The sequence below is a fragment of the Ambystoma mexicanum genome, chromosome 1q (assembly GCF_040938575.1).
Source record: "Ambystoma mexicanum isolate Mex_15411 chromosome 1q, UKY_AmexF1_1, whole genome shotgun sequence".
Classification (NCBI taxonomy): Eukaryota; Metazoa; Chordata; class Amphibia; order Caudata; family Ambystomatidae; genus Ambystoma; species Ambystoma mexicanum.
This window is the reverse complement of record NC_090922.1, coordinates 515,702,204-515,846,382: the sequence shown is the minus strand read 5'-3', so window position 1 is coordinate 515,846,382 and position 144,179 is coordinate 515,702,204.

Here is a 144,179-nt window from a genome sequence, read left to right as displayed (position 1 = left end):
TCGTGTACTCCTAGGATTTTCCTTTGGTTTTGTTGTTCCTGTGACTTTCTTTGAAAGCACACACCTTATAATAATATGGAGATTTAACTGAAATTATTGACAGAATTTAGGACTGTCATCGGCGTGGGTTCCTTTCTTAGGTTCTTTGTTTTGAATGTTTATACTACCCCTGCCCACGCATGCACACTGGGGCACACCTATGGTTTGTATTTATTAATCCTTACTCCTATACCATAAAATTCTTACACCTGTTCTAGGTTCTCTCTATGCAGAAGCTCATGACGTTTGCCAACTCCATACCGTATCCCGCCCGTCCGGCTTTTTGCAGAAATTGCAATACAATACTTGCTGATTTAGTTCTAGACACAGCAACTTCAAAAACTACACCAATAAAAGTTAAAATTGCTCTATTTAATCAGGACTGGCTTGAAACAAGTGATGCACTGCATGGTTTTGTATCGATGCAACATCTGTTACACATACACAAACATAGAGACTCGGTTACCCCCTTCATCTTGATTTTTCCAAAATGATATTACCGCACAATGATACTTTACTTACGCTGGAACTTATTCAATACTGTGGAGATCTTGTTCAGGAGGGGCTTCCGATCTCACAGATTTCGCTTGTCGATACTGAAACGATCCCAAAATCACAGAGAACATCAAACATCTGTTCATGGATTGTCCTGGCTTACATTTTGAACAGGTTTTTTATTTCAATAAAATTGTGGGCGCAAGTAAAAACTTCTATCTGATCGAACTGTGGAAACAACTATTGAATCCAGCATCTTTAGCTGAAGCAGTGGCAGTCACTGCATTTATAGAACAGTCATAAAACCTTTTCTCTTTTAATTATTCAGAAACATTTAATTTGTTTCCTATAATGTATATCATTTTCAAACAATGTTGTTAAGTGTCCTTCTTTTTATCTCTGATTGTAATAAATAATGTTCTTTTTGAGTTTAAAATGTAATTCACATTTATTTATTTTATTTTTTATTTTCATGCTTGTTTGTGCATCTTTTTGTAAAGGTTTTTATAAACCACATACACATAAAAAAATAAATTAAAAAAGATTAGCCTTGTGTCACATCTAGATAGAAGTTGTGAAGATTAACCTCCCCTCACATCTGGATAGAATTATGGAGATTAGCCTTGCATCACATCTAGATAGAATTGTTGAGATCAACCTTGGGGCCTATCTAGATGGCACTGTGAAGATTAACCTTGTACCACTTAGAGAGAGAATTGTGAAGGTTAGCATGTGTCACATCTAAACAGTGATGCCAATAACCAACCCATACTAATAAAAAAACTCACCCCTCTGCACATACTTCTCAAACTGTGAACTAAACACAACCATACCTCTACAGCACAACAAACTGCACGCACTTCACTACACAGCAACAAAAAAACAAACCACACATAGCCTCGCACAACAGCACATGACGGCTACCAACTGAAAAACACACATAGGCTCAGAGAACGTCATAAACCGAACTGATGCTGCCAACAGCACAAGGCATAAAAATAGCAGTGACATGTAGCAATTTGCTATTCAATTCTGTAGATTTGCTAATTAAATTGGCACTTGTGTAGCAACGCTAGCTATTTTAGTAACTCTGTTCAATGAAAGCACAGCTCACCCTGCATCCCTCTCTTGCCTTCAGGGCTCTCTCCAACCTCTTTCCACTTCACTGAAAGTTCAAAAAGAGGGTGGGGGGAGAGAGAGAAGCAGTAATCCTCTCCTCCACTATTATGTGCCGACGCCCTGTGTGGGAGTGCTAAGCAAGACTTGTTTTTTCTTTTTAAAATAATTGCAAACAAGGAATAATCAGGATAATACTTTTATTAAGCTAACTAACTTCTTGTCTGCCAAAAACCAGTATGTATTCACATTATTTTTTTTTAAGTCATTCAATTCCATTTCTAAAACTGTCATTTGTTACATAATACATAATTACAGTATTGCTACTATAAAACACTGTATTTTCTCCATGTTTTACAGTAAAGTATAGCTTAGTGTATCGAAAACTCAGTGTCAACTATATTTCATTTTGTCCCGTAGAACTGCATCACCCAACAGGCCTGGCGGTGGAGAGAGCGAGCAACCCAACCGGGAGAGAACTGGCGAAGAACTGCCGCGCTACACTCACATCCAACCCCAACGTTACCTACAGCAAGACCAGGGAATGGTCTACATACAAAACCGGCGATCTAGAAGCTCAAACCGACCAGGAGCCAGAAATTAACATCTCTGCACCTCCTAGCAAGGGAATGCTTTCAATGTACAGCAGCTCAGTGTGCCGGTGTGTCACAGCCGTCGTGCAGTAACACAGTTCACCAAGCCTTGAAAGCAGTGGCGCAGTCACATCTGTATGCCTGTTACAACAGAAGAAATCCAAGAGACAAAAGAGAATTGTTATCATATAGCAGCAATGCCTAATACAATTGGGTCCCTCGACTGTACGCACATCGGCATCAAAGCCCCGTCTGTAAATCCACAGGTGTTTGTGAACCGTAAGGGCAGGTTTTCAATAAATGCCCAATTTATTACAGATGCAAAGTGTCTTATACGAAATGCAACTGTGACTATGCCAGGATCTGCACATGACTCATTTATTTTGGATTCCTTTTCCGTGCGCACTCTTCTGGAAAGAGGTGACTATGGAAATGCGTGGCTTCTTGGTAAGAGTTCATGGCAGAAAACGTTCACTGGCCGCCGGCCGGGAGCAATTGCGGAGTGGCAATTAAGTAGTGTCATGGAGGAAATGGTTGTGTAAAAGGATTGACATGCTTTTTATGTCTGGCTGCTAGTGGGGAAGCTGACCTGTGCTGCATGTGTTTTTTGTGCTTGTGTGCAATGGCGGAGAACACAGCGACGTGCGTGTAACCCCTAGAAGGCAGTTCATTTCATCCAGCTGTATGTGACAAATGTCCTACCTGTGTATTAAAGGGAGGAAGGTATGGTGTGGGGCAGGCTGAGGCTGCTGTGCCTCTCTGTGTGCCGACGAAGGCATAGGCAATGAATTGCTGCTGTGGCTTTGCATGTGTACTTTATGTGCAGAAGATGGGGCAGGCTCAGAACCATGGGGCTGTCCACAAGAAAGGTTTAAAATCTGACTTTCCATTGGAAAGGGAGGCCTGTCTGGGGAAGGACGATGGGAACCTTGCACGGTAGTATTGAGATTAAGGGAGAGTGTGAATGGGCTAATTAACCTTGGCAGGTAGAAAATGTGGGACGGAAGGCCCCTGTGTTATGCGTGGGTGCCAGTGAACATTGGTATATGGAGTGAAACATGCCCAGGGGCACTGCTTGCAGGGTGCCTATGTGAATATGTTGCACACTCCCAAAGAGCTGTTGGTGTAATTGTAGATAGCAGCTATGTTGTGGAGTAGCTCTCTGTGTATTGAAGTACATTGTGTGTGTAGCTGCTACTCCTCTGGCAGCAATTGTGTAAATGATTGTGGCAGTACGAAGATTGTGTGTGAGAGCACATACTGATTAGGTGAAAGGAAGGGTTTATTATGTTGTGGAGCGTGGTGCTTATTTCCATTTTCTTACACAAGGCTGGTTAGTGTGACACTGACAGTGCTTGGGATAACTGATATCGAAGAAACACACCTATGTGGCAGGTACTCTGTGCCTTTATGACGTAAAGCATTAGGCCACACATGTACAACAGTGAAAGCGAAAGGGGTAAGAAGTAGGGGGCAAAGGCTTACGTTTGCATGTACTGTGTCAGTTAAAATTGCAGACCTTTGTCTGCCATCTCCTCGCTGATCACTTGCAGGAAATGGTGACTAGTTAATTGTGGATAATGAAGATCTGATTGTTCCTCCTGCTTATGACATCTAACTGTGGAGCCCTGTGTCAAGGGTCTGTACACTTGGCTTCTGCAATACAGTATTGGTCGACCATTGAGGTGTTGCATGTGGGTTAGAGCAAGTAAAACCACAAGTGACTTACATAGCATGCATGGTGTGTTTCTGGTGCACTATTTGCATGGGGTTTTCCTGGATAAATACTGGTTCTGCAGGTAGAAAACTGTAAGGCTTCATGGCATACACTAGTTGAGGTGGGGTAACATGACGCCCACTGGTGAATTCCCGTGTTATTAGGATATGTAGGGCTTACAAATTGTCTGCCTCTGTTTTCAAATGTGCACTCCCTTTTTCTGCTTCCCTAAGTTTGTCCTTTCTCGTAAGACTGTAAAGTGCTGCGTTGCTTGTACACCTAGGACCATGGTCAATAAGAAGTACAATAATAGTAATGTGCCTGTGAAGCAGGAAGGAATGAAGAAGCAATCAGGAAAGTGGTCATTGGTCTGGGTACATGTGCTGCAGTTAAAATCCATACACAGTGTTAAGTTCCAGCCCTCGGCGTGCGCGCGCGGGGGCTGGCGTTGCTGTACTAGGCTGCACGGCTTGTGGCGCAGCTCCAGCGGGAGCATCAATGAAGCACACGCACAAGTGTGGATGGTCTGCCCCGGAACTGCCTCCCGAGCGCGGGGGCGGGGCTTTTATTAGGCACGCCCTGCGTCACCACGTAGCGGGACGCAGGGCGGAACATAACATTCCTCCTTTATTATAAAACAAACAAACATAACAATAACTTGCATCAACTGTGAGTTCAACATCGGTTCACGCTCTTAACCAATAGCTGCCCGGCCATTAATGTTCGTGGTCCAGGTGCCTCAAACTACCACACATAGTCATTCAACTTGGCCGGCGGTCTCGTGGCAGATCTCAGATGGTATTGCCCTTCTCGGGGCCTGCCCCCCCCCCGGCTCCTGATCTGGCTCACCTTCACTGGTCAGGTCCTCGAGGCCGGAGGCCTCCAGCTGTTCCCAGGTTCCATCCATCGCTCCTGTCTCATCCGGGATGGACCTAGGCTCTTCTTCGCTGGGCTGAGCGTCCTCGTCTTCCAGGTGGCACTCACTGTCAGTCCACAGGTTGCGAGGCACCGCCTTGAACCACGACGAGTTCCTCGTCACTTGACGGTGTCCTCGGGTCACAGTCACCATGGTTCCGTGCCGATCGCTGACGGTCCATGGCAGTTCCTTGTATCTGGTGTTGAGTTTTGACTTGGTGGGGTTGCATAGCATGACGACTTGGTCCCCCACATGATGATTGGACGGCCTCGCTCTCCTCTTGTCACTCATGTGGGCGTTGGCACTCCTTCTCCTCATTTCCGTGCGTCCTTCATTGACCTCGTCCGGGGTCCTGCTTGGATGGTGCGGAATCGAGGATCTGATGACGGTGCCGAACATGAGGTCCGCCGGCGGTATGCCGGTTGTGCTGTGGGGGGTAACCCGATAGTTCCGGAGGAACCAGTAGAGGTCAACCTTCCATGGGCTGGCGTTCGCCTTGGATACCCTTAGCACCTTGTTAATGGTTCTCATGAAGCGTTCTGCGTCCCCATTGGCCTGGGGCCATCTCGGCATGATGTGATGATACTTTATATTAAGGTCCTGCAGATAGTTTTTGAATTCCTCCCCGGTGAACGGTGGCCCATTGTCACTTTTGATGGAGGTTGGTAGTCCGTGAGTTGCGAACATTTTCTTTATGACCACTTCCGCTGCTGTGGATTCGACTATTTCAACTTCCGGATATCGGGAGTGGTCATCAACCGCCACCAAAAGGTGGAGGCCTTCTCGTAGCTTGTAGAAGTCAATGCTGATGGCCTCCCACCGAGAGCGGCTGCGTTCCGCCAATAGAATTGGTTCTGGTTCTGGCGGGGCCCCCGTTATCTGACAGGCTAGGCACGTGCTAATGAGTGTCTCGACCCGTTCCTCGATCTGGGGAAACCATACCCTGTGCCTTATGCAGGCTTTTGTCCTTGCCAGTCCTTGGTGTCCTGTCTTGTATTCTGAGAGGGATTACGATGCGGTTTCCTCTTAGTATCAATCCGCCTTCTGTGATCGACAAGTCTTGCCGGACGGTAAACATGCCGGACAGAAACCCTTTTGCTTCCGCTGTTCTGTTGTGTGTGTGTCTCATGAAGGTTTTCCAGTCCCCTGAGATAATGGCATCTTTCACTAAGTTGCAACAAGGATCCATGTTAGTTTCTGCCTCGATGTCTTCGATGCTCACCGCCTTTGGTCTCATTGCGCGAACCACTTGGCATATATGTTCCTCCGTCTCTTCGGCCACTTGGATCTCTTGTTGGGTTGCCGCTCGCGGATGCCTCGAGAGAATATCCGCGGGGTTTCCACTGCCTGGTTGGTAGATGAGATCAAAGTCGTATTGCTGAAGATGTAGTAGCCATTTGGTGATCCGTGCCGGGGGGTGTGACGACGTTCCCATGAAGATGGGTAGTAGGGGTTTGTGGTCAGTGACTGCTGTGAACCGCTGCCCATATAAGTAACGATGAAAATGCCTGCACCCCCACAGCACGGCGATGGCCTCTTTCTCAATGTGGGAGTACCTCTGTTCGGTTTCCGTGAGGGCTTTCGAGGCGTAGGCTATCGGTCTTTTCTCCCCTTCCTTCGTCACCTGCATTAGGATGGCTCCGAGCCCAACGGGGCTTGCATCCACGAACAGTTCTGTGGGCAGCTCGGTGTTGTAATACGCCATTTTGGTGTCGACGGACAGGGATTCTTTGATGCTTTCAAACGAGTCTTGGCACTTCTGCCCCCAGTCCCACTTGATGTTTGCTTTCGTCAGTTCCCGTAGTGGCTCAGATAGGGTGGCCAGGTTTCGGATGAACCTCCCGCAGTAGGTAGCCATACCTAGGAAACTGCGTACCTCTGTGGGGGTCATCGGTGGGCTTGCCGCCTGAATGTCTGCGACCTTCTGGGGATCAGGGGAGATGCCCGTGCTGCCAAACTTGTAACCAAAGAAAGTGATTTCCGATCTGAGGAACTCGCACTTCTCCCTGTGTATGGTCAGTCCAGCTTCTTGTAGTCTGCCCAGTAGGGTATGAAGCCTCTTGATGTGCTCCTTCTTGTCGGGGGCGTGAATCAGAATGTCGTCGCTCACGATGAGGACCCCAGGGATGCCCCTGATGACCTCTTGGATAGTTTGCTGAAATACCTCAGCAGCGGACGAAATCCCGAAACTCAGGCGTTTGTATCTCCTCAACCCCAAATGCGTCGAGAATGTTGTGATGTAGCGCAAGTCTCTGTGGAGTTTGAGTTAGTGATACCCCGCCTTCAAGTCAACTTTCGAGAATACACAAGACCCTGTGATCGTTGGGGTGATGTGGCGTTCTCGTTTGATGGCAGTGTTAGGGAGACGCATATCAATACAAATCTGGACTTTTCCGGGCTGTTTAGGCTTTCGCGTGACGACCATAGGGGAGACCCATGGTCTGGGCCCTGTGACCGCCTCTATGATGCCAGCTTCCTCCAGAGCCTTGAGTTCCTGCTCCACTTGTTCTCTCATGTGGAAAGGTGTCCTCCGATGCCTTACGGCTTTCGGCTGTACTGTTTCGTCAATGTGTAGCCTGATGGTTTTGCCCTTCAAGCAGCCTATTCCATCTTGCAACTTGGGGTATTGACTCAACATTTTCTCCACCTCCTCGGCTTCATCGACATGGCAGATGAATTTGACCACTCCCAGATCTTCTGCTGCCTCCCCACTCAGGTGGCTTTCAATTCCTGCCTTCACGACATAGACTTTCGACCATAGTCTGTTTTCGCCGTGCTCCAGCGTAGTGCGGAACCTGCCCATGACTGGTAGGGGCTTCCGGCTGCCGTATGCATACAACAGCTTGTCTGTGCTTTTCAGGTCTGGTTGAGGCTTTAGAGTCTGGAATATGCTTGTGGGCATAACATTCACCGAGGCGCCTGTGTCAATGGTCATGAGAATGCGCTGGTTTTGGACGGTGACCATGCACTTGCGCCTTCGGACAGATTTTCTTTGTGTTTCTTGACATTGGCTTAATGCAGACACCAGGTATATCTTTCTTCCTTTCCTCTCGTTATCCTTACCGGAATCCTGCTGCCCTGTCGAGACATCATCCCCTTCTTCCTCCGTGGAAGAGTTGGCCACTGCGACCCTCCTTGCACTGGCTTGCTTCTTTTTCTTGGTCGCGTTCTTTTCTGAAAAGTTCTGTGGGGGCTGCGCGGAGGTGCCCGATGATCTGCAAACCTTTGCATAATGATCCTTCCTGCCGCAGGCGCCACAGGTGGTGCCTTGCGCAGGACAGTTGCGGCGGCCATGTCGTGGGCCACCACACCAGCCACACTCTGTGGGCCCAGGAATGCGCGGTTGCCACCTGTTCTGGCCATAGCCCCCACTGTATTCATCCCTCGAGGATTGTTTGTTGGTGATCTGGGCCACCATGGCTGTGTTGAGAGCAGGTTGCAATCTGTGTAGTGTGGCCTCCATGTTGGCCGCTCTGGTGTGGGCTAGTTCCCTTTGTCGTCCAAGTTCAAGGATCCGTTGCAGGGGAATACCTCCCTCACTGAGTATCAGGCGCCTTAGTTTTTCTGATTGTATGCCGTTAATAATCTGCCTCCTGATCTCCCTCTCAACATTTGTGAACTCGCAGGACATGGCCAATTTTCTCAACCGAGTGTGGTAGGCATCCAGGGTTTCGTCCGCTGCCTGTACGGTGGTGCAGAAAATGAAAGTCTCATAGTCCGGGTTCAGTTGAGGGAGAAAGTGAGCCGTGAGGGCATCTTTTGCGCTTTGGTATGCATCTTGGCCATCGGCAACATTCAAGGAGTTGAAAATGCGCAGTACCTCATCACCCACACTGAGTAGTAGGTGCGCCTTCATCTTCCTGGCCGATGTTACATCTTTGCACTCCATCGCCATCTCGAATTTCTGGATCCACAGCTGCCAACTGGGTCCACTCGAAGATGGGTCGGTAAAGGGGTCAAAAGGCTGGACCAGTGTCGATGAACCTCCTTGTGTGCGAGGCTGTGGGGACATCAGCGATAGGTTAGCCGCAATTCTGGACAGCGTGGTGGGCCCAGGGGTGGACGTACCGGCCGCCATGTCGACGTGTACCTGGTCAGTGTTGGCGTGAGCTCTTCGGGCGACCACCAGCGCTGTGAAGTTGGGCCTTCCCTGGAAGTGCTGTGGTTTCCAACAACTGTGACGGAAAGTTCAGGTGCTGGTGCTCCCACGTGGTTCTGATGCCACTCGTGTTGGTGCCCTCTAGTGTGGGAGGCCAGATGCCAGATGGCTCCACACTGCCCAGCCGGCAAGTGGAGGGCGAGTGATGATGAGAAGCAAAAAAAAAACTTTTTTTTTTTTTTTTTTGGGGTGGGGTGGGTCACGTGTGCGATCCCCCCCCCCCCCCCCCACCGGGTGTCCAAAAATTTCACCGCGATAGCTGCGGGCCATCTAAGCGCTGTGAACGCCGAGCGCGTGTTGATCTTCGTTCCACCTCGTCGCCATTGTTAAGTTCCAGCCCTCGGCGTGCACGCGCGGGGGCTGGCGTTGCTGTACTAGGCCGCACGGCCTGTGGCGCAGCTCCAGCGGGAGCATCAATGAAGCACACTCACAAGTGTGGATGGTCTGCCCCGGAACTGCCTCCCGAGCGCGGGGGCGGGGCTTTTATTAGGCACGCCCTGCATCACCGCGTAGCGGGACGCAGGGCGGAACATAACACACAGCAGCTGCATCGGCATACCAAGTGAAGGAGAAGTAGTGGACCGAAATGTTCACTTGGTTTAGTTACGAGGGAAGGGGTTGTAAGGTGACCGTGCATTCTTGTTTGGTGAGGGAGAAGGAAAGATATGTGTGAACTGAATGAGAGAGGGAGGGGTGGATTGTGGGAGCAGAAGCGGACAGGGTTGAAAGTAAGCATTGGGGGTTGAACATGTTGCTTTTGGTGCAGTGGCACAGTGTTATGTACAGTGTTCACGTTTCAAAGAGCGCACTTAGCATGTATTGTAGGCTATTTGCCATATTGGAGTGGTATTGATCAGTCATTCCAATGGCTGGGTCATTAGCTGGGAGGATTGTTAGTGTGTGGTTTAGTTTGGGGAAGGTAGTCAGGGTGACGAAGAGGCAAGCAATAACTATAGTGCGAAGATTGAAAGTGTGCAATCCTTTAGCATATGTTGGAAGGCGGTGGGAGTGGAAGTAGCGTGGGGAGTGGTGCATGTCTTGTTTTCATGACGTAAAGAGCATTGAATTTATGTGGTTTTGTGAGTGAAAGGAGTGCACATTTGTGTGACTGGCAGGCTGGAAGACCAGCTTGTAGGGTAAATTGAAATGTAACTTGAGTTTCTTCAACCCTTATGTACTTTACTGCCCTGTTTTCAATGTTCAGCCGGGTATAGGGAAAAGATGAGCTTTGAGGGAAAGAGGACAAACAGTGTCAGACTCTGTAATGTCCTGTGCAGTTGTGCTGTATAACCAGTACTGTTTGACATAACATTTTGGAGGGGGGCGTGGCTAGGATGGCCATGTGAGAGGACGTACTCCGGAGGAGCTCCTGTGATCCTGACATGATCCTTGAAATAGTTGCGTGCACGGAAGCCTGTTAGCGCTGGAAAACAACACCCTTGCTTTTAAAGGCAGGGAGCGTACTCGTTGAAGCTCTGGTGCACGGGCGATGCACTGCTACAAAGTTATAACTGTTTTCATATTACGAGCGCAGGAACGAAAATGCAAAACAAAATGGCGGCGGGAACAAAGGAATCTTCGTGATACCTGGGGACGCTGCCGTGAGCCCAGCCAAAATCTGTGATCGCCGGACGAGCCCTGCCCTGAGACGTGGACTTGAGGGGGCTGGAGCGTTGAGGAGCGGAGAGCACGGGGCGGCTTATACTGGCCGCTCATCAGACCTGCGAGCGGAAGGGAGCGACGGCGACAGCACAACAATTTTAGAGGCGTGCATTGAGTGCTTGCGTATGTATGGCTAACGGCTGGAAGGATTAACGGAGCACAAGCAAAGCGGCGGCGGGCGCCGGGCCTGCAGTGCAGACAGACTGAATGCTGGGGATCCATAGAAGATACATTGTATCTGCGCGCTATACAGAGAAACAAACGCGCTGGGCACATGGGGCTGGCTGCAACAAAATAGCAGTGGCTCCCTTGCCTGGAGAGAAGGAGAGAGCGGCAGGAGAAGCACACATGACTGCTGGGGATAAGACTTTACACAGGAGTGGTGTATGAGGTAGATCAAAGGGGCTGTCAGCAGCCCAACATAGATGCCCCACACGACCAACAACATTGTAAGCTGGGCTGCCCGTGGATAGTGTGGTGGCCAGTGCTGTGGGGCATGCCAGCAAACAGGAGATAAGGCACGCTCTGGGGGGTTGCCCCCAAAGAGCAACGGATGCCCGCAGACCACAACCCCCAAGGGCCTAAAGACGTATTAATGCATATATGAGGCCCTGGGAGAGGCAGGGGGGTGCGAGGGGACACCCACAGCACACGTGCCGGCGGCGGCAAATGGTGAAGTCAGGAAGAGACTCAGCGCATGCACCCTGGCCTGCGAACTCTGAGGATGGTGGGACCTCATTGTGAGCCACAGTCGGAAGACAGCAGAGGTTGACCAGGGACATTTATTAGTCCCCAGATACATTGTGAGGCGGCCTCCTCAGCTAAGGAGTGTGTGGACAACACCTTGGGCTGGACTGTCGTTTGGATGGCCCCAGGGCCGACAGAGCCGTGGTGAGGGAGCGCTGGGCCAATGGGTGCACATGATTACTGGCCACTGAGGGATTGTTGCGGAGACCGGCGGTGCTACACTGCGTGAGCGCAGGTACGTGGGTGGACACGGCCCATTCAAGGTGAAGGGCGAGCAATAAGGACCCACCTGAACACAGCTGTATCGGCCCCTGCAACGCCAAGAGTAGTCTGGCACCACGTGGACTTCCTGCACGCGGGGTGGTGCTGCTAGCTTGGGCCCGGACTGCACTGCAAGATGTCTTCCGAAATTGTCAGGCCCAGGAACAAGCAGTCCACGCTGGAGACCTATGCTAAGTCGCCCCCGGGCGCAGAGGAGGGCAAAAGTAAAGGCACTAGTACGACAGTAGCTGAGACACCGGGCACGATCCAGGAAGTGCTGGCAGCGATAGCAGACCTGAAAGTTGTCTGGGAGACTAAACTGGGCCTGGCAATGAACGAATTGAAAGTGGGCCTGGACCTAAAAATTGGTGCGGTCCAGGAGGAAGTTAATTTGCGGAGACAGGACATGCTCACGATTGCAGAGCGCACCGGAAACTTGGAAAAGGAAATGGCCCCGAACACAGCGGCGTGCGCCGCCCATGGATCGGAGCTCCATGCCCTTGTGCAGTGGGTGGGCAACCTGGAATACAGGGCCGAGCAGGCAGAAGGGCGCGCCCGACACAATACCATTCGCATTGTTGGTCTGCCGGAAAGTATGGAGGGACCTAATCCGACAGAATATGTGGAAACCATGCTCCTGCAGGAGATAACAGGCGGAACACTGACCCAGGGGTTCGCAGTTGAGAGGGCGCACAGGGCCTTGACGAGAAGACTGCCCCCAGGAGCCCCTGATCGGGAGAAGATACTTGAATTTTTCCGGAAGGGGGGGAACGATCGAAAGGGGGCCGGCAAAAATCACTCCATACCTGGATTATACTCTGCACGTACAGCGCAGCAGGATGAACTACGGGGCAGTGAAAAGAAGGTTGAGAGATGCCGGCCACCGCTACATGTTGCTCTACCCAGCCAAATTGAAAGTGTTCTACAAGAACAAAACTCTGTTTTTAGAGACGCTGAAGGATGCTATGGAATGGCTGGATATGCAGGGTCGCCCTGAGGAACCGGATGTCCAGACGGGAATCGTAGAAGATAAGTGTATGCAGCCTAGTCATCTTTGGTGACATAGATAAGACATTGGGACTTGAATATAGTGTTAAATAAAGCTTGTGGGGTATGTGCAGAAGCAAATAAGTGCTGGCAGGTCCCAGTGGATGCAGCTATCCCATTTAGATAAGTGCGAGCTCCTGGGAGACGATCCTTGAACCCCTTAGCAGTACACTTAGTTAGGTCACTGTTAGATCGGTGACGCCCCGCAGGGTTCTAGTCCTTGGCTCCGAGATAGGACTAGGCGCGGGTGGGCCTGAGATCCAGGGATGGAGCTGGGCATTTGTTGGGGCCGGGTAGGGTGGGGGGAGGGGAAGGGTTGTGTGCAGTGGGGTGGAGTTTTGGGAAGGGGGGGAGTGGTGGATGGTGGGAGGGTTAAGAGTCGGACAATGGGCTACCAGGGTAGAAAGCGGAGGGGAGGGTGGAGAGGGAGTACACCGAGTAGATGGCATTGGTAATCTCAGAGTGGTGACCTGGAATGTGTGGGGCCTCAACAGTTACCTAAAACGCAATAAAGTGATGATGTACCTAAAGGGGATGCGCATTGACATAGCCTTGCTACAGGAGACCCACCTCACCAAGGAGAAGCTGGAGGGTGGTCAGTAGAAAATGGAAGGGTAATGTCATAGGTGCCACGTACTCAGCATATGCAAGAGGGTTGATCACTTGGGTGGCACCGCATGTGCCGTTTAGATTGCTCAGCTCGACAATAGACCCAGAGGGCAGAATGGTGGTGGTGGCGGGACTCCTGGAAAATAGGAAAGTGAATATTATAAATCTGTATGCCCCTAACCACGACACAGCGGCATATTTCAGGTCTCTATACAGTAAAATTAGCCCCCTGGTGGGTGGCGCGATGGTGTGGGGAGGGGATTTCAATTGCACCTTGAGCCCTAGGATAGGTCTGATGACAAATTAGGGAAGCCAGCAGCGGCAGCTAAAATATTGAGGTCACGGTTGATAGACCTGTGTGGAGGAGGCTACACCCAAGGGATAGGCAATATTTTCACTATGCAGCGCCACATGACCTGCATACCAGGTTGGATTACGTGTTTGCTGCTGCAGAGATAGTGGGTGAAATGGTGGGGGCCGAATACAAGGCCAGGGTATTATCCGACCATTCGCCTTTGGTCGTAGAGTGGCAATATCAACCCCCCAGAGCGCGTATCCCGACATGGAGGCTCAGAACTGAGGCGTTACAGGATGCAGGCCATCGAGGAATACTTTGAAATTAACACGGGCAGTGTACGCTCTGTGGGAACTGTAAGGGAGGCATTCAAGGTAGTGGTGCGTGGCGTAGCCATATCAAAATCTAAGGGACTCCAAGGGGGTATTGAACGGGAACTGCAAGAAACAGAAAGAGAGCTAGAGGGCCTTATTCAATGCGAGGGGACCGTCCGAGAGAACAGCGCTAAGATAAGGGACTTGCAGATAGCTTGTGGTGAACTCTGGGACAGATTATGCAAATTAAACTATAAGAAATACACAGAGAGGTTACATGCATGGGGGGATAAACGGGGTAGACTACTGGCCTGGCTATACAAAAATGAGACCCCCCTTTCGGTGATCAGAGAGGTCAGGGACGCAGAAGGTCAAATCTATAACACCCAGGAAGGGGTAAATGGGGAGTTCCTCAAGTAGTATAGACGATTATATGAGGACACAGGAGAGGATATGAGCCAGGAAATATTTCCACCTTGGATGACTTAGAACGCGCAGATCTGGACGCTCCCATTACTCCGGACGAATTGAAGGCGGTGATCCAGCACCTCCCTACATGTAAAGTGCCCGGGTCGGATGGGTTACCCAGCGAGTTTTATAAAACATATAAGCAGGAGCTACTCCAGCCGCTGCTGGTCATGTTTAATGAAGCTTATGAGCGGGGGGAACTGCCGGCATCCCCCCGCGAGGCAGTGATCATCCCGCTCCTGAAACCAGGTAAGCCGGAGGTGGAATGTGGGTCCTATAGGCCCTTGTCCATGCTCAGTCAGGATAGCAAAATACTCACAGCAGTGCTAGCCAACAGGTTAAAGAGGGTAATCGGCAAGTTTATACATCCAGACCAAACGGGTTATGTCCCCGGCGGAAATATTACAGACAACCACAGGAGGCTATAACATATCATTGATCAAACCAGGGAATACCTGGGCGAGATGGCTATCGTGTTGTTGGACGCGGTTAAAGCCTTTGATTCAGTGCGGTGGCCGTGGTTGAAAGCGACCCTGAAAGGTTACGGAATGGGACCAGGATATATCAGATGGGTCCAGTTGTTATACAGCTCTCCCGTGGCGAGAGTTAAAACTGGACCCAGAATTTCAGATAAATGGCAACTCAGCAGAGGGACCAGACAGGGTTGCCCCTGGTCACCCATGTTATATATTCTGGCATTAGAACCACTGGCAATAAGCCTTCGGTAACAATACGGTGAAGTAGGGATTCGCACGACAGGGAGCACGCACCTGATATCATTGTATGCAGATGATATGCTCCTCTGCTTGCGCTACCCGGAGGAAAACCTGCAATATGTGTTGGAGGTGATGGATCATTACGCCACCCTCTCGGGCATATCAGTGAACCCGGGGAAGTCAAGCTTGTTCCCCCTGGGGAGGTATAAGAGCACCCCATTGGAGAGGCTACCCGTCCTGCAGATACCCTGGCAGACTGTGACATTCAGGTATCTGGGAATGAACATTTACCATAAGATAGAAATAGAGCACAAACATAATACAGAGAAAGCGATCGAGGGAATTAGGAATAGCATGGCGTTCTGGTCTAGATTCCCTCTAGCCATGATGGGGAGAGCAGCTCTGCTTAAAATGGTCATTTTGCCCAGACACTTTTTGTGAATGTCCTGTACCTGATCCCCAGACGCTTTTTTGTGAGACTCCATGGCATGTGCAGGGGCTTCATATGGGGCAACTCCAGGAGTAGGGTGGCCCTGTGGAAGCTACAGAACACTTGTGAAAGGGGGGGGCATAAACCTGCCAAATTTTGAACTGTATTACTTGGCAGGACAGCTGTTGTATGTGGCCAGGTGGTTTTCCGCAGTGGACTCTGCGGACGCTAGACTTTTGCGGGGTGACTCAGCCCCATACTTTTTACGAGAGACAGTGTGGATGCACAAGACTGAGATGGTGGGGAGGGGAAGACTTCTGGTGCTGGACTGGAAAGTTTGGCGCAGGGCTCTTAAGAGTGAAGGTAGAGAGGGAACCGCCCCAGCTGAGGCATGATTGGGAGGAGGAGATAGGAGAACCCATGTCAGATGGACAGTGGGACAGAGCTCAAAGGTACCATAAAAAGGTGTCCCGGAACGCGAGACTCCAGCAGTCACCCACAGGGCCTATCTGACTCCTGGAAGAATAGCCAGGTTTGGAGGTTCAGCCATACAGAAATGCCCCAGGTGCAGTGAGGAGGCAGGGTTGCTGCACATGTTCTGGGCTTGCCCAGAAGTGCATAGATTCTGGGAAGAAATAAGGACGAAAATGGCCGGTGGGGGTGTGGTGCTGGATGTGGGGTCAGCTGGGGCATGCATGCTTGGGAATTTCCCCAGGCCAGGTAATCTAAAGCATATCAACAAAATGAAGGATCTGGCCTATATCCTGGCCAAGCGCAGGATTGCAATGTGTTGGAAGGCGGCCCATAGGCATAGAGTGGAGACATGGTGGGCAGATCTCCTGAGATGGGCAGAAGCAGAAACCGCGGTTTGGTTTGAAGCTGCCACCAGGGGTGGAGAAGAGGAAGAGGAAGTGGGCCCCCTGATAGCCTGGAGGCAGCTAGTGACCTCAATGGCAACCCCTCACCAGGCCAATTATGAATCAGAAGACTCAGATGAGTCGACAAGCACCGAGATTCCCGAAAATGCTCATGAAGATGACACTGATGGAACGGCTCGAATTTGTAGGGAGGGAGGGGGGAGGACGGGAAATGTATCATGTGCGTGTTTGACATTGATTATGAATGTCCTAAAGTTGTAATGTTTGGTGTGTTGTTTTAAAAATAATAAAAATTGTTAAAAAAAAAAAACATTTTGGAGCAATGATTGCATGATGTGGCTCCCAGGTCCCTGGCAGACCGATGTGGCACAGCATGACATAACCATCGGTCCTTTTGCGCTATTCGTGGACTGTGAATTTGGACTTGTCAACAGTCCTTGTGCATTCCTGTCTTGCATTTCCTCCATGACATATATTCACCTACGCATACTGGTACTTCACCCCGCTGTGCTTCGCAAACAGGGTATTTTCACATTCAACAACGTGTACCTAGGTGCTGCCATTTTTTTTTTACATGTTATTGATCTAGAACAGCAGCAGTTTGGTGTAGCTCTGCCTAACATGTATGCATTGGTTGTGTGTTGCACTGTATGCAAAATTGTGTCTGGCACCTAGCTCCCGCTCCCCCCTCAAACCCTTCTTTTGCCTTCCACTGTAGGGTTTCAGTGGAATGCCTATTTGGAATTCTTGCTGCCTAGCCTCTGCAACTTGCTACAGGGTCTGCTTAATTTTGGATGCTTTGTATGTTTAGTGAAAGTGGGAAGGTGAAGGTGTGGCAATCTTGCTTTGCACACATGATGGTTTGGCATTATTTCTTTCCAGTCATGAATAAGAAATGTAGAGTCATGTAGCAGTCGGTATGGTGTCATCTAGCACAGTGGACAGGACAGAAGGGCAAGTGGCTTTGGTGGGTGTGAAAAGAATCTCCATATACATTGTTTCCATGCCCCCGTGTAAACCTACTGTACAGGATGCCAATGTCTGACAATTACCTTGCCTTTGGTCGCCATACTTGCTCAGGCTATAGCACTCTTAGTAGTACATTATGGAAGGTAGCGATTGCAAATGTGATGCACGTGCTGTGTATTACATTATGGTTGGAGTGCAGCGGCTGGCTAAAGCAACCATTATTTTTTTTGTTTACAGGTGACAGTGGTTATCCTTTGCGTAAATATTTGCTTGTGCCAATAGCAAATCCGAGTAATGATTTCTGTGATATGCCAGATGAGGCTCCAGAGTCCCTACCACTAGATAGACCAACAGCTGCAGCAGTAAATGTTCGGAATGCATTGGTGTCCGAATGTTTTTCCAGATCATTGCCTCGAAGGCGGTAATGTCAAGTACTGTTTTCAGTTTTTTGTTTGCCATTTGATGCCCGTTGCACTGCAAAGATGGTGTGGTGTACCTTTAATGTGAAACACTTTTCTGCAGAAAATGTTCATTGTGTTACTACTGAAGCGGCATAGTTAAACATCTACATTTGTACTTTGTGAAACAAGCGTCACTGTTCACTATTAAATAATGATGAGTAAAGCAGTAACTGACAATGGAACATAACCTTTATTTACTTGAACACATTGTTATGTCAGCAATATGAAATGTGAAATGGAGAGATGTTAATACAGTGAGGTGAGACAAAAGTGACTTTCAACAAGGTGGTTCCAGTGTGTGCTTCTGCAATGAAAGGAAACCCGTTGTAATGTGCATTGCAAAGTACAAATTGGAGACACACCAATGTTCCGTGTTGCAGTACTGTAACCAATGAAAAGCTGTAAACTCTTGAAGACAACCAGCAGCGCACAAGGGTACTTGAAGACAACCAGCAGCGCACAAGGGTACTTGCTGGGGGAATACTGCAGACTTCACTATGGCCTACTGCCTCTACATGTGCTTTTCCTTAAAGATGGCTGTAAAGGAGTGGGACGCCTCGTAGGTTGAGGGCGCAGCCTTTGAAGATTGCAAGTTTGTACATTCTCACTACTATCACTTTTGTTGCATGGTCTGCGAGGCTGTGGTTTCACTGAGTTGTTACACACCGTTAGGTTTTAAGTTGCTTTCTGTATCTCCAGAGGTAGTCTTACTGATTGCTGGATTCACACCTTCCATGATAGCTTCTGTAGTTGGGGACCCCATACTTGCACATAGGTGTGAACTTGTGACATCATTGGTAGATGAGAATGGGCAGGGCAGAGGCATTTGCGGAGGGTTGAGAAGGGTTTCCACACAATGAAGTAGTAGCTTACTTATTTCAGCCTACTGCCGGAACACACCACTTATGTCCCTGCGATATTTGAGTTTTTGCTCTCTGCTTATGTATACTTTTGAGGACATTAACTTCGTCTTTATGCAATTGAAGCATTTGATCTTATAAATTCGGTGTTGATTGACAGCTATTGTGACTGGAGGATGGTGCACTTGGAATTTGTACATTTGACGTAGCATCCATTTCCTCACGTGGGTGTTGAGTTACAGTACTCTGTGAGGAACTTTTCATATTATCCGTATTGGGTGAAGCAGGGGTTTCATACCCTTCAAAAGATGTTCCTCCAGTGGATGCTGGACACAGTGTAGAAGTACTGCATGCAGGAGATAATGGACAGAGTGAGCCATTAGCAGTGTGGCCAAGTTTGCATGGCATGTTTTCTGTGCAATTCTCTTTGCCTGTAGGAGGCAGGCAGCCTTTCTTTTTTCTATGGCCTTTGCTTGTGTTGCTGTGGTGTGTAGTTAGTGCAGCTTGTGAATGACCCCTCTTAGTGACAGACACAGGAACATTGGCAGTATGGTTTTCTTTTCGGTGATGACTACTGGATGGTCGTTGAAGTTTAGGCACTTGTAAATTACCTGCAGGATACAAATGGTGCATGTTAATTATGTATGATCATATGGAGGAAAGTGCCATAATTTCACACAAAGGTATAATCACAGCTTTACCTAGGGCATCGGTTGGTGCTAGCAGCTACAAATCTATGGAACATCACATCAGGCAAACACCCATAACGAACAGTAGCAAGTGCAGGTTAGTGGGCCTACTCCTTCACACAGATAGCCATTTGTATATACTGTTACATGAATCCACAAATGCGGGCCCTGCCAGTACATATTGCAGCAAAATCTACTTTCTGTTACAGTGTGTGTGGCCGTTGAAAAATAAAGGCACATCACGTGCAATGGGAATCATGTTCTAAACCTCACTGACAGTGTGGAATGGCACACTAGAAGGAGTAAATGTATGACGCATACGCCATGCTGGGTGGAAGTGAAAGTGCACACTGAAACACTAAACACACATGTTGTACAAAGAAATTGGGCAGCAACTATGGGGTTCTGACCACTGCACGAGGTTATGTGTATACAGTGTGTGATAGTGGAAGCCTGACTGCCCCTCTGTACAATTTTGCATTATAGAGAGTGTGAAACTGTAAGTGCAGCCAGGCATGAGAAGTGACCGGCTATGAGATATGGGATTATCATGGAAAACTGTGGAGTCTGGAACTGCCTCATGTATGTGGCCTCCTTACGAAATGCAAATTGGGAGCCTGTCTGGGTTGACCAAGTCAGGCCTTAAACAGAGGGCAAACTGTGAAGTCGCAAGATGTTAGGCAGGCAGCAGAAGGTGCTAACCCCCTACATTTCAAACATACAGAGACATGCAAGAGTATTTATTGGTTAGCCATAGGCAAATGTGGGCAGCACAAGGCATTTGGCAAGGGAACATTGCTCACCCTGCCTTCACTACTGAAAGGTAGCTATTGGCAAAGGAAATGCACATGTTGGAACGGGTTGTTTTCCATTTTGTTGTACTATGTTGCTGCATTAATTTCCCAATTGAAGCCATTGATGCCTTTTATGTTTCTATTGCCCACTTTGGGGTCATTGTGGTTACTCTCTTTCTTGTGTGGCACGTTGTTTTGTTTGGCATAATGGACACCCCCTAAGTGGTCTTTCAGGCCTTCCCTACTTGTAAAGGATTTCAGGCACACATTCCATCTAAAGTTGGTTCGATAGTTATAGTTAGTCAAGTGTTATGGAAGGCAAGATTTTACAGTACTGCATTAAAGTGAAGCATTACCATGCACATTGTCTATGAGAACAAAAGTGCAGAAATAGATGGTTGAAATGGTTAGTACTCTCTCCACAGTGCTGATGGTACCAAAATGTGTCCTGTGTACCATTATTAGTTAGACATAGCACAATAGACCAGCATAAACTTGTATGCAGTGTAAACATGGCTGCAGTACTAAACCAGGAAAACTCCCTTGCAATAATTGTGTTGCATGTAACATGGACTGTGGCACAAGTCTTCAACATAGATATTTACTTGTGTAGGTTGTCTACATATACATCCTCGCCATTGCTTCGAAATGTCTACTTTGTGGAAAGTGCCTAACAAGATGTCATCCTTCCATTACTTTTGTTGAAGAGAACCGGTCAGGCAATTGGGCAACACCAATCAGTCACCTGTAGGTGTTGCAGTATTTACTGCATGCTGCAATGATTTCTGCATTGCATTCACAGCCACTAAGTGTGGCTTCTTTATTTGTACACGTGTTTTGGGCCAACAAGATTGTTGGTAATTGTGGATCAATGGAGCACCTTGTGTGTCGATTGTGTGAGTATGAAAGTTCACAGAGTGGTTCACAAATGTTAGGATTTCTGGTTCATTGTGGGAGTGACCTTTGGGTCTATGTTTTAAGAATTACCACACATCAGTAGTCAGGGCACAGTGCAAATGATGTGCTGGCAAGTGGGAAATGGTTTGAGCCAAACGCTTGCTGTTGTGGGGAGCCATGCACCTTGTTATGGCAGCCTTGCATTTTGCACCGTGAGGCACTTACCAGCCTACATACTGCAGCATATCCCAAAAAATGTCCTATATAAGCAGTGGTGCTTTAAAGGACTTCCACATGACGGCATTCTCTTGTACTGTAAGCACGAAAGACCTAGGATCTTGCTTCAGTGCAGTAGTCAAGAACCATGCTCCCTTCTGTAAACAAGTACATGGCCACCCATGTAGGCACACATTTGAATTTACACGTTAGCGACCCTCACTGTACGAGAACAGGCCACTCCAGGAATGTACATGTCTTCTATGCTAATAATGTACTCCACAGACATTTCTGGCCAGGTACCATAATAGGACCCATAATTTTGGGCATTACAAAGTTCTGCCTTGAAAATGTGGGGCAGAATGAATGTGCTCCTGTCACTTTTCCACAGGGGGAGCCCTGTCCTGTGAGGCAAGGCCGCTAACCCCGATTATCACTACGGCTGGCAGACTGCGTGACCTTACAGGGAGAGGCTACGCTTTTGGGGAGAAATAGTCGTGCAAAATGAAAAAATTAGGTAGGCCTCTTTCTTAGGAGTTCACCAAAAGATGTGATGCCCACTCTGGCCCTTTAAGCCAGTACCTATTTCTTACTGTATTGTCTTGAAGAATCCCTGTTGCCAGAGTAGTGCTACTGTGAAGTATAGCAACAATGTCACAACCATGAGCACTACTAAATGGTTGGCAGTCAACCACACTGAAATGCAAAGGATAAACCAAGGATTGTCAAGTCCTGAAAGCAAACATAAAAAAAGACTCTGCAATTACACAGGGAAGGACCCACATTGGTACAATAACAATAGAAGAGGTACCAATGCAATTGATCACTACAGGCCAGGAGGTTGACACCAAGCCTGAGGGAGAAAGCGTGACACGCTGACATGTCCTCGATGGAAAGAACACAGAGAAGCTGAAGGAGGAGGCACAGTGACAACAGTTAGTTGAATGGCGTTGTTGTAAAAAACTTGGAGGCACACACGTGACCCAAAGAGGGGGGTCCGTGTCATCAATAATTTTTGCTGAGAGCATACCAGGAAGGGCTCTGCGTAGCCATGCAATGGAAAACAAACACACATGCAACCCCTAGGCTGCAGCACTTACCTGACCCTACAGGTAGAAGGACTGACTCCTAACCGAAGCAACAGTACTAAAGGGAATGCTGATAGACCCGGGAGGTGAACAGGTTGTGAAGAGATGAAAGAGAACCACGGGAGTGTTCAAAGTCACTACAGCATATGCGAGTTCCACAAAGGGAGTAGAGATTGACTTACACACTACTCTCAGCATTTGAGCATGTTGGTAAAAGTGTAGACAATGCTTACAGACTTGTTACGATTACTGTACGACTAATTATAGCTGATCCCATAGTTTTGCACATTCCTAAGAGTATAGACGGCCCATACCTGCACATTCGTAAGAGAAAATACGGCCGAGACATAATTCAAGAGAAACACTGCAAACCGTGCAACGAGTAACACAGGAGCCAACAACAGTATGCTTTCCAACATATGGAGACTTAACCGTACACACTGCAAAATTCAAATTTGCATGAGGTAAAAGATTGCCGTTTGTGCTATAAAGAACCATTTTAAGGCACGATCAAAGGAAAGCCAGGAGGGTAAAATGTTCCCTACACCCTAGGCACAAACTCCAGAATCCCATTATCTTCAATTTGCTACCATTTTCCTTTATCTTTCCATAATTGGTGGTATGGACAGATTACAATGTTTGTCAAAGGGGGGCATACTGTGGGTCTTGTCAATCCGTACTGTTGAATTGCCCATGCCTTCCATCTATGTAACGTAGGGAAAGACCCTTATTGCTGGGGACACAGAAACCAGTTTCTTATTATGTGGATAAAGATAGGAGTACACCATGCACCAATTGCTCCACCTATCTCCGCCTGCTGCGCTGCCACACCCCCAAAGAGCATAGAGGGGAGCTTCAATTGCAGACCTTCATACAGGTACACATTCCAAAAACGGACCCCAATATGCTTGACTGACACATGCTTTTCAAAAGGACACTGCAGTGGATCCGGTTTTCTATATATGTGATTACCAATTACTTCCAGTACACCTGAAAGTGAAACACAATGCAGCGTGTAACAACAGGTACACATGTAGCTATCATACTGACCAAGGTAATTATTACAGTATCCATAATGACGGCCTCCCCAAAGCATGCAAGCAAGTGTTGTGTGGAGTCTGTTACGAACTCTTCGGACAAGCATGTGCATTGTGCCGGTGTGGAGATTTTCTACAACTTGTACATATGGAGCAATACATTTTAAAGCGCAACCCACACGCATACAAATATGGTACAGTAATATGTAGCTGTATTAAAGTGCCATAAACATGGCCACCAGTAGTACACACTGTCCACAAACATGAATGCTGCACACCCATTACCCATCCGCATATTAGCAGGTACTACTTTACAATTGTAAGTAAAGTGAGAAGATCTTGTAGGTATTGCCCGTGCTTACTGGAGAACTTCACAGCCCGGTAGTGCTGTGTTGAAGTTCTGAAATGTTACCGAGGTATATTGCAATGGCTAAAACGGCCCTACAATCTGGGGTGCCTACCCATAGCCTTTTGATTGACAAACTGCCAACAAACAGAAACAACGATTAGGTACTGGTTGTTCAATTCACTTTACAAAGTGTTCCCTGAGTGCAGGCATTCACTTGTGTCATGCAACTTTACAAAGAAATCGTGCACATTATGAATGGTGTGAAAGGCAATGTTGGCCATAGCTTCTCAATGCCCCTTTGCACACAGCAAGAAAACACTGCATTTTTGGAACTGTCTTCACAGTGAGGCAAGGAACAATCAGCCAACATATTTTGCTATGACATGCAAATGCAGGATTCAGCCACACACATTCTTAGACCAATTTATAACACGGTCTGTCTGCGTGCAGCCACCTCCCAATTCCTTTGCTATTGCAAATATTGCTGCACTTATGAGCAATCTATGAAGATGTTCCATCACTCAGCCATAGACCTTAACTCAGTAGGTATCATTAGCCCAACACCCACTTTGAAAAACGTCTTACTGATGACAATGTCCTTATGCGGGCACTGGGATGAAGGTAGTCACATTTACAAGTGTCTATCTACGAGTGCAGGCCATGTGCAAATGACTGTACCTTCCATCACTACTTAAAGCAAGCAGACAGTGGCCCTCATTAGGACCCTGGCGCTAAGTGTTTAACGGCGCCGTAAAAGGCTGCGGCACCGTTAAACACTTAGCGCCTTACTACGAGGTCCCTTTGCGGGACCCGACCTGAACGGCTGGTCTAGACCAGCCGTTAAAGTAGGGACCCGCAAAGGGACTCTCGAGGTAAGTACAGTACCGTAGTTTGCGGTACCGTACTTACCACCTTCACCAGTCCCATTGAGCCCTATGGGGCAAAAATGGGAATGGGGAAGGGCCAATGTTCGATGGGGAATTACCGCCCCGCCAACCTTGGAATGCGGTGGCAATTCCCCATTGAACATTGGCAGACTCGTTACGATACCAGCACCATGGTTTAGCGCCAGTATCGTAATGAGGGCCAGTGTCTATCACAGCACTTAATGTTGCACATTAGCATACTATCACAGGATGCCAACAACCTTTCTCCCAGACCTCAACCAGCCACTATGGGATTATTTCCTACAATTTCTTACCTAAAGCTATTGCGTCAGCATTCCCAAAGCTGGATATTTGTTCCTCTACAAATGTCCTGCAAGCTATTCTCTCTCCCTCACTCAGATGCGGCTCTCTGTGAGGACCACCTCCTGTAGCATGCAGTTGACGTCGATTGTGAACAGATTTCTTCTTGCCTCTGATCATTCCATTGCTTTTTCAAACTATCAACTGTTCTACCAATCATTCCAGCTACATTGATCCCTTGCAAAATGATCCCCCAGATGTCAGCACGCTGCCTGGTGCTCACCGTCATGGAAAGTTTTCCAAAAAGGAAAAAGAGTGGTGCCTTTTCACTTGCTCTGCCAACACCTGAACCTCAGCATTGCTAAACCAGGGTGCGCAGTTCTTTTTAGTGGTACATGTGTTGGTCTGCATATTGTGCACTTCACCATCAATTTCAGAGTGGTCAGCGGAGCTGTCCATACTGCTCTCCAGTACATTTCGTACGCAGAAAACACTGCTTTCAGACATCATTCTGGTAGAAAATGTTGTTGTTTCTCTTTTCGCATGGCACGCCTTATCTGGCTACATTGCATTGTATAGCTCCAGTGAGCAAAGAACCATACAGCTCAGCCTGGAAGGGGTTGGCCTCAATATTCAGAGTGTTCCTGTCTGTGGAACAAAACATGACATTATTAGTAACGTGTCAGCTTTTACTATACACCTTTACAAACACCTATTACCTTACGATTGTATGGTTATACAAAATTACGAAAGTGTCATGTCACCTTCTGAAACAATTTCCATTGTCTGCAAACAGTGTAACATTTTAAATGCATTACTGTTTTCACATTTTGGACCATTTTGGAAAAAGTGTATGCACACCTTTGCTACATTATGCTTGTAACGCCTTGTCACAGGCCCCCTTGCATGCACAATCTACATCCACGTACTGGCCAATGTAAATGCAGGGGTACCTACAAAAACATACTCACCTCTCTTGGCTCCACAGATGCTTCTGTCCTTTATGAAAACCTTTTTGGCTAGGCCCTCACCACGATTCACATGTGTGCAATCATTACACAATAGACAACAAGAAGTAGTGAACAGTACCATAGACTGCCTCCCCTCCTACCATCATCCACATATACAGTTCACCACACAGCAACCCCTTTTCCTTTGCATGGCAACATTGCAGTGCATACCTGTGGGGAAATGATTTCACTACTGCGCCATTGTCCAATCATTGGGCACCCGATACATCTATACACACACATACACACAGAGTAATCCCAATCTCAACAATGACTCTGCCATAGTAACAGCCACAGCGTATTAACCTTCTCTGGCAACGTGGCCCACAGAAAGGCTACACTGTTCGATGGGGCCAGACTGTCACCCACTATCACTCCAAAGTACATCAGTACCGCAATTACATATTCTCCATCTAAGATTCAAAAAAAGTTACTCGTCACTGCAACATAGTCATCATAGAAACCCCTATTAAAAGCCTCATTACAAAAACAACAACCCTCTTACTGATAACTAAGAACCTTGCCACAAAAAGGTAGCATCACACCAGCTACATTGACAGACAGAGAACCCGGAAAGAGTGCCATGTAATAGAATGCAATGGTAACCACAAACACATGCACAATTCTGCACATCGTCAAGTAATATGAACCACAGAAAGGCATCGAAGAACATTTCTAACCGAAACAGTGCACACAATGATAAAGGACTTAGTCCAACGAGGGAGAAAACCCTGTCGTGATTTGTACTCTTCCACACATTTTCCTCCAACTCCCTTACCAATTACCCTACCAAGCATACAAACTTCTCCCTAGCCATCCACCAATACAACCTTTGGTCCGCCTGTGCTTCTTCTGTAAACCAGACATCCACTTCTTTCTGGGGACAGTCACTGTCACAATCTTGCAAAAGAGGAGCACCCACTGTTCAGGATCTCCTGCCAAGGTCCATCATGCAGAGCATGATGCTGGTAGTGACCAACCAAAGATTGTGGCATACAGCAAAAGCCTCACAGTCAGCCAAATCTATATTAATACATAATTCCCTGAACTCCCTATGCAAACAAACTATCCAAAAGCACAGTGTGCTCCATACGCTACTACCAGCCATATACAGGAAGCCTTTCCCAGCAACAGCTCTATCATTCAGTACTCCACAATGTTCATCCCTGCTGCTCTTCAACACATTTCAAACACAAAGTACTTGAAAGGTTCCACTAACACAGTTCTTTCAAAATCTACTCCCAGACAACAACCTCATTGATCTTTCCACTTTTCCTGTACACTTTCAAAATGTTCCACTCTCCTCGACCCGTTCCTGGCCCTTTACATCACACTCCCCATTTCCCACTAACATGTCTAGCCCATCCCTATGTATTGCTTTCTTTTGTCTACTAGGCTTCTTCCCTTTCTGTTGTTCTTTCCCAAACCTCGGCACGCAGCATAGCTATTCCTCTAAAACCTCAGGAAGCAAGTTACAAATAACTTTCCATGGTCTTCCTTGCATCCCTCTTTCCATTAACTATAGTTACAACTTTGTTATAACGCCCAACATGTAGCCTGTCTGCATTACTTTACAGAAAGGTGTCACCACACCCAATTACAACAATCCCATAAAGTGATCCATCCAGAATACATTGTCATAATGCACACAACACTATGTCACCATACCATCGATTTCACAACTGCCAGTTCTTTCCTACAACTCGCCCAGCGTTTCAGCCCTACTATATAGCACCTCAGTTGGCACACTGTACATCTCTTGCTAAGTGCATATTTCACTGCTGCTACAAAACACCGCTTTAGTGCAGCTTCATTGTCCTGGATGTGCTTTACACTTTGCTACCACCTTCAATTGCACTTCTCATACACTTTCCATGCAAACCTTCTTTAGGTGTGTTCGCCCTGCTTATTAGTAGGGTTGGTAGGTTTCTCTTCTGGGTTGCGTTCGACTTCACAGTTCCATAAACTGCATTCAGTGTACCTTTTTGTACTAGCATTGCAGTTGTACAGCATCATTACTGGTGCTGCCTCATGGATGCTATTTTGAAAATCTGCCCCAACTACTCTGGCTCTCAGCCTGCTGTTCATCGGCAAGGAGACCGTTCTTAAGTCTTCCTACATCACTCTACAGCTGTACGGCTGCCCTTTCGTAAGTGCCCTCTATTGAAATCTGTAGGAGACATATGACAACAAGTTTACAGGTGCATCAAATGACGTGCCAATCTGCCTATGTATTATTGCCAAATAATCGAGGAGCTTTTTTCACAGAGTACTGCTTTGTAGACATTAATCAATACACACTCCACATAAACATCATCATGTAATAGTTTTCTCAATGAATGGTGTCGCTGTTACCAATTAAAGGAAGTCCAACATTGTACACATCCCCACTATTCAATTGTGGGCCTCTTTAAGGTAGGCTTCTTTCTGAATACCAACCCAAGCAGAACACAGGCAGACTTCAGGATATTGATTTTTTCACCAATTGAGATGCACATGGAGTTGCAGCCCAAGGAACCAGTCGAAACCACGTGGCCCCGAACAAATACAATACCTTTGCTGACCTCACCACAAGGTGAGTACCTGCTTTAATGTTGCTATGCTAAATCATCCCACTACAGCTGGTAGCCCACATCTCACATGAAACATCCCACGTCTGCCGCCACTTTTGGGTAACAGCAGAGGAACTACTTCATTACTCATGACCAATGGCCCATCTAACCAGTCGTGCAACACATACTGTGTGGGGAGGGGGTCTTGCAAGCCATGCTCACACCACATTCCACTGCTCAAGGCTGGTACAGCCACCATACAGCACTATCCCCCATGTCAATACACATTCGGTCACATTGCCATAGAAAGTGCCACGCAAACCGTGTAATAACACTTATGCTTACTGTGCTGTAGTTAGGCACACCAAAGTGCCACGCCAAAACAAACACTTGCTACACTGGCTCATTTGCAATGCCTATGTAGCCCTGTCATAACACTTTCTCTGCTTCCTCCATCATAGATGGAAAATGATTGGCGTACAAGAACTCTCCCTCACACAAACTAAACACAAAGCAGCTTGCCCAGCACTAACACATTGCCACACACCATTCCTTCACATTCAGACACACACCCAGTCAACACTACATCAAACACTCACTGTATATTTAACATAACACACCCTTCCATACACACACACATACATTATAAACACCCAACATTCACTGTCGTGGACTCATGGTTACAACACTGTCCAACTTGTATTGCAATCTATTCTGCTTCCTTCTTCTCAAAGATACTTCCAGACTCTGGCGCCCATGCACTACCATGCTACACCAAAACCACTAAGCTGCCAGATTGTCCTAGAACACAAATTCAAAAGCAGACCTCAGACAGCTGGAGCATCTTAATCCCAGAAGCACCGGACCATTTCCGTCTAACCTAAACTAGGCACAACCTTCGCAAAGAAATCATTGCTTTCAAATACTGGAAAAGCCATCTGGGCGGAAGAGAGGGAAGGAAAGCGGCCCTTAAACATGGTGCAGTACTGTTCCTAAATACAGTAAAGCATGTCGCCTTTTTCACATGCGGGAAAAGGCCACACCATAACAATGGGTCAGGAAAACCTTCCTAGCAGTGGCTGCAACTACATCCGCAAAAAATGCATTACACATTTACAGCGGAAAGGAAACTGCCAACCTAAGCTGAAACGCCCACTCAAATCTGTACATGTACATGCTACATAGGTTTGTACTTAAAAGGTCATTTCCGATCATTCCCAAAACCGCATGTATCATACAATATGTTACCTTGAAGTGGGAATCCTTGTTGTTTGACACACTGTTGTTTGATAAGTGATTTCATGAGCAGGGGGGTGGGGGCTCAAAAATGTTACCTTGATACTATTAGTTTACGGGGTCGTACGGTTACGACCCTCACTGGTGGTCCGACAGAAGACCGGTTGTTCACATCCGGTCCAACTCGGACGCCACCACGGACAATCACAAACCCTCATCGTAGAATTAAAGATCGACGCGATAGCCCAGAGGGTGATGGGTATGCAGTCCAATACCCTACGGGGATGGGAGGGGGGAGGGAAACGGGGAATGACACAGTCTCAGACAAAGCCTCTGTCAGATAGAGGCACACACAATGCTACTTACAATATGGCAATTTCGTACAATGGGCTCCACGACGTTGCGAAGAAACCCCACGGACGCACTGATGTCACACAGACACGATAAACCAAATGACACGCAGGGTAACCTCAAAATTGGCACGCTCAATGTTAAGGGCCTTAATTCCCCCACCAAAAGGTCACTCGTGCTGAGAGAATTCAAGAGGGCTGAACTAGACATTCTTTTCTTACAAGAAACTCGATATAGCAGAGGGGAGGAGAGGAAGATTCTCTACGCTAAGCTAGGATCGGAATATTGGGGCTCTGGCCCGCTCAAGAAGGCAGGAGTTGGCGTGCTAATCAACAGAAAGATCCAATTTGAACTCTTAAAGTCATGGATGGACGTCAGTGGTAGAGCAATAGCCCTGGTGGGCAGCATACAGGGCACGGTTGTTACCCTTGTGGCAATATACGCCCCCAATACAGGCCAAGACAGATTCCTCCAGAGGATAATACCTAAAATCATGTGCGAAGCAGAAGGCGAAGTAATTATTGGAGGTGATCTAAACATGTGGACGGACCCGGAACAAGATAGACAATCAGGTCGCCTCTCTACATCTCCACTCGTTGGTCCCAGACGCCCACTAGCCGCAGACATGATGACCGCCTACAACCTCACCGATGCATGGAGGCATGCCAACCCCAACCGTACTGGCTTTACCTTTTTCTCGGCACCACATGCAACCTTCTCCAGAACAGACTATGTGTATCTGACCACAGACCTCATCACGGCGATGACTGAAGCTGTCATAAACCCGGTCTCCTGGTCGGACCATGATATGGTCACGGTCACTCTCGACCAAATGGCCCTGCCCCGAAGATGCTCCAAATGGCGCTGTAATGAAACCCTCTTTAAGGATCCCACCTTTCGTGGGGAACTGGAACAGGACATTACCCGATACTTTGAGATCAACAATACAGGGGAAACTTCTATGAACACAGTTTGGGAGGCAGGCAAGGCGACCTGGAGAGGACTACTTATCCGAGAAGGAGCAGCCAAAAAAAGAGAAAGACAACTAATTGAGAACAGGATCCGGAATGAAATCACACAACTGGACCACATGGCACAAACGGCTGATCAGGATAGACCACAAAAGATTAAAGAGGCCAACGATAAGAGAGAGGAATTAAGACAACTAGAGGCGGGAAGCGTAGCGCGTAAACTACAGCACCTGAAGCAGAAGCACTACGAACATGGGGACAAAGCGGGCGCCCTCCTTGCCGCAAGACTACGAGGCCAACGCCAAGAGAGGTGGGTCCCCACGATTCAAACAGAAGAGAACTCTGATGAGCCAACTTCTCCCAGTGTCCCTGAAGCTTTTGCCGAATTTTACGAAAAATTATATTCGGCGCGCCCCCCCTTGCACACGGGAGCCATAAATGAATACCTAGAGCGAGCACCCTTGCCCACCCTCCCAACGGATAGTGCACTCACATTGGAAGCCCCCATAACAGGAGAGGAAATTGTAGAAGCTATCAAAAGGCTCCCAACAGGGAAAGCCCCCGGAAACGATGGATACACGGCAGGGTTCTATAAAACTTTTAAAGATGCCCTTCTCCCATTCATGGTGCTCCTATTCAACAACATCCTAGACTCCGGCGAGGCACCCGACTCCTTCTCCGAGGCGCTGATAACAGTCATCCCCAAGGAGGGTAAGGACCCAAAGCTGTGCGCCTCCTACCGCCCTATATCTCTATTAAACATTGACGCCAAAATCTATACGAGAATCCTGGCTGCAAGACTGGAATCATATATGCCGGCAATAATCCACAATGACCAGGTTGGCTTCATTTTAGGCAGACAAGGAGCAGACTCCACCCGGAAAACCCTACACTTAATCCATGAGGCCCAAACGTCACAGAACAATCCAACGCTACTCTCAATTGATGCCGAGAAGGCATTCGATAGAGTAGACTGGCACTTCCTCGAGGCCACATTGCAAAAGATAGGCATAGGCCCCACACTCCGACGAGGAATCAAGGCAATCTATAAGTCTCCAAGAGCATCGGTCTCGGCGAACGCCCAATTCTCCCGATGGTTCCCCCTCAACAGGGGTACAAGACAAGGTTGCCCCCTATCGGCGATACTGTTTGCACTGTCCTTAGAACCTCTCGCCGTGATGCTACGAGCTGATCCCACAGTGGAGGGAATCCAGGTGAATGGTAAAGAATATAAACTAGCCTTATATGCGGACGACATTCTGCTCCACCTGTCAAACCCAACGTCTTCCGTTCCGAGAGCGATCCAGCTAATAGAGGAGTACGGCGCGCTCTCGGGATTTAAAATCAACAAATCTAAATCTACTCTTTTTCCACTCCATGAACCATCGTCGGAACACCGGACCACCCTTGCGCAACTCGGGCTGATCGTCGGAGGCCCGACATTACGATACTTGGGAATCAACTTGACACGACACCTCGACGGCCTCTACGAAGCCAACTTTCCTCACCTCCTCGAGGCTCTCAAGGCCGATCTCAAGAAATGGAAATCGCTAACGATATCCTGGATGGGACGCCTGAATGCGATCAAAATGGTGTCCCTCCCACGGTTTCTCTACCCCTTTCAGGTCCTGCCTATCACAATTCCGGATCACTTTTTCAAGCAAGTCAGAAAAGCCATCCTACACTTCTTGTGGAACGGAAAGAAACCCAGAATCTCCTACGAGGTCCTAATACTACCGAAAGAGCTAGGCGGGGTTGGCTTGCCGGACATAGAACGCTATTATCAGGCCACACAGCTCAGGATCTTAATCCCACATCTCCGAGAAAGGAAAGACCTCCAATGGGTCCACCTAGACAACAACGTTCTATACAACGTGACTCTGGCAGAGTGGTTATGGGTCCCCAGATCGAAGCTATCGAGGAAACTGCGCAACCACCCGATACTAAGCACGTTGTGGAACATATGGAGGAAGGGAAGAGCAATGTCAGGAGTTACCACGTGGCCTTCGCCACTAAGCCATCTTTGGTCCCCTGGAATCAGAGAGGAAATCCCGGAACATGCCAGATACCAATCTTGGTTTGATGCCGGCCTTGAGAGGGTCGGACAGCTGTGGAGAAAGGGGAAATTCATTTCGATAACGGAACTCGAGGAGGCCCTCCAAATCCGCCCGATACCAGTTTTCCTGTACCTACGTCTGAAAGGCGTCATATCCAGAAAAGAATGGAAGGAAACCACGCAGAGAGAACTAACACCCTTTGAGACGATCCTAGACACAACTACTACCTCCAAATGCCTCATAGCGAGAATGTACAGAGCCCTAATCACCAAAGACAATGCACCCAACCATCGTCTAAAAGCAAAATGGGAACGAGACTTTGCCAGAGAGTTCGACCAGCAAGCCTGGAATAAAATATGTGAAACACCATCCAAAATATCAATTGCGGCCCAATATAAATTGCACGCTATAAAATTACTACATAGATGGCAATACGACCCACAAAGACTGTCCAAAATGTTCCAGACCTCCAGCCCGCGATGCTGGCGACATTGTGGGATGAACGCCGACTATTGGCACATGTGGTGGGCCTGCCCCAAGGTCCGCATCTACTGGCAGGAGGTCCTGGGATGGATCAAACAGCTGGAAGGCATAAATAGAGAACTGTCGCCCCTCCTGATCCTGTTTAGCCTCGAAGAAGAAGACGACGAAATGACAAGAGTGAAAGGTCTGATATCCCCCCTCTTGCTTGCGGCGAGAGCTGCCCTTGTGATAAAATGGAAAGCTCCCCGCCTACCTAATAAGAGGGACTGGATACAGATCGCTACAAATATTTACACTATGGAGAAAGTAACAGCAATATTGCATAACAGAGCTGCGCGACAGGAAGAACTCTGGTTCGATTTCATAACTAAATACATCTCGCGCCCGACCATGGAAAACTCAACTCAACAGGGAAACTCCTCCCGATCCATGCTACCAATCATTGAAAACTGAAAGACCCCATGCTGACAACCCTTGCGTGTCATAGACCACACAGGAGAACAATAATCGTTGGATGTTCCAAGATGCGCGTCACGTAGCCCACTACGACTCAGAATGCCAATGCCCCGAAGGAAGCGGACATGAGACATGGGGATAGGGAGGGGGGTGGGAAGGGGGGAGGGAAGGGGGGGTTTTCTTTTCTCTTCTTTATTCTCTTTTTCTTTCTACTTTCTGCCTTCTCCTGGAATATGGAGCGTTAAGGTTGATAACTGTTGTTAAGATGGACACGGAGTTTCTACAGAAGTAGTTCGCTATGCACAATGTATAACCACCTGTATGTTCATATTCACTGTTAAAAACAATAAAAGTCAAATTAAAAAAAAAAAATAAAAAAAAAAAGGTCATTTCCCCACATCCCCCTGCAACCACAGCCCTTTCACATGCTTGGCCCCGTGCTACACCATGTTGTTACTGAAACACAAGATCATTTCACGCAGCCCATTTTTGTCCCAGAACACTGGGCATTGTAGTTCTGCGTTTACAACCTGTACTACTGCTTCAATAACCCACTACAGCACTAGGCAACGCATTTGGAGACTGATGTCATACTTCTGGTCTATCCCCTGCCATTTTGTGTATTGCAACTCCTATATATATATGTTTTACGACCAGAAGGCCCACCAAAAATGGTTGCCATGGCAATATCGCCACACCTACACCCTAATCTTGTCCACCCAGCATAGTTCTTCAAAGTTCCTTCTGCAAATTTCTGCTACCCTGTAACCCTACTCCACATACTATTCCAGTTCTGCACATACTTTATTGTTCTCTCAATCGACTCCACTAGGGTAGCTACCACAACATTTAGTGGTATGCCTTATGTGTCATTAGAAGGCCACCTTACAGCAGTCCCGGAGCAACATCATACCTAGGTGACACTGTGCCCATTCTGCCCAGGACGTGCTATCTAATTTGTTCTTCAATGCCTCTAAGATGGGCCACAGAGTTTTAACATTGCATCCACTCATACTTACAGGCCCACAAGTCCATTCATTCTTCAGCCACTTTCCGCTTTTAACTGCTCATTGCCTTCCTTGTGGGTTCCTCCTGCTACACCACATCTACTTTACATGGCAGTGTGGTTCTGCAAAGCCAAGACCATTCCATTAGCCCTCTAACAGCACTTCTCCAAAACATCCTCTTGCATAAAGCTCCTGCAGCCAGGGCACTTCATTAAATAACTCACCAGTACTCTGGGTGGTCAAGGGGGGATGGGTATAGGCCTGTTTAGTTGGTTTTTGCCCCAGATACAAGCCTAGGGCATACAAGCACAAGACTAGCTAGCCCCCACCCCCACCCCAACAGTCAGACCATTAGTTGCGCCCCAGATGTTTTCCACAGTAAGCCACACCCCTGCCAGGACTGAGCTCCTGCTTATATGATCTCCTCCTATGACAGCCCACAACACTTCTGCCATACTGCAACCATTCTGGTTTACCTAGCTGGCCACATTGCCTTTGCCTGCTTCATATAACCCCCAGCACCTTTCCTTCTCATTACCTCCACCTGTGGCTCCAATCATAAATACATCCTTTATAATTCAAGTACCTTTTGTGCTGCAGGCATGCAAAAGGAAACGTTCACAATTTCCACTCCATGTGGGATCTGCATTCTCTTTCTGGCTGCAATGCTAGCTACATCCTTCTTATCCCCCTCACTAAATTCCTGTGTTACTTTCAGACTACCACCCTAGCACACTGTACAGGTGAAATACTGTACAAATGCTACATTCCGCTTGCCTCTATCCTTCCATCTGAAAATGGTGCCTTTTCCGTGCCAGCAACACTCGTAACCCAAAATGAAAGGACCACTTCCACATTTGCCTTGGCCATACAAGGAGTTCACATCGGTCACTCCCACACTTTGTACATATGCATTGCTAACCCTACAGTGCACTGTAAAAAAATAAATAAAAAAATAAAAAATACTTCACCTTCTACGTACACACTTCACTCTGAAAACGTTCCATAAAAAACTAATAACTAAATACACACACCCCACAAGTCATGCACAGCAATACCGCTACTGCATATCTACTGTACCATCCAGCGCACACACACCTATTCCCTACCTACGGTGGCGCTCCCTGAAACAGTCAGAATTACTTGTGAGGGAATCACTTTCCCACACAATGCACAGGGAGAGACACATTTTCCCACTTTCGCTACAGCGCACAGGCAAGATTTCAGACCATGCACCACGTGATCTGCACCACACACCTTCCCACCACTGCTTCATACATTGTGCAAGTCGGTTGTACGTTTTACTCATTGGCAAAAAATGTCAACTTCAACAATATGCATACAATACCCATAGGCCACCGAATACATACACCCTTACCGACATATAGATATATCTGTACACACAACCTTTCCTGACATCTGTTTACCTAACACATAGCATCCACCTTACAACATGAAATACTGCACGTACCACAATGCACATCTTGAAGACACAACAAAAAGCTATTCCCAGTGTATTGGCAGCACACATCACAATGTGATTCACTTTGTCATGTACTTTCCCATTTTCGCATACAATTGCACGTGCTACTTTACTTAAGTTGAACAATGCACAGTACCTCTAAAAACCTACCATTTTCTATGTGCACATCGGGTCTTTGTGCCTTACGCAGGTCTCCAAACACCTTGCCAGTATTACAAGAAGGGCAGAAGGGGTGTGGGGTAGGTTAATGCGGAGTGGGGCCTAGGCCACACAGCTTTGCTGTTTTGCTAAGGTGTGCCATGGCAAAGGAAATAGGTAGCACATCCAAAACAATAAGGCAGCAAGGGAAAAGATTGTGTATGGTAGACAACGAGAACATTTCATAAGTAACTAGTTGTTACCAGTTCTTTCCTTTGCAACGCTCCTACTTCATCATATCCTCCTTGCACAGTAACATGTCTCCATTAACCACATAACACCTACCAGAAAATATAACCCTTCAAAAACGGCCTCCTTACTTCACCAATCTTCCAGGGAGGACAACAGAGCAGATATTTGTGGGACCACACAGAGTTCGTTTTTTTTTGCAAGCCCAATAGAGCCGTCAAACTCTGTGCACTCTGGTGCTGGGGGCCCCAAACATATGCTTACAGCACATAAGACAACAATCAAAGCACTGCAAACCGTACTTCTACTTATCTATGCATATCAACACCGTCTCTGTAGGGCACATTGGCACAACAGAACAAAAGCTGAACTGCCACCTTACCTTCTCACTTACTTGCACAGCCCAGCCTTGGCACGTGTTCTCAACCACACAGGCCAACTGCTAAACTGACGGCGTGAAAGCAACTACAATATAAAATATCTTCGTACATCATTCGCATGTCAGTGGTTCCCCCAAAAGCAGCAACAGCACACATTACACTCTCCTGAACAAGCAACGTGAAACATACAACACTATTCAGCTTTTGAAATGTCCCACGCTAAATTCTAAAACAACATTACAGCGGTTTCACCATCGCCAGCACTGTGCCTCACCTTGCCATTTGCTCCCCAAAAGTTCGGTGCACTGCGGGATTCAGAATCAACACTTGCCTTCTCATTCATCTCCACGTAGAATTCGCTAAGTAATTGCTACCTGTGAAATACTGTTTACACAGTAACACGGGTTCCTTCCTTTCACAGCAGAGCGCAAAGTAGCCCATTCGTCTTCATTGGCAGTTTCTCGTGGGTATTACTGCATGCGCACTGTCTCCTTACGCCCCAGGCTAAGTCCCAAACTTGTCTGTAATACAACACACATGACTCCAAGTGCTATGGCACAGGGCAGTTACTACAGCACATCCTTCTTTGGGCTGAGTGAAGTGAAACCCTTTGGTAATCTGGCCCCTCAACTGCAAAAATATTCATACTTCCAGCAGACCGCAGCACAGTCTGTGCATCAAAGTGGCAATTGGGACACTAAATCTAAACATGACACAAACCCTGTCACTGACTATGTTGAGCATGCTGCCCTTTCCAAATGCTGGCAGACCCTCATAAGGGGTGGGGCTTAATGGTCACTATATGCATTTGGGTATCTTTAATCCGGAACCTGGGGAGAGAGAAGCAAGTAACTGGCCCGGGGAACCCACTGAGGGAGAGAACCAATGGACGAGAATGAGGAGGATAGAAAGGGGCACAGAAAATGGGAAGGTGTGGGTTGTTTGGATGAGCTCAAGGGAAGAGAAGGCGGACCAACAGACCAAGTGATGGGAGGATGGTGGAGAAGAACATGGAGAATTGCTGAATGAGAGGGCAAAGTGCTTGCCTTTAGGCCATCACACTTAGAAAGGTAGCTTCTTAGATAGTAGGGGTTACCAGTCCCTAGTGGCAAACCTGGGTCTCTTTCTAATAACTTGCTATTTTTCTCTTTCTTTTGCAGGTTCTCGGAATTTAGGAAAAGGGATTATGGCTGGCGGAGTTACCCAGAATGAGATAACGTTTATGAAACGTGAGTTCGCCTATACGGAGTAACTGCAGCCTTCAGGGATGAGCACGGAAACAACTTTGAGGTGAAAACTTGAAGAACCTTCAGTTACGTAATGCTTATTTAACGTCTTCTTCTTTTAACTATAAAGTTTGTATATTGTTAATTAAATACCTTTTGTTTATCTGCAGGTTTTTCGGAAAGCTGAGGAAAAATAACTTCGGAAGATGCGGTGGCTCCGTAAGAAACTTCTGACTGAAGATACTGCGACTATGTAAGAAAACTGCTGACTGAAGATGCTGCAGTGGTGAGAGAAACTTCTGACGGACGATGATGTGACTACTAGTGGAGACTGCTGACAGAAGATGTTGCGGCTGAGGGTAAAACTTCTGACAGAAGATAGTCGCTTTGGAGATAACCTTGGTCAGGTAAGTCTTTTCTATTAACTATGGAACTCTGTAAATTGCTGTGAAGCTAATGTCTCTATTATCTCCTTTTACAGGTTCTGTGAGGAGAAACGCCAGTAGCGTTACCCGCTGTCAGTGGATTAGAAGCGAAGCGCGCATTCCAGCTGAGGCGGGACTAAAATAACTCCCTCTGCAATATGAATAGAATGTGCTGCAACTTATGAATGGATCGTGCGGCAGCCATGTTAAGTGTATGGAATTTCCTGTAAAACATCACAATAGTCTATGGAAGTGTATGCTGAGAATGATGTAAATGGCATGTGTGCCAGGCTAACACCCACCTTTGACTTGCTGGTTTATTTAATGTTCCCTGCCTAGCCTGAAAGCCTGAATGAGGATTATGTCCACTGACTGGGATCATGACAGCTCCCCCCCCAAGGCTCTTCCCAAAGATGGACCCTCTGGCCCTGGCTTAGTGGGGTGATTTTGATGAAACCTCTGAAGCAATTTGGGAGCATGAATATTTGAACTGGGTTCCCAAGTCCTGTCCTGTGTACCAAACCCTTTCCAATCCACAAGGTAGAATAATTTCCTTTTGGCAATCTTGGAATCTAAGATTTCTTTCACTAACAATTCTGGTTCAACTTCTATGATCAGGGGTTTTGGGGATGGTTGTAGTCTCGTCCCCGGATTCATTGGTTTTAACAAGGAAACATAGAATACAGGATGAATCCACGTGTGAGCTGGTAGGTTCAATCTTACTGCTACAGGATTAACAATGGCTTCCACAGAGAATGGGCCCAGAAATCTGGGCTGGAATTTATGCTGGCCCTTAAGTGCAATGTGTTTAGAAGACAATCATACCTTGGGCCTCATCACGAGTTGGGCGGTAGCGCCGGCGCTAATAGCCCTAACGCCAAACCCCCCGGCGCTATTAGCGCCAGATCACGGGTTTGTCGGAAGGGTTATTGCCCATTCCCCATTGGGCCCATTCGGGAATTCCTCATTCCCCATTGGGCCCAATGGGGAAAATTTACGCAATTACCGCCGGCGGATTTCCCGCTGGCGGTAATCGTGCCGAAAATCGGCAATTTTGCCACGGCTTAGAGCTGGGGGGAAATCCACCAAAGCCATGATCTGCGGACCCTTAAATGCGGCGGTAATAGCGCTACCGCCACATTTAAGGGTTACCACCAGACTCATGATGAGGCCCCTTGTCTCCTACTTTATACTCTGGAGATTTTCTTCGAAGTTTATCTGCAAATTTCTTTTGGCTTTCCTTAGCTTTAGCTAAATGTCTCTGGACCTCCTTTGTACCTGGGTAAGGTTCTCATGAAGATTCCGTACTGCTGGCATTTCCAAGGATTCTGTTGAATTGAAGGTAGAGGTTTGAGGATGCGAACCGTTAAGGAGTAAAAAGAGGTATAACCTGTGGAAGTATGTTTAGAGTTATTATAAGCATACTCTGCTATCCAAAGGACATATACCCAAGAACAATCTATCTGGTGGATAAGACATCAAAGGTATTGTTCTAGAGTTTGATTGGTTCTCTCAGTCTGACCGTCAGTTTGTGGGTGGTGGTTAGTAGATAAACGTACTTCAACTTTAGCCAACTCACAACATTTCCTCCAGAATTGAGAGACAAACTGACTCCCTCTATCAGAGATCACTGCAGATGGAAATCCATGAAGACGCACAATTTGTTCTAGGAACACTTTTGCTAAAACTGATGATGTGGGAAGCCCGTTGAGGTCAATGAAATGAGCCATTTTGGAAAACAAGTCCACCACTACAAGGATTGTGTTATAACCTGAACAAGGGGGTATCTCAGTAATAAAGCCATAGAAATGGAATGCCATGGTGCTGGTGGGACAGGTAATGGTTGAAGTCCTGCTGGTCTCTGTTTTGAGCTTTTGTTTTGGGCACAAATTCCACATGTTTGTATGAAATCTCTGATATCCTTGCGCCATGTTGGCCACCAGAAATGTCCTTTGATCTTGGCTGTGGTCTTAGCGATTCCAGGGTGGCCTTCTAGTGGGGCTCCATGGTAGTCTGCCACGACCTTCCTTTGTAGCTTCTGATTTGGCAGGTAAAGGTGACTCCGGAAATAAGGTAAGCCTTCTTGAATGCTAAACTTTCGTCCTTTGACTTCCATGCCTTTAATTCTGAAGTGGTCATGCCGAGTTGAATCTGTGATTTTAGGTCTTCTTCTGAGGATCCAGTGACTCCCAGCACTTTCTCTTCTGGAATTAGGTTTACTGGATCTGAAGTACTTTGGACATCTTCTATAAAAATGTGCGAATCCAAAAAAACGTTGGACTCCTTTCACTGACATAGGGGAAGGCCTATTCAAAACGGCTTCAACTTTTTGATTATCCATTTTAATTACCATTGGTAACAGGATGAATCCCAGAAATTCCGCTGAGGATGCATGAAAGGAGCATTTCTCCAACTTGACGAATAACTTGTGTTGGCGTAGTTTCCTAAGTACCACCTTTACATGGGTTATGTGCTCTTGGACCGAGTTAGAATAAATTAGAATGTCATTGAGGTACACTACGGCACAGACATCTAGCAATTCGCGTAGGGCATCATTCATAAAATTCTGAAAAGCTGCTGGAGCGTTGCATAAACTGAAAGGCATAACTTGGTACTCATATAAACCGTATTATGTGCGGAAGGCAGTTTTCCATTCACCCCTTCTTTGATTCTCACTAAGTGGTAAGCTCCTCGAAGGTCCAGTTTGGTAAAAACGTTGGCATCCTTAACTTGGTCCATTAGCACTGGGATGAGTGGAAGGGGGTATTTGTTCTTAACTGTGATCTGGTTTAGGGCACGATAGTCTATACAAGTACGAAGGTCCCCTTCCTTCTTGGGCACGAAGAACAGATGAGACGCCATGGGGGACTTAGAGGGCCGAATAAAACCATTGGCAAGATAGTTATCCAAATATGTCTTCAAATGAATATTGTTCTGTTAAGGCGTAAATTTTACTGCGTGGGGTTTTTGAACCAGGGATTAAATCAATCTGACAATCATATGGCTGATGTGGAGGCAACATGTTGGCCTGTTCTTCCTCAAATACTTCTTGAAAATCTTGATACTCTTGTGGAGAAGTTCCTACTAATCCTAAGGTGGGTTCTTCTCTTGAAATCGCTTGAACTTCTTTTCCAAAGGTTCCGCCGTGAACAAAGCAGGAGTTCTTGCATTCTTCAGCAAATACTAAGGTTCTTGCATGCCAGTCAATCTGTGTATTAGGTTTCTCTAGCTACAGAATTCCTAAGATTACTTTAAATTGTGGAGCACTAATTAGGTCAAACAATATCTTTTCCTGATGTCCCTCCTGGCAAAGCAAGGTGCAAACTTCAGTACACTTCATCACTGGTCCGGATATCAGTTGAGTACCATCCACTGCGGTGACATTTTTCACCACCACCTTTGGGTGCATACCAATACCCATCTTGCTGCTAGTTCGTAATCCATGTAGTTCCATATCGCGCCACTGTCCACATATGCTTCCAGAGTATATATCTTGGAAGGTTGAAGGTCACTACTTAAGATAGCGGGAACAATGAAATGAGAGATCTGAATTTCCTTCCTCTGGCTTGACAAGTCGACCTCTACACTTGTCGGGCGTTGGAGTTTTCCGTCAATTCATTCTTTATTATATTCTTGTCCACTTTGTCTAAGGCTCCCACTGGTTTTCAAAGCAGTTTCACTGGACAATTACACAAGTGATGAATGGCTGAACCACAATAGAGGCATACATTCTGTTGTCTTCTTTTGTCTCTTTCTTCTTTAGAAATGGGACCCGAACACCTCCTATCTGCATTGGCTCTGAGTGACTTTAAGTCACTTGACGAGTTCCACTGTCTTTTGAACGAACATAGATTGCTCTAGTCTCTGATCTAGCTCCATCAGAGCGCCGGTGTTACGCTCACCTGGTATCCACGGGGGCGCCACACGATACTGGATGGAAGTCTAAGCGCTATCCCGGACACCTCTCTACTTGGTTATGTGCCAGACGTTGGGTAGTGCCTATAACAGGAGAATGGAGGGTTAAGATACTGGTTCTGTGATGGGTGGTCCAAATCCCCTCCCTTAGGGTTATTGCTCACGTTAGGTTTTTGTGCGCTGAACTCTCCGTCCTGTGTCTCTTTGCAGGGGCGCGCGGTTGGTGTGGGCATTCCGTGGACCTAGTTGCTTCACTGGTCCATGTGCCCTTATGTTGGGTCCAGACCGGCTGTGACTCTGACTCTGCTTGCTGTCTTGCAGGTGAGTTATAACGTCTTTTCTGTCTTTATTCTGTCTGTTTCTTTCTCTCTGTTTTCTCTGTCTTCTCGGCGTCTTGCTCCCCTACGCTGTTCCCTAACAATGTCTCTTGTTTTCACAGGGATGGTTGCGATCTCGGAGTTGCCGCGCCGATGGCGAAGACCACAGTGAGTTATTGATGCGTGCAGCGCTGCACTGTTTATTGGTGTTAATTGCTAACTTGTGTTCCCTTCCCTTCTTTGTACAAGTTGCAGTGATGCTCCAGAGTGATGAGCGATCGAAGCGCTGCTTGCCCAGGTAAGTGCTTTGTTAATGCTGACCTTGTTCCTTCTCCCTTGCAGGTTGCGGTGAAACCTGGAAATGGGCTAGGTAAGAGAAGCGCAGGGTGCTGCCAGGACTCACTGCTTGCCCAGGTAAGAATTGTTATCAATGCTGTCCTGGTTTCTTTACCTTTGCAGGTTGCAGCGAACTCCATACATGGGCGAGGTAAGCGAAGCGCAGGATGGATTCAAGACCGGTTACTTCACAGGTGTTCTTGCTCGCTAATGCTGTTCTTGTTCTTTCAGGTTATTAATGGAATCCAGATCTAGGGGCTTCAGGATTGGGCCGCTGGAGAAGCAAATGAGCAGGAGCTGGACACCGTGAGCGTTACACTGCAGGAGTGCAGAATAACGCAAAGCGTGTTCTGCTGTTTGGGTGTGGTTTAAAAAGCCCAGGTAAAGTAGTTCCAGGCCAAGTAGTTACAGGTCCAGCCACACCCAAAACACTAGATTGCATTGCTTGGTTCTAAAGAACTAAGCTGTGTAATAGGCCTCCATGTTGGATTAAGGTCCAAAACTGGTATTGCTTTATTCCCGTTAATGAGCCTGGCACCAAAGGCACCAGGACTGACTCCATGTATGTTTCTAATGGAGTTTTAAGGCCCTTGGGGCCAGTGTGAAGGGCTTTAGCCCCACTGCTGCCAGGGGGCTGTTATACCTGAGGGGCAGGGGCATGGATCGTGACAGCCGGTCCTACAGTCAATGATCCAATTGTATAGATAGATCAATGAATTCGGCACAACCTGTAGGAGGGTTCACTACTTGCGCCAATATGTCTTTGAGTTCCCCTCGTAATCCTCAATAAAAGAGTGTTGTTCTCTTCTCCACAGGCCAATTAGTCTCTGCTACTAGTCGATTAAAGGAAGCGAAGTAAGCTAATAGTTGTTGGTTAGCTTGGCATAAAGAGAGCAGCTCATTATCTAAGGCCTGTCCCTGAGCATGATGGACAAAGAGTTTCTCCAACTCCCTCCGAAAACCAGGGTAGTTTCTCAATAATGGGTAATCTCGATTGACTAAGGGTATGGACCAGTCAACAGCACGTCCACCCAGATATGATAACACAAATGCCACCTTAGCCTGATCTGAGGGAAACACCCCTGGTCTACACAGAAAGTGTAAATTACATTGGTTCATAAAAACTGCAAAATGCCTTGGATCCCCCATAAACCTTTTTGGGGCTGCTAGTGGAATGTTCCCTGGTAAAACCACCTGTAGAGGAGGACTGGGAGCGGAAACCTGACACTGTGGAGCACCACCGGGAAGTGGCGCTTGTCCTGCTTGGGACTGTAGTAATTGGTGACCCAATTCATCAGTGCGTCCTCTGTTAACTACAAGCTCCCTCCTGAGAGAATTGGTTTCTGACCTAGCTGCATGGACTTCTGCCCTTAACTCTTCCAAAATCTGAGATAAATGGTCTATTTCTGTGTTCTCCATTACGCTCAGGTGGAGTATTTTAAGTACTGGCTTCGCGTTCTGTAACGATTACCTCGACTCCTCGGGAGCTTAATGCCTTCTCAACCTGTGGACCTGGTACTTGACACCTTTTGGATTCTATTTCTGCTTTAAAACAACAAAAACAATAATAGAACACTATAACATCTATTAACTAAAATACTACTGCATGACATGTGTGCTCCTTTAATCCCTCCCTTCTCACCTGTGTTTATTTTTTGTCGAGCTCTCCATCCTGCTTTTCTACAGGGGCGCGTTGAGGTGAAGAAACAATGGTGACTTGGGTAGCTGTTGTACTCTATAGCTTCTTGTCAAATAGATGTCTTTACTTTTAAGAATGAGTCTTGGGGTAAGTTGCTGGTGAAAATGCTGTAATCATTGAGGGTTTAAATTAGATTCCTACGTTGGAGAGATCTCTCTTTCTATTAACTTGCTATTTTTCTCTTTCTTTTGCAGGTTCTCAGAATTTAGGAAAAGGGCTTATGGCTGAGAAGGACTGCGGAATTACCCAGAATGAGATAACGTTTATGAAACGTGAGTTTGCCTATACGGAGTAACTGCAGCCTTCTGGGATGAGCGGGGAAACAACTGTGAGGTGAAAACTTGAAGAACCTTCAGGTATGTGATGCTTATTTAACGTCTTCTTCTTTTAACTATAAAGTTTGTATATTTTTAATTAAATACCTTTTCTTTATCTGCAGGTTTTCAGAAAGCTGAGGAAAAATACCATTGGAAGATGCGGTGGCTACGGAAGAAACTTCTGACTGAAGATACTGCGACTACAGTAGAAAACTGCTCACTGAAGATGCTGCGACTACGAGCGGAGACTGCTGACAGAAGATGCTGCGGCTGAGGGTAAAACCTCTGACGGAAGATAGTCGCTTCGGAGATAACCATGGTCAGGTAAGTCTTTTCTATTAACTATGGAACTCTGTAAATTGCTGTGAAGTTAAGGTCTCTATTATCTCCTTTTTACGGGTTCTGTGAGGTGAAACGCCGGTAGCGTTACCAGCTGTCAGCGGATCAGACGCGAAGCGTGCGTTCCAGCAGAGGTGTGGCTTAAATAGCTCCCTAGAACGTGCTGCAACTTATGAATGGATTGTGTGGCGCCCATGTTAAGTGTATGGAATTTACTGTAAAACACATGCAGAAAGAGGGCAATTTAAGCAGGGGACAGGAAACAGGGAGTGTGGGTTATCCTGTGGGGTCGGCAGTGGACCAAGAGACCCATAAGGAGGAGGTAAGAAGCAGCAAAGTGCGGGAGCTGTAGTTTGAGAAGGTGAGGTATTGGTTTAGTGAGTGCAAGGGTACTGCAGTGGGAATGAGCTTGCCTGTGTGGCGTGTGACATTTTAGGGAGAGAAGGTGGGGTGGGGTTGCTGCCGACAACCCAAAATATGCTTCTGGCCAGATGGCAAGGACTGTATGTGATTTTGAAAGTAGTCTCCAGTCTTACATACAAAGTTCAACAGACTGACTGGTGAACACCATCACAACTTTACCATATAAAACAATCTGAAGGCTTGGAGGGAGAACAGCAATCCTCAACTACTCCTGCTCCATGTTAACAGCACCAGGGAAACTCTACTTCCCATTGTACTCTATGGAGTAAATATACCAGTCGGCCTCACAGTATCAGCATTGAGACTCACAAAGCTCTGGGAGGTATCCTAACATGTTCTCCCCAAAACTCGGATGAGTGAAGGGTATCAACTACAAGATCCAGACACCGCTGGGACGAGTCATACGCTTGAAGCCCTACAGACACCCTGAAGCAAGGAAGCAGATTGTTCAGGAGGAACTCCAAAAGATGCTTGAATGGTTGTATACTAATTGACCTTTTCACAATTGACCTCGGGAGAATTGATCTTGGGAGAATTGACCTAATTTAGAAGGTCAATTAGGAAATATATGCGGGGGAAACCCCCCGCAAACCCCCACCCAATCCAAAACTCCCCGCACCCGCCCCCCCAATTCCCTTATATTATTTATAATCCAAAACCAAGGCAATACATATATACAATAACAAAAATAATATAAAGGTAAATTGTGCAGAAGGTCAATTAGGACCACTATAATTAGGTCAATTGTGCAAAAGGTCAATTGTAAAAGGTCAATTTGGGTAATACCGCTTGAACACAGTGTAATTTAGTGGTCCCAGAGTGATTGGTCCTCACTGATAGTGCTCGTACCAAAGCATGATAACACCTGGAGATTTTGTATAGAGTTCTGCCACCTGAACAAATTATCCAGGTTTGCTGCTTACCCGATGCCTCGAATAGATGAGTTGGGCAAGAGCCTGGGACAGGCTAAGTACATATCTACGCTAGACTTGAGGAAGGGGTACTTGCATGTCCCTCAGGATGAGAAGACCGAATGCAGGACTGCCTTCTCTACTCTGGAGCGATTGTTTCAGCTTACTGTCCTACGCTTTGGCTTACATGGAGCCTATGCCACATTCCAACATGGATCTGGTACTGGCACCTTGCCAGAGCTTTGCTGGGCATACTTCGATGACAATGTGATCCATAGCAACACCTGGGAGGAGAACAACATGCACATCAATGCCGTCTGTAACCAGTTAAGAAAAGCCAACTTAATGGCCAACCCAGCAAAATATCACCTAGCCCAACCTAGCGTAAAATACCTAGGATTCCAAGTGGGGAATGGAAGAGTGCTGCCCCAACAGGCCCAAGTCGAAGCAGTCCAAACAGACCCCAAACCTGTTACCAAGAAGGATGTGCAGGCTTTTTTCAGGTTAGTGGGGTATTACAGGAGATTTATACCCAACGGTTCCAAGATAGTAGCCTCACTGACTGATGGGCTGATGAAAAAACTTCCAAACACCATCAGGTGGGATCCAGAAGCAGAAAAAGAGCTTTAACTCAGTTGAAGGAGGTCCTATATAAGAGCCCTGTACTAATAATGCTATATTTTGCACAATAATTAATTCTACAAATGGATACTTCCTCTAAGGGCCTTGGGACAGTTCTGTCCCAACTAAATGAGAAAAAAACTCTTCCCTCAGGAGAACAACTACTCTGTGGAAGAACTAAAGGCATTGGTGATAAAATGGGTTGTCGAGAGTCTAAGGTACTACCATCCGGGGCGACACATCACATTTATTACAGACCACAACCCATTAGTATGGATGGAAAGGAACAAGGATACGAACCGTGTCATAAAATGGTTCCTGGCCTTACAGCCACATACCTTCCATTTAGAACATAGGGCGGGGGCAAAGCAGGCCAACGTAGATTTCCTTTCCCGATATCTTTCCCACACAGGAAGAGGAGACCAGTGAGGTCAGTAAACCGAGGGTGGAGGTAAGTGACAAGGCAGCTCTATGGCTTTGTCAAGTTGGGGAGGGAGAGCCCCACCCTTATCTCTTCCCTTAGTGCGTGCATGATCCAGTGCTATATGCCCATGTCTCACACCATCCCTCTATGTGTTGATGCTCCCAAGTCTATCTAATACCTCTTGTTTTAGAGCATCTAACCAGGAAGAGCAATGGAATCAGGAAACCTGTCAAAGCCCCATAACCACAGTGTTTTCTTGGAGACTAGATCACCCAGCAGCAACTGTAACCCTTCAGTCACCGGCCTGCCTATAGGGCCGTTGGCGCACCTACCCCTAGACAACTAGATACTAATCAGAAGGGGCACCAACCCCAAAACACAATGGAATTACCACAGGAATACTGAAGGTTGCCCCCCTAATATAAACTGGAACCCTTGGGACTCCGAACCGCCATTGATAACGCGCAGCACTCCCGCACAAAGAGAGTGGGCAGGGATTAGCCCGTTTCATGTATCTTCTGTCACAAAAACACACAAGCTAGGGGAAAACAGAACGAGATTGACCAGGGACAGCTGAACAGTCCCAGCAAGATTTAAGCAAGGCACAGGAAACAGAAAGTGTGGGTTATCAGAGAGAGATCAGCAGGTGAGTGGAGGAGGACCAACAGACTAGAAGGAGGAGGGGACAATTAGAGTCTGGAGGCTATAGTTTGAGAAGGCGATATATTGCCTAAGTGAGTGCAAGGGTACCGCAGTGTGATTGAGCGTGTCTATGTAGCGAATGAAGTTAGTTTAAAATAGTTTAAGGAGTGTCTGTATAGTGAGTGGTAGCGTGAAAGGATGGCAGTGTTATAGAAAGTGGGTGGGTGATAGGAGCAGTAGTAGTGTGGGAGAAGGAATTGTATGCATGTGAGTAGAGGATGAGTAGTAGTGTGGGGAGTAGTGGTAGTGTGGGGTAGGAGTAGTAGTATGGGGGAGTAGTAGTGTGGGGTAGGAGGATTAGTGTGGAGGAAGAAGGGTATAGGTAGTAGCAGGGGTACAGGAGTAATAGGATGAGGAGGTGAGTAAAAGAAGCAGTGACAGGTTGAAAGGGTGGAGACAAGGAGTAGGAGGAGTGTGACATTGGAGGGAGAGAAGGAGGGGTGTGGAGGAGGCACAAAGTAGGGGGTAAATAGAGTAGAGAGGGTACGGTGAGCATGTGCTTGAAAGAACCAAACTTTGCCCCATTGAGTGAGCACAGGGTACCATCCTAGCTCCCTATAGAACAATAATACCTGGTTAGAGTAGCGGCAGATAAGGAGCCCCCGAGGGAGGTAACATAGTCTATATTTAGGGAGACCATCCTTAGCTCTAGCCAGCAGGGGTTACCAGGCTATAGGGGTTAGGACACCTGGGTCGCAATCCCATACCCAGCCCAGGTTAAAAGACACAGGGACGGCCATGAGCCCCACAAAGCTACAATAAACACCATAGAACTACCTTGGCAGTTTGGTGTGATTTTCTTGCCACCTGTGACATAAATAAAACTACATTATGATTCTATTGTTGGTGGAATATTATTGTGCATGGGTACCGTAAAGGATCAAGAGTAACAGCGGCAGTTTTGGTGGTGGTTAAAGACTTTCATTAATAAAACAAAAGAGGGGTTGGGGAAATCCTACCTATCCCTAACTCTAAGAGGGGTTTCCCTGCCTCAACAAAACTAAGGAACGCTGGTGTCAGAATGTCCAAAACAAAAGAGTTATCTGTTCTGTGTCCAAAAATCCTAAACTGACCTTCACACACTAAACTTAATATAACGTGAAGTGGGGATATCTTTTAGCTGAACAGATGCCGCTTTCTTCCACAGTTCCAAACACAAAGTTCTAAAGTGTAAAAGGAAATTAATAAAGTTCCACCAGAAAAGGGGGCTTTCCTTTCCCCTGGATTCCTCTAATTCAATGTGATATCTTGTAGCGGAACACCTGCAGCTTCTTTCCAAAGTTCCAAAACACAAAGTTCTAAAGTATAATGTTCCGCAGGAAAGGGGGAAGGCGGGTGGGGACCTTCCCTTCTCCTGGATTTCTCTGGCCTTTCAATGTTACACTAATATACTCCACAATCTCAAGGGGGACGACTCTTCCTTCCTCCAGTTCACACAGTTTATTTTATATCATTTTACAATTTGAAGGGGCATGAGACTTCCCTTCACGGTTTTCACAATTCCACAGTTCACAGCTCAAGGAGGGTGTCTCTGCCCCTTGAGCTGTCTTAGCTCAGTTTCACAAGCTCAAGAAATGTGTCGCCCTCCCTGAGTTTTCTTAGCTTTTCCACAGTTCTTCGGTTTTTCACAGTTTTCAACAATCCTGCTTGAATGCAGGTAGCTCGCAGTATGGTTACTCTCCTGGGTGCGGGTCACAGACCTGCTGTATGCCTGGTTTACTCTCCTGCCAGGGCTTTCTTATTGTCACCTGTGGTAAGTTCTTCCTCACCTGAGTATTCACTGGATGTTAGTTCAGGTGATTCCACTGACGGAGGGTGGTACCTTTCCTCTTCGCTGATCTTCGATCCATGAAGAAGTAAGGTCTATCACGAGAGGAAGCCACTATGCCCACCAAGAAACAGCCAAGGCAAGAGGCCCCTGCTTGTGACAACCCAAGATAAGGGAAAAAGCCTGAACGGCAGAAATAACCCTTATAATGATGCTCCAATTTCGTGGTGTCTTCCAAAAATCCTGATAGGGATGGTGTGCCATGAATGCCGGGTATAGAAAACCCAAGGACCCAAAAGTTGGGTAGGAATAGTGCTACGTGAATAACAAGGGCACAAAGTTCTTCCAGGCACAGGGACGTCAACCGTCAATGGAGATATCCTGATGGCAAGTCCGAGAGTATAGCAAGTAAGTAGTAACAGCAAGGAAGTAGCGGCTGCAGATAGGGTAGAAAAAAGGGAAGGCAGGGGGAGATCGAGGGATAGCGGATAAGCAAGGCAGGATGCACAGAGAAAGAAGTCGTGCATAGGCAAAAGGAAGACATCCGCGAGGACGGATGAGAGAAGGAGGCAAAGGCGAGGAGGCTAAGAGCAGGGCAAAAAGAGGTATGCACAAAAGGGAAACAGCGTCTTACCCAAGACGGACAGCAGGAGCTCCACGGGAGTCATCACACCCTGGAAAAGTGTCTTGTGGGATCTGGAGTCAAATACCAGCAGGAAAGTGTCTTGTAGGTGTAATTTGCCTAACGAATACTCAAAATGCTCTTCCATAAACGTGGATCAAATTCTTTGCTTAAATTTGCAATGACAGATTCAAACATACGAAGAGAAAGCAGAATTGTGAGGTATCATAAGTAACCTACATACATTGCAAATACTGCCTTTTGACTCCGTGGAGGTGAAACAACATGTTTTCAAAATAGGTCAACTGTCTTTGCACCCTTCCTTTATTGCTGAGCTCAAAGCCCAATGGCAAAGCTGGGGGTAATGCATTCGCACATGCCCACTGACCCCAAAAGTGGCTTTACATTTCTTAAAGGGCAGAATACACACACTGTGTAAAAGGTGAGAGACAAAATTGCATGGGCCCGTTATCCAGATTTCCAACCAGTTATTATTTTAGGCTGGGGTAAACTGGGGGTTGTAAATAATCAGTGTTTGAGGGACAGGCACACAGTTAGGAAAGTCCTGCATGGCAATTATTCCAGGTTCAAATAGTGGTAGACATTGAAGGCAGCTTGCACATGTTTAATGCTCTAGCTAGCTTGCAAAGCCACATAGTGAAACACAGTGTTGACCCATCAATAATTCCTCTAATGTTTTCCAGATCTTAGTAAATGTAGAGTTCAGTCAATCGAAAAAGACCCTTAGATGCGCTTCCTGATAATACTTAATAATCAGACATCCAAATCCTTCAGCCTCTTTACAGCTGAAAGGATTTTTTGCAAGCCGATGAAGGGAACCTTTCCATATAAACGCTGACTGCCTTTCTCTAAGCTAAGCCAACACTGGTATCCTCTGGGACTCATATTGGAAGATTCGGAGGTAGTTATAGAAGGTTCAAGAGAATAGACATTTTGACTAAGGCAATCCTCCCAAACGAAGAGACAGTCAAGTTCTGCCATGATTTTAGGTCTTCTATGATCCGGACCAAAAGCGGGTGGATATTGGCTGTTGTGGTGGACCAGAAGAAGGACTCGGACCAGAAGATGTGTTCTTACTACAGGAGTTATATTTAAACCAAAGAAGACGCCTTACTGACCCTATTGCTAATAGGGAAGTTCCCTACCTAACAAACTAAACGAAGGGTGCTCGTCAGCATTAGTCAACATAATAAATCTTATCCTCTGTCCAAATCCTAACTTCTAATCTGGCCCTACCACAGAGAAAACAACTTAGAGGTTGACCTCAATGTTCTTTACTCAGCCATCTCCTAGTATTTCCAGGAATCTCACCTAATTTCAAGTTCCACAATTATTTACAGGTGTCCTGACTATCAGTTTGTGTCCATCTTGTCAGAGTTACAAATAAAAAGATTTCCCTCCAATATATATATATATATATATATATATATATATATATATATATATATATATATATATATATATATAATGAACGCTCAAGATCTAAAAGAAAAAAGTCAATTCTTTCAGTAGTTGTAGATGAAGAAATATTTCTTTACTCCTCCTCCACCAACTACGTGGGTCTTTCCCCAAGAGATTTTACTCGTTTGGTTCTCGTTTCCCCATTGGAGGATTCCTTACTCGTTTTATAGGGACCTCTTGGCTCCCTTTGTTGTCTTGTTTCCAGTTGTTCACTTGTTTCGTAGGGATTTGGGTATCCCTTACTATTATATCTTTCTCTTGTTTTTTGTGTGGGCGTTGGGGTTCTAGGGCTCCCGTACCCACTCTTGTTATGTATGTCCGTCTCCCTCTATGGATCTGTTTTAATCTTCTTAATGTATCCTTTCTTGGTCTTTTGGTGCAGTTTTGAGCCATTTGGCTGGTTTCAAGACTCGGGTTCATAGGGCTTGCGTAACTATTCTTGTTATGTATGTCTGGTTCCCTTTCAGGATCCATTTTAATCCCCTTCCACCAACTATGTGTGTCTCTCCCCACGAGTTTCCAATCTTGTTTGATTCTGGTTTCCCTTTGGGATGATTCCTTACTTGCTTTATAGGGCCCTCCTGGCTCCCTTGGTTCTCTTGTTCCCCGTTTTTCACTTAATTCATAGGGGTATGTGTATCCCCTCCTAATATATCTTTCTCTTGGTCTTTGGGTGCGGTGTTGAACAGTTTGGGTGGTTTTATGGCTCAGGTTTATAAGGCTCCCATAACCACTCTTGTTATGTATGTTCGTCTCCCTCTCTGGACCTGGTTGTCCCTCATAGGGATCTAGCCCCTTTGTTCTCTCTCCTATTTTCAAGGTTTGATCTCTGTACCTCTCTCTGCTGTGAACACCCTGCATTCCTTCTCCGTTGCAGGTCCTGTTCCAGTGCGGTGGCTTTGACCTGATGTCACTGGCATTCTCACCAGTTCAGACAGTTTTTCAGTTGTAGGGAGTTGTACCAGAATGGGAGTCCATGTCCCCTGGCAGGGAGTCACTTGCAGTGAGGTCCTGCTTTCCCAAAACCCTAGGGAGTGTTTTGCTTAGCAGGCTCATCTCCCTAGACTCAAAGTGGGTGGCTCCACAAAAGGATGACAGGATGAAACCTCCAGATTTGTCACACTGTATATATGCTTGAGGACGCCTGCCGGCAAAACCCCTAGATATTTAATAATTTCACATGCAGTTTCCACTATTGGGCCGGGGATATTCAGATTACAAATTTCACTTTTACATAAATTAACCTTCAAGGCAGACACTGTCTGAAACTCTGCTAGGAGGGTCAGAAGAGCCGGAACAGAAGCAAGCGGTTTTGTGAAAGTGAAAGTTAAAAAATTATTACTTCATGTTCCTTCCCCCAAAGGACATACCAAACAGGGAATGCATTTGGCGCTTAGAGCTTTTTGTATTCAGAGGCAAACAACTTCTTTTAACCTGGCTGCCTTTTCTATACAAGTACCCCTAATGCGGCCTTAAAGGCTTCCCACATGGTATGACAACCCTTTACATTTGAATTAATGTTGTTTGAAACATCAGCATCTAATTCTTTTTTTAACACATGGTTTTCTAAGAAGAATGTATTGAGCTTCCAGGTTCAAGGATGCTTCTCCTCTGCTGATAAAGTAAGGTTGTAAAAAACTGGAGCATGATCAGGCAATGTAATTTGGCCTATGTCTGAAGCTTCAACTAAATGCATAAATGGGCCACCCTGTATAATGTAGTCCAACCTGGTGTATATTCTGTGAGTAGGAGAGAAAGCGGTGAAATCCTTAATATGTGGATGCTGGTGCCGCTGTATATCTGATGCTGGGGAGAGATGGTGTGCTTACCTTATTCGTGGGGCTCAGAATCAATTCCAGGAGTCTCAGAAAGACGCAGTAACTTTCTTCCTAGGGAAACCTGGCATGTTAGTTCACCTGAGGATTTTACTTTCCAGAACACCTCATGAAAGAACAGAGTGGTCTATGTACCGGAATGACAAACCTTGAGACATGGAGGCTTCAGCCAATGATCAAATGAGTTACAAGATGGTGATTCGTGCCATGGGTGCCTTTGAAACTTCATAACTCTGTGTCAGAGCTAACAGAACCAATAAAGCCCTTATACCGAAACCCTACTAACAGCCTAACAAGATGAATTAAGATTCCCATGGGACTAACCAAACACATGGGAGGAAACAAGACAGACTAGGGAAATACTTATCACATACAGTGTTAGGAAATATACCACAGCCTCATGGGTATAAAAGGGGCTGAGAAAGTTCACTAGGGGTGTGGGACCCAAAGAAAGCAGATGTAGAAACCTCTGGGTATTTAGCGCGTTATAAATAACCAATTATAATTATAAGAATTATAATTTCCTGCTGATGCTCCATTTATATAAGGGGAGGTAGCTGAAGAGAGGAGAACGAGGGGGACTGCTGCTTGGATGAAGGCAGCAGTGCAAGCTTGGGGAAGCTGGAAAAAGGGGTGGAGAAGAGCTAAGCCCTGGAGGACGAAGGCAGACCAGAAGGGCACAAATGCCCCTCTCAAGTCCTTAGTGGAATTGGAAAACCAGAGCCAAAGGCTTTCCACCAGCAATCCCTAGGGAAGGAGGGAGGCATGTGGCTGGAGTTCAAGCGGATATCATCTGCCAGAAATGGAATCTAAATGGGAGGGGGAATACTCAGTTAAGCCAACGTCCAGGAGGGATCGTTTATTAGTCCTTAAACCCAGACTTGTTTTGAATTCTAAAGCACAAGGACTAGGAGGGACAGGTGGTGAATTATGGAAGTCCCAAGATCCAGGAGGGATGTGTTGTGAATCCTGAAAGTCCCAATGTCGGAATGCACCTTCTGTGAATCCCGAGAAACCTAAGGTTTAGGAGAGTTCTGATGTGAAAATGGAGCAATTCGTGGTCTAGGAGAGTCCTCCTGTGATCCCTGAAGACCTGAGAGCAGGGAGAGGCGTGTGAGTGAGAATTGCAAGGCCATGCAGATGCCTAAGAAGAGAAAGCAGTGGAACTGAATACCTGGGAAAGGTCCGAAAACATGTGCAGAAAGAAGAGAGGCTGAAGGAACCTCCAGACTGAGTAACTCCTGAAGGAGCCTTCCCAGGAAAACGTGTTTGTTTTGGTGGGCATTAGCATAGGGACAGACATTTATACATTAGGATAATTTAATTGTTCGGTTGGCCAACATTTTGTGCTTGAGCACAGGGTAGTGTTGAGGCTAATGACTCTTAAGACTAGGTTTTAAAGACTTTCTGTAGACCACATCATTTGAATAATTCCTTTGTAGCACAGGGTCTCAGAGGAGGAGCAAGGATTCATAAAGATTAGGCATATTTTGAGATGATATATTAGGAGTATCAGAAGGTGAGCGCCACTTCATTCTTATGCCCATCATGTTATTGTTTTTTTTATAGAGGTCTCTCTTTAGTTTTAGAGTTTCTCTTGCTCTTTATGTGTTTGTCCATCCCAAATCCTAATTAACCTGACACTAAGTTAAAATCTGTTGAACCACCCTTTAAGCGTAACGTGTATCATTGCCTCGAGTAGCCTACAGGTGTGTAACTGTCAGCTACACTTCTTTTCAAAATGTCCAGTATCTGAGATCTCCTTCTTTGTAGTTTCTTGATGGGATCTAGGGGGTCGCCTGTTGCTAATATTCAAATCTAGGCAACCACAGAATGAGGCAAGAGGGCACCAAGCTTAAGTGCCAAAGTCTCTGAGACTGGTCTTCGGCTGTTTAGCTGGGGTCTTGGATGGAGGAACTTCTTGTTCTAGCCCTGGGGTTTTCTCACTGCCACCCAACTTCTCCTTCCTGCTATCATCCTCGTGCCACGCTGCATTGATATTGTTGCTTGGGGGTTCCTGCTTCATTCCCTTACCTTGCCTGATAGGAGTTCAGAGCCAGACCCTGGTAGAACCTATCACCTCTGTGTTGCCGCATAGCATTCTTATACCTCCGCCTGTTCACCCTGGTCGACCAGATGTCGGGCATATAGGGGTATCTTCCCTCTCTGACACCAAATATGTGCCTTCCTTTCTTCCTCTCCTGATGGCTCTAAACCTACCTCCTCAATCATCTCCCTCTCCAGTTGACATGTCCCTACTTTCTCCCTTTCTTTCCTACCATCCCTCCTCAGGGTGTCTCACCACCTCCTTCTGGCCTTTCACCGCTGTAATGAATCAGGAGTAAGACTCAAGGCATTATAAAGATTGCTGTAACTTTTATTAATAAAACAAGAAGGGTTGGAGAAAGAACTATCTCGCCCTATCTCTATGAGGAGTTTCCCATCCTCAACAAAACTAAAGGATGTCACTGTCAGAATGTGCAAATGTCCAAAATCCGAACTTGGCCATTACAAGCTAAACACAAATGAAAGTGCAAAAGGGGTATAGTCTTTCAATTAGTCATCTGTATCATTCTCCAACGATCCAACATAAAGTTCCAAAAGGTGCAAAACAAATAAACAAATAAAGTTCCACAAAGTTCCACAGTCATCAGGAGGGGCGTTCCCCTTCCACTGAGTTTCTCAGGTTCTCCGCCAATCACTATTACCCTTTTGTTACCCAGCAAATGCAATTCCACAATTCAGGGGGTATGGCCCCCTTCTGCTATATTCGGCACATTCAAGAGTTCCTCTTTAGTCTTTTTTTTTTTTTAAAACATTTTATTGAGTTATAGACACAACCAAACAATACAAACCAGTGCATGTTCTAACAGTTTCATTACACTTTCTCAACTTCTAGCCACTACTTCCCTTATCCCACCCCCCTCTACGAGTCTATTGCATTAAACCTTCAGTTCCCGCATCCTGTGGTTCGGTCTCCTCTTCTACAGGCTCCGCCAGGTCATCTAATGACCCAAACAGTTCGGCTATCAGTGATTTCCAGGCCATCAGGGACTCAGTCTCCTCTTCCCCCCCTGTGCTACTCGCTTCTTGCCATGGCATGGTTTCGGCTTCTGCCCATTTTTGCAAATCTCTCCACCACACCTCTACCTTTGGCACATGGCATGTCTTCCATCCCATGGCAATCCTCCTCTTTGCAAGCACATAAGCCAGATCCCTCAGCTTACTCACGTGCCTGAGCTCTTGGGAACCCCACCAGCAGACAGGCCCACACTGTATCCACTACAATATTGACCCCTTTTTCTTCCAGTTTCCCTTTCACTCCCGTCCAGAAACGTTCTATGATCGGGCATGACCAGAACATATGCACCATGCCCGCGTTCTCCTCATCATACTTGGGGCATGCTTGCCGTCCTGCATTTTCGAACCTCGATATCCTCCAAGGCGTCATATATGCCCTATGCGTTATGTACAGTTGAATCTGTTTCAGCCTCGCGTTTCTACACACCTTCTTATGATACCCCTGCACCCGTTACCACATCCCGTCTTCCATCGGGGCTCCAACCTCCATTTCCCAATTTAGTCTCAACTGCGTGACCTCCTTCCCTACTTTAGACATCAGCATTTCATACAATCTGGAAATCTCATGACCCCCCTCAGCTATGTCGTATATCATGTCTATGGTGGCATCTGATTCTTCCTCCAACACAGTTTCAGGCCATGTTCTCTTAATCATGCGTACCATTCTATGATACGTAATATATTGGCCCTCGTGCAACCCAGTTTCTTCCCGCAGCCCCTCAAAAGTAATACTAGAGCCCTCCCGCCAAATATCACCCATTGTTGCCACCCCAGCTGGTTCCCAGTGGTTCCTGAGTATCATTCGTAGCTGCGTGTCTGCCCCCGTCAATACAACCAGTGGTATCTGCGGTGACCATGGGGACAGGTTCTCCATCATTTGACATGCCCTGCGCCACACCTTCCACCCCAGTAGCATCATTTTAGGGCGCCCCACCATTTCCGCCTTGGGTACCCACATCATCTCTTTCAAATAAAAAGGTGCACAATCACGCCCAAACAGCCTAAATTCGGAGGCCTCTTCGTCAGAGAGCCATTTGGCAACATACTGTAACTGGCTTGCCACGTATTACGCCTCATAGTTGGGCAGCTTTATCCCTCCTTTGTCATGGAAGTTCTGTAACTTCCATAACGATATTCTATTTCGCGTGCCATGCCACAAAAAGTCCCTGCACATGCTATTCAGTTTGGTGAAGAACTTCTTAGGAATCAGGTACAGTATGTTCCCGAAGTAGTGTAGGAGCCTTGGCAGCACCACCATCTTTAGCATTGCTCCCCGCCCCATCATCGCCAATGGCAGCTTTGCCCAAAATTGCATGCACTTCTCAATTTTTTAATGGCTACTTCTGTATTGCACCTATGCTCTTCCTCCACGGTGTGGTATATATCTATCCCCAGGTACCGAAATGTGCTAACCGCCCACAGCACTTGCAATACAGGTAGTCGCTCCGCTGGAATCCCCATGTTCCCCCCTAATGGGAACATGCTGGACTTCTGGGGGTTCACTGCTATACCGGACAGCACAGCATATCTCTCCAGCACTTCTAGGATGTACTGGAGATTTTCTTCTGGGAATCGCAAGTACAGCAGCATGTCATCTGCATATAGGGAGATCAGATGCCGCTCCCCTTTCACCTCGATGCCTATAGTGTCATATTGCTGCCTCAGATATATTGCGAGAGGTTCCAGAGCCAGTATGTAGAGCACTGGAGACCACGGACATCCCCGTCTAGTACCCCTGCTGAGCTGCCACCTTTCCGCTATCACAGATCCCATCCGAACTCTAGCCAGCGGTTCGCTATATAAAATTTTCGCCCACCTTACATATCCAGGCCCTAACCCGTAGTACTTCAAGGCCGCAAGCAGCCATGGCCATTTAACGGAGTCAAAGGCCTTGATTGCATCCAGAGACACAATTGCAATTTCTTCATCTCTTTCTCTGCCAAACTCAATGATTCTCTGGAGTCACCTATGATTATTGGTAATGTTTCTATGAGGGACATTGCCCGTTTGATCCGGGTGTATTAGTTTGCCAATAGCCCTCTTCAGTCTATTAGCTAAGACAACAGTTAATATCTTGCTGTCTTGATTCAGCATTGACAAGGGTCTATAGGAGCCACAGCTGTGCCCAGGTTTATTAGGTTTGGGGAGCGGTACTATGACAGCCTCCCTCAGTAACTCTGGTAAGCGTCCCGTCTCGAACACTTCGTTTAACATCTCTAACAGTGGGGGGATGACCTCTTCATTGTATACTTAGTAAAACTCACTTGGGAGTCCATCTGTCCCTGGGGTTTTACTAGTAGGCAGCTGCCTCACCACCTCCCCTAATTTTTCTAAGGTGATCGGGGTATCTAGTTCCTCTCTCTCCTCCTCGCTTATCTTGGGCAGCCCCATGTCCTCAAGCGTTTCTTCCATCATAGCGCGACTACTCTCCCCGTCGTCTCCGTATAATACCTTATAATAATCCACAAACGCTTGATTAACTCGCTCCTGGGTGTCCTCTACTCTACCGTCTTCTCTTTCTATAGTCCTGATTGTGACTCTGGGGGTCTCACTCTTATATAACCACGCCAAAAGTCTCCCCAGTTTATCACCTCCCGCATGCTCTCTCTCTAAGTATTTTTTATAATTAAGGTTACACAATCTCTCCCAATATTCTGCACATTTTTTGCTGTAGCCTAAGTGTCAATTCTAGCTTCTCTGCTGTATCGTCTCCGCCCCTTAAGGCCTCTTCTAATTTTTCTTCCGTCTCCTGCAGTTCGGCTAAAACCCCACCTTGTAGGCCCTTGGATTTCGCTATATCTACCCCCCTCATGACAACTTTAAAGGCCCCCCATAGTGTTCCCGCCGAATCCACGCTCTCAGTATTTGTTTCAAAATAATTAACAATCTCCTCCCTCAAGTCCTCCCTAAAAAAGGGGTCTTGCAACGTTTCCGCTCGTAGGTGCCATGTCGGGATCCTCGCTCTCGGGGGGCAGTATTGCCATGCGAGAATCAGGGGCGAGTGGTCCGAAAGGACCCTGGCCCTGTACTCTATTTGTGTGATCTCCGCTATCATTTCTGGTGATGTGAAGACATAATCCAGCCTCGTGGATAACTGCTGTGGGGCAGAATAATGTGAATATTGCCTTTCCTGGGGGTACCTCACTCTCCATGCATCCTCCAGACCAAAGTCATCCAGCAATGTCTGTAACGCCTTGGCTGCAGGGGCCGGTCTATCCATCTTCCCATCTGATCTGTCCACCCTCGGGTTCAATACGCAATTGAAGTCCCCTCCCCAGATCATCGCGCTTCCTACGCATGCGCTCAAATTCGCACTCAATGTTCTAATGTACGCCGCTGTGTTCTGGTTCGGGGCATACGTGTTAACAATGCTCATCTCCCTGTTCTCCACTAGTCCCCTCAGTATAACCATCCTCCCGTCTGTCTCAGCCACCACTTGCAATCGCTGAAAAGGGACATGTGGCGCCACCCAAATAAGCATTCCTCTCGCATAAGCAGAGTACGATGAGCCCACCAACACTCCTTTCCACTTCCCAGCAATCGTGTCCATCCTCTCTCGTGTAAGGTGGGTTTCCTGCAGCAATGCAATATCTATTTTCTGCCTGCGCAGGTACAACATAACTTTGTTCCTTTTTAAGTAGCTGTTGAGCCCCCGCACGTTCCATGTAAGTATCTTAAGGTCCCCCATGGCCTGTACAAGTTCAGTTCCTCCTCACCCAGGTGCAGTCTGACTTTAAATTCCAATCCAATCTGTATAGGCTTGTATCCCACTCTAAATTCCCTTTAACCAAAAACACCCCAAACTTCCTGTTCCCCCGCCCTCCCGCCTCCCGTCCCTTCCCCAACATCACCCCCCCCCCCAACTGTTGCCCAGCTCCATCCCTGGATCTCAGGCTCCCCCGCATCTAGCTCTTTCTGGCTCTCGCCTTTACTCGAAGCTCTGCAGGGTGAGGCCGCTCTAGTGGCCAACCTACTACTACTACAACCATAATTCGGGGGGTATGGTGCTTTCGCCCTGCCGCTCCTATGTCACTTCGGGTTTACTACACATTGCTATACAATTCGCATATATGTACACGCTACTATATTCCAGTCCTTCAAGTCCGTTACAGTCAGCGGTATCTTATCAAAATATCAGCCTCCTACAGCCGCGCCCATTAATCTTAATCTTCATCTAGGCACCCCTGGGGCGCTCACTCGACGCCTTAACAGTATGCATACCGTATCCCAGTCACATATCGTGTCCCTCTTGGGTCTCTTCCATGTCTCGGTCCGGGCAGCCTTGCAGATCCAGCCATGTCGTTGCTTCTTCCGGAGTGTAAAAAAAAACATTTTGCTCTTGTGCACCACCTTCAATTTCACGGGGTACAGAAGCATGTATTTTATCCCAGCCGCGCGCAGCCTCCTTTTGATTGCCACATAGCTGTACCGTTGCCTCTGGACCAACATAGTGTAGTCCGGATACGCCGTGATGGTGCTCGAGGCCCTTTCGATTGTTCCACCTTTCCGGAAGTACTCCAGTATTTTCTCGTGGTCTTTGTAGTTCAATATTTTGGCGATTATCGCCCGTGGAGGGGCCCCTGGTCTCGGCTTCCTCATAATGGCTGTATGTGCACGCTCCACTGCAAATCCCTGCAAGAGTTTTCCAGCCCCAATTCCTTGTAGGAGTAGGTTCTTGACGTAGTCTGTCGGGTCCTGTCCCTCCTCACCCTCCGGCAAGCCCACCACGCGAATATTGTTCCTCCTCGCTCTCCCTTCTGCCTCTCCGCTCGAGACTCCAGGTTAGCTACCTGTTGTTTGAGTACATGGATCTCCTTGCGTTGTTAGTGCTGGTGTCCGTGTTGGTTTTCACTGCACCTTCCAGGCTGCTTGTTCGTTCCGCCAGCTCCCTGACATCTTGCCTCAGCAGGGTGACTTCTATGCCTACTGCGTCTATTTTAGCCTCCAGGGAAGTGCGCAGGTCTGACATCGCAACCCCCCCCAAGAGTCTTTCAGCTCTATGATGGCCTCCAAAATCTGATGGTTTTCAGCCACTGTGGTGCCCTCCGCTGGTGCCATCGGGCCTTTGGGCGCGATGGCTGCAGGAGAATGTTGGGTTTTGGCAAAAATATCCATTGTGGGTTGCTTATTCTTGTTCTTGCTCACGGCCCCTCGCGCCGACATTCTGCGGCCTCCGTTATGCCTCACTGTCTCGATTCAGCGTCCGCGTGCCTCCCCAACCGTCTTTTCCACCCTTATCAGCTACTGTAGTGCTCTTCAAGCAGTCGCAACCGTCTGCCGCCTCTCACTCATGCCTTCCGGGTCAGCACGCAGGCCAACGTGACACAAGGCTTACCGCCGCAGGGGTTTCGCTCCATCTCCACTTCGCCATCATCATTCTTTACCCGCGGCTGCCGACTCTATTCTGCCGCTCCGGGTGCTTCAGTTTCCTTGTTGTCGGCCATCTTGCGTCTTCGCCAAGGGATTCCTCCAGAATACCACACACGATTCACTCGGTCTTTATACAGTGAGCGGAACACACGTTCCCATGCATGTATAGTCAATCCTGGAACCAGTAGCACCTTTTTGTAGGTAGTTTTCACGGATCATATGTCGGATCCTCCGGAGCTGCTCAGGAAGCACGTCCTACTCCATGGCTGCCAAGCCACCCCTCTTTAGTCTTTCACAACTTATTTGGAATGAGCTGCGGGTCTCAGGCTCACAGTCACACTGGCTGGTATCGTCTCCTGCCAGGACTTTTGCAATGTTTCCTCAATGTTTTGGGTGCGGGTCCGAGACTTGCAGCAGGTTGCCTGGGATACTCTCCTGCCAGGACTTTTGGACAGTTGATTTTATCTTTGGGGCGAGTCTCTGACTCGCAGTCACACTGCCTGGTATACTCTACTTCCAGGACTTCCTCATATAACTGCACCAAAAAGGGTTCTTCCCTTATACTTTCACGTAAATGTTCATGTTTTATTTCTCAGTTTACCCAGCAGTAGGTTTTATGCTGCTTGCAGCAGGGCAAAGGGGGCTCTTGCTTCCCCTTCAGCCTTCCAGTCAGTCTCCTGACGTCCTAACCCTTGTACTATGGGCTCACTGGTTATACGGCTTCTTTTTTGCCTTTCTCGCTCTTCTGCGGGTCTTTCTTTGGCTCTCGTGGCTTATCCTTCTACCGGAGCACGATCCTGCAGCACTTCGGTGTCGGCTTGCCTATCCGGCTCCCCGGGCCGGGTTCGAGTGTCCGCTCTGGCTCCCTTCATCGGCCTGCCTGCTGCCACGGTCTCAGAGCTCTCAGGGACATGTCACTGGCTCGCACACTGACTTCTCTCCACCTGCTGCTCTGGCTGGCGCTGTCGCAACACCCACACCATTCACCGAACTCCCAGCCTCGACTAGGAAGAAGCAGTCTCTCCTTTCCTCCCAGTGCTGGTATTTTAAATGTTCCAGCATCTTTAGGTCCCAACAAACCATTAGAGCATGCTGCTCGGTTGGGAGCATCATTGCTCTGCATTACCCCTTCGTTCTTCTTCGTCCCAGTCATTTGGTAAAAAGTATTGCTCAGAGTCCTATTGTCAGTCTCAAGTGGCTGGACTGGGTCTATTTTACAGTAGGCCATATATGTTTGGCACGTCAATTAGTTATTATACTCTGAGTGGAAAGGGGATACCATGTTCCTACCAGGGAGTCTTCCTCCCTCTCACAGGGATTGTCCATTGTCCATCCCCATGTGGTCCTTCCTCAGGCAGCCACTCCCCGGGTCAGTACCAGGTAGCGGTTGCCCTTCCCTGGCCACATGGGAAGAGAGTTTCCTCAGAGAGGGAGTGATGACATCACTAGATTCATCATACCGCCTTCTCCTCTAAATGTCTCACCAACTACTCCTGTCTTTCAACACCTCATCCGTTAAATTTCTCCCCACCTCTTGTAGCTTTCTCACCGGTGTCTCCTGTTCTTTCAATAACGCCTTTACCACTTCCTCCTGTTTGTTCACCAGCTCCAACTGGTCTCTTGACACATCTTCCTTTTTCTGATGTCTTTTTTCTGTTCAACACCTCCTCTTGATCTTTTACAGCCTCTCCTACCTTTTCTTCTATCTCCTCCTTATCCTGTTGTTCTCCACCTCTTCCCAGACAACCCTTTCTGCTCCCCTCCAAGTTATTTTAGCCTCCTACTCTGTCCCAGTCAGCTTATCTCCTTTACACTCTTCCAAAGCAGCCTCTTCTCCGCTCTTCTTTCTTCTAACATGTTATTTCTCTGTACCCCTGGTTTCTCTGGACTCCCCCCTCTTACCTGCCTTATATGCAGGCATGGCCCACTATCCTAGCACTGTCCCTCCTCATTCTCTATGAAGAGTGCTAATAATGTGTTGCATGGGATTGTTTGATTTGAACTCACAGGTGGCTCTCTGGCCATGATGTACCTCTTCTTCCTCCTTATGCTGCTCCATGAAGTGAGACAATATCTCAACTGGCCCCATCTTGATTGGTGTACTTGTAAGGGGACGCTGTCAGCTCAGCAGATGGAGCAGAGTCCTTTGTGGGGTTTATGTACTCGTGAGACCTGGCACTTGCAAACAGATTGATCTGTGGTCTGTGCATGGGATTTGGGAACCTCAACTGGGTAAGTGTGTGATCGGCTGTTTTCTCCCTAAGGGGTCTGCTTTTACACAGCAGGCCGTCTAAGGTCTTCCTGCTGCCCAAGAGTTTCTTTAACTCTAGCCAGGTTTCTTAAAGGGGCAATTCTGGTTGTTACTGCAATTAGGGAAGTCCCAGCTATGCTCTTGGGGCAAAAGTGGGTTGGCCCAGGGAATCCTCTTCAAGCAGCCCTGAATCCTGCATCACATAGTGCTTGGTGGTACCCAACCCTAGTGGTCACCCAATCCTTAACTCTTACAACCAAGTAGGGTACTTTGTCCCAGAAGGGAACCCAGGCAACATTCACAGGGATACATCCATTCAAATGTTGATATCCACCCAGTTAGTGGGGGATGTACAGTTTAACTCTTATGTAGTGGATATAGGTGCATAGGCCAGTCACAATTTACAAACTGGCAATTTTGGGTCATAACAACTGCAGTGCTCGCTTTGTGAGGCAAGAGTTAGCCATGACCATATCCAATTATAGCCACGTACCTCATTTGCTCACTCATAGGAATAATGTCTGCTCTTTTGGATTTTATGTAGGGTTCCCAGCAGGGGCACCCTCTCAGTATAGCATGCTGTATCCCACTAGCAACGACAAAGCCAGCTCAGCAAGGTGGCTTGCAGGGTTGAAACATGATACATTGCATACCCTGACACTGAGGGGCTTAGCATTCCTCAGTGGCACAAATGGTATTCCCGTCTCTGAAGAGGCCTCAGGTGCAGATTTTTCAGGTAGAAGGTTGTTTAAACTAGATAGAACAGTGACAAATTATAGTGCCTCGCATCAGAGGGTTAGAATGGGAATTTTGGTCTCACTGGACAACTTTGGAAAACATGTTGTCTCATGGCTTCCAGTGGAATGACATCCTGTGGGAGCGTGTGAGATCGAATGTTCCGTCCTGCACTTCTGGTGCTAGGTCCTGATTATTTTTTATTTCCCTGACTAGCTTTACCCAACTTTTCCCAGATGAGTTTCAAGGGTGTAAATGCTGATTGAGCCCCCTGAGAAACTGTACATTTGCCAGGTTATGTTGCTGCAAAGTTCCTTGTTTCCCAGTGCACGTGGGATCCATTGGATGGTGGCAGGCTTTCTATGATTTCGTTGAGGTGTCACTATTGGGAACCCCTGTTCAAATCAAAAGCTGAGTCAAATAGACATTTTTCCCATGAGTGAATGAGCGGGGAATGAATGTTGCCATATGTGGTATTGAGTACTACAGATAGGGTCATGTTTATCACTGGTGTCTGGAATGCCTGGAATGCATGCCTTTATATGCATCTGGGAGAAAGCATGGGAAGAATCATGAAGCTCTACTCGTCCAAGCACACTTATAAAAACTGAATTGGCAGCAAAGCTCTGCTCGGTATCAGCAGACACCCAACCTCTAATGATCAGAGGGCACTGAGGAATGGACGATCCCTTCCACTGACCTGCTGAGCAATGATGATATTCAAGCTCTCAAGGATCCCCAGCAGAAAGAAAAACCTTGCTGCCAAGTCCCCGCAGAGATCTGAAACAGAGAGCTGGAAGGACAGGCCACGGTGCGTAGTGGCAGAACTAGAGCCTGAGACTTGTGGCTGCTACCCAAGACAGAGAACCAAGTTACAGTTGAGCTGCAATCCTTGAACTGTGTGCTGACCTGGTCTTTCCACTGAACCAGACAAACAAAAGGGAAGAGCACACACACCGAAATGCCAGGTAACTGCCAGAGACAGAGGCCTGCAGTACAAAGCTAATGTAGAGGAGCAGACGTACACATCCGCAGGAGATACTAGCCTCATATCTCCCCTGTATTGGAGACATGAGACTGTGCCACGTATAACACCAGCTACTGTACCAATACTGCAGCAAGTATTTGGAAGTCAGTATCCATTAGGACGACCATATCCAATGTACCGTCGAGTTGGTGACAGCCTGCAGGAAGAGATCCCTGAAGGAACATGAGAAAGAGCTAAGAAAATGGATTGATGACATCATAAGAAAGTGTGCACAAAGTCCTGAAATACTGAATGAAGACAATGGGCCTCATTATAAACTACGAGTTCTGCTCGCGGGTGCCTTTCCGCCCACCAAGTCTGAACTGGCGGGTGTACCGGCACCCGAGAGCAGAGCATGTGAGATGCACCGGCACCATTCACGAATGGTGGCGGTGCATCTGACCTCCCCATTCCCATTGAGCCCCATGGGGCTCAATGGGAATGGGAGCATTTTTTTCCAGCACCTGCGAATGGGCAATTACCGGGTCCGGCAAAGCCGTAATGACCTGGTAATTGCCCATTCGCGAGCGCCGGAAAAAAATTATACCGGCGGCAGCCGTGTCGGTTTTGCCAGCACGGCTACCACCAGTATCATAATGAGGCCCAATGTATGAATCTTACAGGAGAAATGACGAAGTAAAGAATCAAGTGAACCTCAAAAGTGTTAAAGAAGAAGATTACACGTTAGAAAGTACTGCAGAAATCAGAAGTATAATGAATGTATATATGCTGAAACGCAAGATAGATCAAGTCATCGTATAGGCTAGCTACAAGTAGTGAATAGAATGCAGGCGGAGCCGCCATTGTATAGAAACTGGACATTGGTATCATGAAATAAGTAAGCCAAAGAACCACGAAGAGAAAATGAAAGGCTAGTTCACAGTAGAATAGCAGGTTGTTGGAGTTGCCTGGCCTGAAGTCAAGAACTGAGAAGTCAAGGTCAGATATCTACGCTGAAGAGGAACATGTGTGCAGAGGATGAACCGCTCATGTTAAGGTACAAGAAAGAACACAGAAGATGCAAGTTTTAATTAATTAAAGCATTTAAAAACTTGCCGAATAAACTGAATCTTGGTCTCTTGTCACATGAGTTGAGGCTGAAAATAGGGCTTGATCTTGGAGTTCCTTACACGATAGCGAGTGCCCTCACTCCCGTGGATTCCTAGGACAAGAATACTCTGCAAGGCCAAGTACAAAGAGAATTTCATGGCTGGCAGAAGACATGGGTGATGACATGTTGGGCGGTACGGCAGCTTCATGTCCTATCTATTTGCACCTGGGTGTTGGCTTATGTGCTGCTAATTGAACCGAATGTGCGAGACATGGCATAAGAGTGCCAACCAATGGTATTAGTCCATATAACGAAGAACCTTATAGCTTGAGAAACCAATGAAACACAGTGTAACTGATTTTTCTTAAATGACCCGTATGATGAGGTAGTCATAAGTTGTCCACCTGATATCTGACAGCTAAGCTCCTATATGATTGTATATCTAGATGTGTCCCTAAACCAATCCCAACCCTTTATAGTTTTTTTTTACTATTGCCACGTAGCATGATGTCATTCTGACACACAAAGAAGTATATCATCCATTTCATGTGGAAATCGCTGAGAGAATGAGCATAGGTCTGTTGATGTTCGTTGTAACCTCCCTGTTTTAGGTAATTGCTAATAAAACCGCAACTTGCCATCTTCTTGAGTTTGTCTGGTTATTTTGATTCAGAATTATTCGGGTGTAATCCCATCCAGTAACAGATGCACGTTTCTAAGGGCCATATGCTCATGTGGTAGCGGTGCAGATGGTTTTGATCTAAACTAGTTTGACTTCTGAGTTTCAGGCATCCTCTGCCATTAGCTGGAAGATCGTCGAATTTCCTGTGGAGAGCGGCTCATAGAAATAAACTTTGAAAAAATCCCTGCTCGGTTTCCACGGGTGCTCCACGGAGGGAAGGCGAAGTGGTCGGAACTGAGAATTTGTCGATACCGAAGGCCTCAAGTCGATTAAACGGATGGAAGTAGACCAAGGGAAATGGCAATATAAAGGGGCTGGATTGTGATATTTTATGATAGTAAGTTGGGTAACAGGAATTTTGTGTGGATAAAGGAAACGCCTAGGTAATCCTATTTCAAGGGAGATAGAAGAAGACGTCTCTAATTATTTCGATGGTGATCCTGTTTTTTTTTTTTAATGTGTACTGTGTTATTATTTTGATTATTATTTATGTATGCAGTTCTGAAAAGTGATGCATTGTGAAATTTGGATTTGAAGTTGTTTTGAGTTAAGTGTAGTAAACAATTGGCGCCAGTCAGAAGACAGAATAGGTTGCTGAGACAAAAAAGAATTGAGCTGTGATTGATGGTGCTTGCTCATGTTTATTGTTTTTATGATTAAAAGTGGTGAGCAATAAGCTTTGAGATAGGTAGATATGTATTAAATATAACAAGGTAACAATCTGGTGACAGTTAATTGTGACTTGTTATTATGGAGGACACTCCTCTTATGCACCTTTGTAAAACATTAGCTCAAACAGTACAGTGCAGAATGGGTAAAGGGCACAGCTGATAAAATGTTCATGCCATGGCCACAAGGGGGACCACTGTCAAAAGCAGTATTACAACACATTACCACATATGTGCACGGTGCATACACAGGAAAGAAATCAGAAAAAAGACTGGCAGTTTTAGAACTTTGGAAAAAGTATCAATAGGAGAAAGAGGATCCTATCAGCATAAAGGGGGGGCATCAAGCCCTCTGCTCCTCTTACTCCCCCTGAAACTAAGAATGTAGATGCAGAAGAGACAGGATTTTTTCCTTTGAAAGAATTAAAAGCAGCGGCGGGGTAGATTAATCCAGTATTTGCATCCCCCGCTTATAGTAGTGATGACAGTCTAGAAGCGAGTAAAAAGAAGGAAGACACGTGTAGGTTCATATGAGATAAAGAGGAACGAGGCGAGAGATCCAATATATCAACGGATATAGACAAGGAAATTAAGAGATGGAAAGGCTACAAGGACAGGGCCGATGAGGTAACGCCTGTACAGAACGAATGGATGGGAGGACAGATATTACTCAAGTCAGGTGGGAAAAGCATCGAGGAGGTTAGGCAAAAGGAAGACAAAAACAAGCAAGAAAAGAAGGATAGAGAACGAGAGAATTGGTTTTGGGCAGATGAGCAAGGAAGGAAAATCAGGGAATGATGGGAAACTATATATATAGAGAGGAACAAGAGAAAGAAGAAAAGCGGGCAGAGGAACAAAAGAAGTATGAAAGTCAGAAGAAAGACAAAGAAGAAAGGGATAGGCTAGAAAGAAAGAGAGGAACAAGAAGCACACCGAGTGAAGGAAAAAATATTACAGAGAAGGAGAGAAGAAGAAGAATGAAGAGAAGAAATAAGATGGGAAGCACAAAAGCAAGAAGATAGGGTAAGAAGAGATGTGAGAGAATGAATGGAAGTGGAAGAAGGAATAAAACAGAATAGAAGGCAGCAAGATCTTGACGCCAGTCTCATTCTTAAGGAACGAATAAGACAGAGCAATGAAATACAGGGGCAATGGAAAACGATAAGAGAAACTTTCCCAATGAGAGAAGTAGATCAAAAAATGTCTAAAGTAGCAAATGCAGACTAAAGATATGATGCAGAGGGTACTGGAGAGAGGACAATAAGTTATATCAACAAATAAGACAGAACAGCGAGTATTGGACTCAGGGGAGCGGCAGACGATCCTAAATACCAAAAACACGAGATGAGGAGGAAAACATGTTCATTAATGAACGCACAGCATTGTCTTTGAGTAGATCAGATTTAGATGGAGAAGAGAAGGATGATAGTCACACCAGTTGGGGTGTAGCAATGCCAGATGAAGAAAGGGAGTCAGGTTGTGAGATAGAAGCAGAGGGTGCATGCGTCCCTTGGGAAGTCAAAGTCTGGACAAAGAGGTAAGATGGTCAGATCTGAAACAACCTAAGGAAAGAACACCAGATCCTGTACCATATCCCGAACATTCCCAAAGACGATGTCATGGCAACACGCCCCAGAACACAAAAACCACACCATCTACCGATGGGGGCAATGGGTCACTTGACTCACTTATGTCCCTTTGGGACCCATAAACACAGACTGGCTGGACTCAGTCCCGGCGCCAGGCTCATATAGAGATGTGAGCAGGAACACATTATTTCACTGCAGGAGTGCTTTTACTTTGTTTCAGTGCAGGAGTGCTTTTATTTTACAAGAACTTTCCTGGAGCTGAAAGCCTTTATTCCAGAGATTATCCTCATGTGCTGACTCATCGGGTGTGGCTCCCTAGGCCTGGTCTTCATGTGCTGACTCATCGGGTGTGGCACGGTGGGGCAGGCAGGCTGAACCTGGTGGGTGTGGCTTCAGAAGCTCAGCTATGTAAGCGGCTCCATCTTTAAGGCCGCTGCTTCGCGTTACTGTGCACTCGCGTGCAATGTGACGCTCACCGCCGCTTGGACCAGTTTACTTACCTTTGAAACCAGGCATTCTCCTGCATACTCACAGCCAGGAAACCGGTGCTTCATCGCTTCATCTGCAGAATCATCTCCTGACATCCAGTGATCTTGATCCCAATGCCGCAGCACCGCACTCCGCATCCACGAACTCGGACCCTGGAAAGAAGAAGAAAGCCAAGGTTAGAACATCCGTCCTAGGGCCGCACCGAATTTGAACCCTGCGCACGCCCTAGTTAACAACTTACCAGCTACTCTACCGCTGCAGCTTCGTTCCTCATTCCCTCCGGCTGCCGCCTCGAGCTCCACAGCTTCTGCCGGCAACATCTCCTCTAAGGGAAGAAAGCAAAAGAGCAAACATCAAAAGTGGAACGGACAACAATACAAGACAACAAACTTCACAATACAACAAAAACAGACGAGGAAAGACAAAGGCAAACAGGAACACTTACCTGAAGTATAGTGACTTAGTCGCAGCAGGACTGGACTACCACGTGCAAGGGACCAGTGAAGGAACTCGGTCCAGATCATACAATCACCCCTGCCAGAAGCAGCAGGACGGAGTGCTCGCCAAAACAGGTGAGCTTTCCAGGGACAGCGCATCCCACGGGTACCACGGTTTGGGAGAAAGGGATTAGGCGCACAAGCTGGCATAGTCACGCCCCCTATTCTCCACGCAGGAACAGTCCCGAGTAGCATCACCTATTACCACCAGTCACCACATAAGCGCAGAGGGCGAAGTCGGACCCGAGCGACCTCACCCTGGGAGGGCTGCAACCGTGCCCCAACGCCTCCGCAGAGACCAGGTGAGCGTAACAGTCGATTGAGTAGTGTGAGAGGAGAACCCCACCCTATGTGAGTAGATTAAGGTCGTTACCAGCATGCTGACGAACAGTGGCAATTACCCCTGCATTGAATAAACGAATAATAGGGTCCAGTAATGGGATGGGGTTCACACAATTCCCATTGTTAGAGAAGGGGGTGCAAGACCTCAATATATTCCATGGCCTCAGATGGATAAGGATAACTTAAAATGCAAGTTACCTAGTTTGACTTCGGGGGATGGAAAATGGATGTACGAATTGGAGAAAATGACACAGGGAAACGTTGGCCATAGGGGACGTAAAAGGTCTATTGGCAGCTATTCTTGGAGAGAGAGCTGACGACATTTGGAAACGATCAGGATATGCAAGTGTGACAGTGCAAAACACGGCGCACAATGGAGCACAATTTAATAATTGTAGGGCAGATGTTAAGAGGGCTCTCAGTGTACAGTATTCCCATATGTCAGATATCGGTGCAATTATGACACGTAAAATGAAAGAAGATGAAGACCCTATTGCTTCTATTCAGGCTATTCAAGAGAGATGGCAGCTTGAGACACATGAGCCTTGGGAAAAAACCGTGGCATTATTCTATCATATTTTGTGTCAGGGATTGCCAGATAAAGCACACAGTCAAATGAAGAAACAAGTAGGAATGGAAGCGAAGCCGTGGGCTGAGATACAGTTGACTATCGTGCATCATTGCGGATTGTTAAGAAGGGAATAGAGAGAAAGATGACAACAGGAAGGTTGAGGAAGCCAAGTTAGTTCAGAAGAAATTGTCAACATTTGCTATAGAAGGGGCAGTACTGACAAGTTGAGAAGGAGAAGGAACGCAAGAAATAAGGTGTGTATCGCAGATGAATAATGTACACCCAGTGGATCAAAGTGGGTATGGGTTTTGGCCATGAGGTAGAGGTGGAGGATTCAGAGGAAGAGGAGGTGGATTTCAGAACACCCAAGGTGGATTTCAAAATGGTACAAGTCAGAACATTCAGGGAGGATATAATTGTGGGTTTTCCAGAGGGCCAGCCCCATTGTGTTGGAATTGTGGGATGATAGGGCATATTGCGTGAGTATGCAGAAGCCGAGGGAAACATGCAACAAAATGGGGACAGGTCATCCACCGCCATACAGCACACAAACACAAGAGGGCTGTGCTCAGGATCACACATCCTATCAGACACAGGTGCCACAAGCACAGCAGGCACAACAGCAGGGGCCAGTGCAAATGCACCCATCGCAACGGCAATCGCAACAAGCACCTTTGCAGACACAACGGAATGCAAACACAAGACAAATGCTAACACCTATGATATGGGGTGTCACTGTGGTAGAGGGAATCCTTTCACGGGGACAGGGATGAATTTTCGGATTATATGCCACTGCCTTCCAGTGTCGCTCAGTCCCCACATATTTAGCTGAACCGTTGGTGAACCAAGCGTGTTCGATCTGTTCACTAGTTAGCTTTCCATAAGGAACTCCCCATTTCACGGGAGACTCACACATTTCAGTCCCCTCCGACGGTTGCAAATCAATCCGTGGAACACCAGCTACTAGCTCATGTAATTTCGCAACTCCACCCTTCCCTGTTTTGGCACGATCTTGTATGTACCACTTCTATTTGATGATGCTATCCTCTTGAGCATGTCCTATTCTATGGGCCTCATCATCTCAATAGCGCGGGGGCTATTAGCGCGACCGCCATAGACCCCGGCGCTAATAGCGCGGGATCACGAGTTCGGCAGACTTGGAAGTCCCCATTCCCCATTGAGCCCATTCGGGAATGCCCCATTCCCCATTGGGCTCAATGGGGAAATTTCGCGCTCATACCGCTGTGGATTTCCCGCCGGCGGTATGAGCGCGAATTTTCGGCGGATTTCACACCAGCTCAGAGCTGGGTTGAAATCCGCCAAAGCCCTGATTCGGCAGACCCTTAAATCCGGCGGTAATAGCGCTACCGCTGGATTTAAGGGTTACCGCCAAAGTCGTGATGAGGCCCTATGTGTTTTAGGAGAGCTCAATACCAATTGCATGATAAGAATTTCCGGTAGGATCAATACAGAATGATCCACCGTCATTTGTTCTGTATCCACAAGAGCCCAATAGCCTGCCAACAAATTGTTTTTCAAAGGGAGTGTATCGGTCACCAGCCTCAGGTAACTTACGACTCCAAAATCCCAGAGGAACAGGGATTCTGTCCTGTTTTTGCCATAAGCTCCAATTGGCATAGTTTTCCTGTACAGACACATTTAATTCCACTTGACCTGCCCTCAATGGCCATAAGTCAAGTACTCTCCATATCGTATCTTTTGCTAACTGAAATGCTTTATCTTGCTCCTCGCCCCACTCGAAGTCGGATTTCTTCTGTGTTACTTTGTGAAGAGGTGCTAAAACCTACCCCAAAATGTGGTATAAGGTGTCTCCAAAATCCAAAAAACAGTATCAACTGTTGGGCTTGTTTCTTATTCACTGTTGTAGTAAATTCAAGGATCTTTTGTTTAGCCTTCGCCGCCATGTCATGATGCTCATTATGCCACTGAATTCCCAGAAAAATCAGTGTCTCGGCTGGACATTGGGTTTTTGTCTCATTAATTTCCCATCCTTATTTTCTCAAACCCTCAATAATGGTGTCTAGGTGCGTCCGCACACTCTGCTCATCCTTTCCCTGCATCAGAACGTCATCAATGTAGTGCGAAATCTGCACATCAGATTTGCACGGGATGTTATCCAGATGTTCTGCCACCAGCCGGTGACAAATGGTCGGACTATGCATGTACCCCATAGGCAAATGTTGAAACGTATACTGCCTCCCATTCCAAGAAAATGCAAACTGTTCCTGACATTCTTCTGCAATTGGTACGGTGAAGAATGCATTTGCCAGGTCTACCACTGCATACCAAGTTCCTTCAAAATTCTGCACATTTTCGATCAAGGTAACCGCATCTGGAACTGCAGGGATTAATGGAGCAGTGTATTTATTCAACTCACGATAATCTACAGTCCTATAACTTCCGTCCGGTTTCTTAACCCGGCCAGACCGGATCGTTCCAAGCCGTGGTTACAGGACATAGAACGCCTGTCTGAACATATCCCTTAATAGTGTCAAAAATCTCCTTCTGCCCCCCATGAATACGATATTGTTTCATAGATACCTGCTTTTTGGCTAAGGGGATCTGCACAGGGGCATTTTCAATTTTCCCACAATGGCGGGGGTACAAGTTAATACAATCACCCGAACCTGGTCAGTTTTTCCTCCTAGTCCTAAAGTCAGTCCCTCCAAAATATCAAAGGCAATAATATACTCAGGTATGGGAACAATGAACACTTGGTATTTATTCCTTTTTAAATTACCTATTTTCATGTCCACTTTCGTTTGAACTGCGGGGTCTCTTTACCTCCCAGTCCAGTAATGGTAAAATGTCTACTGTTAAATCTCGAAGGATTGGCATGAATCAAGGAAGCCTCCGCCATGGTATCACTCAAAGCTCGAACCTCCTGTGTATTTCCTGATTGCCAAAATAATTTCACATTCACATGAGGTCATCTGTCTACCTTAATCCAGGCAGACGCTACCGGAGTTTGACCACCATTCTATTCATATTTCGAATGCGTGTATTTGGACTCTGTCTCCAACATGGCACTCACAACCTTTTCGTAAATCGGCATAGGTCGGCTGGTATGGTGAAGGCATCCCCATGGAGCTGTCATCCAGCTCCCCTTCAGGTGGCGCGGAAGTGGACTTATCCCCACTTCGCTTGTTCACATCCTGCCTTTTCACCTGTTGGTACTGTTCTTTCCCTTCAAGCCTGCGCTTTTCATACATCTGATACTTTTCGCGAGTCTCAATTCCATCGATATCTTTGCGCTGTACTCCATCTTTTAGAGATTTCAAAAAATGTATTTTCTGGATACACGTGAATCTCTACTATACTACCGAACTCTCTCTCTCTCTCTCTCTCCCCTCAGTTTTGTCCCATCATTCCCCTAAGTCCGCTAACTGTTGAATAGCGTCCACCACCTCATCTGCAAATTTACCGGTCATCCCCACCCTCAAAGTCATTATGACATTTTTATATGCCGGTGGAGCAGTTGGAACGATTGTATTTCATGCTGAGACCGACAATGCCACCACCCCCATATGTTCTGGATCATTGATATGGATGGCTTCTTTCATAGCATGCTCCCTGGGCCTTTGGATGGCATCTCTCAGTGTGCACCCCTTCTTTTATTTATTATTATTATATTTTTTTATATTGTGTCATAGCCATATTCAAAAACAATAAAATGCATACTTATGACTTTTAACACAAGAATCAATACAAAGGACTAAGAACACACTGGTAAAACATTTTTTTTTAAATAAAGCAAATAGAAATATCACATAAAATAAATCAGACATCCAACACCTCAACAGACGGAGCCCTTCTCCCTCTCCCACAACAGATCTGTTAAGAGAACAACTACTTCCACCATCAGGAGTGTTTCATTACCTGACGACAGTCTATCCCAAAAAATATCAGAATTCAACCAACCAGGATCGTGAACAAATCTCTGAAATCTTGCCAGTCTCAGTGACCACGTTCCTGGACAGTGCGTGAATAGTTGTTTCAACGACTGCCTTTCATTGTTATTACGCTTATTGCAAATGGGAGAGGGGTATTCCTCACTGTTTCGGATTGAGCAAACCTCCAAGGTTAAACACAGATTCAATCTAAATCTCAGGAACTCAGCTCTCACCACTGGGTCAGGAAACTTATTCAAATACTAAGGTAGCCAGGATCCGGGTTTGTCAAAACACGTGTGTGATGCTGATAGCTTTGCCATCCTCATTTGATTTGTCGTCTGAATCCAATCCCATTGTTTCATATGCATTTTGACTTTCTCCGGATCCTGGATAAGGAGATAAATAGAACAATCTGAATTCGCCAGGATTTCACCAAAATTTAGACAAAGCTCATTAAGGAAGGGATTGTCAGCTTTTTTCAACAGTGTTGCTACATCCTCATATAGCGAGCCCTTTGGAGGATCAAGGTTTAGCCTAAACATCGATACCCATCTCCACTCCATCATGGCCAACAAAGAAGACAAGCCTAACTCATATCTTAGAGACCCAATAGGGACACAGTTGGGCAGATTCAAAGACCTCTTCCAAATCTTGGCCTCCAATTTATCCCAATCAATTTTCATAGATAAGGGATTTGAATCCAAGCCAAAAATAATAACAGGGGCCACTTTTCCTATGTAGAACCTCACTAAAGGTTGGATGGAAAATGTACACAGTTTGGAGCAAATTCTTTTCATCTGGACTCCCAAACTAATTACCTTGTGATCCAAAATCATAAGAAGATGGCTCATTGTTGGAAAGGCTTTGATCACTGCCCCCAGATAAGTTAACTCAGTAACCAGTTCGACCTGGCGGAAAACCAATGACCAACTATAAGACTTAAGCATCTTATTCGGGTGTTTAAAAACCAACACCTTTGATTTTTCTGGATTTATTTTTAGGTCATTAATCCGGGCATATTCCGCCAACGCTGATAATAGTCGTTGCAGCCCGACTTGTGAGTGGTCTAAAACCACTATATCGTCGGCATAGGCCGACCAATTTAGTTTTGTTTCATCCATTTTTGGGATAATGAGTCCTACACCTTGCAGCCAAAAACACAGATCTGACATAAAGAGGATGAAGAGGAATGGTGCAATCAGACAACCCTGACGGACACCTCTCTTGACCCCAATCGGAATCGACAGCGAGCCCGAACTAGAGACCCTGACACGCATCAAAGAGTTCTGATGAAGCTCAATTAGAATGGACAAAAGATTGAAGGGGGCTCCCCAGGCATTCAACTATCTCCACAAAAGATTTCTGTTGACAGTGTCGAACGCCTGGGACAGATCAATCCATGCCCCAAACAGTGGGGCTCCTCCCTTCATACTAGATGATGAGCTAATGCCCTGCAAGCTCAAGATTACCTGAAGACTCCATTGATTGCTTGGATTTTGCCTGAACACTGCTGGCCCCGCCCCCTAAACACCCGGAAGTGTTTAAAAACTGCTTCCTGCGTGCATTTGCGCACGCGCATTAAGTACACGCTATAAGTAGCGCTGTTTGCTGGTCCGTCGCGCTGCCCTGCAAGCTCAAAATTACCTGAAGACTCCATTGATTGCTTGGACTTTGCCTGAACACTGGTATATATTATACTACTACTACTGACACTTTATACTTTAATATAAGTATATATTACTTATATATTTTCTCTCTTTTTCATTACTTAAGCTGGCCCCGCCCCCTAAACACCCGGAAGTGTTTAAAAACTGCTTCCTGCGCGCATTTGCGTGCGCACATTAAGTACACGCTATAAGTAGCGCTGTTTGCTGTTAGCTGGCTAGCTGGTTGCTAGTTGCCCTAGCGACTAAATATCAAACAAAAAGGGTGAAATCAATGTTTATATTGTATGCTTTCTTATATTTCTAATTTCTCTCCTACAATTGCTCTAGACATCTCCCACGAGTTAATATAGCAAACTCCCTTGCGAGCTCAATTATCAGAGCGATTTTTGCTTTCAATCAAAAAAAGAAAAAAAAAACGTACCTGTCAATCTGTACTAATCCTTTCTACGAAAGCATCCGCGTTGCCCTTCTCCAAAGCAAATATGGCAAGCGGACTGAGAAGCGCAAAAGGAAATCTGATCACTCCCCTCCCGCTCTCCTCAACGAGCATCGATTCCTTAATATGTCACGGAAGAACTTCATATATTGAGCCGGCTGCTCCAGAAGTTCCTATGGTGAATCCATCAAAAGAAGAAACGCCTACTCCCGACATGTATCTCATGCCGCTCAAATTCATGTCCAAGGAAATCTTCAAGCCCACAATTATATTCCATCACTAATACTTTCTGAGCTTCCTGCACCCACTAGTTCCATCAGTCCCGAAGTGCGTAAAGCCATCGATGACTTTAGAAGCTGCTCAGAATCACCTCTGGCCTTTGAAAGTGACAAAAGGCAATTTGATCTAATCATGGAGAAAATGGAAGCTCTAGACCAAGGTGTGTGCCGCTCCATTTGCACTTTAACTCCCGTGGTTTTTAACTCGGTAAAAAAGCGCATGTCATTTCAATCGCACTTGCCCAGGCATTCCCAAAGCCTCTTGGACACGAGCATCAAAATTGTCGATGATATAAATAAAGAGCCTCCCCCGTCTCAAATCATCTATTCCCCGGAAACTGATGAAATGCATGCCAAAGCCTCTCAGCTAAAAACAGCTGCTGATTCGAGTGAAATGGAAGACGCCGCGCAACATTCTCCGAGCACCTTCCCGGTGATCATCCGAATCTTGGACCTCCTCGACAAAGGGCATGATCTGACCCATTTAGAACTGAAGGAGACCAAAGCAATGCTCTTACATATGTCCTCAAAAATGGACCGTATAGAAGGGTTCATCGTGGCAGCCGACACACTAAAAAATCTTAAAGAGGATCTAGGTCTAAATCAGAAACCTGTGACTCAGGCAACTTTAAAAAATAAAAATATCCAATGCTGCCTTGATGTAACCTCAATGTCTCTCCCAAGTCCTCCAGAGGCATCCTCTAATTCAACTACGTGCAATTGTCAAAATGAGCTGAAAGAACTAAAAGTAGCAATTGAAGAAATGAATACCATTATTGCGCACTATTTTTCAAAATCCACTCGGTCTAATGACTGTCCTGATAGTCCAACTGAATTGCTTAAAGCACTAGAACAAATGAAACCAGAATCCAATGAAGAACTACCAACTGACGAAAACTCCTGCTTTATGTATCGGAGAGCAAAAAAGTTACACCTAAGAGCGGTCAAAAGATACGCCAAAAGGCGCAAGGACGCATTGCTAAAAGGTCCCAAACATCAAACCGACTTAATCAAACCGCCAACATCAACTACCACTGATATAATATCTGACGAAGACCATATTGGCCTTCAACAACTTTCAAAAGAAAGTCAAGAAGCTTTAATTCCATCGACAAAGCCCATTTCCAAAAAACATCAAAAAACAATAAAAACGAAAAAAACACCCAATCCGATTGACACGCCAAACACTGATAAGGACATCCAATCAGTCGAATCCAACACAAAACAGACAGAAATGAACCAGTTTGAGTCCATGAACACGACAACAACAAGCAAGGTGGAAATTCAAAAAGCCAATGCCCCAGCAATAACACTGACCATGTCTTCAAAGTCTCTGAACAAGCAGTTATCGATACAACTTATTAGAACAAAAATGAGCTTAGATAATTACTTTCCAACATGTGGCAGAAGCCGTACTACCGGACACAATGACATACCTCTCCTGGAATCTTCCATCACAACAATGAAGAAAACCTACAGTGAAGTTTGTATAAATGAACCAAATGGCTCTTTAACTATTACCAAAAAAATGGATCCCCCAGACGCAATACGTCCAATGACAGTAGTGAACGGACGGGGGAAAGAAAGAACTCTAATGGCATTGCCTCTCCTAGAACTAACCCCCCCGCAATTGAGAAATCAGGCGCTGACCATCACCAATGTACCATCTTCTCCAGTTAACAATCGCATATCAGTACACGGTCTCGCTCTATGTAAATCTATCCCGGAAGCACAGAACGCCCCAGTGCTAAATGACTATGATATTCTAGAAACTTTGCGGAAAGAACTTCATGAGGGATCTACGAAAGCCGATTTGGACAACAAATCACTAACCTTAAACTCGACTTGCCCTGAAAATCGAGTATTGCTCAACACAAATACCTCTGAGCCTCCAATAAAATCTTTGGATCAACCGCCTGACAAGAAACAAGAAATTAAAACTGAAAAGCACCATCTTCTAGGATTCGAAGGCAATCGTAAACTTCTTGGGAAAAATCGTGTCAACCGAGCATTCCTTCTAACACTCTTTACATGAATTCCCCAACTGCGCATGTTTAAATCAGACATCCTCAGAGTTTCACTATCAATAGAAAACAACTACCGTGCTGTGTGTTATTTGACCTCTGAAGCCGCCATGAAATACTTATGGTTTAATAGAGAAGGAATCAAAGAGGAAGGTCTTACCTTATGTTCTATTGAAAATGAAATGGAAGCAAAGAACTTCATCCAATACAAATGTCCTCATGATGTTACTCCACAGTCGCGGTCAACTTCACCACTGAACTCTAATGATGATGAAGGTGGAGTTATTAATGAATTACTGAACAGAGTGGGCATCTCCCAGGGTCTACCTTGGCTAGCTCCGATGCTTAACTCTATCCTAAAACCCAAGGAATCTGTTTCTCTACCATAGCTGACCACAAAAACCCACTTAACCTTCCAATCTTGGAATTCTTGCGGCCACCTCAATCTTATGAAATGGCACTCAACGTTAGAACCTTATAACCGACCAGCAATTCTGATGATACAAGAAACTATGGAAACTACCTCCCTCACGCTGCCTGACTATACTACTCATTTCATACCGGCCATACGATCCTCTCTTGGCCGTCCATCTGGAGGCGTTCTGATAGCAGTAGACAATGCCCTAATGTTCAGCTCAAAAATCGTTTGGAAAGCCAACAACCTGCTAGCGATATTACTAAATACAAACATCCTTAAATATCACCAACTCATCATAATCACGATCTATTGGAACCCTGCACACACCTCGATCGCAGATATGATCGACACAGTTGACAATTGTTTAGAATTTACAACTTACGAATATCAAGATGCCGAAATAATACTAGGAGGAGACTTCAGCTGTGACTGCAGGAAAATTGATGAGTTAAGAGGCTCCAAACTAAACGCACTATCCAAACACAGAGGAATGATATGGAGGAACTTCCTAAGTGATTGGGACTTAGATATTACTACAGCTAATCAAGAGGCCCATTGGTCTACATGGTCAAGAGACTCAAAGTCCTCAACGATCGATTTCATATTTGCCACACACAACCTGCTCCTAACATCATCCCCGTTAATGATCAACCAGATGACCTAGGGAGACACAACACAAATCCTGGGCAAGGTGAAACTCAATTGTCCTCTACTCGCAGTCGACCATTCCACAGCGCTGGTAGAAATTGATCGTTCACAAATTTCTCTCAGATGGAGCCAAAGCTTATGCAAGCAATTTGTGAAATACGTAGCGTTGACTATTGTCAACTGCAACATTATTGAGGGAACCCCGACTGCTGAAATGGAGAAAATAAACGCTGAACTCATCCATGCTGCGTTAATACACTTTTGCAAAAAAGTGCCTAACTCTAACCACTCACATTCATTTGACCCACTCTGCAAAGCTCAGAAACGCGAAAAAAACAAGACTCTCAGACAGTTGAAAAAAATCAAACTACCTTGTGAAATGTATCAAACACAGCGGAATCAGATCTTGGTCGCATATAAACAAAACTTAAAACACACAAGGATACTTAGATAAAATGAAGCCAACTGCAAACTTATCAGAGCTATAACAGAACATGATACACAAACTATATGGCGAACAATTAAGAGCAATCAAAATCAAATACTGTCTTCAACGCCTAATTCCATATCAGAATCCGTTTGGAACACCTACATTACAAACAAATTTCAGATTCCTCACAAATTCCTGAATATTTCACCCATCTCTCTATCATATCATGAGCTTCCTCGCCTGACTTGGTCAATTACAGATATCAAGTGGGCCATTTCTAAACTCCACTATTCTAAATCAGCTGGTCTGGATGGTTTCCCCCCTTGCTTGTACATAGCAGACCCAGACCTACGGGCCATGATCTTAAAGACCAAATTTCAGGCCATTCTCAATCTGGGTATTATCCCTGCCTCCTGGTTATCCACTAATATCATACCAATATATAAAAAAGGCGATCCCTCTTTGCCACAGAATTATCGCCCTATCGCCCTAATCGACACTGAGGCAAAACTTTTTGCTATTCTCCTGCTCTACGACTTGGAAAAATATATCGAAAACAATGCCTCATACTCTAAATATCAAACAGGGTTCCGGAAAGGGATGAGCACCACGCTAATCGCCATGATAATGGCTCTTACCATTGCATGAGCAAAAAAAACATCTGCAAATCCAGTCTACATTGCTCTTATTGATAGGTCATCAGCTTTCGACAATGTAGTACGCAACCTATTATGGACCAAACTCATCGATATGGGAATTCCGAAAGTGCTAATATATTGGTTTATAGCACTACATACCAACACCTCCTACAAAATTAAAATCACATCTGAGGGTCGAACTACAAAAGCGATTAATACTGGAATCGAGTTGAAACAAGGCTGCAACCTCGCCGCTACCTTTTTTAATCTGTATCTTGCAGACCTCGACAAATGTTGGGATGAAAAAAAACTTGTTCTCTGTAAAAATTGGCTCCATCCAACTGAAATGGATCGCTTTTGCCGATGACATTATTATATTCGACCCCACTCCGGCAGGCCTACAACTCAAACTAGGACTATTCGAAGAGCTACGGCACATAATCTAACACCCAATCCTGCTAAAACAGCCGTTATGAAATTAGGAGTTCAGAGAAAAACCGGTAAATTTCAATGGCACATCATGGGAACAACCATCCCCTGCATCACAGACACGATCTACCTAGGTTATTACCTATCGGCGAAAAATTCCATCAAAATGTGGACAGACCTACTAAAAAACAAGATCAGACCGCTCACATCACAATTAAAACTAATCCATGCGAAATACTGCAAATTTTCCTTAACTCCTGTTATCAAGTTCTTAACCCTAAAAATTGAAAGTGTCATTCTATATTCGGTAGATATTTGTTTATGTGAAATGGGTCCGACCTTAGATCAACTACAAGGCACATATTTGAAAAGTGCTATGCGTTTTCCAATGTCTTTGCCCAATGCTGTGCTAAGAAATGAGCTAGGTCTAATAGCATTATCCACCCGTTGGAAATGGAGGCTCCTCATAATTTCGCAAAAATAATCTACCCCCGGACGAATTCATGATTTGTCGACATGAGGAAAACCATCGAATCAATGTCCTCGATATCTCTCGTTCAATCCCAGGCCAAATTACAGGCCATTCTAAATGAGGCCCATATCACAGTGGACGATGTTAATATTAGACCTGCTTATGCAAAAAAAAAGCTATTTGCACTGGATTGGTGTACAACTATTGAACAAATAGGGAAATACAAATTGCACAATGAATATTATTTATTTACCAAGAAGCGTATACCTAGATACGATGACATAATTCTACTTCCTTGTAATCATACGTGAAAAGCTTACTTATGGTTTAAATTAAACCTGTATTATACTAAAGAAAGGATTTCGAACTGGGTTGTGAACAACACGAAACCTGAAAGTAAGCATTGTAGATTTCCCTTATGTACCGAACCCATTGAAACACTCAAGCATCTGATCTTATATTGTCCGCATTTTAAGCACACAAGACCTATTCTACTCATGGAATTTCGTAAATGTCACCTATACCGACTGTTTCATTTTCTTATGGCCTAGAATGATGCAAGGCGCTCACAAACCTCTTATTTATGCCTTAGTGGGGTTCTGTAAATTAATAGTAAAAGAACTAGCCACACATGCCAGTGTTAGTGCCTGAAATTTCAAAATTTCAACTAAATATACTATCATGTTAATTCCAGGTAGAGCCGAACTGACTCATCATAACTGTGTCCATTCATCTTGAGCATGGCTCTTGGGACCTATTGTGAACCCCTACGAAACATGTTTAACAAATATAAGAAATTATGTGCTATGTTGCTATATCTACCCTATTCCTTGTGATAATTCTATATGTACAAATAACCAGTATGAATTACAATATCTTTTATGATAAATAAGTGCTGCTATATCCACCCTATGCCTTGTGATAATTCTATACATACAAATAACCAGTATGAATTACAATATCTTTCATGATAAATAAGTGTTTTTAAGAAGCTTTTGCCAAGTTTTATCGTAATTATGTTTTTATTTCTTTTGATATGATATATAATCATTGTATTGTTATGAATATGTAATACTATGTTTTCTGTAAAGGTTCTGTTATGTTATAATGGAATCAAGAACAAAAAAACTTTAAAAAAAAAAATAATACAGTTTAAAACAAGTGCATTCAGAGCTATTGACAATCCTTTTCTAAACCCCGTTTGCTGCTTGGGAATAATATCTATGAATTTAGCCCATGCCTCCATTTCACTCAAGATCAGACCTTCAAAGATTTTACTATCCGCATCTAAGAGTGAAATGGGGCAATAATTTGAGGCTGTGAGGCGGTCCCCCTTCTTATAGATCGGTATTGCAATATATGATCTCCAAGACTCTGGTATTTTGCCTGAGTGTACAATATTATCGAAAAGGGATTTAAGAACCTTAGCCCAAAGTGTTGGATTCATTTTTAGATTGGAGTTACTTAAACCATTTGGGCCAGCTGCCCTTGAGCCAGAAGACTTCTTTATTCGATTCTCTATGTCTTCACATGAGAAAGCAAAGGACCAGGTACCACCCACTGCTATTTTAGGGACCACCAGTTCAGATGGACGATAAACCTCTGACAAATGTGTGACCCATACCTGTTCCTGCAAGATAGTTTCCTGGGTTGAGGGGGATAAATTGTTCAGAGACCGTACTAAAGCCCAGACATTTCTAGAATTTCTGGAAAGCAACGTCCCAAGCATTATTTCCCCATCTTGCTGCAATAATTGATGCCTGTGAGAGCAGACCCAGTTTCTGTACCTGTTGTTTAGGGCTCTAAGTTGTATTTCCAAATCTTTCTCGTCTAATACCATCTTCTTTAGGTGCTCCCTCGCCAAACGTTTAAGCTTTTTCTGTTCCAGAATGTGCACATCGAATGAGTGTTTGTGAGCCTTACACAGTTTAGAAAACGAATGCACTTCAGGACTCAAATCTCAAAGGAAGGGGAGAAAAGTAGCAGACTGACAATACATTGACAATTGAGTGCTTGAAAGCCGATTCACCCATTCATTCAGATTATTAATAAGGGTTCAACCCCCTCTATCAAACCTTCTGAGCTGGTTTCCAGCAGAATTAAGCAATAGCTCTTCTGTATAACACGTAGTGTAGGCAGCATCCAAGGCCAGAGAGACCACCAACATGTCATGATCATCTCTGTTCCCTTCAATAACCCTAAACTCAGTACAGCTGTTCATGATTGCTCTGGAAACAAAGAAATAATCAATCGTTGAAAAAGCCATACCTCTGTGCCAGGTTGGAGCAACCAAGAAGTCCCCTTCCACATTACCATTCAGCATCCAAAGATCCCAATCCCTCATAAAACCATACCAAAGAGTACTTTTACTAGTAACAGGCTTAGTTTTCCCCGAGAACGGATCCTTAGAGCACACACACTGCGAGTTAATGTCTCCTGCAATTATTAGCTCATCAGAGGGAAAGAGGGAAGAGAACTCGACTAAGCAATCAGACAAATCTTGTAAAACTCAGACAGGGGGGTGGCCGAGGGGTTCCAATACAAGTTAGCCACTAACTACTTCGTCTCATCACTAGGCCAATCCGGTGTAATCGGATACTTGCGATTACATCCTTCAGCAGCTAACTTTAAGAAAGACACTTGCATATCTCTCCCTTGACCATGCAGAGGCGGCCCTGGACGCAATACTTCTTGGATATGGGTCTCATGGGACAATGGCAGGAACCTCAGAGAATCGGTTGAATCCACCAAAAGACCTGCTGCACCTCCGTCAAATAATCTAACCATCCATGTTAACAGAGGCTCACCAGACCACTGTTTTGACCGATTAACCCCTTCAGTGCCAAGGCCGACCTATCTCGTCCTTGGAATTACTTCCGTAGTGCCAAGGACGAGATAGCTCGGCCTTTTTGGCACTCCGTTTTGAGCATGTGAGGGGGAGGACCCCCTCACTGCCAAGGGGCTGGATTACCTTCAGTATCACGTCAGCATGCGTAAAGGCCGCCAACGTGAAACTGAAAATAATTTTCACCACAGCAGCCATTTTAGGCTGCTGCGGTGAAAATGCAAGGTGAGTGTTCACATTTCTCCCCCACAATGTCTGGTTGTATTTCAAGACAGAGATCGAGGGAGGTGTCGTTGGAAAGGGGGGAACCTCCCCTTTCCAATGACACCTTGTGTGAAAGCATTGCTGGGCGTGGAGAGGGCACAGAGTGCTCTATCCGCGCCCAGCAATGACCACTAGACATCAGGGATGTCTTTACAGTGCGGGGGAGGGGGGCTGCTTACTAGGTAAGCGGTCCCCTCCCGCCCGAGGCCCGGGGCACATATATAAAGACCCCTGGGGGCAGACAGGTGACCATCTGCCCCCAGGGGATGATGGGAAGTAGGGAGGGGATTTGGGGGCCCTAGCCATCAGGGATTTATTTTTTTGTGGAGGTGTCGTTGGAAAGGGGAGATTCTCCCCTTTCCAAAAACACCCTTTGTGTAAGCATTGCTGCTCCCGTATCGGGCGCAGGGCAATCGATCCGGGGGCAGCAATGCCACTAGACACCAGGGATGTCTTTGTAGTATGGGGGCGGGGGGGTGGCTTACTAGGTAAGTGGCCCCCTCCCCCCTGTGGCCCCAAAGCATGGGGCCACATGTATGGAGACCCCTGGGGGCGGATGGGTAGGTGACCATCTGCCCCCAAGGGTGGGGGCAAAAAAAAAAAATATATATATATATATATATATATCATGGCTGGTGTTGGGGGGAGTGCCCCCCCCCAAAATGGACTTGGGGTCATGTCATGCAGCCCTCCCTGGGGGCAGTTATCTACTCTTAGGAAGGGGCATGTAACCCCAGGGAGGGCTGCATGAGAACCCCCCTCTTATCTTCCCCCAGAGAGGGTTGAATGAGATGCCCCCCTCCTGCTTTTGGTGTGGGGGGAGAGGGTCAACCCCCAGTACATTAGAAAATTATCTGGCGGTGTAGGGTGCCCCTCAGCCCCCGCTAAAGGGCAGCATTCCATTTTTAGTCATTTTCTTTGTTCTAAACTTGCCTTAGCGCAGAGGGGCACTGTCAGGGTTAGGGCTTGTATAGGGGCAAGGCGGGTGGTAACCGGGGCAAGGGGCGTGGTAGTCACCCTTGCAGGGTGCAGAAAGCCTTCCACCAAGTATTCCAGGCGTGTTCTCCATCCCTTTTACAGAACTGTGGTCCAGGGACGGAGAACAGCCTGGATACTATACAGTTCCCAGCAGGCCGTGTGCAACACAGGCCTGCTGGAGTGAGGACCGCCACGCCACCAGCCACGCCCGCACCAACGCGCATGCGCAAGCTGTGCCCAAGGGACGCGGCTCGCAATTCTGACCGGCAGAGAGGAAGGACGTGCAACAGCAGAGCTCCCGGTGGCAAGCCTCCATTGGGCACCCGCCCGCCGCCTGCAGACACACCCCAGGCCCTGCGTACCCATTCAGATAAGTGCAGTATAATAGTTACGCGTGCAGACAGTTTCGCAGTACCGAAAGACGCTGCCCTTCTAGAAAACATTAGCATTCCGGAACCGCGAACAGGATAAACGGGAAACGCATCACGCTCTCGTATTAACCCAGCATGAGACCGAACTAATAGCTCTTGCATATATCACTAGAGACAAGAGTATTGTTGCATGCACCCGGAAGAGTGATTCCGCCACAGGGAGCAACTAACTCTAGGAATGAACCCTAGACAATGTCACGCATGTGGATGCGCGCCCGTATTGACATTATCCTTGCTCCTTGCAGTGATCAACGAGGCCGGGAGTGCCATAGTGGCCAGCCAACACGAAAAGGCCAAAAAGGCCCGAAAAGACAAAGGACTCAAACAGAAAACCGAAGCTAAGTGTATTTATGGTTTTTTCCTTGTATTGGGAACACGTATTGCATGGGGGTAATGTGATTGTCTCTGTTGCGACTGCATGAAGTAATGCAGAGTCGAAATCCTGCATGATGTAATGTGGGGATTCAGGTTTAAGCCTTACAAGAGCTAATATAGGGATCTGCAGAGAAAACACGAGTTGTGTAAAGAACCATGTGTTCTATGCCATGGTTAAAGGGGTCCAGCACAAAGGCCCTAGTTAACCATCTGGCTTATCGTGTGCATGTGAGAGTGCAGGAATGTAAGGGCAGAGAACTCCAGATCCAGGAGCAGAGGAGCATGTGACCCTAACTACCCCCAAACCCATCCACAACATCTACCTAACCCTCTTCCCGGTGTTCCTAACCTCCCCTGCCTATCCACTCAATGGACCCTAACCCTCTTTCCCCGAAGGGTCAAGGTGGCCTGTGTTAACCTCTCCCAGGTGCCAAGACCCAACGGGGAGGGAGGCGTTTGTGCTGCCTCTGCGCCTGGAAGAAGCAATACCTGACAGGCACATTGGTGTGCCAATCTGGCCCCGGGGTGCCCAAACCTTACTGTCCCACCCGCTGGGGGGCCTGTCCCCCAATTTTTGGGGGCCCTCTCCCCCCCAAATGGAGGTGGTGTACCTCATGCAGCCGTTTGTAGGAGGCCCAGAGAGGCCTGCATGGGGTGCCCCCGCCACCCATTTGGGGTGAGGGGGGAGAGGGCCCCCAAAAAGTGTGGGACAGGCCCCCCCAGTGGGTGGGACAGTAATGTTTGGGTACCCTGGGGCCATATTGGCACACCAATGTGCCCTTCTGCGCCAAGGGGAGTTGGGTTACCAAAGGAAAAAAGTGAAAATGGTGGAACGCATTTTAGGAGGGGCTGTGGGGCACCCCAAAGGGACAGGGAATTTTCTAATGGGATGGGGCGGTGACCCCCCCACCCGCAATGGAGTGGGTGCCATGTCATGGATCCCTCCCTTGGACCAGATATCTGCTCCTAGGAAGGGACGCCTGAGCCCAGGGAGGAGTGCAGGACAGCCCCCCCCCTTATCTGCCCCCAGGGAGTGCTACATGAGATGTGCCACCCCTCCAATTGGGGGGGGGTGGAGAGGTGCACCCCCTTCACATTAGAAAATTCCCCAGCGGTGTAGGGTGCCCCTCAGCCCCCACTAAAGGGCAGCCTGCGATTTTGAATGATTTTCTTTGTTTACTAAACTTGCCTTGGCGCAGAGGGGCACATTGGTGTGCTAATCTGGCCTCTGGGTTCCCAAACCTTACTGCCCTACCCACTGGGGGGCCTGTCCCAACATTTTTGGGGGCCCTCTCCGCCCTCACCCAAAATAAGTGGCAGGGGTACCTCATGCAGGCCTCCCTGGAGGCAGATATCTGCGCGTAGGAAGGGGCAAATGCATTTTCAGTGGGGGGTGGGGGGGTGAGGTTCAGTAGACCACCAGGGATGGCTTGCAAGGGGTGGGGCATGCTTGAAAATTATTTGTTTTTGCTGGTGTGACCGTAGGTAACACATGTTTTTTGTTTTGTTTACAGCTTTTTCTACGCGAGCAGCTGCAACGTTATGAGAGTACTGTTTTTTATTATTCTATGGTTAGGGCCCACTGTCAGTGGGGTGGGTGAGACTGGGGATGGATTGTTGGTGGTGTGGGTGGGAATGGGCCGTCTGGGCAGATATGTTGGTGGGCTGGGACACAATTGCAGGGGCAGGCCACAAATTGCCCCCCATGCCAGCAGAACATTGGTGTTTCCCTGGGAGCGGATCCCTCCCATGTGGGTTGTCCGTCTGCAAGCCTAGGCTCCACTTCCTGCTGTGCTACGTTACAGATGTCACCTATGGGGAGGAATGGGGATCCTGCCGGGCTCCCTGGAGCTGCTGCTCTGCTTAGGGGACGGTACACCCACATGGTACATGGATGTCCAAGGCCAGGGACATCACCTCCAACCATCCTGGAGTTGCGGCTGGGCTGCATTGCTGCTTTTCCCTTCGGGGAGGTATTGGCACACTGCCGAGACTCCCTGGTGGGGAGAAGCTGTAACGCAGGGCAGCCAGGGATCCAGCAAAGTCGGCGGTAATATCCCTGGCCTTGGGCACCCTTCTCCCATGTGGGTCTTTGCCAGGGGGTTCTGGGTAATACATTCTGGCCAATTTGCATAAGTCAGACCTCTGTGTATTCCCACGGGTGTCCTCTTTAGGTAAATGCATGGGATTCCCCGTTTTCCTTGCTGGCTTCGACACCCTAGGCCCAAATTTGTAGGTTGCCCACATGAACGAAATGTGCTGTGCCAAAAGGCTTTGGGTTACCAGTGAGTTACCGTTTTCCTTTTGCGCCCAGGTAGGTGCACCCACACATGTGAGGTACCATTTTCATTGTGACACGTGAGGGGACGCTGGAAGGTAGGCCATGTGTTGTTGGCTGTGTTTTTCGGTGGGTGGCCAGAGCGAAATTTCAGAGACATTTCCCTGTGTCCATTCACCAAAACACACCGCCAACAACACATGGCCTACCTTCCCGCGTCCCCACACGTGACCCGATGAAAGCGGTACCTCACATGTGTGGGTACACCTACCGGGGGCGCAAAAGGAAAAGGGTAACCCACTGGTAACCCCAAGCTTTTCGGTACAGCACACGATTTGCGCACGTCAGACCTCTACGGATTCCCACGGGTGTCCTCTTTTCGGAAATGCATGGGGTTCCCTGTTTTCCTTGGTGGCTTGGACACCGTAGGCCCATATCTGTATGGTGTGCCCGTGTCATGACCACTGTGAGGGGGCACAAGTTGTGCCACAAGCAGGCTCCCACCAGAACCCCAAGGGCTTTAAAACCACTGCAAAAGGGCTCCTGGAGCCAGTCCTGGTGCCTTTGGCACCAGGCTCATATGTAGGAAGGAAGGGCTGTTCAAACTAGGTCCCATTTATGTACATTAGCCTTAAAATCCAACATGGAAGCACCCACACAGTCTAGTTCTATGAACCAAGCCATGCGGTCTAGTGTTTTGGTGTGGCAGGCCTGAAACTACTTTCCCTGGTACTACTTTACCTGGGCTATAAAAACCACACCCTGCCTGCAGAACACGCTTCGTGTTGTTCTGCAACCCGCAACTTGACGCTCACTGTGTCAAGCTCCTGGTCTTCAGCATCTTCCTGTAATCCTGCAAGAACAAGAAAAAAATTATTCTGTCTTACCAGAGAAAACACCATTCAGCACTCAGCATCTCAACTGCGCTGCAATCTGTGGAAACCGAGAGAAGAAGAAACATCACTCACCTGCGAGTACTAGCTTAAGGACTTCCAGCGAACCGCTACCACAGCTTTTGTTCTATCTATCTATCTATCTATCTATCTATCTATCTATCTATCTATCTATCTATCTATGTTCTTGTATTGCGCCACTAACCCTAAGGCCTCAGGGCGCACACAGGAGAAAAAGAAACAGACAACAGAGAACATAGGATATGAAGAGGACAACGAAAATGGTAGAAACCAGTCGGACTCTACAAGAAGACAAGGAGTCATAAGATGTTATAGAGCAGGCACAATGAGGGTAGTGTCAGTAACAAGAGGAGAGGAGACCTTACCCATGGCCTAGGTCGAACAAAAAAGTTTTCAGTTGTTTCTTGAAAACAGTTACTGAGCTGATATTAGCCAGATGTTTTGGCATGGAATTCCATAGTGTAGGAGCCCAGGAATTGAAACTGGCTCCTCCAAACCCCTTCAGCACGGACATGGGTTCGAACAAAGAAATAATGCTGTTGGATCGTAATAGACGACCAACAGGTTTCTTTTTTAGCCTGGTTTTGAGGTATGATGGGGCCTTACCATGCAAACATTTATGCACGATAGACAGCCCCTTGTGATGCAGTCGTTGTTGGACATGCATCCAAAGCAGGCTGCGCCTTGCTTCAGAAAACATGCATATTGCGCCCAAGTCCAAGAACAGCAGTTCACAATTGCAGCTGCTATCAGTGCAATATTTTCTCTGGTCAGATAAGGACGAATCTGCCATAGGAGTTGGATGTAAAAGTAGCATGAGGACTTGAGGTAATTGGTCTGTCGGGTGAAAGACAGCTGAGGGTCAAAATAGACCCCAAGAGTTTTTACGTTTTTTATACGTGAATAACGTGCTGACCAATCAAAAAGTTATCATATTTCACATCTAGTTTCTTTAGCCGCTGCTGAGTACCCAAGATGAGCAACTCGGTTTTAGCATTATTGAGGGCCAATGAGTTCAGGCCATCCAATTCTGAATTTCCCTAAAGATGTGGTTAATACACTCAAGATCTTTTTGATACTCGCCTGTAAGTTTGATGACTATCTGCGTGTCGTCGGCATAATTGGCAAAATATATGCCCATGGCCGACAGAAGAACACAGAGAAGACGTGAGTATATATTAAAGAGAAGGGGCGATAAGCACGACCCCTGAGGGACACCACAAAGTATGATAGAGGCAATGGAGAAGGCATTGTCTTTAGTTACTCTCATATTTCGTGGGACTAGGAAAGATTTGAACCAGGTCGTTGCTTCTTTGGTGCATTTGCCAACTGATGTTAACCTGTCCGCCAAAAGTTGGTGATCAACAAGATCAAATGCGGCGGACAGATCCAGAAGCAGTAGCAAGGCTGTATTGCCCTCATCAACAATACCAGCAATATGGGATTTTAAATCTAGCAATGCAGTCTCGGTTCCATGATTGGGCCGGAATCCAGACTGTTGTGTTGCTAAAATATCATGTTCCTCAACAAACATCTGGTATCGATTATAAGCAATTTTATCCAGAATCTTCAAGATAAAGGGAACATTTGTAATCGGCCGATAGTTACCAGCCTCTGCTGGATCTAGATTTTCCTTTTTAAGCAAAGTTGTAACCCACGCTTCCTTTATATTTTCAGGTACGAGTGACTCATGAAAAGACAGTTTCTACAGAGACTGAACTGAAGGAGAAGACAGGGTGATCCTTGAGAGGTTCTATGATGTCTGATAACGGAATTGTATGATTAGAAATAAGTTTGACTTGGGCATTGATGTTATTACGATGAGTAAGAGTTTTATTAGTGAAGCTATTATGGATATCTTGACACCAAAGACTATCAACATGGGGCACAGTGATTGTAGAGCAGCCCTTCAATTCCTGGAGGGTGGAGAAGAGCTCCTTTGAGCTTGACTTAGCTTTGGAAAAAGCCAGAGAATTCAAATGTGATTCTTTAGTAAGAAGGATAAGAGCTTTGTAATGTCTAACGGCAAGCCTATATAAGGTAAGGCTTGTCTCGGTCGGGTGCTTTCGCCATAATCGTTCTAGCTGATGTTTTTTTGCACTGGCTTCAGTTATCTCAGCTGAGAAAAGGACATATGAAGAATTATTTCCCTTTTTTACTGGATTGACTGATGATGGTTCATTGAAAGTCTTTGTTCGAGCATTGCAACCTGCAATAACGAGAAAGGGAAAAACAATATTAGAATGCGTGCTTCCCAAACATCAAATTCCATCAGCCTTACCTGAATTCCATCGCGCTATGCCACGCTTCCATTCGGAGCACCACAGCAACATCTGCAAAGGAAAAGAGACATATTCAGGTTCGCTTTCAATATTAAACAACTGCACAGCGCTGTACTTACCTTAACGGATTCCGGGGGCCTGTTTTTCATCGCGCTCTCATCCACTCACAACACCACAGCGGCCTGTGAGGAGAAGAAGAAGAAAAGACAGGTTAGCTTTAAAAGACAATTAAGGCGCTGCGCATCGCGCTTTCTCTTACCTAGAAAACGTGCCTCTCCATCCGGCATGCCAGCATCAAGACCTTCGCACCTGAAAAGAAGGAGATAAAGACATTAACAAATTCCCACCATAAACAGAACAAAGACTTACAATGAACCATCATCAGTCAATCCAGTACAGATAGCGTTTCCAGGAGCAGTACCCCTGGCACCACCAGAACGGTTTAATGGAGACCCCAGAAGGTACGCAACATTCATGAACCAGTGCCGCCTCCATTTTCTTTGTAGGCCTGGGGCTTTCCCAAACGACCAGGCGAGGGTGGCCTTCGTGTTATCATATTTTAGTGGAAGTTCCGCAGACTGGTCTCTACCTTTAGTGAGCCGGGATGACCCATTACTGCAGAACTTCAGGGGTTTTCAACAGGAGATGGAAAAATTATTTGCTCGACACTTGCATAGACAAGCGCTTGATAACGAACTCCTGTCCCTCCGCCAAGGGAATCAATATTTGCTGACTTATATTGCCACCTTTAATAGACTGGTTGTAGAAGCGGGGTGGCCAGAAGATAAAAGAACCACATTGTTTCATCGGGGCCTACGAGGAGACCTGAAGGATGTCCTTGCTCAAGTGGTAGACCCACCTAAAGACTGTGCAGAGTTTATCAACCTGGCAGTTCAGTTGGACCACAGATTACAGAATCGAAGAACAGACCGAAGTAGACTCGAAAATCCTGCCATGTACGTACGTTCAAAAGATAATGTTCAATGTCCATCAGAAAATACCACAGAACCCATGCAGATTGGAGTACGACCCCCTTTAACCAAGGGCGAAAGAGACAAGAGGAGACAGCTACAGTTATGCCTATACTGTGGTAAATCGGGTCACTGCCTCAAAGAATGCCCAGTGAAACCTCCAAGGAAGGTGGTAGGCGCTACAGAGAAAGAAGATGATGGAAAGGGATCGGAAAACTACCAGGCCCGGCAAGCGGAGAGGTCAGCTTGTCGCACGAAAAGGATGGGTCACAGACCTCATATTTTGCCCTACCAGTAACCTTGATCAATCACCAACGACCGTCACAGATGCATGCCATAGAGGCATATATAGACAGCGGAGCAGTTGGTAATTACATAGACCGAGATCTGGCAACAGAAATGGGACTTCCCTTATGCACAAAACCAACAACTAAAAAGGTAACTACTGTTGACGGTGCAGAAATAGTTTCGGGACCAGTAACCCAATGCACAACAGAATTAACCCTTCTGTGTCAGGATGGACATCAAGAAGCAATCACGTTTGACCTCATCAAAGCTCCTCAGTTCTGGTTGATCTTAGGGATGCCATGGTTAGTAACTCACAATCCCCACATAGACTGGTGTGCAAAGAGACTGACCTTTTCTGACAAATGTGCCCACGCTTGCTACCCGAAATCTATACCACAGCCAAACCTGAAATCTGTTCAAGGAATAGCAACAGGGATCGCGGAACCAATGGACACCTTACCAAAAGAATATCAGGATTATCAAGATGTTTTTCAGAAGGAACAGGCTAACACATTACTGCCACATAGGTCCTATGACTGTCAGATCGACCTGATACCTGGCGCACAGGTTCCTTGTGGTCGAATTTATGCACTTACGGAAACCGAAAATCTCCACTTGAAGTCCTATCTGGATCAATAACTGGCTAATGGGTTTATCCGCCCGTCAAAGTCCCTGGCAGCCTCTCCCTTATTCTTCGTACCCAAGAAGGAAGGAGATTTGAGTACTTGCATCAGTTACCGCACACTTAATCAAATCACAGTAAAAAAACGCTACCCTTTGCCCCTTATCCCGGAACTGTTGGACCAAGTCAAGGATGCCCGAATCTACACCAAACTAGACCTCAGAGGAGCATACCACCTTGTACGTGTTAAGAAAGGGGATGAATGGAAAACAACATTTTGCACCAAGTATGGCCTGTACGAATATCAGGTAATGCCTTTCGGGCTGTGCAACGCTCCCGCAGCGTTCCAATACTTCATGTACGTATTACGGGAATTAATTGATGTCTGTGCCCTGGTCTATATTGACGACACCCTGGTGTATTCCCCCTCTGAAAGAGATCATGTGGAACATGTTCACCTAGTCCTTGCAAAAGTTCGCCAGCACAAACTGTATGCTAAACTCGAGAAATGCTCCTTCCATGTCACCGAAGTGGAGTTCCTCGGTTTTGTTCTCTCGCCAAAGGGAGTCAAGATGGATTTACAAAAAGTAGATGCCATCCTTAATTGGCCGTCACCTTCTTCACTTAAAGGAACCAGAAGTATGCTCGGCTTTGCAAATTTTTATCGCCGATTTATTCCAGATTTCTCACGGATAGTCCACCCAATCACATCGTTACTGAGAAAAAAACAACATAAAATTCCAATGGACTGAAGAGGCGGAACAGGTCTTTCAAGAACTCAAGAAAAGATTCACCTCTGCGCCAATTTTATGACATCCTCGCCCTGATCTCCCCTATGTAGTGGAAACTGATGCTTCCAGCGTAGCTATGGGAGCAGTTCTCTCTCAAAGAGATCCAGAGACAGGTCAATTACACCCCGTGGCCTTTTGGTCACGTAAATTCTCACCACCAGAACTTAACTATGCAATTACAGACAAAAGAATTGTTGGCAATTAAATCAGCCTTCAAAGCCTGGAGGCAGTATCTATTAGGTGCCAGACATACCATCACAGTAATCACAGATCACCGAAACCTTCAATACCTAAAGTCATCAAAAGCCCAGTCGTCATGACAGTTGCGGTGGGCTCTATTCTTCGCAGAATACGATTACATAATAACATACCGACCGGGAGTTCGGAATGGTAAGGCCGATACCTTGTCTCGTATGGGTGTTGAAGAGAAAAGGAACAGTACCCTGGTCCCTGTTGCCATCATCCCAAGTGATAAACTACTGGGAATCACCACCACATTGAGTGAACTTCAAGATAAGATTTGAACCTTAATGAACCCTGAGATCTTGCAGAAATGGAATTCCCAAAATGAACATCACACGGTTCTGGATGGATTACCCTATTCAGGGAACGACTATATCTACCAAGTAAAGATCTGCAAGAATTGGTCATGTCTGTTTATCACGATTCCCTGATCAAAGGCCTTCCCGGAACTGATAAGACTCTAGCCAAGGTTAAACAGAATTATTGGTGGCCAACCTGGCGTAAGGACATTGCTCGATTTGTTCTATCCTGTGGGATATGTGCACAGAATAAATCACAAAAACAGAAACCAGCTGGCCTCCTACAATCACTGGATATTCCACTGGCTCCCTGGTACACTCTTTCTCTTGATTTTATTACGGACTTACCTCCCTGTCAATGTTTTAATACCATTCTGGTGGTTGTAGACCTGTTCTCTAAAATGGCACATTTCATTCCATTCAAAGGACTTCCTAACGCTACCGGTCTGGCAAAAGCATTTCTTGAACAGATTCTAAAACTGCATGGTTTACCCTCAGTCCTAATCTCAGATCGTGGAAGCCAATTTGTATCCAATTTCTGGAGAAAATGTACCATGGCACAAATCGATGTTCGATTATCCACTAGCCATCACCCCCAAACGGAAGGACAAACAGAAAGAACAAACCAGACATTAGAACAGTATCTACGTTGCATGCTGCATCAAGTGGAAGAGAATTAGAAAGACTTGTTATGGATAGCGGAATACCCATACAATAACTCCATACACACCAGCACGGGACAAAGCCCGTTCTACACAATATACGGAAGACATCCACGTACCTCTGAACTAGACTCCCCCACGACCTTGGAAATGCCAGCGGTAAAGACTCTACACACAAGCATAAACCAAGCCTTCAAAAGGGCAAATGAACATTTACTGCAAGCCAAAAACAGACAAAAAGAATTCTCAGACTGGCATCGAAGGAAAGCTCCCGATTACCAAGTTGGAGACGAAGTATGGTTGGCATCAAAACATGTGCCCATAAAAGGCAGCCGGACCTTTCATCCAAGATAATAGGACCCTATACCATCGAATCAGTGATAAATCCGGTGCCCGTCAAGTTAGCCTTACCACCAAGCATGCAAATTCATCCGGTGTTCCATGTGTCACTTGTAAAACCTGTACAACCAGGAACCCTGAGTCTTAACACCACCAAAACCTGTGCTAGTTGATGGAGAGCCTGAATTTGAAGTTAAAAACATCCTGGATTCGAAACGTACCAGATCTAAGCTATATTATTTAGTGGACTGGAAAGGGTACGGGCCTCAAGACAGAACTTGGGAACCAAGTGAACATATTCACGCACCACGTCTGATTAAGAGGTTTCACCTGGATAACCCCACCAACCCCACACCGGACAGGAAGGTTACCATGCGAGGGGCCTTGAGGGGGGGGGGGGGTGCTGTCATGACCACTGTGAGGTGGCACAAGTTGTGCCACAAGCAGGCTCCCACCAGAACCCTGAGGGCCTTAAAACCACTGCAAAAGGGCTCCTGGAGCCAGTCCTGGCGCCTTTGGCACCAGGCTCATATGTAGGAAGGAAGGGCTGTTCAAACTAGGTCCCATTTATGTACATGGGCCTTTAAATCCAACATGGAAGCACCCACACAGTCCAGTTCTAAGAAGCAAGCCATGCGGTCTAGTGTTTTGGGTGTGGCAGGCCTGGAACTTCTTTCCCTGGTACTACTTTACCTGGGCTATATACACCACACCCTGACTGCAGAACACGCTTCGTGTTATTCTGCAACCCGCAGCGTGATGCTCACCATGTCCAGCTCCTGGTCTTCAGCATATTCCTGTAATCCTGCAAGAAAAAGAACAAGATTATTCTGTTTTACCAGAGAAAACACCATCCAGCACTCAGCATCTCAACTGGGCTGCAATCTGTGGAAACCGAGAGAAGAAGAAACATAACTCACCTGTGAGTACTAGCTTAAGGACTTCCGGCGAACCACTACCAGAGCTGCTATTCGAACATTGCAACGTGCAATAACGAGAAGGGGAAAAACAATATTAGAACACACGCTTCCAAAACATCGAATTCCATCAGTCTCACCTGAATTCCATCGCGCTACGCCATGCTTCCATCTGGAGCACCACAGCAACATCTGCAAAGGAAAAGAGACATATTCAGGTTTGCTTTCAATATTAAACAACCGCACAGTGCTGTACTTACCTTGACGGATTCCGTGGGCCTGTTTTTCACCGCGCTCTCAACCACTCGCAGCACCACAGCGGCCTGCGAGGAGAAGAAGAGGAAAACATGGGTTAACTTTGAAAGACAATAAAGGCGCTGCGCTTCGTGCTTTCTCTTACCTAGAACACGTGCCTCTCCATCTGGCACGCAAGCAGCAAGACGTTCGCACCTGAAAAGAAGGAGATAAAGACATTAACAAATTCCCACCATAAACAGAACAAAGACTTACAATTAACAAACCTATCTGCCTACCAGCAGATTCGGGGTCACAGCAGGCCTGGGTCCAAGGAAGGCATACTACACCAGTGAAGCAACTCGGGCAGCTCGCCAAAAAAAATCAAGCGCCACTGCACAAGAAACGCAGGACGGATAGCTCACCCTACAAATAACTAAGGTGAGAAAAGAACCGAGTGGGAAGGGAATCGGTCAGAGGGAGGTGGGAGATTCACCCATTAGAGACAGTTATCACAAATCCTCCCTTCTGTAATTGCAGATTCATTATTCAGCACTGGGCAACTACGCATCCAGGGTTCCAGATCTCAGGGCCTTCCAGACGCCCCCAGGGATATCAGGTGAGCGTAACAGCCCGTCTGGAAAAAGTGTGAAATTCAGCTATCAGAACAGACTTGGGGGTAGGGGTCTTTTAGGCTTTCCCCTTGGCGCCCAGGTAGGTGCACCCACACATGTGAGGTACTGTTTTCATCGAAGAACACCTGTGGGAACGCGGGACGGTAGGCCATGTGTTGTTGGTGGCGTGTTTCGGTGGGTGAGCCGAGTGAAATGTGTGGAAAATGGGGGGGGGGTTTCGCCTAATTTGGGCTTTGCCGGGGTTTCTGGGTAATAAATTCTGGGCCGATTTGCGCAGGGTGGAGTGTAATGCATGTGCGAGAATGAGCTAAAACATGGCGCTGGTGCGTGTCCATTTTGGGCATTCACTTCCAAACCGCAATGAAAGTCTACGTTTCTGTGAGCTCAGTTAGAAGGCAGAGATGAATTCGGCAACGATTGCAATATTATATTATGAAACAGAGGAGCTCGCTATGAAGGATAATTGTTGTATTGTTCGCTCAAGAATGAGCCGAGAAAGTGCATTGATAAGAGGTGCTGGGAATGAGCGCGCAGGAGACAAACTGGGTCTCTCCAATACTGTCTGGATTTTTCCGCTCTTTGCCTCTGAACACAAGGTCCTTAATTCCGTAACAACTCATGTGATGGATGGGATGCAGAATAACTCTTACACCAAATAATAAGACCAACTAAGGAGGTTGGCAAAGTCTCATCCGACTGTTTTATGATCAATTGTCTAAAACAGGGAGTTGCAACGAACATCAACGGACGTTCGCTCGAGCTCTCAAACATTTCACAAAAAAAACATCTTTATACTAAAAATGTATCATGCGTGACGTCATACTATGTGGCAAACAAGAGTAAGTATTTAAGTATACTTTCTATATCGGAACGGGTTGTGATTGGGCCTCAACAGTCAGGTGGACAACTCATGCCCACCCCTAGTGCAAGTCATCTTTGACATTTATTAGATACACTGGATGCCATTGGCTCTTAAAACTATAAGGCCCTCCGTTATATGGCCTTCTACAATTGGTTGGCATGTTTGTACCCTTCCAGAACCTTAGGTCACCAGCACCACATAAGCCCAGACCCTAGGTGCTAGGAGGTGGACTTGACCATGTCTCCCCATCCATTTAACCCCAGATCTCTCATCGCTCATGCCTTCCGCCATGAAATTGTCTTTGAACTTGGCCTTGCATTAGTTTCTCTTCTCTAGGAATATAAGGAAGTGTGGGCACACTATTACCAATACTCCAGTCTGCATGCCCATCTTCTATTTTCATCCTTGGCTCACGTGACAGAAGACCACAATTCGGCCTGATTTTCAGCATTTAATAGTATTAAATGAATATACTTGGCAACCACAGTGTTCTTACTTTGCAACTTAACAAGGGATTATTCAGCGTCTCATGTTCACTGTTCTTCAAGGGCTGATAACTAGTTCTTGGCTGTTTCAGCCTTTGACACCAGGCCAAACAGCCCTTCTCGGACCTTCCATGATTCTTAGCTATTTATCTTACTGTGACACAGCTTCTTCTTTCGATCCTTCTTTCTTCGTGGACTTGAGCTTACTAAAGTTTGTGACATCGATGTCCAGTTTATATATAATAGCGGCACTGCCTGCAGTCTATTCTCTACGTATAGCCAGCCTTTATGATTACTTACCTTTTGGGCCAGCTTCCAGCAGGTGAGTGGCTCAAGCTCCAGAGTCCTCGGTTTTGCCCCAAAAAAAAAACATAATTTGTCCCTGTGATCCGTGTGCCCCTATGCCGTCTGATCCACCTGGTGAGTAATCCCTGCATTGCTCCCATTTTGTGAGTATTTTGCCTCCTAAAATTCTAAATCTCCCAACATCCGTGCTCCCAGTCCCTGACTTGCCGCCGCGCATCCCTCGCTCACTCCCCGCTTCCTGGTTCTGTGTCCCCTACCTCCCGACCCGCCCACCGTGCCCTGATTGGCCCTTTGGCCGTGTTACCCAGGCCATTACCGACGTCCCCAGGGCAGCCCTCAGCCCGTGCAGCCCCTGCGGCTAAGGACCCGAGGCAAAGGAAGGCTCCTACAGAGACGGCTCCAGGTCGTATCTGCAGGTATTCGCAGGAGAAGCAAGAAGCTGATGAAAAGTAAGTGTGGCAAGGGCGGGGACAGAAGCAATTACTTCTCGCCATACTACCCTACCACTCAATCTAGAAACTAAACCATTGTAAAATCTCCATATTGTGTTAGCATTACATTCAGAAGTTCGCATTTACAAACATGTCTGTGATATAGTTGCATTCATAAAGCATGAAACTAACCATTGTAGCCAGAAGTGTACCTAATAGGCTCCCTGTGCAAAGTTACATTTAGAAGTGTGCCAAGTAGCGTCCCCTAGCTCACCTTAGAAATTTGCATCATATCCTCTCTGTGAAAAGTCGAATTTAGAAGTGTGCCCAATAGCCTCTCTGTGCTCTGGCTGATTTTAGAAGTGTGCCCAATAGCGTGCCCTGGTGTATTTTAGAAGTGTGCCCAATAGCCTCTCTGTGAAAAGTTGAATTTAGAAGTGTGCCCAATAGCCTCTCTGTGAAAAGTTGAATTTAGAAGTGTGCCCAATAGCCTCTCTGTGCTCTGGCTGATTTTAGAAGTGTGCCTAATAGCGTGCCCTGGTGTATTTAGAAGTGTGCCCAATAGCCTCTCTGTGAAAGTTGAATCTAGAAGTGTATCCAATAGCCTCTGTGTGAAAGTTGAATCTAGAGGTGTGCCCAGTAGCCTCTGTGTGAAAGTTGAATTTAGAAGTGTACCCAATAGCCTCTCTGTGAAAAGTTGAATTTAGAAGTGTGCCCAATAGCCTCTATGTGAAAAGTCGAATTTAGAAGTGTGCCCAATAGCCTCTCTGCGCTTTGGCTGATTTTAGAAGTGTGCCCAATAGCCTCCCTGTGAAAGTTGAATTTAGAAGTGTGCCCAATAGCCTCTCTGTGCTCTGGCTGATTTTAGAAGTGTGCTCAATAGCCTCCCTGTGAAAGTTGAATTTAGAAGTGTGCCCAATAGCCTCTCTGTGCTCTGGCTGATTTTAGAAGTGTGCCCAATAGCCTCTCTGTGAAAGTTGAATTTAGAAGTGTGCCCAATAGCCTAGCATCTCTGTGCTCTGGCTGATTTTAGAAGTGTGCCTAATAGCGTCCCCTGGTGTATTTAGAAGTGTGCCCAATAGCCTCTCTGTGCTCTGTCTGATTTTAGAAGTGTGCCTAATAGCGTGCCCTGGTGTATTTAGAAGTGTGCCCAATAGCCTCTCTGTGAAAGTTGAATTTAGAAGTGTGCCCAAATAGCCTCTCTGTGTAAAGCTGAATTTAGAAATGTGCCTAATAACCTCTAGGTGCAATACTTGAATCTAGAAGTGCGCCTAAATATCCCCTCTGTGCAAAGTTAAATTTAGAAGTGTCCCTGTTAGCCCTCTGTACAAAGTTGAAGTTAAAAGTGTGCCTGATAGCATGCCCTAGTCGAACTGACCAGTGTCCCTAATAGTCTCCCTGTGCAAATGTTGAAATTAGAAAGGCACCCAATAGTCCACCCTGGTTGAATTTGGAAAAGTGCCTAATTTCCGCTCTGTGTAAAGTTGAAATTAAAAGTGTACCCAATAGCATCTCTGTGCAAAACTTGAAGTTATAACCTTGCCTAAATATCCCTTCTGTGCAAAGTTTAACTTAGAACTGTGCCTAATCTCTGTGTAATGTAGAATTTAAAAGTGTGCCTAATAGTCTAATATCCCCTCTGTACAAAATTGAATTTAGAAGTAGGCCTAATTCATCTCTGTGTACAGTTGAATTTAGAAGTGTGCCTAATAGTCTAATATCATCTCTGTGCAAAGTTGAATCTAGAAGTGTGCCTAAAAGCCTCTCTGTGCAAAACTTGAATTTAGAAATGTGCCTAAATATCCCCTCTGTCCAAAGTTGAATTTAGAAGTGTCCCTAATATCCTCTCTGTGCAAAGCTAAATTTAGAAGTAGACCTAATAGCGCACCTTGCCCGAATTTAGAAGTGTGCCTAATAACGTGCCCTAGTTGAATGCAGAAGTATCGCTAATACCCTTTCTGTGCAAATTGAACTCGGAAGTGTACCTAATATCCTCTCTGTGTACATAATATCCCTCTCTGTGCAATAGTGTGCCCATTAAGCTGAGTTATTAGTTGAATATAGAAGCATCCCTAATATCCTATCTGCACAAAACTCAAATTTAGAAGTGGGCCTAATAGCGCCCCTTGCTTGAATCTAGAAGTGTGCCTAATAGCGTGCCCTGATTGAATTTAGAACTACAATTAGAAAGCCCTCCTAAACTGTGGCGATGCTACATTCAATTTCTCCCTAATAGCTTACCGGTATTCCAGCTTGCTAGAAGAAAGTCTACCCACTAGCGTAACTGTGCTGTAGTTGCAACTAAATAGGCCGCCTAACAGCATATCCTAAGGTCTAAGCTACACTTCAAAACGTCCTAATATCTGCAGCCTAGTTTCAACTAGTACACTAAAACCTAGAATAAGTGAATAATATCACCCTGCTTAGTGGAACCCTGAAACCAAAACTAATCTCCCAGTGATATAGCTGAACTGATAAAGTCCAATAAAGTGCAAGTTGCACCTGAAACTACACCTAATAGCTCGTACTAACCATGAGTGCACCCATTCCACCAGGGTCGCCCGGGAAACGACCAGCGTGGACCGCCTCCACTCTCCGGTCTGCCTGGCCTCCCGTCCCCCCTTCCCAAATCATCCCACCCTCCTTCACATCCCCTACCCTTCCCCTTTCCAAACACCAAGCCAGAGCGGCACGATGGCGAGCCAACCACCCTAAGACCACTGCTCCCACCACCGACCAGCCTACATTGATCATGCCCGATCCCCTCACTATCATAATGGCCACACCCCGCCCTGCAATCATGCACCCCCCGCTTTTCCCACTAACCCCCACCATCATCCCCCCCGACCACACCCCTTCCCCTCCCTAAAAACTGCACGCCTAGCCCTAGCAAGAACAGAAGCTTCATCCCTCTCCCCCTCTGACCCCCCTAGTCTCTCTCACACACCAATCGCAACAAAGACACTAAAGAGGAAACGTACCTGGTCCCCCTCAATCTCTCAGCACTCATCTCCTCCCCTGTCTCGACCCTCCACCTCATTCCCCCAATTACCACCATCCCCCCTCGCTTCACCCTTCCTGAAACCCCTCTCCCTTGATTTCTCACCGACTGCAACTGAAACTCCTAACCGCCCACACCCCACCTTCAAATCCCCCGTGCCAAACCTAATCACCCTAACACACGCATCCATCCACTCCCACCCGAAACCCGCTAACTTTTCACTCGCCCACTTTTCCCATCGATCATCAACCACCCCACCCCTCTCCCTCGCCATGTTCCACTCTCTCCCCCTCACCTCCTTCCGCTGCAGCTCCAACACCAACCTCACCTACCGAAGTGAATTGCATCCTATTTAATGCCCGATCCGTAGCAAAAAACAGACACAGCATCTTTGACCTCCTCTTCTCTGACAAACCAGACCTAAACTTGGTTCTCTGGCGACTTCGCCCCAATCGCCAAGAAAGCTCCCCCCCCCAACCCCGACTACTCCCTCATCCCACTGAACCGTCCCTTTAGAGGTGGCGGAATAGCATTCATCTTCAAGTCTCACTTCCACGACTCAATCATCGACAATCAACCTTCCATTCCTTCCTGCGAATCACTCCTCGTTAAACTATCCCTCTCCCCGTCGTTCTCACACAGCTTCCTAATAATCTACAGACCCCCTGGCTACGATAGACAATTCTCAAACAATCTCTGCGACTCTATTGCCACCCTTCAACTAAACCATCCCAACCTCACCCTTCTTGGAGATTTCAACATATGGCTCGACATCCCCACCAACCCTATGACACACTCTCTGGTTGACGGTCTAGACGCAATTAACCTCCAACCCCACATAAACGGCCCGACTCACTATAAAGGACACACTCTTGATGCCATCTTTAGCTCCCACAACCGGATACATCTAGAACCCCCACCCCTATCATCTGGTCTGATCACTTCATTGTTTCTTTCGCCATTCGCTCACCTGACCCCCTTCACGTATTCGAATCTGAACCTCCGAATCTACGCAAATGCTGGAAAAAACTAATAATCGTTCCTGACGTAGCCGACGCACTCCTCCAGTCCCCTCCACCTACCTGCCAAATCAATAAACAACTAACCCCCGACGCCTTTGACTCAAGGCTCAACAACTCACTAATGCGGCTCACACCCTCTTGCAAACCATCAGCCTGCCGTGGCCTGTTCCCTAGATGGTTCACACCTGATTTGAAGACCATTAAACAACTATATCAATACCTAGAATGCAAATGGCAGAAAGACAAAACCCAAGAGAGCAGAGCCACCTTGGCCCGACACCTTCATCAGTACAAGGCCGAAATCCGGAAAGCAAAAAAAGCCCACTACAACTCCCGAATCCTAAACTGAAAAAACCCCAGCAAAGAACTTCACAAAATTATCTCCGAATTCACCAAACCGGCATGCACTACCACCATCCCCACCCCCTCACAATCACTGTGCGACTCAATCTCTCTCCACTTTAACGCCACGGCTCTCGAAAAAACAAATGCTCTAACCACCAAACTGGCTCTCTTACATCCACCTGGCAACCCTCCCCCATACCGGCCAACCCACCACCTGTGACCACTACACAACCAACGTTCGACTCCTTTAGTCCAATATCACCCGACCAATTTCTCAAACTTCTCTCTGCCCGCAAACCATCTGGCTCTCCGCTAGACCCTTGCCCGGCCACAACCCTCAAAGAAATTTTTGTTTCTACCTGTGCAGGAGAATACGCAAGATCCATCATAAATGACTCCCTTTCCTCAGGTATTTTTCTTGACGCATTCAAAGCGGTTCATGTCAAACCTCTAATAAAAAAACCTTCCCTCGACCCTCTCGAGCCCAAAAACTACCGCCCCATCTCAACACCAGGTTCCTAACCAAACTCATTAACCGCACCGCCTACTCCCAACTAAATGCCTTTGTCGAAGCCAACAATCTCCTAGACTCCACGCAATCAGGTTTCAGAGCCCGTCACGGAACTGAATCCACCCTAACCTCAATCTGGGATGACCTTAAAATCACAGCGGGATGCCCCGCATTAATCCTTCTTGACCTATCCGCCGCCTTCGACACAATCAATCACTCAATCCTCCTTGACCGCCTCCACTCCCTAGGAATTTGCGGAACCGCTCTCAAATGGATAGCTTAATTCCTCAAAGATAGGTAACAAATAACGGTACTCTCCACCTATTCCTCCCAAGCCCGACCTGTCGACACGGGAGTCCCACAAGGAGCATGCCTATCTGCCCTCCCGTTCAATCTCTACTTGACCACCCTCCCACCAATAATTCGTTCACACAACATCCTGTGTTACAACTATGCTGATGACACTCAACTAATTCTAAAACTCCTGAACTCAAAACCCAACTGCCGACCTGACCTCGCCTCATGCCTCCTTGACATAGAGCTCTGGATGACCCAAAGCCACCTCCTGTTAAACCCCTCCAAAACTGAAATCATGGTATGTGGCAACTCCGAACTTCTGCCACACCCACTACCCTGGCCATCCGCCATGGGCAACTCACCGACTCCCTCTAACTCAGTAAAAAACCTTGGATGCACCCTTGACTCTGACCTGACACTCTCGCGCCAAGTCAACAACCTCTCAAAGTCCTGCCCCTACCACCTTAAAACTCTTAGGCGCATCTTTCCATATCTCTCCTTTCCCAACAGAACCTCCGCGGTCCAATCAATTGTTATATCAAGACTGGACTACGCAAACCCCCTCTACCTCGGAGTCCACGCTTACCAACTGAATAAACTTCAAACGGCACAGAACGCCGCAGCCAAACTGCTACTTGCGCTGAGCCCGAGAGACCACATCTCCCCAGCCCTTAAAACTCTGCACTGGCTTCCAGTGGTCCGAAGGGTGACTTTCAAAACCTTATGCATCTCTCATCGAGCATTGCATAAAACCGGACCTCAATATCTTCAAGACAAGCTAAAACCCTATCACCCTCCACGTACTCTAAGATCAAGCTCAGCCGGCCTCCTAGTCATACCTAAAACAAACTCAGTCAGGTTAGGCGGATTCTCAGCCTTGGCCCCCACGCTGTGGAACGCACTCCCACCCCACATCCGCCTAACTGAAGAGCTAATGTCTTTCCGCAAACTACTTTAAACTTGGCTCTTCCCCTAAAACCAACCCATACGCAAACTAACCCAAACCCAAGATTAACAGCATCTCAATGACACCAATCCAACAAACTACAAGATCTTGAATAACAATAAGACAAATAACAATACAACATCAAGATCCATGCGAGAAATCGACAACTAATAACCGCTAATGTAAACTAAAAGGACAAACAGAATAGAACAAGTAAAGTAGATCAAAGCAGTGAAGTGAATACAAATAATAAATCATATGAAAAGAGTAATGAGGTTTAAATTAATGAAATGGATATAACGAGTGCAATGCACAAAATGAACAAAATGGGCGAAACAAATAAAGAGAAGAGGATGGAAAGATGAATACAGGAGACTGATGAGTACACAGACAGATGACTCCGACTGTATGAGTGCGTGGCATAAATGGAAAGTACAGAATAGACGATTCAAGTACATGAGACGGATGTAGTGCATGAAATAGATAGAGAGCACGGAACGGATCCAGTGCGTATGACAAGTGACATGGCCTGAATTGATAATGCATGAAAAATGAACTAAGTGTATGGAGAGGATGAAATCGTTAGAATGGATGAAGTGCGTGGAACGGATGAGTGCGCTGAGCAGATGAATGCGTAGACCGGATGAGTGTATAGAACGGATGAGTGTGTTGAGCGGATGAATGTGTAGAGCGGATGGGTTGTAGAGCCGACGAGTGTGTAGAGCGGACGAGTGCGTAAGTGTGGGGCAGTGTGTAGATCGCAGGAGTGGATAGAGCAGATGAATGTGCAGATGACTGTAGAGCGGATGAGTGTGTAGAACGGACGAGGGTGTAGAGCGGATGAGTGCGGAAGAGTGTGTAGAACACAGGAGCAGATGAAAGTGCAGAGCGGATGAGTGTATAGAGCGGATGAGTGTATAGAGCGGATGAGCGAACGACTCTGTAGAGCTGATGAGTGCAAATAGCGGATGAGTGCGTAGAAAGAACAAGTGCATAGAGCGGATGAGTACTGAGGAGCGGATCAGTGCGTGGAGCGAATGAGTGCGTGGAGCGGATGAGTGCGTGGAGCGGATGAGTGCGTGGAGCGGATGAGTGCGCGAGCGGATTGGTGCCCGGAGCGGATGGGTGCCCAGATCGTGATGGGTGCGCAGAGCGGAAGAGTGCGCAGAGCGGAAGAGTGTGCAAGAAAGAAGGAGTGTGTAGACTGGATGAATGCGTAGAACAGACTAGTGGGTAGAGCGGATGAGTGTATGGAGCAGACGAGTGCGTAAAAGCGAATGACTGCGTAAGCGAGGAGGGGTGCGTAAGTGCGGGTGAGCGCGTAGAGCGAGTGAGTGTGTAGAGCGAGTGAGTGCATAGAGCGAGTGAGTGCATAGAGCGGGTGAGTGCATAGAGCAGGTGATTGCGTTGAGCGGGTGAGTGAGTAGAGCGGGTGAGGGCATAAAGTGGACGAGTGCCTAGAGCGGACAAGTGTCTAGAGCGGACGAGTGCATAGAGCAGACAAGTTTGTTGGGCGGATGAAAGCGTAGAGCGGATGACTGCGTAGAGCGGATGACTGCGTAGAGCGGATGAGTGCGTAGAGCGGATGAGTGCGTAGAGCGGATGAGTGCGTAGAGCGGATGAGTGCGGAGTATATGTAGAGCGGATGAGTGGCAGAGCGGATGAGTGCATAGAGCAGATGAGTACATAGAGCGGAAGGAACGAGTAAAGTATGTGGATGGAATGGGTGACGTATGTGGATGGAACGGGTGACGTATGTGGATGGAACGGATGAAATATGTGATGGAACGGATGAAGTATGTGGATGGTATGGGTGAAATATGTGGATGGAGTGCATAAAACAACCTAGAATGCACGGAACGGATCGGAGTACATGGAACAAATTTGAATGCATGGAACGGATTGAAGTGCGTGGAATGGATTGGAATGCGTGGAACGGGTTGGAGTGCGTGGAGCAGATTGGAGTGCGTGGAGCGGACTGGAGTGCGTGGAGCGGACTGGAGTGCGTGGAGCAGACTGGAGTGCGTGGAGCAGACTGGAGTGCGTGGAGCAGCAGACTGGAGTGAGTTGGGCAGACTGGAGTACGTGGAGCAGACTGGAGTACGTGGAGCGTACTGGAGTGCGTGGAGCGGACTGTAGTGCGTGGAGCAGACTGGAGTGGATAGAACGGATTGGAGCGCAAGAATTGCGCAACTTACATGGAATGGCTTGGAGTGCACGGAACGTTTGAAAGAGCATGTAACCCATCATATCACATCACCACGCTTGCTCTGTTTTTACACCACCATTCAACTAGAACACAGAGATACTATGACACCATTCAGTATAGCTGTTCTCATACCAACATCTGCCTCATACTCCCCATCACTCTAACTAAACACTGCTGGTTACACCCCCCCAGCCAGGCGTTCTCCTCAGGCCTAACACAGCCACAATCGGTCTGGATAAATTCTGCCAGAACGAACACATACTCTTGATCTCTCAACCACCACACCTACCGCTAAGAAGCAGCTATTACACGAATGCCACACCAGCTGCACACATATCCGGTGCTCACACACACCTTTGACTCTCTAACATAACATAACTTAGTCTACTTGCGTTGCGGCATCTGTACAGTTATTAAACGGCATGAATTTTCTGCAGTGCTCTTCACACGTACAATCTTCTTTTCGCATATGAACGTTTACTCAACTCCTTATTTCGTCATCAAATTCCATAGGGTCTATACATCCTCTTCTTCAGCCAATCTTCTCAGTGCGTCAAGCTTATCTTCTGTGACGTCACCGGCTTCTCCTTTTCTCTCGTTTTCATATTTCTTCAGGGACCTCTTCCAAGAGATTGTCATCTCATTGGGCATACATCTTGTATGGCTTTCTTAATGGATACCTTTTCTCGAACACTCATTGCGGTATGGCCACAATTACTGGTGCCGTGCATGGTTCCTTTTCAGGTTTCCAACATATAGGCAATGAGGGTCAAGGGGGGACTTCCTGCCGAGACATTCGGCTGCTCCTCTACACTTCCAATGCTTGCTGTCTGTTCTTCGGCCGGGGACAGTTTTGCAAACTACGAGGGGCGGGGATTTGTCCCCATAAGAAGAGAGGTATCCTGATGGTAGAGAGAGAGTTGGAACCCCGGGTGATGAAGTCTCGCTGAGAGGGAGGATGCTCTGCTCCAGACCCTGTTACTACACGTGATCTCTCTGCCTACCTGCCTCAGCCCTGGGTAGTATCGCCGTGGCTGAGATGACGTTTTCTTCTACAACTGCACTAACAGTGATGTATACCCTCTGTAATTATCCTTGCTTGTGTGTTTATGTATAACCAATTGTATGTATAACCAATTGAATTCATTCCAATAGTTATCTGTGTGCTTATTGTGCGTGAGAATAAAGGGCCTGTAAAGAGGCAATTATATTCCAATTCATTGGTCTAGGTGTGTATTATTGCCTTCCTGAGTCCAAGAAATTTTGTTCCGTGTAATAGGGTATGTAGCTCTGGAGTCATTACACGTGTCAGAAAAGCAAAATAGGAAGGTTAAAATAAAACTCAAGCAAGGAGCAATTTTACCCCGAGCAAAACAATACCCAATGTCCCGAGAAGCTGATGAAGGCATATTTAAGACTATCTCAGCATTGATGAAACAGGGAATCCTAGTGCCATTCGACTCTTCATGCAATACTGCAGTGTATCCGATTAAAACACTAAAAGGGTGGGTTGTGGAGATTTATCTAGGACTTGGCGCCCTCTGTAGAAGCAGAATTTCTATTCGCTCTGAATCCTGTGACAATATTGTGTAGCATCCCAGTTGAAGCTAAGTATCTCACGGTGATCGAATTGAAAAAAAAAAATTCTCATCTCAATCCCCTTGCACAAAGACTCACAAGACCTTACTTTACGTTCAGACAAAAAGACTAAAACATATTCGTTTGCCTCAAGGGTAGTGTGAGTCCCAGTCGATTTTTAATAGGGTCCTACAGATGGATTTAGGCAACATTGGACAAAAGTGCTGTAATTCAGTATGTAGAGGACATATTAATCTGTAGTGAAACAGAGGATGAATGTAGGCAGGACTCTGTTCATTTAATGACTGTATTGGCAGACAAAGGATACAAAGTAGATAAGGAGAAATTACAGTATTGCCTGGAAGAGGTGTCGTACATGGGCCAGTTAATTTCACATGAAGAAAAGTAAGTCACACCTGAGAGAGCTGAGGTTATCATGAAACACTTGTTTACAGGCGCGTTATAAATGCCATATCATATTATATCATATCATGAAAACACCAAAGCAAAATCAACTAGATTCGTCAAACCAGGGAGGCTTGGTACAAGGTAATGGTACAGTGGCACTACACTGTGGAAACGGTTGCATGCAATGTATCCAAGGGTAACACAGAAATGCTGGAGGGGCTGCTCGGGGAGAGGGGACTGGAGACATGTATGGTGGGACTGCCTGAAACCAAAGAGCTTCTGGGAAGATGTTAGGGCCCAGATACAACAAATGGTAAGTGGACAGCCAACCAATTCCGCAATGGAATGGATGTGCAGTCTCTTTGACCCAGAGTTCCAAATTCCTACAAAACCTCAGCGGAAGCATTCATGATATTGTCAATAGCAGCCTGGCCAGTTTTGGTTAGAAAATGGAAACAAAAGGAACCTCCTACGAATATTGAATGGTTGCATAAGGTTTGGGGGATACTAACCATGGAATGGGTGACATACGGAACAGAAGGCGAGAAAGACAAATTCTGCAAATGCTGAGGAATGATATTAGACTACCTTCGATGGACACTATATGCAACAATGGTGCCCCCAGAACTTGAAAATAATAGATCTAATGTAAGCGCTAAATCAAGGGTGGAGGAGATAGTGTATGTAAGGTCTTGCAGGGCTAGAAGCCAGGCACGGGAGGAGGGGAGACAGTTGGCAAATAGGGGATGGGATTGTTTTGATTATGTTGGAAATGCCAATAAAAACAAATAAAAAAATGTGTTTTAATAAAAAAACACCAAAGCCAAATACAGTGAGGCCAATGCCGCAATTTCTGGGCCTATGGAATTATTGTAGGGCCTGGGTGTTTGACTACAGCACATACACAAAACCACTTTTGCAAGCACAAGTTGGTGAGAAAAAGATAGAATGGACTGAAGAAATGGAGGAAGGATTTGAAGAATTAAAAAGAGCAACTTGTACAGCTCCAGTTATTGGAATTCCCAATTATAATGAAGAGTTTTATTTGTTTTCATACACCAATGGATCAGTAATGACAGCAAAACTCACACAAAGAACAGCACTAGGGTATAAACCTTTGGTGTATTACAGTGGGATTTTAGATCTAGTTAAGAGAGGACATTTTCCATGTGAAAAATCGGTGGTTGCTGCTACATTTGCAATTGAGAAGTCCACAAGTATTACTATAGCCTGTGCAATGACGCTATATGTGGTGCATGCCTTATTTGCCATTTTAGAGAAACCCAAAAGCACATTGATGGCACAAAGGGCATCTGCCTATGAAATAATGATTTCTAATCCAGCGATTAAAATTGTGAGATGTAAAATAGTGAACCCAGCCACGTTTGTAACTGAACCTATACAAGAAGGTGATCATGTACACAATTGCACTATGTTGAATTTAATGATGATATAACCCGTGTGAATGAAAATGATGTAGCTGGATGGGATATTCTTTTTATGGATGATTCGTCAAAAATGGATCAAACTAGTGGGGAGAGGCATACAGGATCCACAGTTGTAAGACACAGATTAAATGGTGAATTTGAGGTAGTGGCGAGTGCAAAACTACCATCCCATTTTTCAGCACAGGCAGCAGAATTGGTAGCGCTTATTGTTGCGCTCGAGAAACACAGAGATCAGGCAGTGACGGTGTACAGTGACTTTGCCTATGTGCCATCAACCCTACATGCGGGGCTGTCACGTTGGAAAAGGAGGGGTTATGTCTGCCCAGACGGCACTCCAGTGCAGCTTGTCTCTTTATTGGACATGCTCATTAAGGCACTACTACTCCCAGTAGCCATAGAGGTCACATAATGCGCAGCGCACAGTAAACAAAACAGACTATTTCTCGCAGAAACAAAGCTGCAGAGTGGAAGTTAAAAGGGTTCCATATTCCTCCGAAAGTTTGAGTTTCGAACCGGAAAATGTCAAAGAAGTATTAAATAGAAGCATGTTGGTACCAGAGGGGTTAAATATGCGGTCGATTACGCAGGGTAGAGCCCCACAAGAAGAGCAGGAGCAATGGAAACGTATGGGGTGTTCTTTATCCCCCAATGAAGCACTATGGAGACAGAAAAGCACTGCAAAGCCAGTGATGCCAGTGGCATTAATTGTTACGCTCACCTGACTCCCACGGAGGCGCTGGCCTGGTTCGCGCTGCTGTGACCTCTTCTAAGGTGATGTGCAGGGTTCGGAAGACGGACTGGACCGGGCCCCCAAATCTGGCTTGTCTGGCTCGCAGAAGTATCCTTCTGTGGGCGAAAATAGGGGATTAACTGTCTGCGGGGTAATGCAATCGGCCTCCCACTTTTCCCTCTCACCCTCCTCGAAACCCTTCTGTGATTTCTCGTAGCGTCTCACCTTAGGGTCTGGAAGGACGAGCTCTCCATCCTGCTTCTGATGCAGGGGCGCGTTGGTATCCAGTTACTTCACTGGATTTTCGGATTGGTGAGAACCAAACTTGCTTGGCTTCCAGGTAAGTTTTTTGATAAGAGGTTCCCCTTGTGTCCATGCATTAATGTACTAATGCTAGTGTCTTTTTCCCCATAGGGGCCGGGGTACGAATGCCGGAGAACAGGCACCGACCCGAGATGAGAGGTGAAATCCTTGTAGAAATCAGGTAAGTCTTTAATGAGCGTTTTTTGGTAATGTCTTTTCATTCGCTCATTAACGCTGATGTCTTTTTTCCCCTTAGGGGCCGGGGTCCGGAAATGCCAGGATGCGGCGCGGACCCGAAATGAAGAGGGAATGAATCAACAGGTAAATCTTAACATGGAGATTTAGCTTTCCTTATTCCCTTCTCTCTCTCACCTTTTGTTCTGGTCTTTTTCTCCCTAGGCGCTGGGGCGTGACTGCGAATCCGGATGATCGCTGCTGAACATGGAGGCGCCCTGTAACGATGAGTGGAATGCGGCGCTGCAGCGATCGACGCGATGAGCTTTTAAATTAAAGTCCTCCTTTTCAGGATTGTCGGCGAGATGTCGCCGGGATGCGGATTTTGCAGGTAAGGACTTTTCCTTCTTCTGTTCTCTTCTTCTCTTCCTTTGCAGGTGATCCAGGATGCTGGCAGGCATGGCAGAAGTCAGGATGCAGGAGCAGACACGGTGAGCGTCCAGCTGCTAGATGCAGAACAACGCGAAGCACGTGTAGCTGTTCGGGTGGGGTTTAAATAGCCTTGGAAGAAGTTCCAGGTATGTATCCTTCCTCCAATCAGGTATGTATCCTTCCCGACCACGCCTGGATGGTAAATTAGTCCCACAGGTAAAGTAGTTCCTTTCAGGCCTCAAGGAGGCCAGGATCCTGCAGCATGGTCTGCATCAGGTAAGTGCACCCAAGCACTCCCATAATGAGCCTGGCGCCTATGGCGCCAGGACTGATGTCTTTTATGAGCCTGGCGCCATAGGCGCCAGGACACTGTCCAAAGGGCCCTTTATGGGGTTGCCGGCTCCTTCCTTGGGGACTGGATGTCCGCTTTCGGGGACGCAGGGCTTGAACCGGCTCCCCAGGAGCGGGCATCATGACATTAATAAAAGTTGCTCTCGAGCAGCTGCATTACCCCGTGCATATAACCCAAGAATGTCTTGCTGCCACTATTGCAGAGGACTGACTTGTTCCCAATCTATTGAAACACGTTGCACAGTTCATCGTGAAGTTCATCGTGTGTCAGAAATTTACAGCTGGGCATACACCAAGAACAATCAGAGGAGTAATATCCCATCCAAATGGTCAGTTTCAGCATTTGCATATTGACTAGGTCGATATGCTGCAGAAATGCAATGGATATAGGTATCTATTGGTGGTGGTATGTCCCTTTTCTCGATGGATCGAAGCTGGTCCTTGTACACATCCGATTGTCACCTGCGCAGATAAGTTCTTAATGTGTGCAGTATTTCTGATATGGGGTGTGTGCAAAGTATTAAGGTCCGATAATGGGCCACACTTTGTCAACAAGCTTTTTGAACAAATAGGGCTTTTATTGAACATAAAGCATACATTTTCTTCTGCTTATCAACCACAAGCAAACGGGATATGTAAGAGGCTCAAGTGCTTCCTTAAGGAAAGAATAGCAAAGATTAGATTAACTTTGAAAAAGGTATGGCTATAGTGCCTGCCCTTAGCTTTGTATGCCCTTCAAAATCAGCCAGGTTTAGACTATCACCTTACACCCCATGAATTAGTAACAGGGGTCCGCATGAGGATGCACCTCAAGCCCTGATCTAGAGTTAGAAGAGAAGCACATACTTTAGATGACAAGATGCATGATTATTTGACATTTATGACTACCAGTGTTTCTTTCATTTCAGATCAAGCCAAGCATCGGAGGGAGGGATTGAGGAACATTGAAGAGGACGGCCAAGTAACTGATCCAAGTGAATTATTGCCACCGCCAAAGTTGTATGTTGAGATCAAGTGCTTATCAAAAATGTCACACATAGATGGCATGAGCCAAGGTTTAATGGACCATACCAAGTAGAGGAAGTTTCCCCTACTGCAGTTAGGGTGTCTGGAAGAAGAGAGTGGTAACACTTGGGCGACGTAAAAATCTACAAAGGCGATACCCTCCCTCTACTATCATCTGACTGGGAAGCAAGACAAGAAGAAGAATTGCTGTGTGTGCAGACTCGATTGATGACCAAGAAGAAGGACGATAAAGCAGCGTGTGATTAAATAACATTTCTTTAGGGCTGGAATTCATTGGACACTCCTTAAAATATTAGCAGGAAGTGCATGGACTTGCAGAGAATTCCAGAGCTTAAGCGTAGTTTTAAGAGATTCTTTGAAAAAGTCACATCATATCGGCATCATGTCCATACGCCAATTCCTTATTAAAAACTAGAAGAGAGATAAATACCCAGATTCATTTTGAGAAAATAGATTGCAAAACGAACATATTACACCAGCCGATAGTGACACACATAGGTTAACGGTTGCAGTTTTTGTGTTTGTACTTCAGTCGTACCATAGCCTCGTTAGGAGAGATGTTAATATGCTCACCTTTGTCCACGATCCAAAGAACGGCCCAGTTATAAGGAGGCTTTTGATTGCAATAATCGAGCAGATGGTGTAACTACAAATGTGATTTGAGTATATGTATTAAAAATTATCCAGGAACTAGAAAATGCAGTTGCAAGAAGGCCAGTAGATCAACAAGAAATGACGTGGGAAAAAAATGTTTTTTATAGACCCATATGCAGGAAATAAATATGAATTTGCTTTCATTACTTCTTTTTGTATCTCACATTCTGAAGTCTTTATCATTCTGATGGTTCAATTGAAAACACAACACATGATTTTTCACAGTATAAGTACAAATGATGACAATTTCTTTGACCTATTTAGACATGTCAACTACATAAAAGGGATGCAGAAGAATATAACCAGGAGATAAATACCTATCTTGATAATTTGGTTCACTTGGGGAATAATATGTGGTACCAACATATGAGAAAGGTGGGGAAGAGAGCATCTGATGAGAGCTGTTAGGGTCTGCTCTCTCTCATCCCCTATTGCATGAGCACAGTAAGAACATTAATTTCAAAGGGGTTGTCAGCACATGATGCAAAGTGCCTCAGCTATGTAGCAGCATGTACTACAAGAGGACAGTTCCAAGGGAGCTGGGCAACCCTGCAATGGCGATCAAGACTGACATCCCCATACCAGGATGATTATATCAAGACAAAGCAAATTGAAAAAGAGCCTGGATGGACAGACAAGAAGATGCTCGTGTATCCTTCTGAGGAACAAGACAAAGTAATAATTGAAGAAATGAAGAGGATGAATTGTTCTGACAAAACTAAAAAGACAGGAATGCCTGGATGCTGGGAGCACGCACAGCTGTTATCTATGGATGGGTGATTACGACCAAAAGATGGGAAGATGGGATGCTGTCCCGTGCAGCTCATCTACTGAGGAAGAAAACAGTGCACGATGTGCAGAAAGTGAACGATGAGTGCCTAAATTCATGGGCCAAGAAATCTAAATTGGTGACATGGGTGGATGTTGAATCAGGACCAATGGCTGCAGCCCCATTGACTAATGCGACAATGTGCTTTTGAAGCGAAGGTAAAGTCCGAGTTGGAGAGAATAAAGGGTTCAAGAACATAATTGATATCCCAGGAATGAGGAGAGGAACTGCTGTCCTTATGGATCGATATTGGGCCTGTGGATCCAGAGCATATTTGAAGTTGCCCAGGAACTGGGGAGGAGAGTGTTCCATTGTACTCATCCATGTTCCAGCCTTGGTGATTCCCCAGAGCGACCTGAATAGAGGGATTTCCAAAAGTGGATGTACACCTGAGAAAAAGAAGGTCACTTGCACTACGGCGGATGAAGAGAGAGAATTATTTTTCAGCTAAGTCAATAGAAGCTTACAATGAGATCCCGGATGAGCACAAGTTGTTCAGTAAGACTGCTATGATAATGACATCTATATTTATGCCTGGACTCCAAACAGTGGTGAATGCCACATGGCTACAGATCACGAGGTGGGAGCTGCTACAGACAATCAATGGCTCTATAAAAGGAAAAGTATGTAATGCCATAAACGAAGTGTTGAGGGCCATAAGGTTAATGACCCTCCAGAACAGGTATGTCCTCCATATGATTACAGCAACGGAAGGAGGTGTTTGCGCCAAGGTCAGGCCTTCTTGCTGTATTTTCACACCATCTCATGACGGTAAGAAAGGGACTCTGATGGATGCCATAACTATGTTCACAGAACAACACACGAAAATGGAGGAGGAGACAGAGGCTATTGGAGATGACAATTGGTTCTCATTTCTGTTAGCAAGAATTCCAGACTGGATGGCAAATGTGTTCAAGTTCCTTGGAGCAATATTGGTGATGATAATGTTCGGATTCTGTGTTATAAGGATAATAATTGGATAATTGCCAGAAAACAGCAAAGAAAGCAGTGAGAATAAAGATCATGATTGATGTGAAGGATGAAACAGAAGACACCGCACAGACTGAAAGTACCATTCGAAACCACATAAAAGCAATTATTGTGGCACCTGAAAGAACGAAATTCCTGTACCCAAGAGATCATGAGAATTATGTAGGACATTGGGTCTTCTGTACCCGAAGGGGAGAACGCATATATATGACATAGAGTGTGGACAAAAACATCATAAATGTGGGCACCCTGAGGGGGTGATGAAGATATGGATACCAAAGAAACCCTTCTTCATGAGAAGATTCAAAGAAGCAGGAAAACCTGAGGAGGTGGTCAAGGGCTCGACCAGAGGGGGGAATGTAGAGGAGCAAACGTACACATTTGCAGGAGATCCTTCCCCCCCCTAACTCCCCTGTATTGGAGACAGGAGACTGTATCCTGTCTTACACCAACTACTGTACCAATATCATAGCAAGTATTTTGAAGACGGTATCCATTAAGGCAACCATATCAAATGTACCCTCGAGTTGATGACAGCCTGCAGGAGGCGATCCCTGAAGGAATATGAGAAAGAGCTAAGAAAATGGTTTGATGAAGTCATAAGAAAGTCCTGAAATACTGAATGCAGACAATGTATGAATCCTAGAGGAGAAATGACAAAGTAAAGAATCAAGTGTACCTCAAAAGTGTAAAAGAATATTACACTTTAGAAAGTGCTGCAGAAAGCAGAAGTATAATGAATGTACATATGCTGAAACGCAAGATAGATCAAGTCATTGCATAGGCTAGCTACAAGTAGTAAATAGAATGCAGGCGGAGCCGCAATTGTACAGAAACTGGACATTGGTATTATGAAATAAGTAAGCCAAAGAACCATGAAGAGAAAATGAAAGGCTGTGTCGCAGTATAATAGCAGGTTGTTGGAGCTGCATTGGTAGGCTGTCTGACCTGAAGTAAAGAACTGAGAAGTCGAGGACAGTTGTCTACACTGAAGAGGAACATGTGTACAGAGGATGAATCCTCTCACATTAAGGTGCAAGAAAGAACACAGAAGATGCCATGTTTTAATTCATTAAAGCATTTAAAAGCTTGCGGAAAGAACATAATCGTGGTGTCTTGTTACGGGAGTCGAGGCTGAAAATAGGGCATGAACTTGAGTTCCAGACACTATAGCGAGTGCCCTCACTCCTGTTGCATTCCAAGGACAAGAATACGCTGCAAGGCCAAGTACAAAGAGAATTTCGTGGCAGAAGACATGGGTGATGAGCAATGTTGAACCCAATTGGGTGGTAGGGCAGCTTCATATCCTATTTACTTGCATTTGGGTCTTGGCTTACATGCTACTAGTTGAACCGAATCTTCCAGACATGGCACAAACGTGCCAACCAATTGTATTAGTCCATATAAGCTTGAGTAACCAATTAAACACTGTGTAACTGATTTTCTTAAATGACACGTATGAAGAGGTAGTAAAGTTGCCCACCTGATATCTGACAGCCAATAACAAACCTAGCTCCTATATGAATGTATATCCATATGTGTCCCTTAACCAATCCCAACCCTTGATAGTTTTTTTTTTACTATTGCCACGTAGCAGGATGTCATTCTGACGCACAAAGAAGTATATCATTGTATTTCATGTGGAAATCGCTGAGAAAATGAGCGTACGTCTGTTGATGTTCGTTGTAACCTCGCTGTTTTAGCTAATTGCTAATAAAACTGCGACTGTTTGTCCGGTTATTTGGACTCAGAATTATTCTAGTGTAATCCCATCCAGTAATAGATGCACGTTTCTAAGGGCCATATGCTCACTTAACCTGCTTAACACGGGTTTAGAGCAAGCGAGAACACCTCACCTGAGCTGCAATACAAGGGGTCTACCCATGTGAACGGAGGATAGCACAGGGGCAAAGTGCTGGTCTTGGAAGCAAGACCATGCAGAGCAACAGAGGTTCGAATCCCGGATCCGCGCTTAGAAACTGAACTAAGGTACAGTATTCAGCGTGTTATAAAAAAAAAACAATTCAATTAAATGGTGTCCGCACACTTCTCAGCACAATTGCCTCTGTGCTAGAACGGCCTGCACTGTATCGGTTGCCAGAACGAAGGCTTTGCTGTACTGGAATGGACCACAGTACACCCCAGCAATGGTGAACACTCATCTGTGACTCCATTAACACCCTGATCCTGAGAACTCATATTGTCGGTGGAACCCATGCTCACCAGACTGTGACAACTGAGTATGCAATCTCTACATAGGCATCTTTTGGGTCAACAACATACAATTTTGCTGGCCCCACACAGAAGATAAACCTTGTAACTATGGCACAACAAACTCTCCTAGTGACTTTATGAACCCAGTTGACTTGTCTGATTTGTTCCAACACCTTTACCTAGTTATAAAGTATATTTTCATAATGCCTCTGTGTGGACATTATAGTATACAAAGTTATTGTTACGCTCACCTGGCTCCCACAGAGGCGTTGATCTGAACTGGACAGCTGCAGTCTCCACCAATGTGACGCGTAGGGCCGAGATGACGGACTGGACTGGCCCACCTAGCTTCGTTTGCTTGGCCCGTAGGAATATTCTTCTACAAATGGAGAAAGGGAATTAACCACCCGTGGAGTTGAGCATAAATCCCCCCACCCCCGCTGTTCTCCCCACAGATCACCTTTGATGTCCCCTCTTATAGTCTCACCTGATAGTTTGAAAAGATGAGCTCTCCATCCTGCAGTGAGCGCAGGGACGCGTATATAACCAGTTGCTTCACTGGCTCGAAGGAATTGGTGAGTTCCAGAACAATATTGACTCCGAAAAGTATGTAGTTCGTAAGAGTTCACATGTCTGACTTTCACTCTTGTCCGATTCCTTGCAGTTTGCAGCTTGACCCCAGCGAAGAGTTCCTCGTGGTAGCTGACGAAGTTCAGGTAAGGATTTGGCTTATCCTACACAGTTCAATAAAATAAGGGCAAAATGTAACCTGTGGTTTGCTCCCTTATTCAGGTGTGGAGAGAAAATATGAAGTTCGGGGAATAATGCCTCCAGCGGTAAAATCAGGTAAGTCTATTGTGGTGAGAAGAGTTCCCCTTGTTTGTCCTTTCGTCTCACCTTGTTGTCCTTTTGTTCCCCTTAGGGGCCAGGGTACGGCGAGGATGCAATGGAGACTGCGCCGATCCGTGAAGGGGAATAGAACCCCCGGCGGTAATCAGGTAAGTCTATGGGGGTAGTTACTATTGCCTCTGTTTATTCCCTTGGCTCACCTTTGCTGTTCTTGTGTTCCCCTTAGGTGCCAGAGTGCGGCGGGAACGTGCAGAAGGATGCAGTGGATCGTGGGGATGCTGCGAAGGCTGGTGAGTTCAGCGCGGCACTGCAGCAGGCGAGGCGGCGCGCGTAAAATGCTTCTTTCTTCCAGCTCGAAGGCGCGGTGGATCCGGAATTCAGGTAAGGATCGAAGGTTTCGCTCTTATTCTAACCTCTTCTCCTTCTGTTCCTCCTTTTTTCTAGGAGCTGCAGACTCGAGGCGGACGTGGCAGAAGACTGGATGCAGGCTTGCAGACACGGTGAGCGTTACGCTGCTGGATGCAGAATAACGCGAGGCGTGTGCTGCTCTTCGGGCGTGGTTTAAATAGCCTCCAAAGTAGTCCCAGGTAAGTATTCCTCCCCAGCCCCACCCGAGTAAAAAATAGTCCCTAGGTAAAATAGTCCCTTCCAAGCCTCCTTTGGCTTGGAGCTCTGCAGCATGGTCTGCATCAGGTAAGCTTGCAGCATGGTCTTCATCAGGTAAGTTCTACTCTATGAGCCTGGCGCCTACGGTGCCGGGACTGATTCTCCATATGAGCCTGGCGCCATAGGTGCCAGGACCGCACCCAAACAGCCCCTGCTTCCGGGGTTGCTGGACCTGGTCTGGTTCCCCGGGGGTAGGCATCATGACAGTTATACTATATTACCATGTAGTCTCATCTATGCCACTGCTCTCCTATGTTGCCCTTAAGTCCTCAGCTAGGGCTATCAATGCTTGAGCCAGGAAAAGCTTAAGAAAAACCTGTTTACCTGGGTTTAGGAAACCGGACTGTACCCTGAACACAAGGATAGGAGAATTGTCATACACAGATCCCCTTCAAGAACAGTGAGTCTACCCTCCCCTGTGCATTGTTTGTAAACAGGTGCCTCTTGGGGTGCTCTCAGAAAAACATCTCTCACCTGGCATGTGGTCTAAACTATGGTCCTGACTGAGTGGTCCTGTCATATCTGGAGGTTGTCTTAGTGATAAAGCCCTGTTGTCTGGATGCTGTGCAGAAGGTGATGATTTGAAGCTTCATGATGCTGTCGAAGCATGTCAGGAAACCCATTTTACAGAGTGTAGCCCGCCACATGAGTGAGGAGCTGCAACAAACCCCATTTGACTTAAAACGTTTTGTATCTTGTGGACACTGTGATGAATCCGATGGAGACATTTCCTGGCGGTGACCTCACATGTGGCCAGGGGACCGCAGCGCTACCTGATCTTGACCCTGGGGGCAGCTATATGAGGGTGCATCACATGGGGGGAGACAACCTCCGGGGAGATGTCATGGCTTCATCGAGTGAGACATGCTATCCCCCATTTTCTCTTGAAAATAATACTCCCATGTCTAATGCCCTCATGGCCTATTGTAATACATCCACTCATTCCCCTGTGAAGAATAGGGAAAACCTTTTTTTCAGACTTAAAGGCCAACCCAGACTTGTAGGCCAACCTTCCAACATTGGTCTGCCTGTAAAACGTATGAAGCCACCTTCACCAGTTCCACCTATCAATCATCCAGGACTGATTTGCCATTAAAAACCATTCAAAATACTTTTCCAAGTTCTTCAATCCAATCTTCAAAAATGTACTTCCTTTCCCAGAATTACCAAAATACTTGGTCAAGGAAGAGGGATCAAGAAATGTAGAGCGAGGCGGCCCACAAGCCCAGCGAGCGCTCTAGTTTTTGCTCGCATACACCTGTGCCCGGGTAATTTAAAGAACTGAATCAGAGAGTCTGTAGCAGCTGCTGGCAGGAGAGAGCTGAACCTCTCTGCGAGGACCGTGCTAAGACCGGCGTGGTGGAGCAGGTGGCTCACCGACAAAGAAGGAAGCTGCTGCGAGAGCAAGACACTGCGGGAATGCCAGGATCCGGCAAAAGAGTCCTGGGCGTTCGCAGGTGACCGAAAGCATCGCTTCACTTACCAGAGCCCAGACAGAAGCAAACGTTTCAAGTGGAAACTTCGAAAGACGGAAGAATGGAGAGAAAGCGGTTATGAGATGGAAACAGACTGAGAACCTTCACTGGCTTATTGCCGGTGAATCTAGGATCACCAACAAGAGCTGGCGAGTCTCTCCAAAGACAACTGGGACCCGGGTGCGTATCGGCGGCCACGCCGAATGATAACAAATGTAAATAAAACAACAGATAGAGAAGAAGTGAACAGACTGACTGTGAAAGGGGGAATTGAATTGCGAGAAGAAACCCTTACAATTATATGAATGCATGCAGTGCAAGCACAGAAGATGCCCGAACAGGTTAACATGTTAAGCAGACATGTTATCCCATAAAGTATATGTGCAACCCCGGGAGATTGTTGAGATCCTGCATAATACAAGAAGCCCTGGCAGGAGATTATACCAGGCAGTCACAAGAAATATGCAAGATTCAAAGAAGCCCTAAGAGGAATATCATGACTAGAAAAAGGAACTGTTTTAACAATATTTCAGGTATACTACAAAGCTAAACCGCTTTGGCCGACAGCGTTGTTGTTCATCAAGAAAGACACAAGGAACTATTGTGTGTGCAAAACATCAGGGAGTTAAGAGGAATCCAGGGGAAGGGAACCACCCTCTGGAGCAAGAACCTTTTATCCCTGGAGAACCTTTGTGTTGGAGCCATTTATTATTTCTTTATAAACACTTTTCAAAGCCACCCAAGGTTAAAGACATTCCCTTCTTCACCTTAGAGTTTAGTTTATAGTGCGAGGGTCAGAACAGAACATTTGGATATGGGACAGGTCTGATTTTTACATCCTGACACAGGCAGATCCTTAGTTTTTGGTAGGGAAATTCCTCTTAGAGGATGGTCAGAGAGGCTTTTCCTCAACCTTTTTGTTTTCAATGAAAGTCTTTAATCAAAAACATGACTAACCTGTCTGAGTTTCATTCCTCACTCCTCACATATGATGTCAGGAGTGGGGTCGGGCTCAGTTGACATAAACTGACAAAGTGGGGGACCTTCAGATTTGAGAAAATGAGCAACAGAGCTTCCGATCCGTCAGTGGCCACTGAACATTCCATTGGGTTTGAATTATGCAGTAGCAGGGGAGAATTGATCCAACCAGGGGACTGAGTTTTAATATCAACGGGCTTGGTCTGTATTCTCCCACCCGGAACTTACATTACACTTACCTCTAAATTAGGCCTAGACTGGCGATATGGCCTAGATACCTTAGCAGGCATCATAGACCCGGACTATAGAGGTGACATAGAAGTTTTTTTAAAAAATTTAACTTTATTAGCATTTTGTCAATAACAACACGTGTCAGCAATAGTGCCTCCACCTATAACACCCTTCCCTACAATGCAGTGCAGTTGTCTCCTCCAGGTTCAAACAAAGGATGGTATCGCATTTCCAATCAAGTGTCACCAGAACACGCTTGACCGTGAGACGGAGAGCTCCGCCTTAAGTTTATTTCATTCTGCTGAGCCCCTGGTAAGGTGAAGGACACATTCGCCACCCGAGGCGGACTGGTCACTCTCTCCCATCAGCTCCCTTTCAATCCCTTGTCCGCCTCATCGCCCATATTTTTCAAAAAAGGGAAGCCACACGCCCTCAATGTCCGACCTGGCCTCGTCTAAGAGATGAGTGAGGTATTCCATGTGATAAATAGATCGGATCTTTGAGACCCATTCTTTTTCGCTCAGCATTTGCAAGTTTTTCCACAATTGGGCCAAGCAGCATCTAGCGGCAACCATCATAACCTGGAACATATGTCCCTGTTCCACTTCTGACTCTTCCTCCACTACTACCACAAACCGGAGAAGCCATGGTGAAAAGTCCCTCTGAATCCCATCAACCCCCTTTATCCGGGATAGGACCTCTCTCCAATACGTCTGGACCTTCAAGCACCCCTACTACATGTGAATATAGTCTCCCTTTTCCCGGCGGCATTTCCAGCAATGCGGGTCATCATATCCCTCCCTCATTCGGGCATCGCAGGGGAGTAGTGCATCTATGTATCAGCTTTAGGGCCTGGTGTCTATACTGGAGCGAGGTCGTGGTTTTATTAGCCCTCCTACATATTTGTACTCACAGAGTGTTCTCAATGTCCCTACTCAGATCCTGCCCCCATTTGATTTGTGATGGGAGGGGGTCCCTAGGGTTTGCCAAGAGAATCCTCTTATACAGTCCAGCTATGAGCCCCTCTGTGTGATCAAATATTTCTCAAAGCGCATCAACTCCCTCATCAGGTTCGCCCCCCAGTGGACTTCTGTCAGAACTCCTTGCAGCTGCAAAAAGCCAAAAGGTGACAATTTGCAAAGTCCCATAGCCTCCTCAAGCCTATTCAGGGAGTTGAAAGTTTCCTGCTCCCACATCTGTCCTGCCCTGCTCAAAACGGCCTTGTACCAAGACTGGTAAGCCAGCAGTTCTTTTATCCCGTCTCTCGGGGGAGGGAGGGCGCAATTGTAACTCAAAGGTGAAGGCCATGTTGTGAGCCCTCTATTGTTCCCGCCCTCCTTCCATACAGACCATAAAACTTCCAAAATCGGGTGGAGCACTTTCTTCGGGATGCAGGCTCTGGGGACCCATAGCCATTCATCTAACGTGTCCGGGCCCATAGTTCATTGTCCATTGCCACCTATTGCTTATTTGAGAGTGGGTCGTAGTGATCCACTAGGACACAAAGTTGAGCTGCCTTATGATACGTTGCCAGGTCAGGAAATCCCACTCCCCCTTCCTACTTTGGTAGGATTAGTGTCCTATAGGCTACTCTAGGTCTGGCCCCCACCCAAAGAAATCTCAGCATAGCTACCTTCACCTCGGCTATGAATGATGTCGGAATCCCTATGGGCAGCATCTGAAATAGGAACACGAATTTGGGGAGTATCAACATCTTTGTGCAATTTAGACGTGCCATCCAGGAGAGCCCCAATAGCGACTATCTCTCCAGATCCTGCTTTACAGTTGACCACAGGGGGAGGATGTTCTTAGAGAAGAGATCCTCGAAACAGCGCATCACTTGGATCCCAAGGTAATGGAAAGTATCTTCCTGTATCTCAAATGGTAATCCTGCAACATACTCTCTTTCCCCCTCAGTCAGCCCACCCCCACCGGGAACACCACTGACTTTCCCAGGTTAACCTTAAACCCTGATAGCCTCCCGTATTGCTCCAGACTTTCAAGCAGAGGTGGAACCGAGAAAGATGGACTAGAAAAGTAGACCAGGGCGTCATCAGCAAACAGACTGATCTTGCAATCGGTCCCCCCCACCCTGACTCCTTTAATCCCTTCACAGTTCCGAACCCTTCCCGCCCATGTCTTCATAACTAGTGCATAAATCAATGGGGAGAGAAGACATCCTTGGTGCGTGCCTCGTTGCCTCGTTGCCTGCGACTCAATCCCGTTGACCACTACCATGGCTGTCGGCTTCCAGCATAGGGCCGTCATCCAGTCAGTCCACCTCGGGCCCATTCATTCCCAGAACTACAAAGACCTCCCTCATGAACTCCCAGCTCATCCAGTCAAATGCCTTATCGGCATCGAGGGTCAGCAGCAGCTCCCCCTCTTTCTTCACAACCAGGGTGTTGAGGACATGAAGCGTTTTTCTCATGTTATCTGCTTCCTGCATATGGAGGACAAAGCCTGTCTGATCGGGGTGGATTAATCGGGGAGGCAGGATTCCAAGCACGATGGGAGAATTCTCACGAATATCTTGGCGTCAACGTTGAGGAGGGAGATGGGCCTTAATGAGGCACAATTAGTTTGATCCTTCCCTGTGTTTTGGGATAACCGCTATTAGGGCCTGTAAGAATGTCGGGGTTATCGTACCCTCCCCCACTATGGAATTGAACAATTTAGCCAGGGGGTCACCAGTGTGGCTTGATATGGTTTGTAAAAGTCAGTTGTGAATCCATCATCCCCAGGGGCTTTTCTCCGATTTCAGCCTTTGAATGGCCCCTAGTTCTTCTTCCCGGGTTATCTCAGCGTCTAGGGTCTCCTCCTCCTTTTTTACGAGAATCCTCTGCAATTAGGAACCCACTGAAGGTAGCTTTGGCTGCTTCCCAGACTGTTGCCATGGCAGCCTCCCCATTATCGTTAGTTTCAAAGTACGTCCTCATCTCCTTTCCCAGGAAGTCTTTAAAGACCCAGTCTCTCAAGGTGTCATTGCACCTCCATCTAAAACCTTAGCAGGGTGTGTAAAGACTGGAGGGGGGGGTCTGTACTTCTGCTCTCTCTATGGCAGAGGAGAGGCACAGAGGACCCCAGCCAAGATTCTCTATATAGGATATCGCTGGTCGAGCAATCAAGGCCTAGCTTCTCAGGTGGTGATGCAGGCTGGTTCTTAAGTACAGTGTAGTCCCCAAGCCCCCACAAAGGAATGTCCGCACACTGTATTAGTTAAAACAGTCTTTATATAAGTAATATTCAAGGTTATGTAAACTATCACAATAACTCTCTTTGTGCTCAGAAAATCAACAATGGTAAATATATACAGTTCTAAAGTGGTAGCACAATTATTATCAGATCTCATTAAAGTGCATCAACTATACTCTGGTCAAATGTCACACAGATCACTTAATAAAGGCAACCAACAATAGACATAGGAGGAAAGCAGTTGGTTAGAACAATTGGCAGAATACTGGCCTCTACCGTTAAACACAGTTCTGTGTGGAGATCCCCCCACCTGGGCAACCTGTAAAATAAAGATATAACACAAGCCCAGTCCATATATTTTTCTATAAGTCTTATTTCCTTCTATAACGTCTCTACCCCCCAATGTACCTGGTGGAGCAGAGTTCTTCGAAGAGGCGTCGATGGATCCTTCTTGAGTGACTCCCTTTAAAGCTGGAGCCACAGCTCGTCGAGAGGCGTCGAAGAAGGTGAACTTTGCGTCGACGGCGTCGATTAAAAGTTTGAGGGTGCCGAGACCACGGCATCTATCCAGGCGGTGCTCGTCAGTGACGTCCTGCGAGGATGAGGTGTGCGGGCCACCTCAGCGATTGATAGTTCAGGACTGCAAAGAGTTTCTGAAGAATTGTGGCCCGACAAGGGTGTGGAGTCGTCAAAGTCTTTGTGGTCTTTGGGTGGCGGGAAACCCACCGGCGGATTCTCCTCGGCACGTCGACGTCTTCGACTTTCTCCGGCGAGTTAAAGCGGTTGACGGTGCGGACAAGGGAGTCCTTCGATTCAACAGTCTTAGGCAAAAGAGCGGGCGGCTCTGGTCATTGCCGGCAGGGCATCAAGTGGTCCCCTCTTCTGGGCAACACGGCTTCGACGGGCCTCCAGCGGTTACTCCGATACTCTGAACCCTGGTCGACAGCAATGGACTTCGACGGCGTGGATGTCCGGGTGCTTCACTTCGTTCTCCTCGGCGGTCCCTGTCTCCGGTAGGCAGTCTTTCGAGGGTCTGACTTCCAGGGAGCTTCGGCGAAGGTTAGCGGTGGTCCATGGTCCCTCGGAGCACGGGAAGAGGGCGCCTAACCAGGTCCTCTCTCGGATCAGTCCTCAACGAACTTGACAGCTTTCGGATCAGGTCGAAGCAAATGCAGCAGCAGTAGTTCTTCTTCCAGATGGGTCGTCGAGGATAAGCAGTTCCAGTTACTCTTCAAGTGTCAACTCAGCTTCTGAACAATTTCCAGTGCTGAGAGGTCCCCAGATATACTATTCTGCCTCTCATTCACACTGCTGGGTCACACTCAGCAGCCAATCATACAGAGGGGCATTCATGCAGTCAGTCAGCCAATCAGGCATACAGTGCATTCAGGCCATACTCCTCCATTTCAGACACTCACAACAAGGATTGAGGATTGGGACAAGTACCCAGCCATTCAACACTACACACTGCATTCATGTCAGTTTGGGGCAGGGCTGTCTCAGTCTTTGTCTCTCATACCAGAAACCAGACATCCACAACAAGAAGTGCATATTGGTCACACACTCCATTCACCCAGGTCCCACCCACAGGGTGTACCCACAACATACAGTCACTGGGAAGGCTCCAGCCAGTCTGGCCTGGACTTCACAACAACACCATATATGGAACTTCCACCCAACAGCCAGTCAGGGGAAAGGGACAGAGTCAGGGCTTCCCAGGTCTTTGGGAAAACAAGGTAACAGGCAACAGAAAGCAACAGGCCACAGGGGCCAACATCCTATCAGGAATCAACTGATTCCAATGGTAGGGCCTGGATATCCCAAAATGGAGGATACTCAGAGCACCTGTCAAATTCAGCATGGAGCTGCCACCAGCCCATACCCTGCTCTGTGGGCCACACACAGGTGCCCAAAAACATACACTAGGGGCACAGGATTGCACCCCCACCCATGGGTGCCATAAGGGTATCCCATGGGTCTGTACACCAAACCAACAACAGGAAGAGCTGCACTGCCAGGAGTCCCACATGGACTCCTGGGCAGAAAACAATACAGAACACAAATGAAAAAGGACTACAGGACAAGGACAGGGAGGCTGTCATGATCTCTGCTTCCAAAGGACTTGCCTGACTCCCTTGGAAGCAGACCCATAACCCCGGTTCCGAGTGCCAGCCAGTCCCAATTGGGACCTTTTGGACCCTGTCCTGGCGCCAGTGGCACCAGGCTCATAAAGATGCCCAGTCCCAGCGCTGGAAGCGCCGGGCTCATAATGCTTGGGTGGACTTACCTGCAGCAGACCATGCTGCTTACTTACCTGCCAGTTGAACCCCTGATCCTCTTCTGTTTGGGACTACTTTTCCTGTTGGGTGGGGCAGGAGCCACTCCCTAGGTTCAGAACACTGGAACTCTTCTGGAAAGCAGGAACTCTTTTCTTATCTAGGCGTGGCAGTGGAAGGAGAACCTAAGCACTACAGGAGGCTATTTAAACCACACCCGATGCATGAATCTTGCTTTGCGTTATTCTGCATTCTCTGCAGCAGAACGCTCATCGTGTCTTCTGCTTCTGATCCTGGGCCTAAGGGAACAAAGGCTTACCATCCTGGAATCCAGTCTTCAGCAGCAACTGTAAAGACAAAGAAAGAACAGGTTGGCACTACGGTCTTCAGTGGCAGTGCATCTCTTACCTGGTCCATCGGCTGTCACCAACGCCTCGCGCTGCATTCCGGCATCTGAAAGACAAAGGCTTACCTACTCTTCGCATGCTCCGGAGGTCTTCGCACTGCATTCCGGCATCTGAAAGACAAAAGCTTACCAGCTCTTTGCACGCTCCGGAGGCCTTCGGCGCTGCATCCCGCATCTGAAAGACAAAAGAAGGTGTGTTTAAAGACATTGGGCAACTTTATTACTCACGTGCCATTACTCCTTCCCACGTCGAATCCAGTGGGTATTCCAGCACCCTTCAGCTTCTTTAAAGCTCCGAACTTGTACCTGCAAGATAAAAGGGACAGTTAGTGCGCATCGTGAAGCAGGCTACAAGCGCTTACTTACGTGCTTCCAGGCGCTTCTATTCCTCACGCGGGTTCGATCCTCAACTCTCATCAGCCCGCCATCCGCCATCGCCGGAACCCTGCAAATCAAGAGATATCATTACAAAAGACTTTTAAGACATTTGAAGTGCCCAGAACTTACCGTTTGTGCAGTTAATGACGGACAGCAGTCCTCTGAGGTCAAGAGGCCTGCACCCTTATCCAGTGAAGAAACTGGTTACGACACCCTGCCCCGAGGCAGATGGAGAGCTCGGCGTTCACTTACCTAAGGTGAGGGTGTTAACCTTTGTGGTTCTACAGGAGAAGAGAAAGGGAAGAGGAGAGAGGCACCCAATAACCCCAGTTCATTAATCCCATTTTTTCTATCTGCAGACATCTTACTCTTCGAGTCAGGCATACAGTGCACAGAGGTCCAGCCCAAAGAGCCAACCGTGTGTTACACATCACCTTTGAAGATACGGCATTCACCCAGTCAAGACTGGCGCCTCTGCGGGAATCAGGTGAGCGTTACAGAAGGCAAAGCCTACCGCAAAACTCCCACCCAGGCGCTATGGAAACCTCGGATACCGACCAGCTAGCCCAGTTACTTGGGGAACTAAGAGCAGAAGTGCATGCAGCCCGTCAGGAAACGAATGCTCTAAGAAGGGAACTGATTATTTCCAAGGAGCGAACAGACGATCTCGCTAGACAATTGCTACAGTCACAAGCCGGACAAACTCCGTTACCGCATCAGGGGCAAATCTTCCTTCAACATCCTCTACGAACCCAGTGCAGATCAACCTACCTGGGAATGTACCTCTGGCTCCGCCCGAATGATTTTCTGGTGACCCAAAGAGGTTTGCAGTATTTATTAATCAGTGCCGGTTGCACTTCTTATGCCGGCCAGCAGCCTTTCCAACTGATCAAGCTAAGGTAGCTTTCGTGCTTTCGTACCTTAGTGGCAATGCGGCAGACTGGTCGATCCCTCTAGTTAATCAAGATGATCCGGTTCTCCATGATTTTCAAGCTTTTCAGCTCAGTATGGAAAAACTGTTTGCAAGACATTCACAGGGGCAGGCCTTGGACAATGAGCTCCTTTCATTGCGACAGGGTAATCAAGACCTTTTGGCTTATATTGCGTCTTTCAACAGACTGATAGTGGAAACTCGATGGCCTGAGGACAAAAGGATTACGCTGTTTTATAGAGGTCTACGTGGAGAGCTCAAAGATGTGTTAGCCCAAGTAGTGAATCCCCCGCAAGGCTGTTCGGACTATATTGACTTAGTCGTTCAAATTGACCACAGACTGCAGAACAGGAAGGCCGATCGTTCCAAGTTTGATGCTCGAGTATTTTCCAAACCACCAACTCCTACCAAAGGAGTAGACTCCGGGGAACCCATGCAAATAGGGGGCCTGAAAGGACCACTAACACAAAAGGAGCGGGAAAGGAGAAAACAGCTGCAATTATGCCTCTATTGCGGAAACTCGGGGCACTTTCTTCGAGACTGTCCGGTGAAACCAGCCAAGAAGGCAGTAGGAGCTGCAGTTACCAGGGTCACAAACTCTGAGCAGGGAAACGACCTCGCCCGACAAGAATAGAGGTCCTCTTGCCGAGCGTTAAAACCAGTTCCGTGACCTCGCATTTCGTGATACCTATGGTCCTCATTAGCCCTGAACATCCGGATTGATTACATGCGATTGAAGCTTACGTCGACAGCGGTGCCATCGGCAATTATGTGGATCATGAAATGGTTTTGAGGATGAATCTGACTCTTTGTCCAAAGGCTGTAAAGGACGTCATTACTACAGTGGATGGTACGGAGATAGCCTCCGGACCAGTAACGCATACCACCCAAGAAGTGACGCTAGTAAGTCAAGATGGACACCATGAGAAGATCGTGTTCGATGTGATCAAGGCCCCTCAGTTCCAGATTATTCTAAAAATTCCTTGGTTAGAGAAGCACAATCCTCAGATCGATTGGCGAGCAAGAACAGTTCAGTTTCCAGAATGTGTCTCTACTTGTCACCCTCGACCTGGTGTTGCACTGGCAGCAATTTCCTCAGAGGCTCCCCAGTTACCTCCTGAATACCTAGAATTCCAAGATGTTTTCCGGAAGGATCAGGCTAACTCTCTACCTCCTCATAGGTCTTATGACTGCCAGATAGACCTGATACCTGGATCCACTCCGCCTTGTAGTAGAATTTATGCCCTCACTGAGCCTGAGAATCTTCACCTCCGACAATACCTGGATCAATACCTAGCGAATGGGTTTATTCGTCCTTCCAAGTCCCCTGCTTCCTCAGCTTTGTTCTTCGTTCCAAAAAAAGAAGGGGACCTTAGAACTTGTATAGATTATCGCGCCCTGAACCAGATCACCGTTAAGAATAGATATCCGTTACCTTTGATCCCTGAACTCCTGGACCAAGTCAGAAAAGCATGCATATAAACAAAGCTGGATCTTAGAGGAGCCTACCACTTGGTACGAGTAAAAGAGGGCGATGAATGGAAGACGGCCTTCCGCACCAAGTATGGGCTATTTGAATATCAGGTCATGCCCTTCGGACTTTGCAATGCCCCGGCCGCCTTTCAATATTTTATGAACGATGTCCTCAGAGAGCTCATAGATGTGTGTGTTGTTGTTTACATTGACGACATCCTCGTTTATTCTTCATCGGAAACTGAACATCGGAAACACGTGAAAATGGTCCTCGAGAGATTGCGTCAACACAAACTTTTCGCTAAGTTCGAAATATGTGTTTTCAACGTGACTGAAGTTGAATTCTTGGGATTCATATTATCACCTAGCGGAGTGCGTATGGATTCAAAGAAGGTCGATGCAATTCTCAAATGGCCATCGCCATCCTCCGTAAAAAGTGTTCAAAGCATGTTAGGCTTCGCTAACTTTTACCGCAGGTTTATCCCCGAATTCTCTCGAATAGTCCAGCCCATCACCGCCTTGTTAAAGAAAAACAAACGTTTTAAATGGTCTACCGAGGCGGAACAAGCTTTCCAGAATTTGAAGACTAGATTTATCTCTGCACCGATCTTAAAACATCCTCGCCCAGAACTCCCCTACATCGTTGAAACTGATGCTTCGAGCCTTGCCATGGGGGCAGTTCTATCACAAAAGGACCCAGTAACCAATCAGTTGCATCCCGTGGCATTTTGGTCCCGCAAATTCTCGCCTCCTGAAATCAATTACACTATTACTGATAAGGAACTTCTAGCTATCAAGTCCGCCTTTAAGGCTTGGCGGCATTATCTTCTGGGGGCCCGACACACCGTTACTGTGATTACAGATCACCGAAACCTGCAATATTTGAAAACCGCAAAAGCTCAATCCTCTAGGCAACTCCGTTGGGCACTATTCTTTGCTGAGTTTGACTTCATAATTACCTATCGACCTGGTACAAAAAACGGTAAAGCTGATGCCCTTTCTCGGATGGGAGTGGAAGAACATTTGATCAATCCTAAACCTGTACCTATCATTCCCGAACAAAGAATTCTAGGTGTAATCGCCACACAATCCATAGAGGAAGTTAAGGATAAAGCCAGGCTACTGGTAACTCCAGCAGACATACAGAATTGGCATCTGCAGGGAAAGGACTTTACGGTGAAGGACAACCTATTCTATTTCCAAGAACGGTTATACCTGCCCAGCACAGATTTACAGAAAAAGGAAATCTCTTGTTATCACGATTCTTTAATGGAAGGACATCCCGGTATGACCAAGACCTCGGAAAAGATCAAGCGCTACTTCTGGTGGCCGTCTTGGAAAAAAGATATCAGAGACTTTATAATGTCCTGTGGAGTATGCGCCCAAAACAAGAGTCAAAAGGAAAAACCAGCCGGCCTCTTACGCCCTATTGACATCCTGCCTCGCCCTTGGCATACGCTTTCTATGGACTTCATCACCGATCTACCTCCATGCTCCGGATACAATACGATCCTACTAATCGTGGACCTATTCTCCAAGATGGCGTATTTCATTCCACTCAAAGGCTTACCAACAGCAGCAACTCTGGCCCGAGAATTTCTCGAAAACATCGTCCGACTGCACGGTTTTCCTTCAGTTCTAATTTCGGATCGAGGAAGTCAATTTATTTCTCATTTTTGGCGAAGTTGCTGTCGGTCGGCTCAAATTGATGTGAGTCTTTCGACCAGCCACCACCCTCAAACCGACGGACAAACCGAGAGGACCAATCAAACTCTGGAACAGTATTTGCGCTGCATGCTACAACAAACTGAAAAAACTTGGAAAGATATCCTTTGGATAGCCGAATATGCCTACAATAACTCTGTCCACTCGGGAACTGGGAAGACCCCGTTTTTTCTTTTATACGGTAGTCACCCTCGAACCTCGGAGTTGGATCCACTCCAAGATCTTGAACACCAGCAGTAGACCACCTGCATTCTACAATCACCCAAGCCTTTAAGGAAGCCGTTTCTCACCTTCAAAGGGCTAAAGAACAATACGAGAAAGGAGCAGACCAACATCGGAAGGAAGCCCCCCAATATCAAGTAGGAGATCAAGTCTGGTTATCCACCAAATATCTACCTCTAAAAGGACCACGCACATTCAACCCAAGATACCTTGGTCCCTATTCCATCACTACCATAGTAAATCCAGTAGCGGTCAAGTTGGACTTGCCCCCTCACATGAAGATACATCCGGTCTTCCACGTCTCTCTATTAAAACCCGTGCAACCTCAAACCCGACTAACTACATCTCCAAAACCTATTCTAGTTGATGGAGAACTCGAGTTTGAAGTCAAAAGCATCCTGGATTCCAAGATCTCCAAATCTAAACTATTTTACCTGATTGACTGGAAAGGCTACGGTCCCCAAGAAAGATCCTGGGAACCTGCAGAATATGTCCACGCGCCTCGTCTAATCAAAAGATTTCATCGAACATTTCCTAACAAGCCCAAACCCCCGGAGAAGCCCGGTTTGGGAGGGGCCTTGAGGGGGGGTGCTGTCATGATCTCTGCTTCCAAAAGATCAGGACTTGCCCGACTCCCTTGGAAGCAGACCCATAACCCCGGTTCCGAGTGCCAGCTAGTCCCAATTGGGACCTTTTGGACCCTGTCCTGGCGCCAGTGGCACCAGGCTCATAAAGATGCCCAGTCCCAGCGCTGGAAGCGCCGGGCTCATAATGCTTGGGTGGACTTACCTGCAGCAGACCATGCTGCTTACTTACCTGCCAGTTGAACCCCTGATCCTCTTCTGTTTGGGACTACTTTTCCTGTTGGGTGGGGCAGGAGCCACTCCCTAGGTTCAGAACACTGGAACTCTTCTGGAAAGCAGGAACTCTTTTCTTATCTAGGCGTGGCAGTGGAAGGAGACACCTAAGCACTACAGGAGGCTATTTAAACCACACCCGATGGATGAATCTTGCTTTGCGTTATTCTGCATTCTCTGCAGCAGAACGCTCATCATGTCTTCTGCTTCTGATCCTGGGCCTAAGGGAACAAAGGCTTACCATCCTGGAATCCAGTCTTCAGCAGCACCTGTAAAGACAAAGAAAGAACAGGTTAGCACTACGGTCTTCAGTGGCAGCGCATCTCTTACCTGGTCCATCGGCTGTCACCAACGCCTCGCGCTGCATTCCGGCATCTGAAAGACAAAGGCTTACCTACTCTTCGCATGCTCCGGAGGTCTTCGCACTGCATTCCGGCATCTGAAAGACAAAAGCTTACCAGCTCTTTGCACGCTCCGGAGGCCTTCGGCGCTGCATCCCGCATCTGAAAGACAAAAGAAGGTGCGTTTAAAGACATTGGGCAACTTTATTACTCACGTGCCATTACTCCTTCCCACGCCGAATCCAGTGGGTATTCCAGCACCCTTCAGCTTCTCTAAAGCTCCGAACTTGTACCTGCAAGATAAAAGGGACAGTTAGTGCGCATCGTGAAGCAGGCTACAAGCGCTTACTTACGTGCTTCCAGGCGCTTCTATTCCTCACGCGGGTTCGATCCTCAACTCTCATCAGCCCGCCATCCGCCATCGCCGGAACCCTGCAAAACAAGAGATATCATTACAAAAGACTTTTAAGACATTTGAAGTGCCCAGAACTTACCGTTCGTGCAGTTAACGACAGACAGCAGTCCTCTGAGGTCAAGAGGCCTGCACCCTTATCCAGTGAAGAAACTGGTTACGGCACCCTGCCCCGAGGCAGATGGAGAGCTCAGCGTTCACTTACCTAAGGTGAGGGCGTTAACCTTTGGGGTTCTACAGGAGAAGAGAAAGGGAAGAGGAGAGAGGCACCCAATAACCCCAGTTCATTAATCCCATATTTTCTATCTGCAGACATCTTACTCTTCGAGTCAGACATACAGTGCACAGAGGTCCACCCCAAAGAGCCAACCGTGTGTTACACATCACCTTTGAAGATACGGCATTCACCCAGTCAAGACCGGCGCCTCTGCGGGAATCAGGTGAGCGTTACAGAGGCCCTGTCCCTCCAATGCATTTCCAGCATCACAGTGTGTAGGGAGCTGCTAAATCGCTGTCAATCGATGGTCCGACCATGTCATTACCTCCACATTGGGCGCCCTCACTTCCCCCTCCGGCTCTCTCGGGATCAGGAGGAGATCTATCCTTGTGTACGTTTGAAGTGGTAACGAGAAAAATGGATAACGCCCAGGCCCGGCCAAATGCTTCTCCAGATATCTACCCAAAATTGTTCTCGTAGCAGGTCCCTGAATGCTAGGTTGTCTTTAGTCGCAACTTTAGAGCCCACTCCCTTTGCCGACCACCAGTCCTGTGTAGGGTCTGTCACCAGGTTGAAGTCCCCCCCCAAAAACTGTTGCGCCTTCTGCCCAGCCATCCATCATCTTAAATACCTGTCTCAAACACCCCAATTGCCCCACATTAGGCGTGTAGAGGGTGGTGAGCATAATCTGTGTCCCCTCACGGGTCCCTTTTATGCCAAGTAATCGCCCCCCAAAGCCCCTCTTAACTTGTATCCCTGTCAACTGAAAGGATTTACCCAGCAGAATCCACACCACTTCTTTCTTGGAGTCCTTATGGAAGGCCCAGAAGCTCCTGCCGATTTCCTTGCCCTTTATTGCTGACTCCGCCCCTTGCTTATAGTGGGTCTCTTGTAGAAAACGAATTGCCAATTTCTGCTTATGAAACATGTTACTGATTAAGGATCTCTTGTTTTGAGAGTTCAATCCTTTCACGTTCAGCGTTCCCATTATAACTTCAGCCATATCCCCTTTTTACCTTTCATTGGTTCCCCCCTGCGTTTCCTATGGAGTACCGGTCCCCTATTGCACTTGAGCTTTGCTGATTGTGGGTTTTTTCCTTACCCTCCCCACCCCTCCTATCCCATCCCAACCCACTCCACTCCACTCCACTCCCAACCCCTGCCCCATTCACTCCCCTCTCTATCCTAGTTTTGAGGCATTCGACCCGCGCCCGGGCCACCCTGGGCGAAGTTCGTCGAACCATCAGGGATGCTTTTCCTGCCTTGAGCACAATACCGGGCAGCCCATCTGACTGTACTATCTCTCATCGTCCCAGAGGGGACCCGGCCCGTCCTTTCTACTACTATTAAAACTAATACGTTCAACACCTGAATCACACCTTAAAACAACTATGTGCCTATTATGGGTACCCGTACCCTCCCATCCCCAAACTCCTAGTGTGCGGGCTGAGAGATCCTGAAAGATAAGACACCTTTGAATCTCCATATTCCACTTCCTTCATGCGTTTCACTCTCTCTAGGATCTTCATCTTATCTCCATAGTAATGTAGACGTGCCATGACTGAGCGTGGGCCCCGCGTACCCCCCTCCCGGCATGGTGCACTCTGTCTATGGTGACAGTGTCTACTTCCCCGGAATCCAGGATCATCCCTATTACTTTCACCTTCCGTCTCTTGCAGCCCAAAGAACCAGAGGTTGTCCCGCCCCTCGTGGTTCTCAATATCGTGCACTTTGAGGTGCAATTCTTCTTCACGCCTCTCCATCTCCATGAAGCGTGCCTCCATTTGCATGTCTAAGAGTCCTGTCAAGGTTTCACTGGCCTCCATTCCATCCATTCTGTCCTCAAGGGTGTCCATTTTGGCCGAGAGGTCCGCAAGTCTCGCCCCCATATCTGTCCTCATCCCCCTGATCTCCTCCAGGATGGTCTGAATGTCACTCTTGATGGATCCCAGCTTCGGTGAGGCGGGTCCCCCTTCTCCCTTTGCCTTAACCATATCCTCGCCCCCTTGATAGCGAAACCGAGCTAAGGCGTCCCTCCAGCTCATAGTCCCCCCCAGTGTTTTCCGTTGGGGCCCCTTAGGGAGGGCGGTCAAGGGTCTGGTGGCCCCACTCACTGCGCCTGGTGTCCGACTCCAGCATCCTCAGATTTCCTGGTGTGTACTAGTCCTCTTTGTCACCCCCGGGCAGCGTGTCCAACACAACTGAGACTTGAGGGCACCAATACTGCCCAATTCTGAGTGGTTGCCAGTGTCTCCCAAGGAAGGGGGGGGGCCTTCCTTACCTCGTGGATGTCTCTGGGTTGGGTCCCACCGCTGGGCCTGGCGAGTAGCAGACCACCAGTCAAATTTAGTAGATGGTGGGCCCCTCAAAATATGGCCTGTTCCTCCTCCCTTGCCAGATGGGGGTCCACTCTGTCAGCCTTGGCTTTTCTGCTGGCAGTGGTTCGTTAAGGGGGGCAATAGCGGGCTCAGCCACTGCCCCAGGCCCCGTGCAGTACAAAGTACGGCACGATGGAGGGCCTGGGGGGTTAGGCGCAGGGTGGGGGAAACAGAACGGCGCGAAATACAAGGGGAGGGGCAGCCAAGCTGCGCCCCCACCCTCAGCGTTGCTAGGGAAACCCCACACGGATGGGGGAAAGCTGTGAGGAAAGCAACAGGGGGGCAGGAGGAAGTCCGGCCCCCCCAGAGGGACAACAAAGGGCCAGGGGGGTATAAGTACCCCAAGGAAATGCAGGATAGGCACAACCAGACAAGGAGCTCACCTCACTCGGGTAAGCTCCCAGGGCCTGGAAAAGGGGGAGAAGGAAACGTTTTGCCTCTGCGGGCTTTTCTGTTCTTTCTATCTCCCCCACTGCAGCTCGTTCTTACCGTGAAGAAAATTGCCAGTGGTCGCATCGAGAGCCGGAGGTCTGCGGGCGCTGGAAGGTTACGAGGAGGAATGCCAGCGGTAGAGGAAGCCGGCGGGGGCAGCCAACGTGCTGTGAGGAGCGCGGAAGCAGCGGGCGCGCATGGTGGAAGATCCGGCAGCAGCGGGAGTAACGAAGCAGGACAGGCGTGCAGGGGAAGCCGTTTCAGCGTACTGCAAGGAGACAGCACTGCCCGTACAGAAGCAGGAAGGCGGGGCCACCCGCATCGAGCACGGGGAATCAGATACATTTACCTGGGAATCGCTGGAGGCCAGTACGAAGGGGCGCGCGGCGGCAAACGATAAGAAAAAAGAGCGCGAAGCAAAGGGGCGTGGCAGGACGATCACACGCGAACGAAAGGACAGAAGTAAACAAAAGGAGCGGCCGCGCTGGGAAGTTAAAGGGACAGCGCAGAATTAACGCATTGAGTGCCACAATCAAGGTGAGAAGGCCCGGCTAGGGAACTCATCGTGCACGTAGGCGCCTCTCAAAAGCCCGCACAAGTGACGTGTGGTGGGCTGGAAGAAAAAGGAAAGGCCCAGAGGCAGGGCACAATTAACGCTTCATGTGCCACAAGCATGGGAAGCAACAGCAAAAGCACGAAGCAGACCAGTGGGGCCACACATTGGCACAGGCTGCAAGGAGAGGCAAGAAAAGCAAACATTCGAAGGAGGAATCGGAGGAGTTAATTTTGCCAATCAGTTCCCCACACAATAGTCAAAGAAGAGGGGGCAAGTTTCACGAGATGGCAGAAGAAAGGACAAGAGCCTGTGAGATAGCTCAGGCGAATGTTATACTGACTACATATCCCTAGGGCGCAGGTTCAAGGCACAGGTAGGGGTGAAGATTAAAACAAAAAAATCTGTTTTTTGGAGCAGGCGACACGGCAAACGAGGAGTTTTGCGTGCCAACACATTATTCGAAGGAGAGGAGAGGAAATTAACAGTTCGGAGGAAAAAAATCAGAGCAAAGTCTGAGGCAATTCACACAGGATGACAGAATAAAGGGCAGGAAGAGAACAGGATTTCAGCGAATGGGCCAAGAAAATTGTGATAGAGCATGGAGCACAATGGGTGCTTGATGTAATGAATAAGGATGAAAAGGCAAGGGCAAGGTCGCCTTTGCTGCTAGAGGAGTCCAGCAGCAGCGAAGAGGAATACCACAAGGCCAAAGGAGGTCGAGAGAAGACCCAAGAGGGGCACAGGAGCAGCCGGAGGCGCCGTTGAGGAGGCAAAGGAAAGGTACTGTGAAAAGAGATAACAGAGTTGGGGGGGGGGGAAATGGTAAAAAGGTTAAAGGCATGCAGCACGGCTCAGGGTAAGTCACCCAGAACCCGTGGAGGGAAGGTTAAGAAGCACAAGTGGCACAGGGAAAAGCAAGGGGTAACGTCATCAGAGACTGAAAGTAGTGAAGGTAAAGAGGGGGCCATTTAAAGGCATGAGTGAATAGGAAGGGAGTAGTGAGCAATAACGAACAGAAAAGGGCAAGGGTAGGAAGTGCAGGCGATGGGCAGGGGGGCCTGGACGAGTGGGCAACGGGGTTCCCATACGACAGGGGGTGGCACAAGGAAGTACGCCAGGGTCTATTCACCAGGAAACTACCACCAGCTTGGGTTTTTTCCTTACCCTCCCCACCCCTCCTATCCCATCCCAACCCACTCCACTCCACTCCACTCCCAACCCCTGCCCCATTCACTCCCCTCTCTATCCTAGTTTTGAGGCATTCGACCCGCGCCCGGGCCACCCTGGGCGAAGTTCGTCGAACCATCAGGGATGCTTTTCCTGCCTTGAGCACAATACCGGGCAGCCCATCTGACTGTACTATCTCTCATCGTCCCAGAGGGGACCCGGCCCGTCCTTTCTACTACTATTAAAACTAATACGTTCAACACCTGAATCACACCTTAAAACAACTATGTGCCTATTATGGGTACCCGTCCCCAAACTCCTAGTGTGCGGGCTGAGAGATCCTGAAAGATAAGACACCTTTGAATCTCCATATTCCACTTCCTTCATGCGTTTCACTCTCTCTAGGATCTTCATCTTATCTCCATAGTAATGTAGACGTGCCATGACTGAGCGTGGGCCCCGCGTACCCCCCTCCCGGCATGGTGCACTCTGTCTATGGTGACAGTGTCTACTTCCCCGGAATCCAGGATCATCCCTATTACTTTCACCTTCCGTCTCTTGCAGCCCAAAGAACCAGAGGTTGTCCCGCCCCTCGTGGTTCTCAATATCGTGCACTTTGAGGTGCAATTCTTCTTCACGCCTC